General features: G+C 43.4%; 1 protein-coding gene across 2 annotated transcripts; it reads left to right on the forward strand.

The window, feature by feature from the left end:
* The first annotated feature begins 28546 nt into the window (after window positions 1-28546).
* Window positions 28547-78689, forward strand: LOC147901631 (telomere repeat-binding factor 1-like). 2 transcript variants are annotated; one of them, XM_087374927.1, is made up of 6 exons: window positions 28547-28922; window positions 45321-45484; window positions 69813-69897; window positions 77267-77350; window positions 77506-77914; window positions 78179-78689. In XM_087374927.1, exons 1-6 carry the CDS (start codon window positions 28767-28769, stop codon window positions 78223-78225), a joined length of 945 nt encoding a protein of 314 aa, XP_087231053.1. In that variant the 5' UTR covers window positions 28547-28766; the 3' UTR covers window positions 78226-78689. The 2 variants fall into 2 exon arrangements, with proteins under 2 accessions (XP_087231053.1, XP_087231054.1); XM_087374928.1 differs by having other exon boundaries at window positions 78182-78689.
* The last annotated feature ends 29438 nt before the right edge of the window (window positions 78690-108127 follow it).

The following is a 108127-nucleotide window of genomic DNA, read 5'->3' on the forward strand; positions in this document are numbered from 1 at the left end:
TTATACTCATCCACAGAGAGATTATGTTTTCCCTCTTATACTTGCTTAAAATTATAGAACCCCATCTTCTTTTCCATATAATAATGTGGAGAATAATACCTCTTTTCAGCTGCAGTTCTGAATTCAGCCCATGTCATGGGTTGATCTTGACGTTGTCGGATTTGCACATGCGACTTCCACCATAGCTTTGCAACTCCACGTAACTATAGTGCCATGATCTTAGCCTTTCCCGCTTCATCAAACTCTCGTAGAGCAAAGAAATCTTCAAGTTCTTTGAGCCACGCTTCCAAATCTTCCCCGGTCTTCTTCTCACCATCAAATTCAGAGAGTTTCACTTTCTTAAAAACTTGCAAAAGAGCAGATTCAGCAACATCTTCCTCACCTCTTTGTCTCTTTCGGTTCGGTACCCCGGCATCAAGCTCGACATAGACCTCTTCATCTTCTAAATTTCTGCCAGCAGTACCACCACTAGCTCCATCATCTACTACACCTTTTCCTTTGGACAATCTATTCAATTCCATGGTTAGCCTTCGAATCAATGAATCTTGTTCTTCTAGCTTCTTCATAAATGCCTCATTGTCTACCATCGAAACTGGGCTCTGATACCACTTGTCACGCACCGTTCTTTCACAATCACGATCAAAATTGTAGCAAGATAATAATCACGGATGAACAAGAAGAGAGATTGCAGTATGAATCAAACTGACGAGTCTTTACAATAATTTTGGAGAAGAATCACTCCGTGAAGGAGCTCGATACCACCCGTCCACCCCCAAGCTATCTCACTCTCACTCTCACTCTCACTCTCACTCTCACTCACATGAAGATGCTCAAATCAGATGATCAAATGATCAAATCTCAATCACACTCTCACTCTCACTCTCACTCTCAAAATATCTTGATCTTATCTTCTTCTTTGTGTTGCCTCGATTCGCGTGCGCTATTGTCACTTTCGCAGCACCTCAATATGCATGCCTTCTCTTTGCTCGAGTAACCTCGAGATGCATGCCTTCTCTTCTCTTTCGCTCAGCCTCGATATGCGTGCGTTGGATTGTGTGTTCTCCTTCTCACGATCTCCTCTTCTTTTATAGCCTTTCACGACTCCAAAAAGAGTAGCCAAAAGCCCCCAAATTCGGCCAAAAACAACTTTTCTCAAAAAGCGTGCATGTGCTTCTCACCTTTTAGCGTGCGCTTTTGATAGCAAACGCATACGAAATCTCGACGTCTCTTTTTTTTTTTTTTAAGGCATGAAAATGGCCCGGTTTGGAGTATCACCACTCATGCATCGTAGATCCAATGGACAAGCTCAATAGCTCATCTTGAAGATCAGACCCTCTTCTTTCCCTTTGCATCCGAGCTTTCATGGCTAATTCTTCCATCTCGACCTCCATCTAATGCCTGCAACTCTTGACACGGAAATCTAGATGCACTTTTAGCTCAAAACCACTTTGTTAGCAACTTCTGACCTCCATACAAGCATGCAAACGAGTGAACCACAAATTTTTCACTTGGACAAAGTTTTTCTACTCAACAAGATCTAAAACTTTCTCATACATAGTTTCTTTAAATTATTTCTCTAACCAACTCAAAATCAAGTTGCAAAATCTAGCCGACACCATAATGGACAAAAACCAAAATTTTTCGACCAACACCAAACTTTCCCAAAACCTTCAAAACATCAAAACCATCCTTTTTGAGCACTATCTGTGATATATATTCCAAAATATTTCATATACAAAATTGGAGCGTCACAAGGAGTGTAGGTCATAAGTGTTGTCTACTTATGAAGGGTGGTGAATTAGGTAAGGGCATGTGTGGGGTTAAAGGTCACTGTGCCTTAACCCCAGTTATGTAGAATACTCAAACACATATATAAATGAATGAAAAAGAAGATTAGGGTGGTTCTGCACCCACCAAACTTGTGTGGCTCTCTATCTCTCTCTCTCCTTCTTCCGTTCTTGCTTCCGTTGAGAGCACTCTCAACTGATATCAGAGCCCGAGTGATCTAGCTGAGCGTGCGTGAATGCTTGGAAGATCAGCAGCTCTGTGGGAGGAAGGAGAAGCTCTGTGGGAAGCTTTGTGGGCGACTTTACTTGCATCCGAGTGTGCAGAGACCTTGGAGGAACCTTTGGAAAAGTCACTTTGGCTTTACGAAGTGGTTTTGAGAGCCTGTTAAGTAGTTTGAAAAGAAAAAGTCGTTTTTTGAGCTTTTCCCTGTTCCGTTCGATGACAGAGACTCCATATTGACTTGTCGAGGCAACTATTGCTTGCTTTTGGTATCCACATTACTTCAGGAGCCTGGAAACACCTTCATTCTTGAATCTGGGATCATTTCATTGGATTTCTGACTCACTGTGTCAGTTCCTACGTTTTTTTCCCGAGTGTTGGAACTCAAGTTTGGAGCAACCATTTGCAGATCTGTCAGTTCCGGTGGACTCAGGAGGTCCTAAAACTTCTATGTTTCTCATCATTTGCACTGCGGTGGAGTTTACAGATAGCTCTGTTTCCAAAAACGTTTTTCAGTCCGTGTGTTGGACCCAGTGATTGAGACCACGGTTTCCAAAACCGTCTGTCCCATTGCGTTCCGGACGCCCAAAAACCCCTACCTGTTAGTTCTTGCTTGATTCGGTGGAGGATTTTCAGAGTTATAAATCTCTGTGTATTCGATTTCGTCTCTCTATTATGCATTTTTCATACTAAGGTTTTGAAACCTTAGATTTATGCCACATGGCAGTGGATAAGTGTTGACTCCCATTTCTCACTCATCGGTTGGGATTTTGGAGTTCTGGCAGAAGAGAGATATTTGTAGATTTTTTGCTGAGTTCGATTATGCAATGGCGCCCATGTTTTGAGGCATCTCAAGTTCTATTTTCAGTAGCGCTCATTACCGTGGGACTATGATTTCTTGAGTATACCTTATGCAGATCACTCTGGTTGTAGTTTGAGCAGTGTGTGCTCATTTGTGGTATGCATTGGGTTGCAGTGGATGATTTATAGGCCATTTGGATGCATTGCGGTCCTTATTGGATGCGTTGATAGGCCCAAATTGCCTTGTGGGATGCTATTTTTATGGATGCTTTGCACATGGATGCTATTTTATGCTGAGGGACAGCTTTGAAACATTGCAGGTGATGCACTGATAGTGCTATGCTCTCTTGGATGAGACATTATTGCTGCATATGCCAGTGGACAGTGTTTATGCTTGAGTCATTTGGCACTTATTGGCATTTTCTTTTGGGCCAGATTTGCTCATATGGATGCATAGTATATGCACATGAGTCAGATGCATCTTTTGATGCTTTGAGCTTTGAGTTTTGGTGATATTTCACTCTATTGTGGCATACACATTTGGGTGCACCTAGTATTTGGTGTGATTCTCTCTTGCAGGCACTAGCATTTGGGATTTTGTTTCATTTGCATCATGGCATCCTCTTCCACGTCTGAAAAGGAGTTTTTCAGCATTAAAAAGTTTGATGGGACAAACTTTTCTTTGTGGAAAGAACAAATAAGGGATGTGCTTATTCAAAAGAAGCAGATTAAACCCTTGGCAGGGATTGAAGCTAAGCCTGCAAATATGTCTGAGGATGATTGGAATGAGTTGGATGCATTAGCAAAGTCTACTATTAGACTTCATCTTGCAGAGTCAGTTTATTTCACAGTAGTAAATGAGCAGACTACGGAAGATTTGTGGAAGAAACTGTGTGCCACTTATGAGAAGGAAACTGCCTCTAATAAAGTTTACCTCATGAAGAGGTTGTTTGAGCTGCAAATGAAGGAAGGGGTCTCCATTGCTTCTCACTTGAACGAATTCAATATTATTTTCAGCCAGCTTCAGGCTCAGAAAATGAATTTTGATGCGGAGACTAAGGGAATATTTCTCTTATGTTCATTGCCATCCTCATGGGATACCTTCCGTACAGCTGTCAGTAACTCTGCACCTGGTGGAGTACTGAAATTTGATGATGTTGTGGGTAGCTTGTTGGCCGAGGAGATTAGACGAAAGTCTATGGATGGCAACAAGCAGGATGCAGCCTTAAATGTGCAAAGGGGCAGATCACAGTTCAGGGGGAAGTCCCAAGAAAGAGGGAAGTCTCGTAGCAAATCCAAGGCACGAAACATTGAGTGTTACCACTGTGGCAAGAAGGGCCATATGAAAAAGGATTGCTACAAGCTGAAAAGAGAGCAAAAGAATAAGAAAAAGAATGCAAATTGGGGTGCAAATCAAAAGGAAGAGAGTCCAAGGGAGGACAAAGGAAAAGTGAAGATCGAGGAGATCAATGCAGTCACACGTGATAGTGACAATGATGTTCTCTTCATGTCTACTTTATCTGCAGAGTTGCTTACCACTTCAGATGATGCATATTCCCAGGATTGGATTTTGGATTCTAGTGCTTCATTCCATGTTACTCCCCATAGGGAATGGTTCTCCACTTATGATAGTGGAAAGACAGGTTGTGTGCATCTTGGAAATCACTATGCATGTGACATAGTGGGAGCAGGTGACATAAAGTTTTCTTTTGCAAATGGGTCTGCATTTGTTTTGAAACATGTGAGACATGTGCCTAAGCTGACCAAGAGTCTTATTTCAGTGGGTCAGCTAGATGATGCTGGTTTTCACACCACTTTTGGCTTTCAAAGTTGGAAAATTCAAAAGGGCTCTATGCTTTTGGCTAGGGGTGCCAAGTGTGGGACTTTGTATCCCTTACATGTATCAGGGGTATTTGATCATGTTGTTGCAATAACTGAGCAGCCAAGCACTTCTCTATGGCATTGCAGGTTGGGGCACATGAGCCAGAATGGAATGAAACTCTTATGCCGTTTGGGTTATGTACCGCATTTGAGTTTCTCTGATTTTGAATTTTGTGAGCACTGTCTCTATGGGAAGCAGACTAAATCAGCCCATAAAAGAAAAGGAAAGAAAGAATTTGAAATGCTTGATTTGGTGCATTCAGACATATGTGGTCCCATGCCTACACGGTCATTAGGCGGGGCTGAATACTATGTGACATTCATTGATGATGCAACTAGGAAAGTGTGGGCTTATGCTATAGCTCGGAAGAGTGATGTGTTCCAAGTATTTCAGAAATGGCTGGCCTTGGTTGAGAATCAGTCAGGTAGAACACTTAAATGCCTACGGACTGATAATGGTGGAGAGTATCTCTCTCATGACTTTCAGCATTTCTGTGATACACGTGGGATTAAGAGGGAGCTCACATCCCCTCATACTCCAGAGCAAAATCCAGTTGCTAAAAAGATGAACCATACCATTCAAGAAAGTTTGCAATGCATGCTTTCCAATGCAAGTCTTTCTGGTGGTTTTTGGGCTGAGGCAATGAAGACTGCAGTGCATGTGATCAATAGATCACCTAGTAAGAGTTTGGATGGTGGTATTCCTAAAGAGGCATGGAGTGGCAAGAAGCCCTCTTACTCTCATTTGCGTATATTTGGGTGTGAGGCATATGCACATGTGCCAAAAGAGCTTCGAAAGAAGCTAGATCCTAAGTCTAGGAAATGCATCTTTCTGGGTTATGGTGAAAGTGGAGAGATGGGCTATCGTCTCTGGGATCCAGAAGCAAAGAAAATCATACGCAGCCATGATGTGGTCTTCAATGAGAAGAAGATGCATAAGGCACCCATGAGGGATGTGGAAATGAGGAGAATCACTTTCCAAGATGTGAATCCACCTGCATATTTTGATAGACAGCAAGCTGTCCATGCACCAAATGTGTAAGAAATGGTGCCACCAAGTACTCCCACAGGTATACAATCAAGGGTAGATGATGGATCATCTATTGGTGGAAATGATGAGCCAAATGTGGCTGATATGCAAATGGGACAGCAAGCTGAAATGCCCTTGAGAAGATCATCTAGAGTGTCTAGACCGCCTAATAGGTTTGTTCCAGGGGTAGACTATGTGATGCTTACTGATTGCGGGGAGCCTTCTTGCTACAGAGAGGCTATGATGCGTGAGGATCAACGCAAGTGGGAGTATGCTATGCAATCAGAGATGAGTTCACTTATGAAGAATAAGACTTGGGACTTGGTTTCTTTGCCACATGGAAAGAAAGCATTGCCATGTAAATGGGTCTACAAAATGAAGGTCACAGGTGATGATGTGCCTAGGTACAAGGCCCGTTTGGTTGCTAAAGGGTTCAAGCAAGAGAAGGGTGTGGACTTTGATGAGATATTCTCTCCGGTTGTGAAGATGACCACACTTAGATGCATGCTTGGACTAGTGGCAATAGAGGATATGGAGCTTATGCAGATGGATGTCAAGATAGCTTTCTTGCATGGGGATTTGCATGAGGAAATTTACATGGTTCAGCCGGAAGGCTTTGAAGAAAAGGGCAAAGAGCATTTAGTTTGCAAGCTGAAGAAGAGTCTCTATGGTCTTAAGCAAGCACCTAGAGAATGGTATCAGAAGTTTGATGCTTTCATTCGGTCCCAGGGTTTTAGAAGGAGTGAAATTGATCACTGCCTCTACACTAAAAGGGCTAAGGATAATAGCCTGATAATCTTGGCACTATATGTGGATGATATGCTATTGGCTAGCAAGAATACTTATGAGCTAGATGCTTTAAAGGCCAAGTTGCATGAGGCCTTTGATATGAAGGATTTGGGACTTGCAGGTCATATTCTTGGTATGCGCATCACGCGTGATCGGAGTAGGAAACTCGTTTGGCTTTCACAAAAAGAGTATGTTACAAAAGTATTGCAGCGTTTCAATATGGAGGGGGGGAAGGCAGTGAGTACTCCATTGCCTCCATATGTGAAACTGAGTCATACAGATAGTCCCAAATCAGATGAGGAAAAGGCCATGATGGCCAAGGTTCCTTATGCATCAGTAGTTGGGAGTCTTATGTATGCTATGATAGCTACTAGACCAGACATTGCATTTGCAGTAGTGGGAGTTGTTAGCCGGTATATGGCTAATCCAGGAAAGAGGCATTGGGAGGCAGTTAAGTGCATCATGAGGTACATGAAGGGTACCAAGGAGATGTGCATTTGCTTTGGTAACGGAGACATGCGTGTACTTGGGTACACAGATTCAGACTATGCAGGGCATGCGGATAGTAGGAGATCCACTTCTGGTTATGTGTTCACCTTTGCAAGTGGTGCAGTGTCGTGGATGTCTCGCGCACAGAAGTGCGTTGCTTTGTCTACCACAGAGGCTGAGTATGTTGCAGCCACAGAGGGTTGCAAGGAGGCTATATGGCTTGATCGACTAGTGGGAGATTTTGGGATTCATACAGGTGTACCGACATTGCATAGTGATTCCATGAGTGCTATTCAGCTAGCACGGAATCCGGTCTTTCATGCAAAGACCAAACACATTGAGGTCAGGTACCATTTCATCAGGGAGGTACTTGAGGACAAGCGCATAGAGCTTGTCAAGGTTCATACAGATGATAACCCTGCAGATATGCTGACGAAGAGTCTACCTAGTCAGCGGTTTGAGTATTGTCGTGTATTGATGGGCATTGGATAGTATGCTCACTGGTTGTTCTCCCTTAAAGGCACATTGTCCTTTAAGTGGGAGGTTGTGGGGTTAAAGGTCACTGTGCCTTAACCCCAGTTATGTACAATACTCAAACACATATATAAATGAATGACAAAGAAGATTAGGGTGGTTCTGCACCCACCAAACTTGTGTGGCTCTCTATCTCTCTCTCTCCTTCTTCCGTTCTTGCTTCCGTTGAGAGCACTCTCAGCATGGGGGCAAGTGTGTGTGTTTTAGCATGTGTAAAAGAAAAGTTATGTGCACGCGTGTATGTGTATGGTATATAAAGGAGAATTATTAAAACAAAAGATTGTATGTGTAACCAAAATTATTATTTTAAAGTAAACCATTTAGAAGGCCTCCTTTACAAAATTAATGATTCTTAGGTCTTAGTAATAAAAAATTCTCCTAGCAACATTAATACGTAATAATTAATAACTATATCCACACATAGGAGGGTTAGAATACAAAAATGGGGTAAGATTTTAAGAAAACAGTAAATACGGGGTTAGGGCAAATATAAGGTAAAGTTATTAGAAAAGTAAAAAGTTTGAAAAAAAACGGGGAATAATGGCTCTAAAAGGGAAAGAGGAAGGGGGGGGGGCGGGAGGGGGGTTGGTTGGCTTTACAAGATGTATAAGCAAAAATGTGTGTGTGTGTGCTAACAGTTACATTAAAGTGGGGAGGTGTGTGTGTGTGTGTGTGTGTGTGTGTAATATAGGGCGGTGGTACTGGCTACATTAAAGGAAGGAGGTGGAAATGGGTGGGTATTTTGAGAAAGGGTTTGGGAGTTTTGGAGAGTTAATGTTAGGGTGGGGAGGTGTAGTTAACCCATCAATAAGTAGGGGGGGAAACAAGCAAGAATTAGAAGGTACAGAGAACTTTAAAAGTGGTGGGAAAATACAAAGAGACCTAAGTTGTTGTATAACAATTACGGTCGGGTGGGTGGTGGCCCAAGTGAGGTGGGTTTGTTTTAGGTTTGGTCCATTTGTTTTGAGCTGAATGGTTACATTAGAGTATAAGAAGAGGGTGAGTGTATCTTCTATAAACAATTTTCCAAAAAGAAAAATGAGGGGGAGAACCAAGTTAGGGGGGTTATCAAAGATAAGGGGGAGAACTAGGTTAAGGGGGTTATCACAAATAATGAGGTTACCAAGGGGGGAGAAAACCAAGTTAGGGGGGTTATCAAAGATATGAAAATGTGAGGAAGGGAGTTTGTGTCTATGGGTGTATGTGTGTGTGTGTGTGTGTGTGTGTGTGTGTGTGTGTATGCACGCATGTGTGCATGCGTGTGTGTGTGTGCATGCGTGCGTACATGTGTGTGTGTGTGTGTGTGTGAAGAGATGATCAAGTGAAAAAGTGTGTATGTGTGTGTGTGGATTTCTCATAGGGCCCCAAAATGAGCTCCCTTTTCTCCTAATTCATCTCAAAGTACGGTAAATAGGATGCAACTATATCCATGGGATAAGTGTTAAAGCATTGAGGTTGATTGAGATACCTATGGGTGTTCAAGTGTTTGATATATGATCCTTTTCTAATTTGATACAGGATGCAATGCCACACCTACATATGTTTCCCTATGCTTGTTGTGAGGAGACAAAGTGTCAATGATATGAGGGGGGATCTTCAAGAGTGACCGTTATGGATGCATGGAGTGATCATGATAGTAGCCCTCCACCATTACCTCATGAGACCATGGAGGAGGTGTTCGATGATATGGTGCGAGAATTATTTGCCCATCAGTCCTTAGGTAGGGATGATAGCATGGGGCAAGATGATATTTTTACTGCAACATCGATAGCAGTATTTGAGGGGTGCACATTCTTTGTTCTACGTGCCTCCCTTGAGTTCAAGGATGATTTTTTCGTGTTAGATTTGTTAATGAGCGAAAGTTTTATATGGCTTGTGAAAAGCTAGGTTTAGCCTTTAAGATTATGAAATTATAAATAAAGTCCATGAAAATTCACCAAAGTAGTATATAATAAATAAATATATTTGGAAACTTTAGCCAACATATTACATATACAATTTAAAATTTTGGCTAGATCTATAGAATTAAGCACCAAAAGAAGACGTGCAATCAAGTACAATCTAATGTTAACATTTAATGTTTGCTAGAACGATAATAATGTGGAGGTTTTATCTATTTGAACATGAAGCAGTTTGATATTGCATAAAATGTAAATGCAATGTACTATTGTCGCCAATATATTTGAGATAGTACAAATTGAATTCAATACTCAATCAATACCTTAACTAGACCAATACGTGGCCTTATATCCAATGTAAATTTGGCTAACTTAAGCCTATGGTAGGCCCATCAGTAGCACTATGTCTACCCCTCATCAAGTCATATAGTAGGGATATATTTCTTCATGCCTCTATCTTCAACAAGGACATGGAAGGATACTACATACATAGGTAAACATAACCAACAAGTAGATTCTTAGCAAGAAGAATCAAATGATTAAAATGACACAAAATTAAAGAATGAAATTTTCTATAATGGCCTGGTAGAAAGTGTCTTGTTAGATATTTTAAGTATTTCTTTAGTCGCAATTTATGATCGTGAAAAGTAGGTAAAAATTCAACTAAATTAATGAATAGAGCTAGAGTAGTGAATATGCAATAAGTCACGTATTTAGTTGTGTGTGTGTGTGTGTGTGTGTGTGTGTGTGTGTGTGTGTGTGTTTAGATTTAAAAGTCCCATCAATAAATGAGCCATACAATTAATTCCACCAATTGGATAAAAAGTAAACTATGAGACAAGTACAACATCTAAGTAGGGAGTTGCAAAAATTGAGAGTTTGCAAAAATTCTACCAAAATTGAGAATTTATAATCATATTGAGTTTGAAATAGGAACACAAGATTGGAGAAGGGTGTTGAATCCATTAAGTAGAGGCCAAGCTCCGAGGTTAGAAAATAAAATTGTCATAACTTTCACCTGAGTAACAGGATCGGTAATAGAATTTTTCATTATATTGAGGTTGCATATTTAAGCAAAGAAATAGTGCAAATGTGACGAATCCATCAGGTGGTCCAAGCTCTTAGGTCGGGGTCTACTTACCTACCACCATCCAAACCAACCAGTTGTTAGAACAATGAAGTTGAATTGGAGCATTAACAAAATGTACGAAAGTAGCAGAGGTTTAAAATCAAAAGTGTGTGTGTGTGTGTTTCAATTCTAAGGGAGGTAGTCTTCACCCTTGTGGGAAATAAGACTTAACAATTAAATTAAAGATGATATGTATTAAATTACATTGAATATACTTATCAAGGGGATAAATTCACACCCAAGGCAACAAAATTGAAATAGAAGATGGGGGGTAGTCCACACCCACGAGTGAAAATAATGAATGATTTAATAAAGGAGGGTAATTTTTTATAACAATGACTAAATTGGAATAATCAGTGGGAGTAAACCACACCCTTCACAAGATTCTTTTATGTTTAAGAAAAAATCTTGAAAAAACTTAAAAGAGGGGACAGATACTAACCAAGGATTAGGACCAAAGGTCGATAATCCATGCTGAGTCCATGCTTTTATCAAAGCAATTTTTTGGAATTTATTGAACAATGGGGGATAAAAAGCAAAAGGATAATACATACAAAGTTCTCTTATTACTTATCAAATTAGGAAATAACTTACAAAACAAGAGAAAGAGGGTGTAAATATATGTGAATTATGGGTGTGGGTGTGGGGGTGTGTGTGTGTGTGTGTGTGTGTGTGTGTGTGTGTGTGTGTGTGTGTGTTTAAATTGATCGAATTACATGTAAAAACTGAATGTAATGAAAATAAAACAAGCGATATATGAAAGCTAAAAGTTAATGAAGTAAAAATTTTTAATTAATCAAATAGAGAAATTTGATATATAAATAGTAAATAAGGGAAAATATAAATTTCCACGACAAAAGAATAAGAGACTAATAAATGTTTAAAAGTATGTATAACTTTCTTTATATATATATATATATATATATATATATATAACAAGACACTTCATAAGTTATAAGCAAGGGGATTTAAAGTGGGGCTAAAGGGATAACTAACTATATAAAAGGGTTAAGGCCCAAAAATTATGCTTAAAGGGATCATTGGGTTCAATTCTTCATGTTTGGGTTTGTCAATTGGAACCCTAATCTCTCTAGGACATTAATGCTTGGCAAAATGCACACCCACCAGCTCTGAGAGAACTCCGGCTCAAGGAGAGGGGCATACTAAAATTCATATGCCTCCCTCTCGTCCTCTTTTTTCCCACAGGTTTGGAACAATTTTAGCAGTGCAGTCCTATTGGTTGTGTCAGATTCTATAGTGGGTGGATCTTGTACATGAGCAAACAACCTTTTATGATGGCCAAATAGCCAATGCCATGTGACCTCTTTCACAATAGACCTTTGGAAAAATTTTATCTTAGAGCCATCCTCCTTTTTAAGGTCAATAGGCCCATTGCATATCTTTGAATACCTTGCAAAGCCTATACAACTATTCCTCTTTAAGATAGCAACATTATATGTTGATATGGATGAATCCAAAATGAAGTGGCCATTATCCTCTACATCCAAGTGCTCAATCAGTGGATTTAGCAATGGTGTATTTCTTTGGGAATCATCATGGATCAAAGCTCTCAAATTAACAAACTTATAAACATGTGACAACTTTCCCTCTGAGAAACCCCTTCTTACAATGCCCTTACAATTGATAAAGGAACATGAACAACATGTAAGTCTAGGACTTCATGTAAATCTTCTACAAACTTATTTGTGTTTGCACTGTGTGCAAAATCAAATGAAGAATGACTAGATGGATAAAGGCAAGAGTGAAGGTGGGAACGGTGGTGAAGGCCACCAGACACCACTAGAAGTGGTACTAGAGAAGACACCTGACAAGGGCATGGGAGACAAAGAGACACGAAATAGAGAAGGCATGCTTTTGAAGGCCAGAAGAAAGTGTGGAGGACAAGTGGAGAAGGCAACTAACGGGTATGGGAGACAAGGGGACAAGTGTTAGAGAAGACAAGTAAATGGGTATGGGGAACAAGGGGATGAATGTTAGAGAGGGAAACTAACATGTATGGAGGACAAGGAGACAAGTGCTAGAGAAGGAAACTAATGAGAAGGGGACATGTGTAAAAGAAGGCAACAATATTGGCCAAATGTTTTTGGGAAGGGTGACCAAAATGAGATCTTTGCCCGAGGAAGATATGATTATGGTGGCTGCCCTACCCAAAAACCTTTGTGTTGGTAAGCCAAATTAACTGACGGAAGTTAGGCAAGCCATTTTTGGCCTAGATATGTTTTTGGGTTCCTGTTCCAAAAAATATATATCTTGGAGGAGCAAGCCAAATTTTTTCTAGCGAAGATCTAGTATTGGCTGTCTTATGGGGAAAATTTTAGCTTGACAACTCTTGCTAGTGCAAGCCAAAGTTAGATCTTTGGCCGGAAAAGAAAAAATTTACTTGGTGACTCATTTTTCCTTGTGGACTTCCGCAACATAGCCACACAAAAACTCTCCAGGAGCATGAAATCACATGCCCGAGAGATAATATGTGGTTGATTATCTTTGTAATTTATAGAAGCTAGACATAAGCTCTATAGGTATTGGAATATCGTTGCCCATGTTTAGAATCATTGTTGGGTTTCTAGTGCTTGCTACTCTCTTCTACATGTTAGCACTTGCTTGCTTGCATAAAGCTTAGCTCTGATAGTTAGCACAACTACTAATTTTAAAACTGCTACATTCTACACTCCTCCCTACAATCATAAGCTCTTATCCCATTTTCAGTGCTTTTGTAGAAATTGTTAACCTCATACTACTCTTCCTGATTTGCATGCTACTTTGAAGAATTTGTTGCTTTTAACATCGATTGCCAATATTTTAAGGGTTACATAATGGCTAGATGATGATAGGCTTGATCGCAATAGTTATCTCTATAAAGTGAAGCTTGAAATGGCAAAATCAAACTTGGCCTCACACATCCGAGCTATTATACTTTGTTTTAGATATCATGGGTCTGATCGTAATTCCAAAGACTTTCATGTTTGGTTCTGAATTAGAGATGTTATAATGAACTCATTCATTAGCATCAACTTGTGATTTAAGTTCTAGCTCTCTCTATGTGTTGTAGTTCTTCCATCACTACAATCTGTCATTCCATCCACTCATATTCGTCCTAAATTTTTGGCCCTACAAATACTCTATGGAACTTTGTATTGCTAAAATTTATAGATGTTTGAAAAGTAGTTCAAAATTTCATGGGAACTTTTGTAAGTGTTAGGTTAGCGTCTTGTAATCTTTAGTTTAAGGGTTTAAGAATTTTTTGGTGTTTGTTTTTGAGATTAAGTCTTGTTATCACATTAGGTAGTAAATTATTTGTCTTTTCTTTCTTTGAAACTCTCCGTACATGTGCTCCTTCTCATCCTCACCCTGGTCAACTTCATCCTCCTCTTACTCCTCTTTCCATTCTTCAACGATCTTCCTAATGCCTAGTAGCTCCATGGGTGAAGAGCTAGTTGGCAACAACATGGAAGAACTTAGGCACCATGTTGTTGATTGTGTGCCTTGTTGCTTGGAGTTCAATGCCAAATGAAGGAGCCACCATGCTGGTGACTAATGGTAATTAAATTGCATGCATGCCGGTGCATTGCTTACAGATCATGGATGATTGCCCATGAGGTGGGCAAGATTTCCCACCTCGCAGATGCATTCACTGCACCCTTAGATTGCATGCAAGCCCAGTGGTGCCATCTAAATAATCATAGAGGAGTTGCCATGCCAGTGATTGATAATTAAGTCATAATTAAATCCCATGCAACCCCAGTCAAAATTCAAGCTACCAATTATTAACCTGCCACCTGTCCAAATGATCATGAAGGAGCCACCACGGTGGCTGTTAATTAATTGCACTCTACCTAATTGCATGCACACCAATTTTTTGGGTGGAAAATGACTTATGACTTAGCTACCTCATACAACCACTGTGGTGGCCCTCGCTTGATCCAAACCACCACGGCCTACTTAAGCCTCTAGTTTTCCATTTCATTTACCATTTTTTACTCCTTTCACTATTTCATCTAATTACTTTTTCACCATTTCCAACTCCCTTCACCATTACTTCTCAACCTTCTCTATTACGCTCTTTCTACAACTTCTATCCCCTCCCAAATGTGTCATCATGCTCCTCCATCTCTGCAAAATCCAAGAGCATATCACAATGGATCCCCTCCCAAATGTGTCATCATGCTCCTCCATCTTTACACAATCCAAGAGCATCTCACAAAATTTGTCCTTCCCCTCTACACAATGTGAGAGCTTTTCACACAATCTTTCCTCTCTAAATCTTGAAATTGTGACATGCAAGAGCTCCTTACACAATTGTTCCTCCCCTAATGTTGAAATTGTGACATAGAGAGCTCCTCACATAGTATTTGAAAGTTAATTTGGATTCTCTCTCCAACTCCACCAAGTTGACAGATGAAGCGAATGTGAAGGATGGATACATTGTCTGTCAAAGTTAAAAAATTAACATCAATAAAAGCATGATTGAAAAGGCACTAGGCATTCTTAGAGGTGATTTGCAAGCAAAATTCAAGCTTGGAGAAGGCATGAAAGAGATTAGATATTTTAGATTTATACCTGGGTGATCTAGCTGAGCGTGCGTGAATGCTTGAAGTTCAGCAGCTCTGTGGGAGGAAGGAGAAGCTCTGTGGGAAGCTTTGTGGATGACTTTACTTGCATCCCAGTGTGCAGAGACTTTGGAGGACCTTTGGAAAAGTCACTTTGGTTTTGCGAAGTGATTTTGAGAGCCTCTTAAGTGTTTTCAAAGAAAAAGTCGTTTTATGAGCTTTTCCCTATTCCGTTCGATGACAGAGACTCCGTATTGACTTGTAGAGGCAACTATTGCTTGCTTTTGTGTCCAATTCACTTCAAGAGCTTGGAAACACCTTCATTCTTGAATCTGGGATCATTTCATTGGATTTCTGGCTCATTGTGCCAATTTCTGCGTTTTTTTGCCCGGGTGTTGGAACTCAAGTTTGGAGCAATCATTTGTAGATCTGTTAGTTCCGGTGGACTCAAGAGGTCCCAAAACTTCTATGTTGCTCATCATTCACACTCCAGTGGAGTTTACAAACAGCTCTGTTTCCAAAAACGTTTTTTAGTCCATGTGTTGGACCCAGTGATTGAGACCACGGTTTCCAAAACCGTCTATCCCATTGCGTTTTGGATGCCCAAAAACCCCTACTTGTCAGTTCTTACATGATTCGATGGAGGATTTTTAGAGTTATAGATCTCTATGTATTCGATTTCGTCTCTCTATAATGCATTTTTCATTCTAAGGTTTTGAAACCTTAGATTTATGCCACATGGCAATGGATAAGTGTTGACTCTCATTTCTCACTCATCGATTGGGATTTTGGAGTTCTGACAGAAGAAAGATATTTGCAGATTTTCTTGCTGAGTTCGATTATGCAATGGTGCCCATGTTTTGAGGCATCTCAGGTTCTATTTTTAGTTGCGGCCATTACCGTGGGACTATGATTTCTTGAGCATACCTTATGCAGATCACTCTGGTTGTAGTTTGAGCAATGTGCACTCATTTGTGGTGTGCATTGGGTTGCAGTGGATGATTTATAGGCCATTTGGATGCATTGCGGTCCTTATTGGATGTGCTGATAGGTCCAAATTGCCTTGTGGGGTGCTATTTTTATGGATGCTTTGCACATGGATGCTATTTTATGCTGAGGGATAGATTTGACACATTGCAGGTGATGCACTGATAGTGCTATGCTCTCTTGGATGAGATATTATTAATGCATATACTAGTGGACAGTGTTTATGCTTAAGTCATTTGGCACTTATTGGCATTTTGGATTGCCATTGCAGTTGGCATTTTCTTTTAAGCTAGATTTGCTCATATGGATGCATAGTATATGCACATGAGTCAGATGCTTTGAGACATGAGTTTTGGTGATATTTCACTCTATTGTGGCATACACATTTGGGTGCACCTGGTATTTGGTGTGATTCTCTCTTGTAGGCACTAGCATTTGGGACGTTTGCTTCATTTGCATCATGGCATCCTCTTCCATGTCTGAAAAGGAGATTTTAGCATTAAAAAGTTTGATGGGACAAACTTTTCTTTGTGGAAAGAACAAATAAGGGATGTGCTTATTCAAAAGAAGCAGATTAAACCCCTATATACCGATGCTTATATTGACACTATTGGGTTATATTTTACCGACGACCGCACAAACGCCTGTTTCAAGGAATCTTGCCACCTCATCCTACTTTCCCCATTATTTAACTTGCACTCTTGGACATTCTATACCTCCCCCACATGGGCCTATCCTACATGGAGGGAATAACCCAATATAATATCCATCTCCACCTATTTTATATTACTTCTCCCATGGACTTTGGGCCATATCTCACTAAATGCAGGCATGGGACCGCCTAGGTGGAGGGGTGGCACATGGAGGAGCCATGCCACCTTAACATTTTATAATATTACTACCATGGATTATGTACAACACACCTTATGGGTCCTCTTACGTGGAAGGGTGGCACATGGTCATGCCCTGCCACCTCAACCCTGGGTCCTATGCACTCCATATTTTATTATACTATTGCCACACATAAGAGCACACACTCATATTTATGCCTTTTTACTTTGGTCAACAAATTTATCCATAACACTACATAAGGCCATGAGGCCATTGAGCATGAGCATGGATAGATGGAATCAATTTAAAAAGAGGGAATGGCGAGCATGAGGCCATTGATCCTGGGCATGGGATAACTTTAGGTAAGTCAAAACATTGAGTGACTGTGTTCAAGCTCACCCAAAGTTTGAGTGAAGTTTCCTAGAAACTATGCCTTTGTCTACTTTTGAAGACCATTTGAAGGCTTTTTACAATTCCAAGTTCTTTGAATATTGCCAATCTACATTGTGAGCATTATATTATAAAAATAATGAGAAATGAAATCATAGAAAGTGAACCACGAGGAAAGAAATGTGATTGCAAATGAACTTCTATTCGAGTAAATATAGCAAAAATGTGATTGCATGAAAATTTGTCCATTCTAGTCTCTCAAAATATGTGGTGATCATGCTTACATTATAAGTTTATAAATTTTCAATGTACATGTATTAAAGTGATAATTTCTCTCCAAAATTAAAATTAGTTTCTAACATAGTAGTGGGAGCAGTACATAATTCTAGTGCATCGCCCTTGGATTACACATCTATGCAAATTTTTGACATTTCTTTGGAACTCTTCCTTGGATCATTTTTTTGCTTGACCTGAAAGAACTGCGTTTAGCCTCCAAATTAGCCCAACATTTGTGAAACTCTTCCTTGGATCATTTATTTGCTTCTTGGAAGATGCAGAATTAGCAAGGATAAGTCAAATTTGAAATCTTGAAAAAATAGTGAATGGAGGGTCCAAGGAGACTGCGACATCGCGGTCTCCTCATAGCCTCATTGTACATTCTTTTAACCATCTAATAGGCCCATACTCTATCCAAAAAGAGTTTTTTAAATTTTAATAAGGTGCCAAAAAATTAATCAAATCATGTGTGGAGGAGGCCACAATGTCACGAGCACTTGTATCCCCTCTTCATTCATTTTTTGCAAGGAAATTAGCATCTCAATTGACTTCACATCATCTCAATTTTATCATTCTAATGGAATTGTGAAGAATTGTTTATTTCTTGTGGTTGTTTGAGTTACTATTTTGTAGATGGATACTAGAGAGAGTACACCTTCTCTACCTAAGACAAGGGGGAAGGGTAAAGAGAAATTAGTATCACCTCCCAAGAAGAGAGAGAGGAAAAGTAAGCAGACTATCTAGCCTAATCTTGGGGAGGCTGATTTGGGAGTGGATGTACCTAAATTTGGAGGCTAAATCCAGCTCTTTCAAGTCAATAAAATGGCCATAAAATTTGCCAAACAACACTCTCAAGAGGTCACAACATTGCAGTCTCCTTCAAGCCCCCTTTCTAGTTTTTTTGGGTATTCTTCCATGCTACATGTGTATTTGGCTCAGCCTTTGAATGGGCAAAAAAAAGGGCTAAATAATACTCCCAAGAGGCCACAACATCGGGTCTCCTTCAAAGCCCCCTTTCTGTATTTTTATGTGTATTACTCCATGCTACATATGTACTTGGCTCAACCTTTGAATGGGGGAAAAAAATGGCCAAACAACACTCCTAGGAGGCCATGACATCGCAGTCTCCTTCAAGCCCCCTTTCTCCATTTTTATGGGTATGCTTCCATGCTACATATATACTTGGCTCAGCCTTTGAATCAGCAAAAAAATTGGCCAAACAGCACTCCTAGGAGGCCGCAACATTTTGGTCTCTTTCAAGCCCCATTTCTTCATTTTTCTAGGTATTCTTCCATGCTACATATGCACTTGGCTCAGCCTTTGAATGGGCCAAACACCACTCCTAGGAGGCCGCAACATTGCGGTCTCCTTCAAGCCCCCTTTCTCCCATTTTTTAGGTATTCTTCCATGTTAATATGTATTTGTCTCAGCCTTTGAATGGGCAAAAAAAATGGGCATACAAGTCTCCAAGGAGGCCGCAATATCGCGGCCTCATTCAAGATCTGCTTGGTGGCCATGAGACTACATGGTAGTTTTCATGTTTGAATGGCATATCCCACCCAAGAATAGATAAGCTATGGGCACTTAAGAGATATCTCATAAGGGCAAAAGAAAAAGGCAAAGGGGGGGGGCTCCAAGGAGGCCACGACATTGCGGCCTCCTGGGAGGCTCCTTTTGCCAATTTTAATGCAGCCTTAACTTCATCAATCAATAGGAGTTCAAATATGGTTGTGTTTGTAGTCAAAACGATTGGAATGATATGAATGAAGCCATTTTACATGTTAAAGTAAAAATTCCACAAGTTTAAAACTTTTCGATTAAAATACTAATCTTTGTTTCATGAGAGTGACCAGATCAAACTCTATATTTTCTTATGACCATGGATTCTTCTCAAATAGAGTTTGGATCCTTAACCAAAGAACTTTATAAGCCAAAATATATAATATATGGGCACTGAAGGGACCCCTCATAAGGGCCAAAAAAAAAGGCAAAGGGGGCTCCAAGGAAGCCACAACAACACGGCCTCTAGGCTTCTTTTGCCAATTTTAATGCATCCATAACTTCATCATCGATAAGACTTCAAATATGGTCATGTTTGTAGTCAAAACGATTGGAATGATATGAATGAAGCAATTTTGCATGTTATAGTGTAAAAATTCTACAAGTTTAGAAAGTTTTATTTAAAATATTTATCTTTGTTTCATGAGAACTAGACCACATCAAACTCTATATTTTCTTATGACCATGGATTCTTCTCATATAGGGTTTGTGGGTCCTCCTTTTGTCTAAAAACATTAACAAAACAAAGGGCCAAAGGAGGCCACAAGGAGACCACGATATCTCCAATAGTTGTGATCATTTAGGACCTTATGGAGAGTCATTCTCTTGTATTTCTTGAACCCTTTTAGGGGCAAACCATTGGCCATATGAAAAACTTAAAAAAAAGGGCCAAGGTGGCTCACACGAGGCCATAACATCATGGCTTCCTATGAACCCCCTTGGCCCTATTTCTTTGTCTTTCATAAATCACAATCAATGCCCACTTCAAGGACCTACTCTTCCCTTCAAAGGACCAATAATCTATTGGAGCCCTATAGGAAAAGACTAGATATGGAGAGGCCACTTCAAGGTAGCTATGGAGAGGCCACTTCAAGGTAGCTACGGAGAGGCCACCTCATGTAAAACAATGAAATGCAACAGAAAGGAAAACTGAGAAAAGTATGGTTGGTGGGTCCAATTGAAAGAGAGAATGGCTCCCTTGTCTGCATCCATTGTGGCAAAATACCTATCTATGTTGCACAGTCCAATGCATGTATAATTACTACATTCCACATGAACGTGAATATAGTACAATATGTGCTATACATGTTAGAGTTCATGAGCATCCAGTTGGAGAGGGATCTTGTTGAGGTAAAAATAAACAAGTTGATGAAATGGTTTCACAACATGCAAAAGAGAATCCTCATGTGTCATGCAAAGCATTGAATTTAATGTCGCAAAAGACATCGTTATGGATATGTTGACTGCTAACAAAGGCCCATACAAGAGCTAGATGAGCTTGGTTTTTAACAAGTTCTTGAGATAGTGACACCATTACTTGAAAGAAGGAGGATTCACAAAGCTGTGCAGTCAGCTAGGCATGGATTGGATGGTGGGCTAGATAATGGAATTGATTCCTTACTAGATTTGAAACAAGGTGCAAATATCCATGTTTTCAAAGCATCTGTTTTCCAATACAACTCTTTGATGATCAACAACCTCATGTTTTTAAGATGTCTACTATTGGTCTAGGTTTTGAGCTTGACTTAGTGAATAGGATGAGGCCAGTTGGCTAAACAATGGATGTACTTTGACCATGTACACTTGGTTTAAGGTTGTGGACTACCATGGGCGCCCATGTGTATGACCCTTTCATCAGAGAGCTATTAACAATTACTACTTGTGAATTCAAGCATTCACAAGCTCAAAGACATTGGTGGACACATAAAGTTTTGGGGCCTAATTAATGACCAAATGTTAAAGAATAGATTCCCCTTTCTAGAATTTAGAGACTTTATATAAGGCAGACAAGGCAAGTGCAAACTGGCTTGTAGTTTGATCAATCTATAATGATAGAGTTGATAATTTCATGGAGGGTAAACAGAGAACATAAAGTTTCCATTGCGAGATGAGCATGAAAGATCACACTAGGAAATTCACTGATTAGGGGAGAAATAGGGTCTCAAAAGATTAATGTGCTATGTTATTTATGCTTGTTGTTCACATCCATTGAGCATGTTGATAGATCTAGCCTTATGGGTTTTGAGCTACAAATGGCTCAAGATTGAGGTAGTCCTACAGGTTTTGAGCCTCAAATGGCTCAGGACCAAGGTAGTTATTAGGATCACCTAAATTGGCAAGGATAAAACAAGAGCCATTTGGATCTCATATATGGATAACACGAGAGCCATTTGAACATAAAGAGGAGGTTGAGAGAATCAGCATATGCCTAGGTGCAATATGGGCCCAAGTGGTTGTAGCAAAAGAGAGAAGAAAGAGAGTGGTATAAGGAATAGGGTTGGCCCTCCCTTCAAATGGTGATGTGTATAAGAGGCCAAATGGTTGACTTTGGTCTTCATTGTTGTATGCAACCTTTGAGAAATACAAGCTCTCTTCTTGCTCATGTGTTGAGATTAAGGTTTCCTTACTCTCTTTGTTTGCCTTTGGTGTTTGCCATGATTCCCCTTCCCCTTCTTCTCTCCTTCTCCATCCCCCTTCCTTGTTTCCTCCCCTTCTCCTCTCTCTCCCACTTCCTCTCACCCCCTTCTTCTCAGTGGAAACCCCATTGCCATCCCCATGACACATGTGTCTCTGCTAATAGCACATCTTTGGAGCCGCTGTTGGGGAGATAAGAGGTATGATTTTGCATTTGTTTAGCTTTTTCCTATAGCAACCCATTGCACATTCCTTTAAGCCTTGTTAGTGGAGATTAGGAGTGGATTGGAAGTGGAAACTAGTGAAGAAAGAGTGATGATAGTAGGAAAGCTCACTTTTTAACTTTCTATCCATAAAGCCATTGTCATGTATTTGAGCTTTTTTTTAATTGTTTTTTTATGTTTGTTTATACAAGGAGGTAGAGCTAGAATGACTGCTAAGCTAGTTGTAGTGTCAAATCCAACTAAAAACACTTGAAAATGAAGATTAGTTTGGAACTTCAAAGTGGTTTTGGCGTGCTTGACAGTCCAACATGTAGAAAACACTTGTTTGTGTGCCAAAAGTTATTGTTTTTTTATGTTTTTTGTTTGTGGTAGGTGGTTTAGGTTCTTATCAACCCCCCCATGCACACAAACCTAGAACAAAACTTGGAAAACCATCAAGAATCATTAGTTGGGAGTCAGCAAATTGGCGTGTTTGTGACACAATTCCTATCCCCATGACCCATTGCCTTAGCTCACTATCCCCAATGACCCATCGCCTTTGATCTATCCCACCGACTTGACATATGTTAGTCACCAAACCCGTCGCCTTATTACAATGTGTCAAGGTCTGCTATCCAACTTGTTTGATAGGCATTGACTCATCACCTTAAGTCTATCCCCATGATCCGTCGCCATATGGCTAACCCTTGGACTGTTGCCATCTTGGTATCCCTATGAGGCAAACCATCATGCTGACTGTTTCTTTCTTGCTAACCCTCCGACCATTGCCATACTCACATCCCTCTGCCTTGAATATCCCATCGCTCATTGATTTAATGCTAACCCTATGATTGTTGGCATACCAATATCATCTTAACCCTGCCACCATTGCCTTGATACTATCCCTAAACCCCATCCTCATACAGCTGACCCTGTGATCCCTCTGACCATTCCCTTAAGACTATCCCTACGACCCGTCGGCTTATAGCTAACCCTCTGACCATTGGGATAGCTATGGGGACAGATACACTATCAAAAATATAGAATTGAATTTGAGGTAGAGTGTACCTCTGCAAAGATCTCATACATTCACTTGAGGTTTAGAAGAAAATTTTCCAAGGAACCCTAGCCGAGGAGGTATTTTCAAACTATGTGTAGTCCACATTTCGCCCCAGTTTGGAGTCAGCTCTAACAAGGAGCTCCATTCCCACCTCTCCAGTCAGCGTTAGGGTCCTGATGTGAGGACTCCTCTAGCTCTTATGAGACCGAGAGCTTGAATGAGGAAATACAAGAATCTGTTGGCCCAAGAGCTTCTAAAGCCCCCTAGACTTAGCATAGCTCCACCTCATTCTCCTGCTCCTTTTGTAGCCTCCAAGATAAGAGGGATGATATCCAACATGTTTGAATGGTTGGGCCAAATAGATTAAGCAAGAACGAAGAACGCCTTTGCTAGTATGTCCACAAAAAGGGGAGGCCATTCCTTGACACACAGGCTGAAACTGAGGCCGTCTTTCTGCACTCATGACCCACAGTCTTCATAGGGCACCCTGACTCAAAGCACATGGAGGATGAAGACACGTGGATGAGGGACTTTGTAGGGAAAAACCTTGGCCAAGGAAATGCATGATACTTCCAAGGGGAAACTCTAACAAACTTCCAGGTGCCCCCAACATTCGCCAACTATGTGCCCTTGCAAGATTCACCTTATATCGTTTCCTTATATGGAGGCGGAGGTGCAAGGCCTTGGGAGTCCTCACCAAAATTAACATCAAAGTATTCAGGTTCACGTACCCCATCAGGTTCGTAGTCATGGAAATGAAGCTGGGATATGAAGCCATCTTAGGCAGGCTCTTCTTATGAATGTTCGGGCTCATACACGACTCATGTACTGATAACATCTACTGCAGCATGAGAAATAAATCATGCGAGTGGACCTGTGCACCTACAAGACCCACCCATTGTTAGGACAACTCTTCACGGTGGAATCTGACACAACCACTCGGACAACATCCCTGAAGCTATTCCGACACTGTGAGAGGGAAGAGGATGAAAAAGAGTCCGATGAATCTTGGTATGCACCTCTCCCCGAGGCGGAATTTTCTTAGAACTAGATGCACATCTTGGCCAACATTGACATTCCAGAGAGAATAGGGTTCCAAATTACAACCCCCGAACTCAAGAAAATGATCCCGGTGGTTCCCTTAGGATGTTTAACATGCTTGAACCCCGCGAAGTAAGGAAGGGGACAGTAAGGGTCAAATCAGACCTCCACTGGCTAGCATACGGTCTCGCCACTACCACCCATCATGAGTTCTCGTCTAATTGGGGAGCCAGGGTGAGCAAGGTAGCCTCCCCAGTTGGCTCTATATGTGCGACAAAAGAGCCCCTTTCAAGTTTGAAACTCCAAAAGCTCAACTAAGGCTAAGAGGACCACTCCCCCTGAAGAAATAGAAGAGGAAGGTGGAGAGAAGGATGATCTATGACAGGTACCAGCCCACTACAAGGCCTACACAATCAAGGATCACAAGATCTTATACCAATAGGCCAAGAGATCTCAGGAAGACGGGTGCTCTCAAGGATATGACGGCTCATCCACAGTCAAGGAGGTAAACCTGGCTCCAGAAGGTTAGGACCCCCAACCTGTATTCATCATCAATGATCTTTACCCCAATGAGGAGAATACTCTAATATCTCTCCTATGAGAATATAAGGATTGTATGGCCTTGAAATACGTAGATATGAAAGGGATGCCTGCTGAAGTTGTGCAACAAACGATACCCATGCTTGATGATGCCAGGCCGGTATGTCAACATCCCTACCCTATGAATCCCAAATACGTGCTCATAGTGAGGGAGGAAATCCAAAAACTCATAGATGCAAGATTCATCTATGAGATTGAGCATACCGACTTGGTGTCACCCATCATGATAGTCCTGAAGAAGAACGGAAAGATTCAAGTATGCATGGACTTGAAAAAAGTTAACACCGCCATCAGGCATGACCACTACTGCTTGCCCTTCACGGAACATGTCCTGGAAAGGGTAGCAAAAAAGGAAGTCTATAGCTTCCTAGATGGATTCTCTAGATACAACCAAGTGTCCATCCCTCTGTAGGATCAACATAAAATAGCCTTCGCAAACCGAGTGGGGTGTGTATGCAACTAGAGTAATGATATTTGGATTGACCAATGTGTTTGCCACCTTCCAACGGTTGATGATCACTGTCTTCGAGGAGTACTTGAGGGAATTCATGGAAGTCTTCCCGGGTGACATATGCATGAGCTCGACATGGGATGATCATCTGAAATACCTGAGACTAGTCCAAGAAAAGTGTGGGTTGTACCGTATATCCCTAAACCCCCTAAAGTGCCAATTCTAGGTTAAACATGGTGTAATTCTCGGCCACATAGTGTCCCAAAATGGTATCTCCATGGACCACAACAAAATCAAACTCATCTTGGAACTACCACCCCCCACCAATGCCAAGGGAGTACAGCGATTACTGGCCACATGGGCTACTATAGAAGGTTCATCTTGTTCTACACGAACATAGCCCGCCCATTATATAAACTGTTAGTATTCTTTGAGTGGACCGAGGAATGCCAAAAATCCTTTAAAACCTTCAAACTAGCCCTAGCCACTGCACCAGTATTGAGAGCCTCGGATTGAAATCTAATATTCCACGTTCACATAGATGCCTCCAATTTTGCTATCGGGTGTGTGTTAGCCAACCAAGGGAGCATAACCTGGACTACCCGGTGTACTTTGCGAGTCGGCAACTAAATGAGGCCAAGGTTAACTACACAACAACAGAGAGGGAGGGTCTGACCATGGTCTATGCAGTCAAAAAGTTCAAGCTTTACTTGTTGGCCAACAAGTTCGTCTTCTTTGTGGACCAGCAAGCACTACTATACTTGGTCAACAAGCCATGCATGACAGGACACATTACCAGGTGGATGCTAATCCTCTTGGAGTTTGACTTCACAGTCACTGTACGTAAAGGGATGACCCATGTCCTAGCTGACCACCTCTTGAGGATCCCAAATGGTGAGACTCTGACGAGATTTGAAGATGACCTCCCGGAAGCTTCCCTCTTCCTCATTGACATCATCCCTAAATGGGCCGCCGAGATCGGTCATTACATGGCCAATGGCTTACCACTGGGCCAAGTTCTTAAGAAAGATATAGCCTGCAAACTCATCAAGGACACAGTGTTGTATCAGCTAATTGCAGGCCAACTATACCACATGGGCAAGGATGGCATCATGCGTAGATGCGTATGCGTGCACGAATACATTGAGGTGCTTGAAGCAGCTCGCCCTGGAATTGTGGGAGGGCATTTTGCCACTGATTTTATAGCACATAAGGTGCTCCAAGCTGGCCTTTGGTGGCCAACTCTCTTTGAAGACGTAGCCAAATTTATCAAGCGGTGTGACCCCTGCCAACGTGTGCAAATCCCACAAAAGGTGGACATGATGCCTTTAACCAAAATATTAACTAACCAGCCCTTTAAGAAATGGGGTATAGATTTCATTAGACCGATAAGCCCAGTTGCTATAAACATGATGAAGAGAGTGCTCATGACATGTATCTCAAGTCAATTAGGTTCCAAGATAGATTAGCTTGGACTCATAAAGAGAATCTTGAGATAGAGCAAAGTGCTTGATTGATATTACTTCAAATGAACCTCCCTTTTATAGGTGAGGGTACTTACATCCATTTGCTTGCTCACATGTGGGATATGTCCTCCATGCCATGTGGCATGCAATAGTACAAAAGTGGCTTTGAATATTGTTAAAATGTAATCTTTGATCATTTTATTTTGTACATAGGTAAAACCTCGAGGACATTTATAATGTGTGTGTATGATTGGTATATTTTAAACCTATGTCTCCTCCTTGGTAGAATATGAATTTACCATTGAAGTATATTTACTTTTGGAAGACCTATTACTATAATACACAAAGAAGTATAACTTTTAATTTAAAGCCCTAAATTAGAACCAAGAATATGACTAGATGTGTCTTGAAGAGAGGTTGCGAATCGCCAATCGCATGCAAATTAAAAAAGTGCGATTAGGGATCTTTCCCTAATGTAGAGGGAGGTGACACATCTGGATTTTGGAAGGTGACAAATAAAAAACGTGCGATTGAGGGTCTTCCCCTAACGTTGATGGAGTGGGCAGGTGACAGATATGGATTTTGGAAGGTGACAACAGCCATATATCACGTTCACAGGTGGAAATGGTGTTAACTAGAGTCTAGAGATGAGATTGCAAATTGGAATCATTGTTTAGGTGCATTCCCGCATCTTTGAAACAAGGAGTGCTATTTAGACAGGTTGCCATTTGAGATGCATTCCCACATCTATTCAAGCACTATGAATAGCAGCTTCAGGAGATTCGTTAACCTCGCACTTTGGGTGATGTTTGACACAATGTTCGAGCAAATAGTTATCATGTTATATTGTTAGAGTTTTAGGGGAACAATTATCACTAATTCTAGGCAATTGTAGCGGGTGAAAGGTCTCTCATGAACTCACATAATGTGGGAATGCACTCACATGAATATCTCCTTGGGCACCTTCCACTCCTTTGTTGATGTTCACACCCAAGGATGTGGATAGAGGGGTAAAATTCAGGCACGGTTCAGATGGGCCCAATGGCACCAAGATAACTGTAAGGCTTGCCAATAATCTGAGGACAGCTGGCTAGCAACGCTCACAGCGTCTGTCAGTGGCATCAACGTCAAGGCCCTGCTGAGCACCTTATGGACAGTTTTCAGGCAAATGCTTCTCGACTTGGCACACCTCGTGCACCGTCGGGCCGCTCTCTATAGCACCAATCAAACACTCTTTATCTGCACCATCAAGCTCGTTAAAGGCTTGGGCCAACGGAAGATGGATATGGGGTGTTCGATCAAAAACTTTTTAAAGTGGTAATCACCTGCTTGAATCGAATTTCACACTTGGCATGAGGTAAAGCCCCCTCCCCAACCATTTGAAGGCTGGAATCTCCCACCTAAAAAATGGCTTGTGGGCTCTGCCCGTCACCATTTTCCAAGCAGGAAATTCTACCTCCCCCACTTTCCCCATTCCTTCATCTCGGCGAGGCACGCGGATTTGCTGCGCAGAGAGCAGACCAACTCTAGGGAACCGTTGGTAGGGAGGACATGTGAATGGAGAGTCCAAGGGGCGAAAAGGAAGGCCAAGGGGTCCAGACCTGATGACACCAAGATAGTTACTGCAAGACCTGCCAATAACATGAGGCCGGTTGGCTAGCAACGTTGTCTCGGTAGCAACGTCGAGGCTTCCCCAAGGACACCGCATGGACACTTTTTGAAGAAAGGCTACGGGGTGGGCAACCTGTGCCGACCGAGTGCTCTATGCAGTTCCGACTAGGAGACTCTTCATGTGCATAGTCGAGCAGGGAAGCCACGAGGATGTGGAGCGGAGACGAGGCCAACACTCGGGGAACGGGTGTCAGGAAGGGAGAGGGGGGGCCAAGGGGTGGTCTCAAAGGGGGGCCTAATAAGTAAGGGTAGTGGAGGGTCGTCCAGTTGAAGGCCGTACTGTGTGTCCCATTACGGGCTCCTACTGCGATGGCCTCGAGCTTTTCTGTTAAGAAGAGCTTCCATGGCTTCCTTGAGCTCCATTGCATCTTCCCACAACTCCGTTTGCCCTTGCTTCCCCTGCCTCTCCTCTCCCTTCCTCCCTTTCCTTCCAGCATGATCGTCCAGCTTTCCCTCCCCTCGCCGCAGATATGAAGATGGGAGCCCCCAAACAGAAATGGACCTCCCAGGAGGAGGCCGCCCTTCGCGCTGGCGTCGACCGTTACGGCGCCGGAAAATGGAGAGCCATCCAGAAAGATGCCGAATTCGGTCCTTGCCTCGTCTCGCGATCAAACGTGGATTTGAAAGTACGTCGTTCGCTCTCCTTTTACGCTCCGCAATATGCTTTGATCAGAACGCGCTCAGTACAGCGCAGAAATTGCGCGCGATCACAGCTTTGAGCGAGTTTCAGCTGTTGTACTCGATGACTTTTGGTTAGTTTTCACATCACTCGGGTAGTTAAATCTCTCAAATCCTTAAGACAAGCAGAATCGGGACGACATTGCTGCACCAGACTCCGTAAAGGGTAAAAAAGTAATAAAAGAATCCTTTCATGTGCTTCAAGGCAAAAACACCAAATGCAATTGGGACTCAGTGGTGCTTTTTGGACAAATCAGTTAAACAGTCACGATGAGATTTTTTCTTGGGATAGTTTGGAGGAGATCTGATGGACTGTCATGTGGATTTCGAATTTCTGGCCCTGTACACTTACATAAAGATGGGAAGTGAACATGACGAATCTTTCTGCACGGGTTTTGCATAGCTCTCTCCCGTGGGAAAAGTTGTGCACTCTCCTTCCAGAGCTAGGCACCAACTCATTCGCTCTAGCGTTCAAAAGTTTCGTGGATCTCGCAGGATGGGGCGAACTGTGGTGTTTCCACGAAGCTGTATTCCGATCAAGCCCTAGTTCATGAGCCCTTTTGGACGCATGTCGTCTATTGTGAAATTTCACGTTAGCGGATCTTTGCTCATAGTACACGGAAAAAGCTATTTATTCTGGGCATCCTTCATATGGTTTCTAGCTCATTATGTCCTAACATGCTCGGGTTCCTCATAACACATTCATAATGTGGCAGTTGACTTACAGTTTTGTAATTTCATTTATGCGTTCTTTCCCAAAAAGTCATGTCTGGTCTATGTGGAACTTTATAGGAACAAATTTCCAATGACTTAATTCTATCAGCGTAGTTGTGTACCGATCCGTGGTGCACCAGTACGGCCAGCATAAGAGGTTCTTAATACTAGTTTATTTGAAAGTAGCTGACTATCTGTCATTAAAAAAGTTGACTTTTTTGCTGGAGTTCAGCGTGACCGACTCCTTGCAGGCACAAGTCGACACACTTCAAGCAGAATGGGCAGACAAATCCTATTTTCTAACTGAGTTACAGACTTGCTTGTCACGGGGATCCTCAGCCCATGGCATGCTGGACTGCCACGTAGGCCGCCCAGTCAGCACACAAGCAGCCATGTGGACTGTCACGCAGGCAGCCGCAGCCACATCAGCCGGCTGCCACATGGACTACAGCCAGCTCAGCAGCCCGTACAGCGTGCCACATCAGCAAGGTGTCACATCAGCGATGACGTCAGCAAGTCGGCTGCCACATCAGAAGCAGCAGCAGGTGGGTGAACAAGCAGCAGACTGGTCGGTCAGTTTGAGGCCCAAGGGGGTGTATAAAAGCAGCCCCTTTGGTCCTTCACTTCCCATCCACTCCCCAGGCCTTCAAGGCTTCCCCGCAGCAGCAGACCAGCAGGGTGCATCAGCCTCTCCAAGTATAGTGAGGATTCACCTCCTCTAGTTAGCTTAGTCTCTCTAGTTTGAGTTGAGGGTTTAAGCCCCTCCATACAGTTGTATTCAGCTCTTTGGGCATTCATACATTTCAGTTATATATTCCTCTTTGGAGGTTCTCTTCATTTCTTGCCCTCTCATTCTCTCTCTCACATCCACAGCATTACTTGTGTATTGAGTGCATTTTGCAGTTGTAGTTAGTATTGAGCAGGGGAGAGAGTGAGGATAGTCTATCTCCTGCTACATTGGTATCAGAGCTTCAGATTCTTTCTTGAGACAAAGGGTTTGTAGGGGCATCTAGTTTTGCATTTTGTCCCTAGCCCGGACTAGTGGTAGTACCGTACTCCATCAGCCGCTCCCTCCCTTACTGCGCCGGTCTTGAACCCGTTGAATGAACACCCCTACTCCAATAGATGAGCTTGGACCCATGGCTTGGGATTTTGACATCCAAGCCTTGGTACTGAGAATCTGGTCGGACTTCGAACTGGTGCCACCATTCTGCTCCCAAGAAGACGTCCACTGCTTGAGTAGTGCAACCCTGAGTGGCCGACTAGTGTTCCCGCATCTCTTGAAGCTGGGTCATGCAGGTGAAGAGAGTCTTGGACTGTTGTTGGTGCATCTGCAACATAGCTGGCAACATGGAAGTGTCTACAGGATTCTATGGTGGGGGTGATGGTGGTGGTTGAGGCACTGAACCCTCCCCCCCCCCCCCCCCCCCGTGTTGGACTGCTCACTAGTGCTCATGGTGTCCTTATAGGATCTTGTCTACACCATAAATGATGGGGGCTGTTCCTGACTAGCCTGAGCCTCTTGACTATTGGAAAGCAGGACACAGTTGTACAGTAGGATACATTATTACAGTAGGCAACATGGTTACAACAAGTCCAAGATGCCTCTCTCAAACCCAGTCTTCGTCCGTCCCTATCACCTATATGCACTGAGGAAACCCACATGGAGCATCATCCTGGAGCAGTAACCCACGTCACATATCCTTAGCAGAAGTTAGCACCAGATCCAAGCATATAGTACTTGCAGATGAGGATTCATGAGCTTAGCAACCATTTCAGGATTCATGAACCAAGTATTTACATAGGATTTACAAGCCAGGTATACAACAGCTAGTAACCTCCATCAGCACGACGGGAGGCCACTTTCATAGTTTGGTTTGAGTTTCAGTAGATGCTGGACCGCCATGTAGGCCGCCCAGTCAGCACACAAGCAGCCACTTGGACTGCCACACAGGCAGCCACAGCCATGTCAATTGGCTGTCATGTGGACTGCCATGCAGGCAGCAGCCAGCTCAGCAGCCCATACAGCATACCATGTCAACAAGGTGCCATGTTAGCGATGATGTCAACAAGTCGGCTGCCATGTCAACAGCAACAGGTCGGTGAACAAGCAGCAGACTGGTCAGTCGGCGGCAAGCTGCCTATTTGGTCAGTTTGAGGTCCAATGGGGCCTATTAAAGCAGCCCCCTTGGGCTTGCACTTCCCATCCACTCCACAGGCCTTCAAGCCTTTAAAGCAGTAGAGCCAGGCTTCCCCGCAGTAGACCAGCAGGGTGCCTCAGCCACTCTAGGGATCTAGTGAGGATTCACCTCCTCTAGTTAGCTTAATCTTTCCAGTTTGCAGTTGAGGGTTTGAGCTCCTCCATATAGTTGTATTCAGCCCTTTGGGCATTCATATATTTCAGTTATATATTCCTCTTTGGAGGGCCACTTCATTTCTCGCTCTCTGATTCTCACTCACATCCACAGCATTACTTGTGTACTGAGTGCATTTTGCAGTGGCAATTAGTATTGAGACTGAGGATAGTCTATCTCCCGCTACATTGCTTAAGCACACAGCTTCGAAATCTAGGCGAGCACCCTCAAAAATTGCCCCAATTTAATTACGGCAAAGACCCCAATGCTATAGCAGGCACCTCGCAAAGTCCACAATCTAGTCAAGAGCATGTGAAAACGCCAGCTCGAAGACCCACCTCGACTCGATCCAGCCAGAGCTCTATCGGCATGAGGAGGGACGGACGCAGGTTGACTCAACGCAAGTGGAGCTGTCTCCTTGCGATGAGGGACCCTCTCGGAAACCCCACCCATCTAGCTGTCACACTATATGGACATAGTGTATTGTCCTAGTTTCTTGAGGAGAGGGATCACGTCAGTGTCTTTGACCGATGTGGGTCCGATCCCCAGCCACATGAGTTTCTAAGGACCAAACAACCGCCACATCTGAGGAAGAACCCCTTACTTGGATACCAAGACTTCTACCCGAAAGAAGCTCGATGAACTCCGTGACCTGAGCTGAAAAGGGAGCTTAGCGAGGTGCTCCGATCCCTCTTAGAAGCGACCTTGACCAAGGCCACAGCAGCACATAACCTGAGCCTCTCCCTTGCTAGTGTTACCCTAAAAAATCTGGTTGCAATCAATCTAGAGTACTCCCTAAGGTTTGAACCACGAGGACAAAGTTGAACATAAGTCTGGGCAGATGTTAATTCCACGAAACCTGCATGTAACGTGATGATGGAAAAGGCGTATTTGGAAACCTGCATGTGGCATGATGATGAAAAGGCGCATGTGGTAATCCGGGTCTCAACTGCTTTGATCCGGACCCTGCAGTAGGAATCAATCGAGGAGAATTTCTTGAATCTGTGATGGGGAAACTGGTACCTGGAGTACGAATACAGAAGCACACGTCCGGTTGTGCAGAGGTTTTTGAGGGTTTTGGATGCTTGGATACACACACAGAGGGAGAGACATAGGCTATCATGCAACTTGATGCTTGTTTGTAATTCTCTGCATGCATAAATGGAATGCCAATTCACAACTTTGTAATACTCTTTTGTCTCAATTCTTGATGAGTTGCATCACAGGTTTCATCCATAGTTTAAAGGCTGTATGGATTTTGGCGATGGATGCACTCTCATGCTTGCTCATTCCCCAAGTAGCATAAAGTTTGGTTTGTGGCTTTCCCTTCCCCTTGTCTACTGATACACAATGTCTTGTGAATTGGAGGCCTGTTTGTAAGGTTAGCATACACATGAGAGAGAGCATGGTGCTGATGAATGAGGCCTTTGTAGAGGCTGCTTTGCAGCCTACAAAGGCTGAAAGCAGCCTCAACAACATAAAGGGTGGTAGGATCCACTTAATTACAGCATACACAGTAAATTGACAGATAAATATGCACCACAAAGCAAACCATAGGGGAGCTAGAGCGCTCCTACTCAGAAACACGACACGGATATGTTGGCGCCCCTTGCGGTATTTATTTAACATTCATTTGAAGCCAAGTGGCTGATTACAAAGGTCTCTGGGAAGCTGCACCACAGGCAAAACCAACGCCCGCAGACTCCCCGTCTAGCCCACCTTGTACTTTCCCTGCTCAACTTCAAACGGTGAACGGTATCCAATCACTAGACAATCCTGTATCCTCATCCAACCAAAGTATGCAACAGAGACCCCAATAGCATCCACTGTCTGAGCCATACCTGCAATCACACAACCAAGTGCCCAACCAGCCAAACACGGTTGAACAACTGCAAGACAAAGCCCTCAACAGCTAAACTCTCGTGCAATCAAACAACCAAGCACTTCCGAGCAGGTTGCCTCAATCTATAGCCTCCCTGGCCACTGCCCAACAGCATAAATGAACCCTTCTTCGCGAGGAAAGAAACCCAAATGCAATAACTAGCCAGCAACCAATCAGGGAACGGCAAAAGCAGGCAAAGACAAGCCTTCTTCTACCCGGAATCCATAGAAGAAAGGTCACCTGGGCTGGAAAACCCTAGATCCTGCGGAGATCAGCTGATTTTGCCTTGGCACAGCCCCAAGAGCAGCTTAGAAGCGAACACCCACTCCTGGAAAGTTACCAAAACCAGTTTCAACACCCAGAAAGCTCGAGAAAATCAGGTTGAAATCTCCTGCAGAGCCTGAAAGCCTGAAAAAGCAAGTTGCAGTTCACCCAAAGCAGCTTGGTCAAGTCCAGAATTCTTGGAATAGACATAGAACCAATCGTAGGCACCTGGAACAGCCTGGAAGAGCCCAAAAGCAAATCACAAACTGGAACAAACACCTTGGTAGAAATCACTACCTGCAACAAACTCCTAGATCAATTGCGATTTGCTCTGGCAGGCCTTGGATTACTTGGAACTGGCTCTGGGTAAAAACGAATTTCCCTAGTAGGCCCTGGATCACGTGAAACTGGCCCGTGGGTAAAATGAATTTCCCTGGCAGGCTCTGGATCTCCTGAAAGTGGCCCTTGGGTAAAAACGAATTTCCCTGGCAGGCTTTGGAACCTTTTGGTAAAAAGCGATTTGACTCTGGTAGGCTTTGGCAGCTCCAAACTGATGATCTGGCTCCTCTGGAACTGATTTGGCCATCTGAATCTAAAAGAAGGGGTAAAAACGAATTTCCCTGGCAGGCTTTGGAACCTTTTGGTAAAAAGCGATTTGACTCTGGCAGGCTTTGGCAGCTCCAAACTGATGATCTGGCTCCTTTGGAACTGATTTGGCCATCTGAATCTAAAAGAAGGGCTCCCTCCCTCCCTTTTAAAGCCCTAGGCTCCAAAAAGCAATGTTTTTTAATTGCACCACTCTTTTGGTTCCTAAAAGCAGTTTTTTAATTGCACCACTCTTTTGGTCCCCCTGTTGCACAATTTGGCCCTAGGAATTAATTGCCTAGTAACTGGGCGCACATTCACTATTTCCAAGGGCCCACTAGGAATTTTAATTCCCCAAGTCCTGTCCCATGGCCGGACCCTCGCGCCCCAGAGGCTCAAGGCAGTCATGCGCAAATTACGAGAGTCGCAAATCAAGAGTTCCATAATTTCACGTCCTCATTATAGACCCCTCTCTTGAAAGAAGGCAAACGTCCTCGATTGCCAAAAATTACCTGCAAAAGAAAACCAAGTGGAAACACACACAATGTTTGTTAGGCAAAAGACAAGCAAACATTCCACATACATGCATACATGCATTCACAAACAATATGCTCCCACGATGTCGGATCCACCTTGCGTATGGCCATCCCTAAGGACCCACTGCCAGTGGTACATCATGAGCATATATAAACACTTAATGCATGCACATAGATACTCAGACTGTACTTCCCAGGGATAGTTCATGCATGCTTTACCCACCTATGGCCATCTCTTCAGACCCACACTAGTGGTAGATCATGAACATCCGAAGTACTTGAGATATCAAATCCAAATCTGAGTGGACAGCCAACCATGCCGCCAACAGATCACCAACAATGCATATACGATTTGTAGAGGTGCAGATAACAAATACGTATAGCATTGCAAACTTAGCGACTAGTACACCCATTGTGACTAGTACACCACGTACATTGCGGTCAATGATGCAGGACATAGACCACTTTCAGGAATTGCGCATCCAGAACCAAGGTCTAGGGGAATCCATTCTCTTTTTGTCGAAACCACATGACAAAAAAGAGCATTCCCATCTTGTCGAATCCTCATGACAAGAATAACATGCATATTTTACCGAAACCTCATGGCAAAAATAGCATTCTTATTTTTGTCGAAGCCTCATGACAAAAATAGCAATCTCATTTTGTCGAAACCTCATGACAAAAGAGCATCCAAAAGTAGCAGGGAAAACACCATTTTGCAAACCATATACATCCTCCAGAATCGGATGCCAAAAAGAGTGGCAGACTTTGCCATACAAAATTCTTTTTACAAGTACTTGTATACCGCGCTATACAAAATGAGCTGTAAATAACCCGCTGTGGAATTAGGAACTCTTGCCCTTCAGAACATTCCATGGCTCATCTGTGTCACTAGTCGGCTCCTTCCTCTTACGGTTGGGACAATCTCTAGACCGATGTCGCTCCTCTTTGCAAATAAAACATTTGCCAGCTTCATATAAAGCGCGTGGTTCCTCTGGAGACAAACGATTACGTTCATCCTTTTGACGATTAGCTTTCTATCAGACTTATCCCCACGAGATCCATTCTTAGATTCCTGCTTCTGTCCACCTTTGAACCGAGGAGTCCTCCCCTGCATCAAAGCATATGCCGTGCTAGCATTCTCGATAAGCTGAGACATATTGGAGACTTGAGTCTTTGTGCAGTAGTCTCTCAACTCCCTAGGCAGCCCGCAAAAATATTTCTCAACCTGCTTAGTGAAAGGAACAATCCGGTAGGAGCTAACAGGCAACAAAGCCACCCAAAACTTGCCATTATGCTCCTCCAAATTACGGCAATTATTGGAATTCAGCTCATGCCAAGCAGTCATGATATCCACTTCAAAAGTTGTGGTAAGCCACGCAGTTGAAAACACCCGCTTGAAACCTACCCATGTGTTTGGTGCAGTGTTTTGCATAAGCACAGTGGTCCACCACTAAAGTGCATTCCCCTTTAGGAAACTTGCAGCCCGGCGTACTTTGGATGACTCTGTGAAATTCCCTCCTGTGTAGGCTGCATCGAATTGCTACAAAAAGGTCAAGGCCTTAAGTTTGTCCTGCACCCCACTGAATGTCTCAAATTTTACGGCTGCACCTGCCTCTTTAAAGTCCTTCAACTTCCCTTGAGGTGCCAAATTTTCATAAACAGGTGCCTAGGCAAAAGGGACAGCAGCACTCACTCTATCCCCCACACTACCAGCATTAGGAAAAGCTGTACTATTCAGACCAGCACCTGAATTTTGCATATTTCCCAAAACAAGGTTACCTGTTGCTGCATTAGGTATACCTGTTTGCATCCCTGGGGCTGCTCCAACATTTGCATACATCATGTTCTGTCCCATGGGCTGTAAACTAGGCTGAAACCCAACTGCTTGGCTAGTAGGCATACGCGAAAATTGGGCTTGTGGGCTGACCATAGCCGCAAACACTGAACCACCACCAAAATAACCTAGCTGCACCGGGTTTGCCAAAACTCCTTGCTGTCCAGAAACCATGGACTGAAAATTATCACCTTGAGTCGGCCCCGGAATTGCATTAGACTGCTGCTGACCGTAGGAAATTTGAGAGGGCTGATCCTGAAAGATGACATGTGGTCGCTTGCTAGCTTCAACATCCCTATCCCCATCATCAAGCTTCCTTTTCTTCGGCTGCACCTCTGAGTTAATCATTTTCTGGAAGCGAGGATCTTGTGTGAACTGTGTAAAAGCACTCATGAAACTCTGCATCTGTGCCTTGAATAGTTCCACATCCTCCTCATCCGTCCGATCATCCTGATGCTCTGTAACATGTCGGGTCTCCTCTCTTGCACCCTGGTCACCTCCAACAGACTAAGACATCTGCTCTTCCTCCGCAGTAAGGCTCACGAATCGCTCCCTGTGTGACATATTTACTGAATAGTATGCTGTCTTCTTCACCCAGTCTGCTGGACTTGCACCAAGCCAACCACAGGCTCCCCTCTTGAAGAAGTTAGGTGGATCCTGGAAATGGAACCACTGAAACCAGCCTCAACAACGTAACGGGTGGTAGGATCCACTTAATTACAGCATACATAGTAAATTGACAGATAAATATGCACCACAAAGCACATCATAGGGGAGCTAGAGCGTTCCTACTAAGAAACAAGGTACCGATTGCCCCCAAACGATGGTGCCCCTTGCGGTATTTATTTAACATTCATTTGAAGCCAAGCGGCTGGTCTTTGGGAAGCTGCACCACAGGCAAAACCAAAGCCCGCGGACTCCCCGTCCAGCCCACCCTGTAATTTCCCTGCTCAACTTCAAACGGTGAACGGCATCCAATCACTAGACAATCCTGTATCCTCATCCAACCAAAGTATGCAACAGAGACCCCAATAGCATCCACTATCTGAGCTACACCTACAATCGCACAACCAAGTGCCCAGCCAACCAAACACGGCTGAACAACTACAAGACAAAGCCCTCAACAACTAAACTCTGGTGCAATCAAACAACCAAGCACTTCCCAGCGGGTTGCCTCAATCTATAGCCTCCTTGGCCACTGCCCAGGAGCATAAATGAACCCTTCTTCGCGAGGAAAGAAACCCAAACACAATAACTACCCAACAACCAATCAGGGAAGGGCAAAAGCAGGAAAAGACAAGCCTTCTTCTACCCGGAATCCACAGAAGAAAGGTTACCTGGGCTGGAAAACCCTAGATCCTGCGGAGATCAGTTGATTCTTCCCTGGCACAGCCCCAAGAGCAGCTTAGAAGCGAACTCCACACCTGGAAAGTTACCAAAACCAGTCACAACACCCAGAAAGCTCCAGAAAATCAGGTTGAAATCTCCTGCAGAGCCTGAAAGCATGAAAAAGCAAGTCGCAGTTCACCCGGAGCAGCCTGGTCAAGTCCAGACTTTCTGGAACAGCCCTAGAATCAATCGTAGGCACTTGGAACAGCTTGGAAGAGCCCAAAAGCAAATCGCAAACTGGAACAAACACCCTGGCAGAAATCGCCACCTCCAACAGGCTCTTGGATCAATTGCGATTTGCTCTGGCAGGCCTTGGATCACCTGGAACTGGCCCTTGGGTAAAAACGAATTTTGGCAGGCCATGGATCACCTGAAATTGGCCCCTGGGTAAAAACGAAGTGCCCTAGCAGGCTTTGGATCACCTGAAACTGGCCTCTGGGTAAAAACGAATTTCCCTGGCAAGCTCTGGAACCTTTTGGTAAAAAGCGATTTGACTCTAGCAGCACCTGGCAGGCTTTGGCAGCTCCAAATTGATGATCTGGTTCCTTTGGAATTGATTTGGCCAACTGAATTTAAAAGAAGGGCTCCCCCCCCCCCCCTTTTAAAGCCCTAGGCTCCAAAAAGCAGTGTTTTTTAATTGCACCACTCTTTTGGCCCCCTTGTTGCACAATTTGGCCCTAGGAATTAATTGCCTAGTAACTGGGCGCACATTCACTATTTCCAAGGGCCCACTAGGAATTTTAATTCCCCAAGTCCCGACCCATGGCCGGACCCTTGCGCCCCAGAGGCTCAAGGCAGTCACGCGCAAATTACGAGAGTCGCAAATCAAGAGTCCCATAATTTCACGTCCTCGTGACAAAGGCTTCCCTGTCTTCATGTGATGCAGCAGACTGCCAGCTGGTCTTTAGCCTCAGCTTCAGCAGCAGCAACTGCCCCTCCAACAGCATCTACAGCCAACCAGTCTCTAGGTCCAGCCCTCATGAAGGATTCAAGCTTCTCTAAATCCTACAGCCAGCATAGCCACCTACAGCCAGCTGTAGACTCTTCAATCAGTCAAGATTGTTGGAATGTAGGATTCATTGTCCCACCTGTAAACCCCCAAATGAGGAGAGGACAAGGACATGATACCCCATGGAAGGGTAAGTAGAAGGCACACATAAGAGAGTTTGACAGCAGTAGGAGCAGCACGGTTGCCCCCTTTTGGTGTCTGATCTAGACAGCACAGTGCTGCTTTAGAGGCTAGTTTACTAGAGCCTAATCTTCACAGCAGAATCGACTCAGGATCACTCAGCACTCATGGTCTCACTCATAGACAATTTGTACATGTGTATACTTCCGAGACATACACAGATCTGAAAGTACACAACCAGTAGAGTTGCCAACATAATATGAATAGATAGCAGGATCCCTTCAAAAGTTACTGGGGTAGGGAGTGGAAGCACAGGTAGCCTCTCCATGTCAAGCTTTCGGCATGCATAGCAGTGTTGCAAACCATGATACAGATGCAGTTGTCCCAGGAAATGTGCTATAAAGCAAAAGAAGTGCGGATGCATCCACTACAAGGGAAACGCCAAGGAAAGACGGGGATCGAGCTCTATTCTTATCTTTGATTCAATCAGAGACAGCAAGAAAGTGGGACTGTTCGAGGGCTGGCCACGTCTTCTTTCCTAGGCAAGCAGGTATGACAGGAGGACCGATCCCTTAACCCTCTGTTTGAGAAATTGTTTTTCAGTTATTCACATAGAGGAAGACGTTTGCCCTTGCCTGTATGCATTTGTCAGGCAAAGCAGTTACCTGGTGGTATTAGTGGCGTATGGGAAATCTTCTTTGGACATCCGATTTAGATTTTGCCTCCAAAGTACGTGGGCTCAAGTGTCAAAGTCCAGTTCTTTGAGTCAACACAAGGACCCAGTGAGTCAGGCTGTGTTCCTGTTCTGACACTGCCTTCCACTGAGCCATCATCTCCAGATGCTTCAGTTAAAGATGTCCTCATGTGGTATGCCCAGTTCAGAGGATACAAACTCATAGTTCTCCTTGATGGTGGCAATTTGGAGGATTTGATGGACGACTCTCTGGCCACCAAGGTGAATCTTTCCGCTATGCAATTTGGGATAATTCTCCCATTGCACAGTGCATTTGGTACCACCGGACCCAAGCTGGTACCCGTTCAGTAGCCCCTGATGCAGAGCTCTGCAATAGTGGGGGGACACAGCAGTGGTCATTCATTGTCACCAGCCTAGGACCAGCAGATGTTATACCAGGTACACCATGGCTTGATGAATATAAAGCGCTGGTGAAATGGCATGATTGGACCATTACAGTAAGTGATTCAAGAGTTAAGTTCAGGGGCTCCTGAAATGGGTCCCATACTTTCTCGCTAGCAGCTAGTAATTGGTCTTTTCTGGACCTAGAATTTTCTTCTCTACGGGCAGCCTTCGATGGCAACCAAGTTGTCACACTACAAAAGATGGTGATTTTGTTGGGATATCTCAAGGTGTATGCCTCAGGCACACCTTATGTTTCTATGTGTGAGTGCTAGAGGCACAGTTAGGTGCCCACAAGCACAGTTAGGTGGTGGAAAAGCCACATAGGATGATTGAGTGAATCTAGGAGCAGATTGAGGAGATGATTGAGGAGCTTTGAGGTCATCAGTGATGTCAGTGACCTTGTATGAGGTGCCTACTTAAGGACCTCTTTCTTCTTCATTCTATAAGCAAGTATTCTGATTTTGTGTCAACTCTACTCTTTCCTTTCAAAATTCCAACATGGTATCAGAGCCATTTGATCCCCCTTGAGCCCATTTCTGCCACATCATCATCTTCCTCTTCTTCTTCTTCTTCACCATCTCTCCCTCTTCTCCAAAAATTTTGCTTGAGCTTGTTCTCCTTCAATCCTCAACCATTTCCCACACCCTTTCTGCTGTAGATCCCTCTTGTTAGGGCGAACTTCGGGCTGGAAGGAATTGACAAAATACCCGCGCTGCTGGTCGCCATTGTACGAAAGTCGTCAAAGTTCTCTGCTGCAAGTTCTCTGCGCCTGCTTCGACTTTCTCTAATTCCTTTCAGGGGGAGTTAGTCCATACCTAGAGCTACCTTGTGCTGAAATCTGAGCAGCAATGGCTGCATATTGAAGGAGAAAACAGAGAAAAACCAGTCGACTTTGTTCATGAAGGTGAAGGCGGCCTGACGCATATTTTCGCCTCTTCTTCCCAGAGGATCTACTGTGGTATACCAGCTCTCTTTTGCCTCAGAAAGCCCCCTTTCTTTTGCTTTGAAGAGTGTGCTATGAGCCCTCCAAGTTCAGCTCTCTAGTTTTGACAGTTTTTACATGCTTTTGAAAATGATGCTACATAAAATGCTACTCTAGCATTTCTGGTCTTTTGAAGTTTTTAATAACTTCACTACAAGTGTTGCTTCAGTTTTGTTTTGACTTGCTAGACCTGGTTGTGATTGGAAAGTGGTTATTTCATCCACTTCTATGAAGCATATAAAAAGTAGCATCATTGTTTGAAAACTAGTCACTACTATTTGCTACATTAAATGCTTATATTTTGAAGCATTTCAGTTGTTATTCTAAGCCCTGTAAGAGAGAAGACACTACCCAATACTTGGGTTAGAGCCTCTCATGGCTTGCTTATGCAAAATATGTGAAAAGCCAAAACATAAAGCAATGTCTTGTTATGCTACAAAGGATGAAAATGCCAAACCGACTTCCTTGTTGAAGATTGCCAAAACAATGGTTGCCAAAAAGGAAGCAAATACAGAGATCTACACTCTCATGGCACTTTTATTTGACTCCAAGTACAAGAAAAAGATGAAGGTCAGATATGCTTCTCTACACAACTATGGAGATGACAAGATAATTGTTCTCTTGAAGGTTATGACTTTCAGATCCACTTGTTCTATCATAGTACCATCTTATAAGGCACTAGACACTGCCCATGTGGTAAGACCTTGCCTTGACATGGATATTTTGCCTCCACAAGATGAGGCATCCCATGAAGATTATGCATTTTAAACTCATCTCTATGTATGCTCCAGATCACTCTTTTTATGTCAAGGTACTCAGCCTGGATAGTCCTCCAAAATGAATGAAAATAAACTATTGTGTGTTGTGTGTTTTGTAAACACCTCTGGTCACCTTATGATGTAGGCCATGTGTATGTTTGTTCCATGGTACCTCCTACAGACATTGTGTGCATGTACATGTAGGAGAGATAACCATTGGAAGGTCTGTTTGTATCCCTTTCTGTTTACCTTACACCCAAGGGAACCCTTGCTAGCATGAGAACCTAGCCATAGATTTATCCTTGACCACCATGAGATGGCATGAGAAACTATGAGACTAGATGTATCCTTGACATAGCCTGAGGCATCTCCTTGAGGGGGGGTTTGTTGGGATATCTCAAGGTGTATGCCTCAGGCACACCTTATGTTTCTATGTGTGAGTGCTAGAGGCACAGTTAGGTGCCCACAAGCACAGTTAGGTGGTGGAAAAGCCACATAGGATGATTGAGTGAATCTAGGAGCAGATTGAGGAGATGATTGAGGAGCTTTGAGGTCATCAGTGATGTCAGTGACCTTGTATGAGGTGCCTACTTAAGGACCTCTTTCTTCTTCATTCTATAAGCAAGTATTCTGATTTTGTGTCAACTCTACTCTTTCCTTTCAACATTCCAACAGATTTAAACTGCTAATAGCTTCCACGGGTGGTCGAGTATCAGCCATTCAAATCTCTGTAAGGGATGCTCTAGCTCATGGACATGGTGCTGAGCTGGCACAAAGAACTAGAGGCAGCCATTAGGGGCAAGGTAAGCAGATCGAAGCCATGTCGCAGGTTGCTACGTCATTACAACAACAGTTTCAGGCCCCATACAGCTATGTGGCAGCCCTCACAGCAGCAATGGCATGTACAGCCAGTAGATCTGGCTATTTGGGTCCAAAGAGAGCGCCTGCAGCCGGTCGGATCTGCCACAGACCAGGTTGGGTATGTAAAAAGCAGCCCAACCAGGTGGGCCAAGTCGGGCAGCAGCATTGGGTGGGTCAGACAAGGGTTGGCCCTGTTCCAGTCGGCCAGTCTTATACTAAGAGGGGATTTGCAGCCTATAAATCCCACCCTTTCTCATTCAGTGAAGCAGACCTCTAGCTAAGTCTTCAGCCTCAGCTTCAGTAGCAGCAAGACCCCCTCTTAAAGCCTCTACAGCCAATGAGGCTTGAGCTCCAGCCCTCGTGAAGGATCAGATCTTCTCCAAGTCCTACGGGTAGCACATAACCATCAACAGCCAGCTATAGCCTATTCCTGTTCATTGATGAATAGGCCATGTATGAGCAGCATCTTCATTTGGCGCCGTTGCATCTGCACACACGATGTTTAGAGCTGAAGATCTTGTCAGTGCTTGGTAGGCAGATCTGTAAGGTGGAGAGGCTCTGCTTGGGGGTTCGGAGGGCCTCCATGATGAAGACACAAGCCACAAATGCTTGGCAATATGAGTGGTGATGCAAAGAAGGTTATCGGGCTATGCATGAGAGGTCACCTTCTTCCTTTCTTGTTTATTTCTTGTTTCTTTCTCTTTTGTTTAATTTATGTATTTTAGTAAGCACTGGGTTTGTCCAAGAGACTATACAGATCTTTAGAAACCCAGTATAGCTGCTTGTGCTTGGGCAATGATGATGACATAAGTGTTGCTTTGCTTGCTAAGTATGTCTACCTTTTGTTTTTGGATCCTTCCTTTGCAAATCAGGCCTCTATGATTTCAAAGGGGGTTTGGAGGAGAGTAACAGTGTTCCTCTTTCGTATTCTCTTTTATTTTCTTTGTAGAATTTTGGTCTTTAGAACAACAGAAATCTGTATTTATACAATTGGATATATTCTAGTCTTACACAGGTATATATGCAAAGAAGGTTATCGGGCTATGTATGAGAGGTCTAGGCTGTCCACTGCCTATGTTGGATCTGGCTGCACCTCTCAAAGTAGTCTGCCCTCTCACAATCAATGGGTGCCACTTGGATGGATTTTCTGGATAACTTCTTTTGGTCATACAATCAAAGAAAACGTGTTGCAATAATGGAGCGAGCTATCTAAACCTATGTATGTTGATTTTTGTGTGTCACAAAAGCACTAGAGATTGTGTACGTTGTAATCATTCTTTCAAAATGTGTAGAGATTGCGTACGTGGTAATCATTTTTGCCAAAATGTGTAGTTTTACTTGGATGTAATAAGATGAATTGATCTTTGCAATCTGTTTTGTGAATTAGATGCTTCATGTCCAAAAATGCAAACTTAGGAAGGAGATTGTAAAATTGTTTCATGTTATATATGTTGTTTTGGTCCTTGATATTGGCGCACTAACAGAATTTAGCTCAAGACAAAGATTTGAATGCCATTCACACATTGGAATTGTCTTTTGAGGCTCCAGAGTTTTCTGAGTGTGAGAACAGTAAATTTATTATCTGAAAATTTAATTTAGGGAGCTGAATTGTGAACTTTTAACTTCATTCTAGTAAGGATTGCAATCACAGGGTATTTGGATTTAGATGTTGAATCTCATCCTAAGTTCTACTATATCATGATCATGGATCCGTTATACATGTTGTCACGTTTAGGCTAGCTGTATCGAATAGGTCTGGAAAGAAGCATGCAGTGTTTTGGTTTTGTGAAGGCCACAACAATGTATTATCCTAGGTACATTTTAGTATGAATCTTTTTCTTCTTGTGCTTTAGGGTGGAGTGAAATGTGAGGCAAGTCCTCTTGATTCTAATTTTTGAAGATCTTTCTCATGAGCAGGACAAGTGGCGAAACATGAGTGTGAGTGCAAATGGTTTGGGTTCAAGAGCATCCAAGGTGAAACAAATAGGATCAACACATATGCTGGGAATGTCAGGATCAGAGACAAAGGGTCTTTCTATGACTAGCACCACAAAAAAGGACAAAAAGCTACTAGGGCCAAGGTAATTGGAAATTTGCTGAAGATGTATTTCCTATATTTCATATTTTAATGTATCTTTAGATTATACACACACTTGCACATGCATGCCTATTTGTGAATGTGTGTGTGTGTGTGTGTGTGAGAGAGAGAGAGAGAGAGAGAGAGAGATGTATGTACATCGGCAGAAGACCTCACAGGCCTATGGGACAAGGATCGAGACGAGGAGAGCAGCAGGCATACCCAGGGAGCAGCGGTTATGTATTCTTTGCACACTAGGAGTGATTGAGACAGAGGAGCATTTCCTATGTATCTGCCCAGCCTATTATGAGATCAGGGGACGATACCATTGCCTCTACCAACTGAGGGCTTACTCCGAATCATCCTGGACCCCATAGTCACTTGTAGCTGCTCAAATATCCTCCACTCGGTCTTCGGTAAGTCACATCCGCAGAAGGGTGCTGCATACATGGCCGTCACGTGGGAGTTATATTGACGTCCATGGGAGACCTCACGGGCCTATGGGACAAAAAACAATATGTCAAAATGAATTACAACATCTAGATAGAACCAGAGAGTCAAGGAGTGCACATGGCATCTCATCTTGAGGTTATCATAGCACGCATGTAAAATCAGGTCCTATCATAAAATGGCCTTCGTTACATCAGTTTAAGACTGTGGGTCTTTGGGTTTAGATTTGAAGTCTCTAATTAATGCCAATGCATCTCGGTAGACTGTCCATTTTCCAGCTTTTCCGTGCATCCTTCACTTTAGTGAGTTCAATATTGCTTGTTTGAGCTGAGTTGGAGTCAGATCCTCAGATATCCATACCCTTGTACCCTTCAGCTTATTTGTCTATCTGAGAATCTTGACTCTTCCTACCCTCTCCTTGAAATACACTTGTGCGTGTGTACCTGTCTGAGTTATTTTCATCCCATTCAACGTGTGGTATCTCCTTCTTGAGACATGTGAGTTTTTCCACTTGTGTGTACCCCTCTTCATCATTGAGGCAGGTAATGCAATCCTCTAGCAGCCCTCTAATGAGCAGTATTTTCCTGTTATGTGCTATAGCTTCCTCTTTGACTTCTGCAGCTATGCTCTAAGTGAAGGAGTCCTTCATTTTCTATTTCCCTTGTTGGGAAGAGTTTACAGATTCTCACCTTCATCGAAATTATGGTCTAATCCATCCGCCTTTTTTCACCTCTAAATTGTGGGATCTGGTTCTTATTTTGCAGATTATATGCCTTTTGAACATTGTGTGTGTGCGCGTATGTGTGTGTGTGTGTGTGGAAGAGAGAGACAATTAAAAAAAGATTGCTGCATAGCCTAAAATACTTGTTATATACTGAGGTTTTCAGCTGATGTACTTTTGAGCTCCCCATTCAGGGGAAGCTACCAAAACAATATATTCTCCTTTAGTGCTAGCCTTCGTCATGGCTGAGTTTGCCCTTCACCTCCGGAGTGCCAACAGAAACTCAGTACGAAGACTTTGTATAAATGGATGCTCAAGTATGTGTGGGTGTGTGGATTTGTATGTGTGAGAGCATACTTTTATAGTATGGTCTACACCCGGGCGCCGATGACGTCAGTGGGGATGTCATAGTAGCTAGTCCCTGCTATGTGATGGAGTTTATGGTTTTCAATCTGATGAGTGACTCTCGTGAGATTGAAACTGCACTATGTTGTGTTTTTAGAGGATGAGTTTGGGCATGTTCCTGGATTCATCTAGGTATATATTTGCGTCCAAAGCTATGGACACAATACAAAAGAGAGAGATCCAAAGTCCCACCAGAGCGTGGTCCTTTGATCTTACTACAAGGTACTTCTACTATCTGCCGGATATCTCTAGACTTGAGCCCGCGTGCTCCACCTCGAGCGTATGTAGACTCTCCGTCCAGATCACAACGCCTTGCTGCCCTGAGAACGAAGCCCAAGGGAGTGGCTTTTGGCTGCTCCTGTCTGCTCCTGTTTTTGCTGAGGTACTGGATGATTGAGTGCCCCCCAAGGGCGCCCTTTTATAGGCCTATAGGGGCCTCTAAATAGCCGACTGGTCAGCGCTATTTTGGCCGACTCAGTCTGGCTGAGAACCGACCTGGTTGGCTGCCCCTACCAGCCCAACCAGGGCCCTATATAAGGGTCTTTTACTAGGCCCTTTGCAGCCTTTGTTCCAGGCAGGGACCCAGCCCTCTTGACCGGCCTAACCAAGGCCTGGTTGGCTGGCTCAACCAGCCCCAATCAGCCCTACTGTTAGCTGACCTACTTGCTGATCTGTCCCGCCATATTCCTGTGCCATCTTTACGGTATGTTGCAGGCCATGTGCCTAACCCACACGCCTTGCCAGATAGCTCGCCATGTAGGGGCGTGTACCCCCGGATATCCCGCCATCTTGTGCTGCTGCTCCAGATCTGCCTCTTCTAGGCCAGATCTATGCAATGTATGCATCGCCATTTGCCATGGTCTTGACGCCCTGTGTTACAGCCATGGTCTTGATGCCCTGTGTTGCAGCCACTTTGATGCGTCCAGGTACTTTACTTTTTCTCTCTGATCTCTGCCCCCATGGCAGCCATCTTGCTGCCCATGTGGCCATTCCTCAGGACCCAGGTCCACCTCCCCCATGCTCTCCTCATATGGGGGCTTACAGATGGGGAGGTGACCTTTCCAACATATTGCTCCAGAAAGAAGCTAGGGAGAAGCTCCTAACAAGGCGTTGTTGGCAAAGGAAAGGGCAAGCTTGACAGTGGGAGGCCCAAGAAAGATGATTTTGGGGATGAAGAGGACACTTCTAAGAAGAGGAAGCACAAAAAGTGTTTCTATTGTGACGAGACATGCCATTTTGAGAAGGATTGCAGAAAGCAGGCAGCGGATCAAAAGAACAAGGAGTCTGACTCAGATTCAGATGGTGATGCAAAAGCCAAAGCTAATGTGGTGATCGAAGAACTGTTCTTGGTGACATCTCCATGTGTTACCGAGGTCCGATATGCTGACCTAGAATTCACAGTGAAGATGTCTGACATTGAGATGTGGGCAGACAAGGAGTCATAGAACTTTGTGAAGGTGAAGGACAACATGAAGTGCTTGGACTCTTCCAGGTGCATGGTTGATAATACTGACACGAGGGTGGCTTCCGTGGAGTGCCCTAGGGTTTCATGTTTAGATGGTTGCTGTAATGCAGAAGGGGGCAGTACAAGATAACATAGGTTATTGGTATGTGCCTCCATGAGGTGCATGGTTTGCTTTCAAAGCAAGCACACGGGCAGTACGACGTTCTGTTATGTACTTGATGTCTTTAATTTATTCCTTTATAGCATGTTGTGGAGAGAATTCGCTCTTCAAATGTCTCAGGTAATGCAAGATTGGGAGGAATGGGCCTTTCTTTTTTTTTTTTGCGAGAAGGAATGGGTCTTCTTTCAAGGCAGAAGGAGAAGTTTAGGTGCTCAAATCTCAGACGCAAATTGCTGGCAGGTGATTATGGACAAGGTGTACTGAAGCCAGAAGAGTACTTGGTTGAGAGCTTAGTGAGAGTTCATGGTTCGAGATATTCTTGGGATTTCATTTCTCGAGATGGTTCTTTTGTTGTGGACCTTGCCAGAGGAAGGACGGGGTGAAATAGACCTTGGGAGCATGGTGCCTAAAAGGCTCCAGGTTGTTCACTCATTATGAGGGAGATAGCTGGAAGATGGTGGCATCTAGATTGCTCGAGTTCGAATGCGGGAACATGACTGAAGGTGGTGGTGTCTTCTAGGGCAGCAAGGTATTGAGGTCTTTGGGCGGAGAGTCTCGAGCTGGAGCACGCAGGCTCAGTGATCTAGAGATATTTGGCAGATAGTAGAAGTACCTTGTGGTAAGATCAAAGGACCACATTTTGGTGGGACTTTGGATCTATCTTTTGTATTGTGCCCATAGCTTTGGATGGAAATATATTGTTTTGGTGGTTTCTATGTCTGGCTGGATCATTGTCTATTTACTAGTTTGCACATCTATTTGAAGCACATAAAGTTAAGAAGTTTGTGATTCAACACACCACACACACTGTTTGAGCTCCTGGGCTATTCTATCAGTCTTCCGCTGTGCATACCCTCTGTTGGTTGATTTCTAACAAATATATCATCCTCGAGGTATCGTTGCATTTTGTATCTGTCCATTGGGTTAATTTTCTGTATGTAGAATTGCATTTTCGCCTCTGGGTCGTGCATAGTTTTTGTAGCATTTTTTGTGTTTCCAAATGTATGATTTCCGGATATCTTCTAAATATCAGCCAGCCTATATGCGTATCTCCATTTATTTTCCCTCCTCCTTGTGCAATGCAGTTGTCTTTGTAGCCTCCATTGCTTTGGGTTTGATCTTGCTTGCATCCATCTTCTCAAGCTCATTGAGGTAGACCATGTGTTGGTACAATGCTTTCTCTTCGAGAGGTATTATACCAGTCTCAGCCAGCAAGATGGGATAGGGTGTTTGTACCTTGGCCCCTAGTTCTCCTATGAGAAAGCATTTATGTATTGTCTCTATTCATCTCCGGTAAGATCCGGAGAGCCTAGGTGCCCAAGCTGGGCATCCATAGAGGATATCATTGTTTGCAAAACCTTAATGTACTTGCACTTTCTCGTTTCCTAGTTTCATAGGGGGGCCTTCTTGCACTTATTTTGGAAGCTCTATCGAGCTTTCAAATCTCCATTTGTGAGATTGTGAAATGCACGCAAGCATGCAACACACACACACACACACACACACACACACACACGCACAGATATTAATGTTTTCAGAAGCCATCACGGGACTATGAGACAAAGCGCACACATCAAAAGGGTAAGCACCAAACATCAGTTATAGACTGAGAGTCTCTTGGGAGTGCATATACCACTTCCAAAGTTATTATAGATAAGCTACATTGTACTAGGTGAGATAGTCAGCCTGTATTACATCAGTTTAAGAGTGGAGTCCTTGGGTTTGGATTTAAAATCTTAGTGCTTTTCCATCTCTGTAGACAGCCCATTTCCCTTCTTTGCGAGCGTCGTCACTTTGTTCAATTCTATGGACTTCATCTTGAGCTGAATCGGGGTGAGCTCCTCTAATATCCATACCTTGGTGCCTCTCAACTTATGTGTTTGCATGAGAATCTTGATTCTTGCTTTCCTATCATTGAGTACCACTCCAACTTGTGTCCCAATAGGAGCCACAATGGTTATATCCTCTAAGTCCGACTCAATCTGAGGGGTTGCTACTATGATATTATCAATTTTTTCTGCCAGGCTCTCTTCATGCCTATCTTCAGGAAATCCTCCAATGCGTAGACATCGAGCATTAGCTGCCCTTTGTTCTTGTTCTTGTACCTCTCCATATACTTCACTTTTGTTGATTTTGTTGTCCATTGTTGCTGAGATTTCCTCTTTGATTGATTTGACCTCTATGGTAACCATGCCATGGACTTTGGTTACCAACTGTGGTGCAGGTGCTGCTTCCTTGTGTATCTGTAGTACTTCCTGTATGATGTCTTGTTTGCCATTGTTCTCCATCTCCATCACTTTCTTCCCGAGAGCTGCAACCTTAAGTCTAAGCGCCCTTACTTCCTGCTGTAGAAAGTGTACCCAGGCTGAGCTGAGCCCTGGGCTCAGTCTAGGGTGTTAGAGACAGCAAGAAGGGTCCCCATTTATTCACAGGCCATCATGGGGTTCCAAAGGTGAAGACCTTTGTTACAACTCCTATCAGAAAACCCTCCTACTCCGACATTGCAGCAACACCCAGCCCATACTCATTGCATTACAAGCGGAGGGTTAGCTCAGACCCATAGGAGCAGAGGCTAAAGATAGGTTGCTCTTGTACCTCTCTTAGGCTGATGATCTGCGAAAAGAGGGCTGCCCTCTCTTGTGCGATCTGGATTCTAAACGGGCTACTGCTCCTGACATTGCCGCCGCCGCGAAGCAAACTAGTTCTAGGGGCCGCCCTTTTCTGGTGTACTGTTGCTGTGTGCTGTGTTGCTGTAACTATAGCAGTGGGGAGGAGCGGGAGCGAGAAAGAGACGGGAGCAGCCAGGCGCTAGGCAGAGAAAAGGAGCGAGGAAGGACACAGAGAGAGAGAGAGAGAGAGAGAGAGAGAGAGAGAGAAAGAAAGAAAGAAAGAAAGAAATTTTATTAAAGGTCCACGGAAGGCCATACATGGCCTATGGGACACAAAATCATCCGAAAGGAAAATACATCATCAACGATGCGCCAACTAGGTGGCCTCATCGTAATACAGCTAAGATGCCAAAAATGGCTACAAAATCCTAGATACAAAATGAAATGAAATAGAGTACCAAAAATGCCTAGATACAAAATGTAAAATATGAAATATGAGGAACATCGTCTTCCCTAAGGGGTCTGTGATCCAAAGAAATGATGGAAGTCATGGCCATCGACCATGCCTCCTGCCATGAGTGTGAAGATCTGGGCAAGTGTCAAGTGGGCTGCTGGCGGTGCCAAGTCTCCATGGAGCAATCTCCTCCGAAAATCTGCCATCATCCTCCATCGTCTAGAAATAAAGCGACGGGTACGGCCTCTGTGTAAGATCATCCTGCGGTGCTGCCGGATCATGTCATATGTACATCCTCGGGGTGGAACCATCGGTGCTCTCTGGCAAGATGGGCTATCTCTGTGCTCATGGTCCTGCGCCTCGTCCTGCTCCTCATGAATAACCAGGTCTCTGGCAGGGATGCGACGGTGCTCTCTGAGGAATCTCTCTCTGTATCTGGTGATCTCCCTGATGAACAACGCTAAGCAATACTGATCCTCATACTCCATAATCCGAGAGAGAGGTCCAAATCCGTGCCCAAATAAACAGTGAAATCTGCCACGGATCTCATAATATAAAGGGCATCTGCAAACAAAGTGCTCCTCAGTCTCCACCTCCCCCATAGTGCAACAAGGGCATATCCTAGTCTCTCGCCTGGGTCTATGTCCGGTAGCTGTACGACGCATCCTGCCGGCCTCAACGTCTAATCTGTGGGAAGATACCCTGAGCTGGCCCAAGGCAATCCTGAGTGAGTGCGACATATGAACGCCGATATATCCTGGGGATATGATGAAGCCATCCTCTGAAATCCTGAGAAAATGGTCACGATATGTGGCCATCTTCGTAGGAAGCTCCGTGGGATGAACCCAAGTGCGAAACGTGTGTAGCTGCAACAAATCTGCCCTGATAACCTGACTGAGCTCATGTCGAGTGAGAGGGAGGCGAGGGGCATCTATGCTGTATCGAAATGGTGGCAGCCTATCCATATCCAAGCCCAACGAGGTGAGCCATGTGGAGAGTGTGTGGTATCAACAAAAAGTATGACCTCTCTCCGCTAACATCTGCGAGGATGTCAGTGCTAGCCACGGTAATCATGCTCTGCCTGCTGCTGAGTCTCCGAGCGCCCTGATCCTATGCAAGTATGTAACTGACTGAAATGCTGCATCTAGCGCTAGGGGTGTAGCTCCGAACTCTGTGAGCATAATCTGATGCGGTACCGTGGGCTTCGCTCTGATCAATCTGGAGAACATGATGATCTGTAACCTCTCTACTCGTCTCCAATCTACAACACTGAGATCTCCTGCCCAAAAGAGGCTAGCATACATGGCTGCAGGTCTCACCAGCGTATCGAAAAGTAAGGACTTCGTGTCGGGATGCTGAAAATGTGACTGTGCACACTGCCTCTCGAGAAGAGCCAAGGCGGCATACCCTCTACTGATCCTATCTCGTGCTGCATGCATCATGGTGAAGACTGGACCTCTAAATGTGGCACCCAAATATGTATACTCCCTGACTAGCTCCACCTCCTGCCCATCAAATGTGAAAGAGAACTCGCCTCTCCTATAAACCTGGTATGACGTGTTGAAGACCATGACTTTGGTCTTCCCAAGGTTTACAGACAACCCTCTGTCCTGACAAAAGCTGTGGAGTGCATGGAGATGTGCTTGTAAACCCTGCTGGGAGGAAGAAATAAGAACCACGTCATCTGCATAGAGGAGAATCGGTATCGTGGATCCTGCCAGTAAAGAACCTGTACCACCCATCGTCTGTATGTACATCTCTAACTCATCGATATAGAGACCAAAGAGTGTCGGAGACAAAGGACACCCCTGCTTCACCCCTATCGTACTGCGTACTTCCCCCGACAGTCCCGCCCGTGTCCTGCCTCTACCTGTGACTCTCTCATCCAAGGCCATGATCGCCCATTGAATCTCCCCACTGAATCCCAAGTCACGAAGTCGCTGGAAGAGTCTGAAACGCGGCACAGTGTCAAATGCCTTTCTGAAGTCCACGAAGCAACAATAGAGCCGTTGCTTACGTGACTTCGCCTCCTCAATCAAAGCCCTGAGTGTGAAGATATGATCTAGAGTCGAGTGCTCTGCACGAAATCCTGCCTGCCCTCTAGCTCTCATATTTGTCGCCTCGGCATGGTCATTTATATGTCCTTCTAGAATGGTCGCATAAATCTTGGCCATGACATGGCCAATCATAATGGTCCTGTAGTTCGACGCCTCCAAAGGATCCCCCGACTTGTGTATGGGTACTATAGTATTTTCTAGCCAACTAGGTGGAAGACCTGTACAAATGGACTCGTTAAAAAGACGGGAGAGGACTGTAGCTAAGGCATCAATCCCATGGATTACATACTCCGCTTGCAATCCATCATGGTCCATGTGAATGTGTGGATGGTCCCTTAATCTGGATCTCCTCCGTAATACTGCGAGACGGGCCTCAGCATCTCTGAATCTAATGATAAGTGGCTGGTGCCGTGCTGGATCCCGGCCCACTTGATATGCAGCTACTATGCCATGATCCTGAACTCCGAGTGTCCCAGATATGAAATCTGTCGCCTGATCCATGGCTGATCTCGTATCTGATCGCTCAACTCCGCGGATGCGGATGTTGAGGGCCTTCTGAGCTCGCCGCTGACTCTCGGCAATAGTCTCAGAGACTGTGGTCTGCTGGGCCTGTGGGGCTCTACGCACAACGTCCACCCACTCTGAGGTCTTTTGTACCTCTGTCTGCAGTGTGGCCAGCCTCTCCTCAACTGCTGCATTAGCTGGAGGAGCTACATGCAGCTGCTGGAGGCGATCATCGCATGCCACAACATGCTCCTGGATGCGTGCCTCCAGCTGCACTATGCGCTCAGCATGTGTCCGTAACTGGATGTCCCGATCAATATCTCTGGTATGAAGCTGGCGAATATGGGAGTCCTGATCAGATCTATGACTCTCAACTGTCGATAGCTGAGCAGTCAGTGTGTGTATCTGTGCTGTGAGAGACTGAATCGCAGCGCCCTGAAGTTTGCAAGTCTCCATGCACTACATAACTAAATCTCTCAAGCGCAGATTATCTGCCAGGACTGCTTCCGCTGTGGAGGGTGAAGGGGAGAGGGGGTACAAGGATGAGGGGGTAAAGGGTAAGAAGGCAAGTAAAGGAGGGGTGCAGAAAATGGAGGTCCTGAAGAGAGAGATCCGGTAGGAGGAAGTAGGGAGTCAGGGACCGAAGAAGAGCCTACACTAGGGGAGGAAGGGGCTGAAAGGGAGGGTAGGTGGGAAGAGGTGGGAAGAAGCTGGGTAGGGACTAGGGGAAGAGGAGGAGGTGAAGCTGAAGGAGGGGGAGGAGGAGGATTGAGTAGAGGAGGTGGGTAGGAAATGGTTGGGATTGAGGCAAGGGAGGTAACCGGAAGTGATGGGGGAGATGGAAGTAAAGGAGATGGGGTAGGAGCCACAGGAGGATTGAGTAAAGGAGGTGGGTAGGAAAGGGTTGGGGTGGAGGCAAGGGAGGTCGTTGGAGGTGGTGGGGAAGGAGATGTTAAGGGTAAAGAAGAACTTGCCTCTTCAGCTCTTGTACTGCTGCCTATGCTTTTATCTTTCTCTACTTTTGCTCCTTGGGGGGCCATGGTGGAGCTCCTTGTTTGTGGCATCTCCTTAGTCTTGGAAGTGCTGAATTCTCTGTTGGTGTAGCCCTGTTGCAGGCGGGGATTACTGGAGACAGCCCATACAGGTCCCGTGCAAGCAGCAGCCCTGTGAGGGCTAGGAATCTCGGTGCAAGGCTGAGGGGGGCCTGGAGTGGCCCCGCAACGTATAACTGAGGCGCAAGGCCCTAGACGAGCCCCGTGACCTGCTCAGTGCCAAGCCGGGGGCTTGAAGAGCCCCTCGACCCTACTAGATGTGGCACAAGGGGGCGCAGGGGGCTGGAAGAGCCCCGCGACTTGTTAGAGCTGGCACATGAGGCTGGAAGAGCGACCCTGAGGCATGGAGGGAGCCACGAGGTGCGCCATGGAGGAGGGAACTGCGACCAGGATGGAAGCAGGACGAGGAAGGGAGGGGAGCAGCGGAAAGGGGAGGGGGGGGGAGCTAGCAGGGGGGGGAGAGAGAGAGAGAGAGAGAGAGAGAGAGAGAGAGAGGGAGGAGGCTGAGCGGAGGGGCTGAGTGGGTGAGAGGGGGGGGCTGAGGCGGAGAGGCTGAGCGGGGGGGGGGGCTGAGCGGGTGAGGGAGGGGCTGACCAGGGGGCTGAGCGGGTGAGGGAGGGGCTGAGCGGGAGGCTGAGCGGAGAGAGAGAGAGAGAGAGAGAGAGAGAGAGAGAGAGAGAGATGTTGGAGATATCATAGTCAAAGAGTGTGTTGGTGTGTAGTACTAGGTGATATAGTACTAGTCTATGTGTGTGAGTCATGTATGAGTGCCACGTGTCATCATGGGACTTATCCCATATGCACTAGGTGCTAGTGTGTGAGTGAGTAGCCTATATAAGGCTTGTACTTCACTTATCTTGTCATACTTGATGAATGAATGAAAGCCTTTCATTGTGTCTTCATTTCCTCACACCCTAACCTTCTCTCTCTCTCTCTCTCTCTCTCTCTCCACCATGTTTCTAACATGGTATCAGAGCCAGGTTCCATAATTGCCATGTCATCTTAGCCCTAATCCTAATTCTTCTTCAGCTCTTCTTCATGCAGCATGCAGCCGCCTCAGCCTTGCTCCATCTCATCCCTTGTTCATTTCCGCTTCTAGCTATCTCTTCCACTCAGCTAGCTCATTCCGTCTCCATCTTGTCTCCCCTTTGCAGCTATTTGCTTCAGTTCTTGCCTCCATAGCCAGCCGCCTTGATTCGAGACCTTTTGGAGTTCTAGGCGCCCTTCATAGCCTCCTCCCTTGCTGGTCGGATCCTTGCGCCTGCACATGTGGGCCTTCAAGTCTGTTTCAGATCTTTTTGTCGCCACAATCTGCATCCCGTGTGCTGCTGCTGCATACCAGACAACCTCCAAGCAGCTCCAACGCCATAGCCACCACTCTTGAGCATTTTCTATGCCTCCAAGTGCTGCATACAGGTCTGGCTCTGCATTTCAGATCACACCAGGCCTCCGAATATCTGCTGTAGACATCTACAGCACATCTATTACAGAAGTTCGAGGTCATTGAGGCATCCCTGAGCTGTTTTGAGACTGCTGCATCTTAACCGCCTACACAGAGACAATTTCGAGCTGTTTTAAGGGCTCTAGGACATCTATATCAGCCGTTTTCTGCATCAGAGATCTGCTACAGCATTCAGAGCTGTTCTGGGGAGCCGACTTCCACTTCAGAGATCTACTGTTGTGTTTTGGTACAACCACATCTGCTGAAACACTTCGGTGTACTTTGGAGCTATTCTGCTGAGTTGCTTTACAAATTTCGAGGCATATCTTTGCTGCTCTCAGATTCGGGTTCATATTTGGAGCATCTCTAGGCATTTATATCTGCTCTTTTGCACACAAGGAGATTGCTGGTCCTTCATCTTAGCTTGCTGCCTGCCTTCACAATGTTCTCTTCGATCATGACTTCCTTGTCTTCAAATTCTATCCTCGTGGAGAAGTTTAAGGGGGAAGGTTTTCCCACATGGCAAACCAAAATGCAACTTCTCCTTATGCGTGAAGGAGTTTGGGATGCTGTTGAGGATGACTAGGTTGAGTTACTTGATGAACAACACCAAAAGATTTGGAAGCAGCATAATGCTAAGGCCATTGCCCTCATTGGTCTTTGCTTAGCTGACTCTCTCATCCATCATGTGGATTTCAAGTCAAGAGCTAAGCAGATTTGGAGTCACCTCGAGACCTTCTTTGGTAATAAAATCACCAACTCTTAAGTCTTTTAGAAGCTCAAATTTTATGATCTGAAAATGGAAGAGAGTGATGAGTTGAGTGATCATCTAGCCCGGTTTCAATATATGGTGGCCCTCCTCATTGAGAAGGATCATCACAATAAGGAAGTCGCTCTTGCCTCTCCTATTGATCATGCATTTGCTTCCACAAGCAAATGGAAGAGCAACAAGAACATTATTTGCAGGTTTTGCGAAAAGACACATTGAAGCCCATTGCTTCAAGAAGAACACATAGGAACAAGAGAAGCATCATGCCAATCTTCTGGATGAAGATGAAGCCGAACCTGAAGAGCCCCCGGAGGAGATACATGCAGCTACAGCAGAGGTTCATGGCCTCTCTCTTGATGATGAGGATCCATTTGACCAGGGTTGGGCTTTCTAGGCCCCTATGCTATGTGTGTTTGTGTCATAGTTACCAAGGAACGGGAATGTTTCGGGAACGGGTGGGGTCGAAACGGGAACATCTCGGGAAGGGGGAACGTGGGAACGGGAATGCCACGTCATATGACATGTCATCAAATAACATGGAAAGGAGTAGAAGGGGAGGAAGGAGAGGGGGCTGAGTGGCTGAGTGGAAGGGGGTGGAGAAGGGAGTGGAAGGGGAGGGGGCTGAGTGGAGAAGGGAGTAGAAGGAGAGGAGGCTGAGTGGAAGGAGAGGGGACTGAGTAGAAGGATAGGGGGCTGAGTGGCTGAGTGGAAAGGAGTGGAGAAGGGAGTGGAAGGGGAGGGGGCTGAGTTGAAGGGAGTGGAAGGAGAGGGGGCTGAGTGGAAGGCAGTGGAAGGAGAGAGAGAGTAGAAGGGAGTGGGAGGAGAGGGGGCTGAGTGGAAGGAGAGGGAGTAGAAGGGAGTGGGAGAGAGGGTAGAGAGTGGGAAAATCCCCCGTCGGCGGCTATATTTGTTCCTGCGCAACCCTAAATTGGGAACGCCAAACCCTAGACATTCCGGCTGTTCCCTAGCCGTTCCCTGGCCATTCCGGCTGCATTCCCTGGCGGTCCCGATAGACGCTCCACCTAAGAACGGCATTCCCATGTTCCAGGAAGACGGAACGCCGTTCCCTGGTAACTATGGTTTGTGTTGAGTCAAATAAAGGTTGTCACGGGGGCATGAAATTCTAAGTACTTTAATGTACTACAAGACTGTAAAAGTCCAAGCGTGGGCTTAATAATGTGTAATTAAACGCAGCATGGTGCCTAGCACATAAGCATAATTAATCCCTAGGTCCAAAGGCATTCCAAGGAATTAAAAGAGTGGTTGTTGGGAAATGATGACGTGGCATTTTTAATGGGCTCCCTAAGGGCCATGTACCTTCAGTGGTCCCCCTAGAGTTCCAGGTGGCTCTTGTGACGCTCCACATTTTTGTGTGACGCTTCATATTTTGTGTATAAATTTCTTTTTTGTTTTAGTAGTAGTAGTTATTTGTGAAATTTATTTTCATGTCAATTTTGTGTTTTGAAAATACTAATAAGTGATTTGAGATTTAACAAATCCAAGAAAAAATATATATATGCATGAGAGTTGTGACCGGAGTTTGCAGGCTTAAAGGAAGGTCCAGCTTTGCAGATTCTAAAGGAGAACTTGGAAAGGAGTGATTGATTTAAAAAGAACTAAAGTTATTGCTAGAATGGTCCAGGAGCAAATTGGTCATGAAGGGCAAGAAAAGCAGGATAAAGTGGAAAAGCCAGCTAAAAGTGGGGAAAACCAGGTCGCACCTTTCTTGGATAAAAACAGCAGTCACTATTTTGACCATAACTTTTGATTCCGAACTCGGATTGAGGGGCTCTTTTTTTTGTTGGAAAGCTGAGATTGTGATCTACAACTTTACATAAAAGGTTGAGATCTAATTCCATGATCTATTAAGTCGAAAACTTAGAATGCCATTCGTTGCGCCTATTCTTTTTGTGTAGAAGAAGGATAAGTCAGCACGATTTTGTGTGGACTAAATAGCACTCAACAAACTTACAGTAAGTAACAAGTTCCCTATGCCCCGCATCGAGTATATCTTGGAAAGACTCAATGGTGCAAAGTATTTCTCAACAATTGATCTCAAGAGTGGCTACCACCAAGTCCTGATTTTTTGAAGCTCACATCCCAAAGATAGCTTTCCAAATAGAGCGAGCTCATTATGAGTTTGTAGTCATGCATTTGGTCTGAAGAATGCACCACTCACTTTCAACAAGATGATGTCTCGGGTATTTACAGATTATATTGGAAAGTGCATGTTCATTTTTCTAGACGATATCCTTATCTTTTCCGCTACGTCAAAGCAGTATATTCAGGATGTGCGTAGTGCCCTACAATTATTGCACGATAATCAGCTTTACCTTAATACAAAGAAAAGTGAGTTTGTGGTGAAGGGATTCGATTAGATTGAGAGAAGATTCAAGCTATCACCAGTTGGGGCTGTCCCCATGACGGCTCAAGAGATCCGGTCCTTTGTGGGTTTATGTGAAGCCTACAGCTCACATATGGATGGGTTCTCAACCTTTTTTTTTTTGGCAAAGAAAGGAACCTTCTATTAATGCTTGGAAGACTTCATACAAAAAAGCAGCCCCAAAGGTGTTGAGTATGGAAAAAAAACCAGGAAAAGGCTGAAAAAAAACCAGGCCTGTTCCAGAGAAACCTAGCTCACTGCCTAGGGGATCTCTGGTACTGGGGCTAACAGCCAAGTGGGGGGACTATACAACCAGTGAATCCCTCGCGAAGTGAGATGTAGAAGACTCCTGCAAGGCAAGCCTTGCAGAATTGAGCACGCCTCTCAATAGTCGCCGGATGCTCACCCATCACGAGACTGCAACGAGCCACCAAAATGTTCCACGCAGTGATACTGGCTACCACCTCCCAAACGCTGTCCTCCGGGGGAGAAAGGGGAGCTAGGCTATCAGGAGGGATTGCCTCATGAAGCGCTATCCTCTGAATGCTCTGACCTTGTATCCGGTAGGCTAGGGAGATCTTATCAATCTGGAACGCGTGTCCTTCCTTTGTCAACCAGTCTACTATCCCCTAGGTGTAGTCCCTCTGAAGACTCTGCATACGGGTCATGATCTTGAGGGCTCCCATCTAGATCCGCGCTGCTCTGCGACAGCTCCAAAGATAATGCAGAATCGTCTCCAGGAAACCACCAGAGCATGGCACTGTCCCTCCACTCGCATCTGCTCCAACCACGGTCCGATGGGCAAGCCTTCGTGGGCGGCCAGCCAGAAGTAGGATATCTTCCTTGGCCGCAAATTGGACCATAACCACGTTCAAAGCTTGGAACGAACATCTTGGGGCACTCTCAGGGTCACCCAATGCTGCTCTCTCGAGGGGTCCACCTCGAAGAGTATATTTGAAGCCTTCTGCCAAACCATGTGGTGTAGGAAAAGAAGGGCATCTCATCCACTTGCTCGGCTAGGCCGCCCCTAGAGGGCCAGAACCACTCTCTTTCGGATCCCACTGGACCTCCCTCAAGGGTCTACCCTCCCACAACCAGAGGTGCCATCTGGGGACATCCTACTCTGAAATACTGGGAAGGTCAATGTCCCACTCCTTCCTCAAACGTTGAGACTTCATAGGGATCAGCTTCAATGTGGGCTCGTAGATGATGAGCTTATGAACCAGGTTCCAGAGCAGATATCCAGAGCACACAAATAACAAGTCAATCTCTCACACAATCTGACTAGAACACACACACAGGATCACACAGACTCTTTGAAGGAGGGGAAAGACTACACAGCCTGAAACAGACTGAACTTAGAACTGAACTTCCCCCCAAAAAAAAACTCAGAAAACAGTCAGCCTCAGAATACTATGAACGCACAGCCCACTGCTCAATAACCAGTAAGACCCCCAAGCATAACCTCTGTGTGCATTCTTCTGTAATCATTGCTTTGCTCACTCCCAGGTAGTTAGCATTTAACACTGCCCAACCATGAGTACACAAGGCAACGGCCAGCCTATGACTCTCGTGCCCACAAGCTGTCCAAAAGAAGAACTAGCGGGTACAATCATCTGTAAACCTGCAGGTACGTTCACCGTACAAGCAGCCGTAAAATCATACATACGACAGCAGGTACTTACACCCCGTACAACCATGCACAGTACTCCGTACAGCCTGCATTTAATGATGACCATCCTCCGTACAGCTCGTAGAAGACATCTTTAATGACCCGTACGTGCCCGTACAGCCTGCAATCAAGGCACCATACTACCAGCCCGTACCAATCAGCAATCAAGGCCCGTACAAACTCGTACTGCAGCCCATACAAGCCCATGCTTGAGATTCCGTACCAGCCCGTACGTAGAATTTAATGTCCGTCTGTACGTCGTTGTATCAGCAGCATTAGCTGGCATTCAATTGCTCCTCCCGTACACGATCCCCTGCATCAGCCCGTACAAACTCGTACGGCTCTTTCCAGCCCTCAACCCACGCACACCACTCGATGCAAGGCTACCCTTGTTCTCAGAGCTCATGAAACTCCCTTCTCTTCCAAGGTCCTCCCGCTTCTTCTGTGGCGATGCCTCTACCGTCATCAAGCTCTCTTCTGCTCACCATGGCCACACCCTCTCAACTTCCCCGTTCTTCTCCCCTTCTTTTCGTGATCATCCTCCGTGTGCCCACGAACTCCTTCCCGAATCATCCTGCAAGCTGTCACCTTCATCTACGTCTAGCTCGTCGACTAGAAGCATCCCTTCATCCATCACGTAGCCACCTTTGCATGAGCAGGATGCCTTCCTAATTAGTCCAGCCACCTCAGCCTAGTCTGCCACCTCATCAGTGACATTTTACCACTCTCAAGACATTTCCCCCCAAATCACGTTAAATGCACATTTTGGACCTTTAGTCACACAATTCCCACACACATTAGCATGCACATTAAAGCTTGCATGCAACCCCGTACACACACAGCCCTTTGACATGGACACCATAACATATCAAATTTCTGTAACATGCAAGTGCACATTAACTCTGGAAAATATAAAAAAACCCTTCATGACTTGACTTTACATGACTCTAAAAACATTCCATTTGACCACACACTGGACACCCTTGCTCTGGAAGTCTGGTACAACCACATTGCATTTCATCATTTCCCATGAAGTCCCTGCAAAACATACTTTGTTATCTCAAAAAAATATACATCTGTCCATCATGCTTGTGAAAGAAAAATCCACAAATGCCAAAAGCCCACACCTATCCTAGATGTGTACAACTATGTGCCTACCCACAGCTATATACAGTGCTAAAAAACTTGATACAGATTTTGTCCTATCAATGGTCAGAACCAAGGAACTTCTCATAATCTTATACAAGTCGTGACATAGTTTTTTATATAGAGACACATCAGAGTCCAGAGCGCCCACTACTAGTAGTCAGTGGGTATACATGGGAGTCTGCTTACAAAGATGAGACGAGGGATAACAAGGATCGGGAGGAGTAGCAGTTCTTAAGAGGTCCACTCTTTTGGAGACCATCTCAGTAGAGGTGAGAGATACACAATCCAGATTTCTCTGGATCCAGATCCGACAGACAGACAGCTGGGATTTGTTTGTTACAATATGCTATTTCCCTCCCGTGACCTCATACTTTGCTCGAGATGTCCGAGAGGAGACGGAGACATCACCATACGCAGCTCTATACCAGGACATTGTCGACCTCTAAAGCTGCGGGGAAGTCCTTTTAGTTGGGGACTTCAACGTGAGAATAGGGACTCGTTAGGTGCTACTTCTCGACTTCAGAGACGATTTCATTTTATTGCCAGACATTGATCTTGAGGATGCAGGTATGATGCGAGTTTCAGCTTATAAACGAGTTCCAGTCACATCTTACGGGCATGCCCTGTTAGATCTAGGCAAGATGCATGATCTTATTATTTATAATGGTCTTGATAGATGGCCCTCCTCAGGTGGTTTTACTTGCTTCCCACATGGAGGGGACTCTAGCGTTGTTGACTACATCATGGGATCCCTTGTCTTCACCTCTCGTATCATTGATTTTACTGTTGCACCCTACTTCACGGTACCTCCCACACCACAAATTACTCACACCACTTATCATGAAATACATTTCGACTACAGCCTCTTGTCTATATATTCAGCTCGCCTTTACATACTTCTCACATATTTTGATTTTATACCCTTACTTGAGGACCGTGCTACTCTGGTCACCCGCTCACTGCACGAGGCTACCCTTCACGCTTTCCCCACACTACTCGCTTCACTCGTCCACTACCACCTGGGACCGTCCCTTGTAATAGCTGGTACGATGATGAGTGCAAGGCTTTACGCCGTCAACTTGGATATTCAAAACCAACAACCACCTTCCGAACGAACCAGAGACGCTACGTGAGTATCGTCGATTGGTACGTAGGAAGAATCTTGATTTCGTTTGCCGAAATGAGGAAGAACTACTGAATATTTTGGTTAGTAACAACTCTTTTTGGCGGAGATTTCTAGAGGGGCGGTCACCTTCACCACTCACTAATACTTGAGTTTGGAATAATTATGCACATACACTCTATGATATCCCAAATCAGCCAGCTCTTGATCTCTCACACATACCTCGTCCCACATCCTACACACTTTTCACTAGGGAGGGTGTGAAGGATGTTGTGATGAAATTCCATTATGGCCGAGCTAAAGATCATGCGGGCCTATGCACTGAATTCATTGCATATGGGATTAATCTCCTGGCCTCGATCTTAGCAAAGCTCTTTAATGAAGCGATTTGTTTCGGGTTTCCATGCATTTGGACTGTCAACATTATCTCACCCATCCATTCGGTAGGGGACACTATGAGTCTGAAGAACTACAAGACCATTATGATCGGACATGTCATGTCCAAGATTTATGCATCAGAACTTGATTATGAGGTAAGTTGATTCGCAGAGTGTAGGGGACTTAGAGGAGTCGGACAGGCTAGATTCCGACGTGATCATGGGACCATGGATCACATTCTCACACTCAAGTGTATCATCAAGGAGGCGAGGGCACGGAAGCAGAGGGTATATTGTTGCTTTGTGGATTTTCGCAAAGCCTTTGACACGGTTTCAAGAGCCCGCCTCCCACGACGCCTACAGGATTTGAGGTATGACCAGGAGATTATCTGGGCCATCATGGCATTTTACGAGAGTCTCAGGCAGAGTTCGAGCAGGGTCAGGGTGGACAGAGGAGATCATGAGCACTATTGGGATCGAACAAGGGTGTCCTTTTCGCAAAGCCTTTGACAGGGTTTCAAGAGTCCGCCTCCCACGACGCCTATAGGATTTGAGGTATGACCAGGAGATCATCTGGGCCATCATGGCACTTTACGAGAGAGTCTCAGGCAGAGTCCGAGCAGGGTCAGGGTGGACAGAGGAGATCATGAGTACTATTGGGGTCGAACAAGGGTGTCCTTTATCACCCACCTTGTTTGGCTCTACATTGGCGAGCTTGAGATAGTTATGCAGACACTGGGAGGGGGTGGATGCTCTGTAGTTGGCACACTGATCCGGATATTGCTGTATGGAGATTATGTGGCACTGTTGTCTTCATCAGCAAAGGGCCTCCAAAGACACCTTGATGCACTATAGTCCTTTTGTGAGTCTCATGATTTGAAGGTCAACCTTGGTAAAACCAAGGTCATGATCTTCAATACATCTCGAGCTGTTATGCGCCGCCAGGAGTAGTTCACGTTTGACGGGTCACCTGTTGAGATTGTTTCATCATACACATACCTTGGTGTTATCTTTTGTGGACCTATCTTCACCATGAGACCTGCGATGCAGGCCCGCCTGAGCAGGGGATACGCTTCATTGGCCAGATTAGAGAGGCAGTGCTTTCGCTTACACTTTCGGGATCTGTGGACCAAGGGATTGTTGTTTGACTCCTTGGTCCGTCCAGCAGGGATGTATGACAGCTCTTGTTAGAGGCTGGATCTATCAGATATAGAGTGGGCTTAGGTGGAGCGGCTACAGATTCTCATGCTATCGCGGATGATACGCGGTAAGCCGTCCGTCCCTCACCAGATTATTCAGGCTGAGTTTGGGTCATCCCCACTACAACTAGATGCAACATTTTAGGTTATCACTTACCTATACCGGGTTAGGGGGTACGGGGATATTGCACTTCTGGACGCATCAGATTACCATGGCTAGCATTGATCTCTTCTATGGCACTATCAGTAGCAGGTGACCAGAGATGCTGGTATGCATGCACAGAGAGATGGTTTAAGCGATTGGGGCTCCAAATGGACAGCCTCCCTTCCTTCTAGGATAGCATTAACGCGCTTTTCTCTCCTCTCTTGTCACATGAGGTCAACTAGATCATCCGCGATGATCTTTTACAGCTATACACATTTTGGACCTGGCTGGGACCGAGAGGCCGCGACATGATCGGGATCCAGAGCCAGCGACACGACACTCAGATAGAGGATTGACGGACAAATTACACTTGGTATATCTCCTCTCTGTTCAGAGTCGGAGCTCAATCGACAAGGGTCACTCTAGCCCTTGTTAGGCGCAAAGCTATGACCAAGAGATGACACAGGACCACGCCCTTGAGTTGCCGACAACACTCTATCATCGACTTCATGCTTCGGCCGTCTCATCCACCTGGATAAACTGTTGATGATGCTCATGATGATGATGATACTGATGTGTAGTAGGTCACTTTGACATGACTATGTAGTACTTAGCATTAGCTTTTTGCATTCTGCATTGGTGTGGATGCTCGGTTAGTAGCTCCACCCTCACAGTTTGTTTGTATCAAGATTCTCACAGTCTCATAGACCCATCGGTCTTCTGAAGACTTTGATAAACTTTCTTTCTTTCTTTCTCACTCTCTTACTCACGTAGTAACCCTCCATGCCAGTGGACAGCACAAGCCTCTTCCTTGCCTTGTTGAAGTGCCATACATTGTCAGTGTGGACAGCATCAAGGTCGTGGTAATGGTTGGAGTTGCCTCTCAGGTCGTTGGGTATGCAATACGTGTGCACAATGTACTTTTCAAAAGCACCCGTGCTATCTCAAAGAGATTTATTTGTATCTTTCAGTTCTCCAAGTATTAAAGCAAATTCTCCCCTGATTGGGGGAGGGGGTCCTCAATGGGTACAGAGACCCAATCAGTTGTTGTCTCTATTCTCTCTCCACCCTCATCTCCTTTCCCTCTCTATGGTGCATAACACTAATTCCTCGCTAAAGGTTTAAAGGTGTTGCTATGATTATACGATCAAATAACCGTTTCATGTTACAACAATGGTCATTAGAGATCAGCTCTGATTCAAATCACAATTCGTGTAAAAGGGCCCCATTCTCCCCTTCTCCCCGACAAGGAAAAGAAACTATTGCGAACTGTTCCCAGCACGATACTCCAACAATTTGCTGAGATTCGAAAGCTCGTAACACTTCAACAGCATGTAGGCATGCTCTGTTATATACCTGGCACCATTTGAATCTGCATATCTCATAATTTCAATTGTTTCCACAAGGCTATGCCCATAGGTTCGACGTCCCATACCATTGGAACTATCCACTAGGAACCCTTAGCATAGTATACCGTAGATTGAGGCAAGAGTCTAGGCTTGTGATCCAAACAACTACAATCAATGGTCTTAACACGATGAATGCCATCCCAATAGCCTTGGCCACTCTTGTATAAGAAGAGCATCCGGTTTCGTAGAAAGTGTCTTGGAAAAATATAGCCAATTGGCCCCTTGCTATTGTTCTAAGTCAGTCCCTGTACCCACTGAGGGCCTCCTCCCCCAATCAGGGGAGAATTCACTTTATACTTGGAGAAAGATACAAATAACACTCTTTTTTTGAGCACGGAAACGTGCTTCCGAAGAGTAAACTATGCACACGCATTGCAGACCCAAAGAACTAAGAGGCAACACCGACCAATACCGAGACCTTGATGCTGTCCACACTGACAATGTTGGGCACTTCTGCAAGGCAAGAAAGAGGCTTGTGCTGTCCACCAGGATGCAGGGTTACTGTGTGAGTGAGAAAGTGAAAGCTAGGAGTAATAGATTTTAAAGAGAGCTGAGAGATGACTGAAATATAGAGCTGAGAAGTGAGCTGTGCAAAACTGTAAAGAAAGCTGTAAAGAGCTGCTGAAACAGTACCCTACCTTACTTTGTTTACTGATCCGAATCCCCGACTGTTGTTCAGTGTAGACATCTTTCAGGAGGGCTGAACTGAGGCCAAAAGCTGAGACTGATCAAAGGCCAAGTCTGGAGGTGTTCAGGGCTGCACAAGAGTGGCTGGAGGGGAGTTGTTTTGGAGTGCTGAAGGCTGGGAGCCTGAGTGAGAAATGAGGGCCTGGAGGCCCCTATTTATAGGGCTGGAAGGGCTGAGCCAACCTGCCCAAAATGGCCGACTTTTTAGTCGGTTATTTTGGGGTTGGTTGGCTGGTCCCTTGGCCCCATAAAAGGTGGCCTAGGGAGGGGTGCACTGGGATTAGATGCCTTGAAGACAAGTAGAGGATTTGCAGAGAGGAACAATGCAAGGTTGAACCCTTGTTGTAAAGCATTTCCATTCATAAGCATTAAATAAGTACCGTAAGGGGCGCCAAGGCATTTGGGGCCAGTGGGTGCACTGTGTACTATTTTCATTGAGCAAGGGCATTCTAGCCTCACCTTTGTTGTTGTTGAAGCTTGTTTCTAAGTTGTGCTAAGTGTTGACTTACGTAGCTTGTGCCTGACTATCCCTGGACATGGGCTCACAAAGGGGTCACATCATACGACAAAATCTTCTATTATGGAACTATTATGCAGTTGTTGATGTAGCTAGTGTGTCACATTGCACCCAAGTGTAGGGGTGCATGTTACATAAGATGAAGCCTTTCGCACGCACTACTTGGGCGGCGTTCAGTTAGGCCTTCACAGTAGAATTCTTATTGGAGCCCGATGAGTTTGATAACTTTTGAAAGCTCCACATCTTGAATAGGGGTGGCAAGCCTTTGGATACGTTTATTCAGCAGTTTTGTGAAATTACTTCTAAATTTCCTGAATTAAGTCAGCAAGCACTATGCTTATTCTTAATGTGTAGTCTACCGAAGGATTATCTGAACAAGATCAGGAGGAAGAAGTTTGAGACACTTGATCAGGCTATCCACCTTGCGAAGGTCTATCATAGTACCCTTGTGACACATCAGGACATTGCATCTTAGTTGGCTGGACAAAGCGGGAAGACTACATGAAAAATTAACTGTAAGAACCGCCGAGCCGGCAACTCCAAGCCTGAAAGGCTATTTCAGGTAAGCAGACATTGGGGCCTCTTGCTAGGAAGCCCTCGTACAGATTCTCCATTGCAGGCTGAAGCTCGAGCAATGGGGTTCTGCTTCAGATGTGGCAAACTACATCATATGTCGAACACTTGTCCTTTGAACCGCTGTGTTGAGGAGCTGTCCACTGAAGTGAGTCTTGTACTCCAGGTAATCCTTGTATTTTCTTCACCACCAACTCCACCTCATAGTTTTGCCACTTCTTTGTGTGAGGGTTGTCATCTTTTGCCTTGCTAGGTCCAGTTCAGTTGTATGTATGACATGCCCCCTTTTTTCCTCTGCTTTCTTGCACTATTTATCAAACCGTTTGTTGCATGGGAAAGCTACCTGCAAGGCCTCCTGCTGGCAATGCAATTTTCAGCACATTCTGATAATGTGTTTGTAAAAGTTAGCCACCTTTTTTTGGAGAGGGGAGGGTCTGTGGTGTCCAATTTACATCGATGTCTATCAGTTGTGCATACGAGGCAGATTTTTTATATTCCAAATGTTGTTTTAGACCCACCTCCAAAAGATATGCCATGACTTTGTATGCGGTTGCCTAATACAACACTGTTATCAAGGGTCTATGATCTGAATTTGTGTGTGTGTGTGTGTGTGTGTGTGTGTGAGAGAGAGAGAGAGAGAGAGAGAGAGAGAGAGAGAGAGAGAAAGAGGATATGATATGGTGGATCTATGGGACTGGTGATCATTATCAACAAATAGTGATCTTTTACATCCGATTATGTAAAATACTGTATACTTACAAAGGTATATACTGTATCAACTCTAACAGCAAATATTGTATCACCTCTAAACAACAAAAATTTGAATTTGTACGAATGGATATATTCTAGTCTTACAAAGGTATATACTGTAGGCTTACTATGAGCTTTCCATTATGAACTGATGTTGAAAACTCAAGTTTCTTTTCCCTTTTTCCTTTTTAGTTAGACAAATATAGACATGTAAACCTGCCTTGAGTTTTTGGACTAAACATTTTTTGAATACAATTACAGATATGATAACTTGGTTTTGGAAGCTATTTTGAGCTCAAAAGATCCGAATGGGTGCAGTAAAGATCAAATTGCCAGCTACATACAGGTTTCAGACTGTCATTTTGGGCTTTGAGTTCTTATATTTGTAGTATTAAAGAGACATCATAAATTGAGCTGGGTTCATGATCACAGGCAACTGATATATATTTTTGCAAAGGATTGTCATTTACAATTTGGGTTATAAAACGATCTGTTTAAGTGCCTGTTTTGTTTTCAATAGAGGCTCTAAGCGGTTGCTAATTTTTTGCCTGTGCTAAGGGTTGATGGATGGGTCGTCTCAAATTGGGTCTTTTGTTCTATGTGGTCAAAGGAGGGGTGTGTTACATTTGGGGTTACTGTTATATTGTTGTTAATCTTTTATTAAGGTAGCTTTTTAAGATTTAGTGGGCCTTTATGGAATCTATGACATGGGGTATGATAAGGGGCTCCACTCCCCCATTTACTTTACCTCCCCCTCACCAATTAACGGGGCCCTTCCCTCCTTACATGTCTTATCCATTCACCTGTCCCCTCCTCCCTTCAAGTTATTGCTCCTCTCCTTGCTTTACCTCCTCTCCTCTCCCCCTTATCCCTTAGTAGTGGTTATGGTGGTTTTGTCACCTGGTTTATACTATTGTTTTGTTTGTTGAAGGGCTCATTTCGATTGCTATATGTTTTACTGTTCTGATTCTAAAATTTCTCGACTTTACAGATAGTTTCTGCTTTCAAAGACAATGTTTTCTCTATTTCTTCACACTTCAGTGAACAACTTGTTTTCCCGAACCAATCTCTCTCTCTCTCCTCACTCACCCCCCCCCCCCACACACACACACACACAAACACACACACGCCGACCCACCCCCCTCCTCCCTTCCCCCCCACCCACACACACACACTTTTTTCTTTTTTGGGGGGGGGTTTTGAAAATTTTGTTGATTTATATTACAGAATCAGAATCCCAAAAATGGGATGTGTACACACACACACACACACACTTTCTCTCACTCTCACTCTCACTCTCACTCACACTCACACTCATGAAAACTATTACAGGCAGATCCATATTGTTGTATTATGAAGTGCTTTCAAATTGCAGCTGATGTTTCTAGTATAGTTCTCCAAAGTCCAGTTCACCTTGGTCCTGTGTGCACATGGAGGGTTGTAATGTTCTAGCAAGCAATCATGAATGCCTATATTTTGTAATATTAGTTGGCTTCTGGAATTGTATTTTGTTCTCAGTTACCGCATCGTGACACCTCATTCACGCTTGCCTTTGACTCATGAGTCAGAGCTCAATTTGTCTGAACAGGACAGACTTACATCAACTCTACTCAGTCTTTGCCAGCTCACATTAGATGTGTTGCAACCCATCTCGAGTCTTCTCTGTATGTCCCTTCGTCTGACTTGCAATCTGCAACCAGTCATGCAGTTTGAATGCATCATCTATCATCTGTCCACGATCCTTGTTGTTTTGCATTTTCCGCCTCACTGAGAAATGACCGTAGTTTGTGAGCTTGTAGCAACCCGTTGTCATTTTCTCTGCTTGAGCCGTGTACATTCTGCTCGGTGTTACCTTGGCCCACCTCTGCTATCGCGCTTGTCTAGTCAGCACCCCCTACAACAGATTGGATCCCCTACAATAGTCTTTATTGTTCTTGCATGCATCAACGCCACATTAGATCTTTATGTCTACATCACTAGATGTTGACTTTCAGTTAGCACAACTCCTCCACGTAGCTGTCACATCACTGACATCGACACAAACACAGTGCATAGTATCTTGACCCGTCGCATAGCAGTCCATAGTCACACAAACACACACAGTTAGCATCTCCATCACTAGATATGTGGGTTCACTGTCACCCTAGGGCACCCACATCATCATCTTTGGATCAAAGCTAGTTTAAACTTCCGATTGCCATAACTTTGATCCCAAAGGATTTTTCATGAGCAATGAAAAGAGAAAGTGCTGAATTGTTATGCTTTAGTGGTCTACTTAGGTATTCCCACAATGCAAATTTTCAATCAAACCTCTTCATTGGGACCACTCTTGATCAGTTGCAACAGCTCTAAACTAGGCACATAAAAGAATCAAGAAAAAATTGGTGTGCTGCATTTTTCTCAATCAACAAATAGTCTAGGTGTTGACTAGCATATCTTAGAGGAGATTGAAGTCCACCAAGCCAATTGAGCCCTTGCCCCTTCCCAAAAATCCCATTTAGTTTCTTACGGAATCAATCCATTCGGTTCTGTCATTGGTACTCACACTCACTCTCATCCATCTGATATCCTATCAGTACCTTGGTAGTGGGCAATTTCATAGTTTGTGAGTCACTTGGCAATTGGATCACGGACTTGAGGACATTACATATAGTTGTACTCACATGCTACCATTGTAAATTTGCCAGTTGAATATTGGTACCGACACTCACTCATCCATTTGATATCCTATCAGTACCTTGGTAGTGGGCATTTCATAGTTTGTGAGTCACGACTCACTTGGCAATTGGATCACGGACTTGAGGACATTACATATAGTTGTACTCACATGCTACCATTGTAAAGTCTCCAGTTGAATATTTTGACATATAGTTGTACTCACATGCTACCATTGTAAAGTCACCAGTTCAATATTTTGACATTGGTTCCTGCTCTTTCTTATGTCAAGCCTTGTTGTCGTTGACACTTTGTTGTCATATATTATAGATAGTTTTTAATCTTGTGCACATAGTTTGTTCATGATGGCTAGATCTCATGATGATGTTATCTTTTTAGACCATAACAGCAAGCTATGTGATAATAACTATGGAACTTGAAAGTTCAAGATGGTCAATATCATCCAGTTCAAGAGGTTGTGGAATGTCATTACCGAAACAAAGAAGAGACTAAGCCTTAGTGTACAATCTCGACAACTCCCTTCACTCCTAATCAGCTTCAAGGGCTAACAAAGCAACAATCTGACTGGGATGAGAAGACATGGTGAGCATTGAATATCATACATTTCATTGTAAAAGATGTCATGCCACCCATCCTCTGAGTTCAAACATTTGTTGTGAGTGCATGGAAGGCAAAGCCATTTTAATGACAAAAATTGTCCAAGATCATCTTTAAATGAGTTGAATACAGCTTCAAAGCTGTGAATTGAGATAGGACCATACTACCTAGCCAGATTGAAGGATATTGGGGATCACTTAACTTCAATCGATCAAGAGATCAAGTCAAAGCGACTAGTCTAGGACGACTAGTGCATGACTACAATTGTCATAAGAGATGTACGTGCTTTCTTTGAACTCATGTCAGATATTCTCATGCAAGAGCACATGAGACGAGTTCTCACTAGTAATTTCAAGAATCATGACCATGACACTAGTCGATTCAACAATCAAGGGAGAGGAAACAACCATGGTAGACAATCTTAGTCTTCATTAGTAGGATATTAGCATCAAAAGCATGGTCCTTCTGTTTAGAGGGGGGACATGGAATCCTAGGGGTAGAGGAAACCCTAGAAGAGGAGGAAACCTATCAAGTACTCCTAGAAGAACAGGAAATTGCAACTACTTTCCATTGGGAATCAAAATGCAGGAGAAAGGAAAGAGACTTTGTCAATGGCCAACCACATGGGGTAGAGGGGGCTGAGATTCGTTTTGGAGCAGCAACAATTCCTTTATCAAAATCGTTATGAACTAGCCAAAGCTTGGAGCTGAAATTCTTTTTTTGGAGCAGCCAAATCCTGCAGCTGAAATTCATGGAGCAGCCAAATCCTGGAGCTAAATTTCGTTTTGGAGCAGCAGCACTTCGTAGATCAAAATCATTTTTTGTAGCAGCCAAAACTTGGAGCTGAAATTTGTTTTTTGGAGCAGCCAAAGCTTGGAGCTGAATTTTGTTTTTGAAGAGGGTGAAGGAGGGAGTAGAGGGGCGAGAGAGGGGGAGGGAGAGAGAGGCTGAGAGAGAGAAGGGAGCGGCTAAGGGGAGCAAGGAACGACAAGGAGTGCCTTACCAATCGAAGGTTTGAAGATCAGGAGCACGTTGAATCCTTAAGGAAGTGGGTGCCCCTGTGAGACCGAAGGGCATCATCACAAACTCATGTTGGGCTTTCTCTGTGCAGAAGGCTGTCTTCTGGATATCCGGTTCGTGAATTCGGATCTGGTGGTACCTGCTCTTCATATCAATCTTTGAGAACATCTTGGCTCCCTTCAGGCACTCCAAGATGGAGTCGATCCTTGCATTGGGAACTTGCTCTTGATGGTCATCTTGTTCCGTGCGCGGTAATCCACATACATCCGAGCTGAGTTGTCCTCCTTGTTGACAAAAAGGATTGGAGCTGCATACGGTGAATTACTGGGGCGGATGAAGCCACTACGTAACAACTCCTCCAACTGCTGCCCAAGCTCCTCCATCGTCTTTTTGAGACGGTAAGGATGCTTGCTTGGGGGCGATGATCCAGGAACGAGCTCAATACAATGGTCCTCTGGCCGACTCGGTGGTAGAGCAAAATATCCTAGTAATGTTGAAGCGAAGCTTCTTGTTCAGAGGTCTTGGTTGCCGTGCTAGAGTAGAAGCTTCTAAGGCTTGGAGTTAGGGGCCAAGCCCTTAACTATGAGTTGGCCCAACTTATTGAGGCCTCCCTTTGCATAGGCTAGAATCATCGTCTTCCAAGCAACCCTAGCCCGAGTATTGCTTTTTTCATCCGAGCCTGCCCACCAGAAATTGTGCCCCACCAGAAATTTTCCCACGCATCCCCTATGGAAGCACCAACACGAGGCAATATACTACACCATCATTAGGACTTGTTTTACCACCAACACTTACTTGCCTCCCAAAATTGAATGTCCTTGGACCTTGTGAAGAAACCAATAACCATTTGTTACTTAATACCCATACCAAATTTCAAAAACTGTTTGGGCCAATCTACTTTTGTTTTAAAAAATATAGTATTGGCACCATCTTGTCTCTATTCTCGTCTCCACATACCTATGCCATGTACAATTGGATGGGAGCTTAACCCCAAGGTATTTAAAGGTATCCACAAACTCCACATATAAGAATTCAGTTGTAAGCCTTAATAACTATGATCTTGTTTTGTCTTCTTCACGTAAGCCCAATGTCTTTACAAAATTCCTCTAAAGCATGCATCATTCTACGAGCTTCATTCTAAGTGCGCCAGAAAGAAACCACATTGACCACATATTTCAAGCATTGTAGGGAAAATGAAAACGGGAAACGGAAACGGAGCAGGCTTTCTAGGACGGCTGAGACAATGAAACACCACATCAGCAAGGGGGTTTAGAAAAGGGGATTTTGAACTAGAGGAGTCGAGGCTGAGCTTTGAAGGAGGGTTGAAGGGGAGTGGATGATGAAGGAGGCTGAAGCAGCCTGTAAGAGTTAAAGGACTTCAAAGTAGTGAATGGGGCTCAAGGAGGGACAGAAAATCCTCTGGAGTGCAAGAATATGAGGCTGCAGGAGTGGAGGGAGTGCAAGGGTAGAAGTGGAGGCAAAAACGCAGGTAGAAATAGCAAAAAGAAGCAGTCGGCACAAATCGTGATTTAGCGGAGGGGGTTGTTGCCTAAAACGGCTCGTTTCAACTGGCTGAAACATGGCATTCAGACCAAGCTGAAATGTTTCAGACGCTGTTTCAAAAGTCTGAAACATTTTAGATGTAGACCCTTTCTAAAACAGCGTTTCAACTGGGTGTGAATGGGTTCGCCCAATTGTATTTTATATTTGTGATGCTTAGTCCAATCAAAATTTGATACAGATCTTTGGACAAAAGCTTGAGGACTTTTGACTACAAGCCCTAGACCAAAATAATGATTCTTTTAGGAGACTCGACTCAGGTACCTATATTTTGGAATTTCCAAGAAAGTAACTGCTGGCAGCTGTTGGTTGAACCTAGGTGAAGAGGGCCACGATTGTAGCTCCAATCTTTCTCTTGAACCTTGAAACAGTTGCACAACAGAGTTTTCACCCATTAGGATTAGTATGAAAAAGACAAAACCCTAAAGATAGTGTTTAATCATTTGTAGATAAAAGCCTAACTATGTAAAGGACGAAGGAGAGAACTTAGGATTGAAATTTGAAAGCTTTCTAGGCCCTCTCAAAAGAAAAACGAAATCTGAAAATAAGGAAGTAGTTTGGGGAGACAGTGTACCCAATTTGCTTGCAGGCAGAAATATGGCGATCAGGTTTGCAGCAATATGACCTCTTGCAAGTGGTGATTATGGCCTGATTCAAGGCAGATTTGATGGGCAGTAGAACAGGTGGTTGATTGCAGCAGTAGAGACTGAAAGTAGACGATGAATTGCAGCAAGAGAGGCGGGAGGAATGGGCAATGTGCAGCAGCAGGTGGAGCGGGTCAAATAGGTGTTGGATCGACAGAGCAGGCTGAGAGATAGGCGATGGACAGCAGGACAGGTAGGCAATGGATGGGCAGCAGGTGGAGCGGGTCAAATAGGTGTTGGATGGACAGAGCAGGCTGAGATAGGCGATGGACAGCAGGAGAGGTAGGCAATGGATGGGCAGCAGGAGCAGGCTGAGAGATAGGCAATGGACAGCAAGAGAGGCTGATGTGCAAGGCTAAGGAGCTCAAGCTCTGTATGAATCCCAGAACAAGGCTGGCCCTTAATTTATAGCGGAGCTAGTGGAAAAAGCATGGATAAAAATAGAAAAGAAGCTTGGAGGTGAGAGCATGCTGGTTATGTATCCACATCATTTGTGTATGGGGGTTCAAAAATGCCTTCTTGGTGTGCATATTCCATTAAGAGCTCTAAGTTGTCTATGCATAGAGCCCATTGGATGGAGTGGTTAAAGACCATGGAGTGAGACATTCAAAGTGAAACGGCACACCACCCCTTCATGTTTATCTTGTTCGTGAAGGGATGGCTCCCTCTAGGCATCATAATAAATTATTATTTGATGGATTAAGACTTTCCAAAGGAATTTTGGGTACTGGAATCCAAATTCCCCTCTAATTAAATCAAACATGGTCTTTTCTCGCATTGGCACTCCCAACATGAATACCGTGACTGGAAAACCATCTGGATACACGTGCATACCATGCCCTGCTAACCTCTCTATTTGTGAGTCGCCTGGATGACTCAAGTGTTTATCTTGGTAGCCTCCAACTAGGCAAAGCTCAAACCTTGTGAAGGTTCCTGGAAACAATTCCAAGGAGCCAATAGGACCGAACACAGAACACACACAATGACAAGATAACAACACCAACCAACAAGTCTGCTCACAGTGAGTGGCACACAGAGAGAGAGAGAGAGAGAGAGAGAGAGAGAGATTTACTTGTATGCAAGATCAACAGTCTGGCAGCAGTGATATGTATTTTTCCCAGTCCTGCTTGTATGTATTCATTTTGTTGCTTTCAGCTGATCTTTAATAGAGAGAGAGAGAGAGAGAGAGAGAGAGAGAAGCTGAATCATAAACTACAGGATCATCATCCTGTTCCCTCGAACTTCAGAAGATTGCTGACAACAAAGTTAAAGTCTCTTAGTGTGCAGGGAAAGCTGATTAAGGCACGCCTCTTTCTTTACATAATTTGTCAAATCACATCTCTTTCCTAATCCCTTTTAGCTTTTGATAGTTTGTTTACAAGAATCTGAGTGTGAAGTATTTCAACACTATCGGCTCAATGCATGCTGAAATGGATAGGGTGTTATGCACTCCGCAGATGAGGCAAAATTACATAGTCAGTGATAACATTGTTTTTCCAGTTGAAGAAAAGGCTGCAAAATATCGTTCTCGGAAACAGAATGTTGAGGCAAAGTCCCTAATTATGGACTCAAAGCCACAAGAAAGCAAAGATAAGCAGCTATCAAGGATTTCTCAACATCCCTCCAAGAAAATTAGGGATTCTGGATTTATTGAATTGAAGCTGGATGAAGATGCTTCTAGGGTTAAGACAATGACAGCAGTGGAAGCTGCCAGGATAGCTGCGCAAGCAGTTGCTGAAGCAGAGGTAGCTGCAGCTGCAGCAGAGGAAGCAGCTAGAGTGGCTGAAGTTGCTGAGGCTGAGTGGGAGGCTGCAGAAGCGGCGGCAGAAGCGGCAGCAGCATTGGCTCTTGGAAGCCCAAAAAAGTGTAAATCTTCAAACTTTTCCATGTTAAGTTTTTATCTTCTCTTTTAGTATGATCTAATTACACATGCTATTATATCTTACAAGAGCTAATGAGTGAAAGATTATGCCCTTTTTTGTGCCATCTCACTGTCTGACCTGCTGTTTGATATTTTTTACTATGAATTGGGAGAAAAGTTACTGGAACTTTTGCTCTCTTGGTTGACGCAAATACTTGACCAAGTGTGTTATATCTGACTGTGTGATGACATTTACAATATGGATGCAGCAGTCAGGACATATTCTGCAGTTCAGGGAGTTGCAGTGCCTGGCTAGGTTTGTGCGCTTTCGGCAGCCCCCAAGGGAACGTGTCTGTAAATAACGTCTTAGCACATAGAGCTTATGATCTGTCAATGGCCACAAGGAAATAGAGCTTTTTGAATTTTTGAATCCATTAGAGAGTGTCCTTTTTGTATACATTGTTGTAGAGGTAGCCTATCTGTAAAAATGTCCTTGCTTCTTTTTAGAAGTGCATAGAAGATTTGTACAAAGACTGGGACCAATGCATAGTAAGCTGATGTTTTTGCTATACAAGGATGCGATTTCTTGTGAATGCATCCCGAGAACAGTTTAACTTCTTTAGCTTCAGTTGTAAGAATTAGGAGGGTTGTTTTCTTCTGAAGCTTTTCTGGTCTATAGAGACAAAGCCTGTAATGTTCTCCAAAGTGAAGTTGCAAGCTTTGGGATATGCTTGGGAATCTCGATCCCTCTTTTCTGGTCCATTATAAACGTGTATTTTGAGCGCATGATAAGCTTTTTTGTGGATTACTTGCCTTACAACCAAGTGCATTGTTGTTCCATTCGTTTCCTATTTTAACCAAATAAATTTAAAAAAAGGCCAAGCAATTCCAATTATATTTCATGGTTTTTTAACTCTGAGGAGAAAAGGAATTGTAAAACGTGTGGGACATTGGTTAGGCATAGGGGGATCATCACTAAATTTTGATCCAAAACAGCTTAAATTACTTGTATAGAGTGGAAATGAGTAGGCATTAAAAAATAGAGCCCATTCTTCACCTTGACCTTCATTCCCACCCTCATTTACTGCCTTACCTTTCCTTGCCTCATTTTCACCCACATCCTTTGCTACCTCACTTTTGCTCGCCTCATTTTTCGTGCAACTAGACTCTCTCTCTCTCTCTCTCTCTCCCTCTCTCTCTCTCTCTCTCTCTCTCTCTCTCTCTCTCTCTCTTGTGATAGGCAAACTCTTGACACAGTGTGTTACTCCTACAAGTTTTTTTTCGACAATAGGCTCTTAGGGCTGTGCTAGATGCCTCTAGATCAATAAAATCCCTATGCCCCCCCCACCCCCCTTCTCTCTCTTTGTGCTTTGTTGGATGCAATGTTCTCCTTCCCTTATATTGGTGCAGTCAATCAACCTCCTCTTCCTTGTTTAGCACATCACAAACTGTGTGGTTGCATTGGAGATCGACCTCTCATCACAAACCCAACCCTCCCCCCCTACCTTGTTTAGCATGTCTCAGTTTGGTTTGCTTTGTGGGGACGTGTGGATTTTGTAATGTATAGCCTTGTGGATTTTGTAATGTGAAGCCATGATTTTCTAATTGATGTGGTGTTTGGAACATATGTTTTCTTGTTGTAGGTATGTGTTTTCATTCATTTTGTTTTTTACCCATGAAATTACAATGCTAACCCAATTGATTGCATGTGATTTGAAATTTTAGGTTGAGTTGTGGAATTTGAGTTGTGGAATTTGGAATCACAACCCACACATTTGAGTAAAGCAAGTTACCACTTAAATAATTTAGGAAGTATGATTAGAAAAACGTAAATAGAACACATTTTTCACATGTAGATCATTTAGAATATGTGCTTTTGGTATACATATAACAATGAATTCCTTTTGATTTGGATATATATTTATTCACAAATAGTATGGTCGTATATTTGCCATGTCCTTAATTTGAGGGAAATATTTTGGTCAATCCATAACTCAAAAACTGCATTCTGAGTTTTGAAAGAAGCTAATAATGAAAAAGATTACATAAGTATTTTATTTTATTAATTGCCATCCCAGATCATACAACAGCGTGCCTTTAATAGAGAAAATGATGTCACGAATCTCATGCAAGCATAACAAAATGATCTTAATGTGAAAAAAAACATATGAATAAATGAAGATAGAATTGAAGAGGGTGAGAAATATGCGTGTAAAGCAAGGCCATAAATGTGTCTTTGTTATATGGCCAAAAGATTCTCATTGCGAAATTTATTTGGCAAATTGAGATTAGAGTGACAACAATTTTATGGCATACTATTGGTACTCTTGTGCTCATAGAATTTAGACTACAATGTGAAGCTTGTATAGGAACTTTTGTTAACATGTTTGCTATTGCTTCCTTGCACATTGAAAGCCCAAATTTGCTTTGGAAGAACTTGTGATTTGACGGCTAGTGTTGTTGGTCAACTCGTAGCCTTAATCATAAGAAGGAAAAAGATTGTTTAGGCAAACTTTGGTAGGGTAAGGAATGTCCTCCAAGTTGGGAATGGGTTGGTCTAGAATTTGATTGAGTGGACAATAAATGTTGATAGTCCTATCTAGTTTGTTCCAATTCAGGGTGTCAAAGTGTTAGCATTGCTTGGGCACTTTTTAAAAAAACTCATCACCATGTCATCATACTATCTGGTGAGGGGCTTTTGTATGTAAGCAATACTGTGCTACAATGTGGGTGGAGTTATTGAGGAGAAGAGCTTTGGCATCTATGTTTTAGTTGCTCATCTATGTTCTCTAAGGGAGTGGCGAGATAACTGTCATTAGGGAATGACCAAAGCTAGATAAGTAATACGTGGAGGAGGTAGTCGTGTGTCTTATATGGGTTGTTGGAGGATTTGGGGGAGAGATTGGAATGCACACGATAATGCATCGTACGCTATGTTGTGTTGAACATAAACATGACCTTATACGTCAATCCCTTAGGGTTAGGGTTGGGATTTGACCTTATTCCCTTACGGCTTGTGCAATTTAGACCATCCTTAACACCCCCTCATAAATTGCACTAAGCAAGTAGAGGGTGGATGTACAAGATCTTTTTTGGATTTTGTTTGGTTCATATGATAGTAACCAAAACTGAAAAAGAAAGACATTAAAAATCAGAATAGTATGTGCATAGTGACTATGCATGAAAGTTTGCAAGAATAGTTCAACTTAGTCAATCCTGTACACAATGTCCATTTCACCCTCTTAAGTTGTAATTCATTCTTTACCTTTGGAAGCAAAAACAAGAAAGCAGGAAAGAGATGAGGGAAGAATGTCAAAAATGAAGTTTGCTCGGATGGTTGATGCATGTGTTAAAGCTAAGTACGTCACAAGTCTCTAGGGACAATGAAGCTTCTCTATCAAAGATGCATCTGTTGTGAAGCTAGTCACTATAGTTATGAAGAAAGAATTCAGTAGGTTGAGAGTATCACCAACCCAAAAGATTTGATAGCATTGTTTGAGGTATGTTACAATGGAGTTATTTTTCTATCATAAGATGCAGGGTCATAGAAGAAGATTACATAATTGGTATGGACGGAGTGATCCAGGGGTTGCATAAAAGTTGGACCAAGGTGCAAGTACAGTACTATGCTCTCCCAAAGAAGAGGTCATAAAATTAACAAGGTATGGCAACATATCAAAGTTGAAGGTGATCTAATACTTGCATGGCTAAACATAGGATGTAGCATCTATCATAGGTTGATAGTGGAGATGATAGTATATAGTCCGAAAAGCCTAAAATCACATGAAATGCATAAGATGTCCGTGAGACATATGACCTACCAAATGTTGCTAAAGGGTCAAATCTAAAACCTTGGATTCAACCACTAATCTATGCCAAGTATAGACTGCATACTAAAGCGAAAAATGTTGGTGCAATGTAGCATAACTAAGCCAAACATGGATGACTTTTTCGCGTTAGTTTCGTTAATAAGCGAAAGTTTTATATGGCTTATGAAAGTTTATATGCTTTTATAAAAATAAGAGCTTAGTATATTCGCCACAATTTGAAACTAAAATTAAAAAAAGAGCTAGGTTTAGCCTTTAAGATTATAAAATTATAAATAAAGTCCATGAAAATTCGCCAAAGTTTTATATAATAGATAAATATATTTGGAAACTTTCACCAACATATTATATATACAATTTAAAAATTTGGGTAGATCTATAGAATTAAGCACCAAAAGAAGACGTGCAATCAAGTATAATCTAGTGTTAACATTTAATGTTTGCTAGAATGATAATAATATGGAAGTTTTATCTATTTGAACATTTTATCCTCTACGGTCACCACACCCTACGTGTTGAAAATGGGTGTGTGCCTTATCCTCCACAAGTCAAAGCGTGGGTAGCGGGAATCTTATGAGATGCGATGGAATGTTTGTGAGATTTTGTTGATTTTTGGAGCTTATGCAATGTAGAGACGTTCGACTGTGACTAGGATCGCTCGAAGAATGGTTCTTGCGATGTAGACATGCGCGACTTGCTGGAAGAGGCGAGGTACACTGGTCTACAGAGATAGTTCATGGAGTGGGCATGCAAGCGTCATTGAGTTGCACGTTGCCATGGGCATCTATTTGTGTTAGCCTGTGGTGCTCATGGCCTACTTGCTATGTGAGGAGTTGGAGCTGTCCGTCGACTAGAGAGGTCGGCGTTGTAGCCCGTGTGCTTCGTTGTGATGCGCTTTGAGTTGTTGGCCTTAGAGCTGCTGCTGCTGGCCTTTATTGCGTTGGATTATGTTGCCATCTGTGGAGGTTGATGTAGCTATTTGCAAGGCAGGTCGATCAAGGAGATAGGCTTGCAACTTTGGAGAGCGACTAGTTCGACGTTTTTGTGTAGGAGGTCCCACGAGCACGCTTGCAGCCTTGGAGCGTAGAAGTCGACTTGGAGGCTAGCAGAAGGTCGTTCTATCGCAGATTTCGTCGACTATGGCATTGGCTAGCGCATGGCTTTAGGAATGTCGCAGCCGATATGGAAGCTTACTGCAGCATCGGACTATGTAGGAGGCTATGTGCAGGAACCCAAGATGCAAGCTAGCTCTGCTAGCTAGTAGATAGGTCGTCGCATCTGAGGTCGACCAACTAGCGGCCATAGATGGAGTAGGTCCAGTGAGACACGAACACCAGCTCATAGATGGGCTGCCCATCATCTGTTTAGGTGATTTGTTGGTGAGGCAGCTCGTTGACAGCAGTTGTGTAGGACTGCATTGCCTTTGTTGAGGTCGTCTCAGTAGTCGTCCCATGAGTTGAGTAGAGCTATAGATTTTCTTGGAGGAGCTAGGGGAACTCTAGTGCTGGGTGCTTGGGAGCATAGCTCGTTGAGGCTAGTTGTATAGCTCGTGTGCTGCTTGTTGTTGAGCAGAGGTGAAGCATTTGATCTCTTGTTGGAGCGGGCTGAGTCATTGTGGGAGCTGAAGACTTGCCTATCGAGGCACATCTGAGTAGAAGCTTGCTGAAGCACTGCTCGATTGGTTGAGGGTCATTGCACCTCGGTTGCTAGGATGCTTTTAGTTGTAGAAGCGGGTTGTAGGGCATGCTATGGGCCTCCCCTTGCTGTGTATAGCTGAGCTTTAGCTGAAAGGCCGTGAAATCTATGAGCCTCACTGTGTATAGTCAGCTATGATCCTTGGCATTTGTTTGTGTGGGTTGCTGTTAGGACAAGCGTTTCATACCGCCGCTTCAAGCATGTGGGTTGCTATCGTGACGCTTCGCCTTTTTGTGTAAGTTGGAGGTGGTTTTATGAGTCTCGTAGTGTTCTATGTCTAGGAATGTTTTTCGTTGTGAATACTTGTGAATTTGAATTTAAATTTGTGGCTGCCAATAGGTCGAGCTTTGAGGGAGATTAGGGGATGTTGACGTGTTGAAATCAGCTACTGTTGGTTGTTGGTTGTGCTAGGCAAAATCTGGTGAGAACTCATGTCATTGCCTCTTTCTTGGTTCATTCTACAAGCTCACGGATTCCCTTAGCGATTGAAGTTTTTTCTCTACCCTCCAATGATGACGTTCTCTATTAATTTGCATATTTGTAGAGACACGTTGACAAAATTCTCTCTTAATCTACGTTGTAGCTTGGTGACATTCTCTCTTCATCTGCATAGTTGTAGGCTGTTTGTAGAAATACAAACTCATTATGCATAAAAGAAATACAAACTCTTTCGTACATACTACGAAACATTGTCAGACATATGAAGGGGGTAATACACAATAACATTCATGTCATTCCCTGGAAAGAATGGGCATTATCCTTCCTTAAGAAATAGGTGTGTGAGCCATGGCAAAGTTTAATGATCAAGCAGGAAGCTTACCAGATGTGATTCTTAAAATTTGGAGTAGAAGGAAGCATCTTCATTGCTCAACATGCTCAGAAGTCTAGAAAAAAGAAACGAGAAAAACTACTTGCAGAAAGTAGCCACTCTTAAAGTATATAGGAATAAAAGCATACATCCGCATAAGCTAGCATCATGCACAATCCTCCAAAGACATAAAATGGAATTCAATCTGCAGTCTTTGATGAAGAGGAACCTTTCCCAATAGACCTTATCTATGTCTATTTGGTCTTTCATACACCATAGCTAGTAGGTGTAGAGGATTGACTACAGTAGGGAAAGAATTAAGGCTGACATGTAGGCAGCAGATCTACTGCCACATGGGTAGCAAGTCTTTTTTAATGTATTTATTGGTGCATTGTATAGAGTAAGTTGAAATTGGTTTGGCATGCTTTATGTAGTGTAGTATTATGATTTCAAGCATGAAATAAGGGCTTGGTTCAGGAAGTGGTGTCTGGTTCCTGCGCTCACAAGGCAGGGGGCTAAGAGGCACCACAACCTAGGACCAAGTTTCTTAGATCTAGTTGACAAGCTGAAGAAATGTATGCTTATTTATTTTTTAAAATTTTCTATTGTGAATATGCATATGCATCATTGTCTGTGATGTGCTCTTCCTTTTTTAATGTATTTATTGGTGCATTGTATAGAGTAAGTTGAAATTGGTTTGGCATGCTTTATGTAGTGGAGTATTATGATTTTAAACATGAAAGAAGGGCTTCGTTTAGGAAGTGGTGTTTAGTTCCTGCGCTCATAAGGCAGGGGGCTAAGAGGCACCACAACCTAGGACCAAGTTTCTTAGATCTAGTTGACAAGCTGAAGAAATGTATGCTTATTTATTTTTTAAAAGTTTATGTTGTAGATATGCATATGCATCATTGTCTGTGATGTGCTCTTTATTTTTTAATGTATTTATTGGTGCATTGTATAGAGTAAGTTGAAATTGGTTTGGCATGCTTTATGTAGTGTAGTATTATGATTTCAAACATGAAATAAGGGCTTGATTTAGGAAGTGGTGTCTGGTTCCTATGCTCACAAGGCAGGGGGCTAAGAGGCACCACGACCTAGGACCAAGTTCCTTAGTTCTAGCTGACAGCCTACAGAAATATATGCTTATTTATTTTTTTAAAGTTTATGTTGTGAATATGCAGCTAGCATTATTGTTTGGTATGCATGATTTGATGTGATCCTTCTTTTTTTAATAAGTTGATACCAATTTCATGTATGTTGGGCTATGATAAAGTTGTTCCATTCCTTAGATTTAGAACTATTTTTTAATGCTCTTTTGTTTTGATCCTACATATGGTTTAGGGATGGAAGGATCTAAGCATAATGCTATTGATTTTGAGTTATCTAAAGGACAACGGAAGTATGTCAATCAGGTCCTTCAAGATGAGCTTCTTGTAAAGATAAATAACATGAGTACAAAGGAGATGGAGATGACCATAGAAAGCACTTCTAGATTGCATACTCTAAAGAGCAAAATTGTTTTGAATACAAGGCATCAAGTAGAACTGGATCCTAACAGGAAACACCTTGTAGGGATCACAAAATGGGACACTGATGTTATACTATGGGTAGAGAGCATGGATGATTTTTTCAAGTTATTTTCGTTAAGAAGCTAAAATTTTATATTGGCATCAAAAGTTTGTATGCCCTAATAAAAATGAACATTTGAAACATTCGCCAAGATTTGAAACTTTTATGCAAAAAAAGCTAAAGTTTCGCCAACATTCATATTTTTTCCTTCAAATTTCAAAAGAAAATATATAAAAAAGTACTACATTCTATTAATATTGTGAAACTAAAAAAGGGCCGTGAAAACTTTCGCCAAGATTTTATATTAATATAAAAGGATAGATTCGATAAAAACATTCCTGGTAGAGAGCAACATTGGGAATGTCTTGGCTCGGTTTAATGAAGCATGTGCAAGGAACCCAACATTTGCAAATGATATTAATGAGGAAAAGATGCATTTATAGAATTCCTTCTGGGCTAAAAATAAGACAAAGGTTATAAGGTCGGATGTGAAAACCATACTAGCTGTAAGTTGGGAGAAAAAGTCAGCAATTGCTTTCGGAAGGGCGGAGGAAGTAGCAAAAGGAGAAGAAAGTGCAAGGATTTTGAATGGAAAAATGTGAGAAGTGCAAGGTAGTGATTCTTAAAAGCTACAGATTAGGGCATCATATAAGTAATGTGTCCTTCATGATGTACATAACTGGAAATGAGATCCAAGTTGGTGAAAAGATAGGTTCTGGCACATATGGATTTGTCTACAAAGTACAACTCACAGGTGCTCCAAGATTATTACAGCATATATGCTATGCTGGAAACAAATATAAAGGTGACATAGGGGATCGTACACGAGAGGCAAGGAAGGAGGGACAAATGCAAATTCGACATCCTGTGCTTGTTCGTGTTATTGCAGCAACTCCAAAAGAGCCCTTATGGACTATCACACCATATTTTAATGGTGGTAGCTTGATGCACTTCATGAGAACTTTACCATATGAGCAAGGCAGGTTTAGGTGCTATGTTGACATAGTCTTAAAAAGAGGCAAAGAAACGAAGGCAAGGCCATAAGGAACATTGGAAGATGTATGCACAAGGGAGCAAATAGAGCAAATTAACTACTTTAGTTCAATTGTGCACCACATTATACATGCACTCATTACTGGATTAGCAAGGTTACATAAGGGTCAATGGATTCATACAGACTTACATCGTGGTAACATTCTGTTAGATTTCACAGCAAATGGTGCATGTAGAGTTGGCATAATTGATTGGGGGATGGCACTAGTTTCTTCAGAGACTAGAAAAGCTTTTAAGGATATGAAGAAGACACCTCTAGAGATTGACCAACAATTTACACAAAGGAAGCATAAGAAAGAGCAAGAGCATGCACGAAAGAAGTGGTTTGCACCTGAGCTTTAATGTTTTTCTAGGAGAGGTGTGTATAGCCCTCAGTCAGACATATATGCATTAGGATGGATAATTACAGAGATTATATAGTTTTGGGAAGATGCAATTGGGTATTTTGAACAGTCTCGCCACATGCCTGATAGTGCACTATTAAAGTGTATTAAAAAACATGCCTTTGAAAAGATGATGACTAAGAATTCTATAGAGAGAATAGCACTTATGGATACCTATAGTATCCTATCAACATTTGGATGTAATGCAAGTCTAGCAATGCAGCCCCTTGATGAGATGAATGTTGCTTTGAAGCTAGCAACATAGAAAATATACTCAGTCTACCTTTGAATGTTGCTTTGGATGTAATGCAAGTCTAGCAATGTAGCCCCTTGATGAGATGAATGTTACTTTGAAGCTAGCAACAGAGAAAATATACTCAGTCTACCTTTGAACGTTGCTTTGGATGTAAAGCAAGTCTAGCAATGTGGCCCCTTGATGAGATGAATGTTGCTTTGAAGCTAGCAATATCTTGTTGTTGTATTCATGTGGTTGACTTGTATTCATTTTGTATTCATATAGTAGATTTGTATGAAAATAAATTAAAGTATTTCTTCTCTTGGAAGATGTGTTATACTTGATTTGCAATGCACTTGAAGTGCACATAATTTTATAAGGATAAGAATTATTATGCTATTTTTTTAGCATGTGTTTAGAGAAAAGAAATTATGTTCTATTTTATGCTCAACTAATAAAGACATAATTTTTTAAACAGGTACTTATCATGGGAAGAAAGAAGAAAGTTCAAGCTCTAGAGAAAAATACAAAAATGACATCTTTCTTATTACGTTCTACATCATTGGGTACTAATATAAACATGTTTACAACATCAAGTACACCAGAGAATTTACTCTCAAGCTCATCATCCATGAATCATGAAGCAATTAATGGGACTCCTGAACATGCTTTGGGCACAATGCATCATGCTAGAAATCAATGTCCTAGATCACTGCTTAACGATGATAGTTTTAACAGGGATTTGAGTTTTCAAGTCTTGGAACCAGGGAAGACAGGATCACAAAACTGTAATCAAGGGAATGCAATTGGAATTGAAAATTCATCAGCTGGCACATCATTGACAAATAATGAGGTAGTGGATTTAACTAGATTGGAAAGTGGAAAAATGTCAGAAATAGTATCATCAATGTCAACACCAACTGAAGAAGCCATTGAGAATGCATCACAAAGTTGCAACTCTTCTTCAAGTAAGCAGAAGAGAAAGAGAGCTTGGGATATTCATAGGAATTTTCAAGAAGATTGGGTAGCCAAATATCCTTGGTTAGACATAGAACAAGTGGACACTGGGGATGCACCAAAGTGGGCCATTTGTAAAATATGCACACGGGCAAGGAAAAAGGAGGCATGGTTACAATTGAAGATTGATACGATTGAGAAGCATTGTGGGAAGGTTTACAAGACTGTAGAAGGTACAAGTAATGAAAAGAAAGTGATCAAAGAATGGGACAAGGAAAATAACCACCACTTAAAAAATGAGATTGAGTACAATAAGTTCTTGCTTGCACAAGAGTCTAGTAGAAATAAAAGTGAAGGATCATTGAAAAAGCATTGGGAATGTATCGATGATCAGGTTGATAGAGAAAAGATGGTGCAATTCTCAACTATCATGCAAATATTGAAGCAAGGCCACTCACTGATAGACTTCTCAGGTTACCAATCATATCTTCAATTTTTGGATGTTCCTAATTTGGCAAGCATGCATTGGTCAAGGAGTAGCACAACAGATATGGCTAACCACATGAGCCAAGTCATAATTGATGATTTAAAGGAGACTTTAAAACTTGTAGACTTTTTTCTGTGTCATTGGATGAGTACACAACTATGGATACTACATCGTGGTTGGGAATGCATTTATACGTGGTAGAAAACAATAAAAGAAAACCATATTTTTTACATGTACACAAATTTAATTCAGAATCCAATGCTAATAACTTAGTGCAAGTTTTGATCCAAGCTTTAAAAGAGTATGGAGGCATGACAGAGTCTGAGATGGGTCAAGAAACTTCTAAGGACCACAAGGGGCTATGCACTGAGTTTATCGCATATGGGATCGACACGTTAGCCCCGATCCTAGCAAAGCTATTCAATGACGCTGTTTGCCTTGGCTTCCCCCGCACTTGGGCACTCAACACCATCACCCCCATCCACAAGGCAGGGGATCCCATGGACTCGAGTAACTACAGGACTATCATGATTGGACATGTGATGTCCAAGATCTATGCAGCAGTATTGGATGCGTTGGTCAGCTTGTCCGCAGAGATGAGAGGGCTCAGAGCAGAGGGTCAGGCCAATTTCAGGTGAGACCATGGGACTATGGATCACATACTCACACTCAGGAGTGTCATAGAGGAGGCCAGATCACGGAAGGAGAGGGTATATTGCTGCTTTGTGGATTTCCGCAAAGCCTATGACACAGTACCTCGAGCTCGACTCATCACACACCTACAGGCACTGGGATTTGATCAAGAGATCATCTGGGCAGTCATGGCACTTTATGAGAGTCTCAGGCCGAGTTCGTACAGGCGCAGGTTGGACATATGAGATCTTGAGTACCATAGGGGTCAAACAGGGTTGTTCCTTATCACCAACCCTGTTTGGCCTCTACATCGATGAGCTACAGACTTTCATGGGGGCTTCCGGAGGGACCGGTTGCTGACTTGCTGGGATCATCATCAGGATTCTTCTTTATGCAGATGATGTGGCACTCTTATCGTCCACACCCGAGGGGCTCCGGCGACACCTGGATGCACTGCAGGCTTTTTGTTTATCCCATGATTTGGAGGTCAACCTTGGCAAGACCAAGGTCATGATCTCTAACACCTCTCGAGCAAACATGCACTGGAAGTAGTTCACTTTTGGTGGGTCACCAGTTGAGAAGAAGAGGAAAATATTTCGTTTCTTTTGACTTTTCATTCATGGAGGGAAGGCAGTAAGTTAGTGAGGATCACTTTCAAGCTGAACTCTCTTGCGCTTGCTAAGGAGTCTACTTCCCTTTGGGATTGTAGATAGCCTAGGATCATTTGGACTAGGATTGCAGGACTTTTGGGCAGGTTTTCTTCCTCTCCTTTTTTTGTTACTTGGGCTTAGGAGCTTGGCTCTCTTTGGTAGGCCCCACATTTTGTTCACACCTTAGTGGCCATTTGATCTAGGATGCAAGTGTCTTCAAGGTCTAGTCTTCAGCTAGGAAAACAAAAGGACGATGCATGCCACATAAATATAACAAGAACCACTTGAAGGCACTGTTGGAAAGGTCACCTCCCCATCTGTAAGCCCCCATATGAGGAGAGCAAGGCGGAGGGAGACCTGGGGCAGGATGTGCCCAAAAGAAGAGAGGAGGGTACCTGGCTGATCTGTAGTACAGAAAAGTACGGAGCTGAGGCGCACACGTGTGGCAGATCAAGAATCCAAGAAAGGGCGCAGCAGAGGCGGGACAGACCAGCACATGGGTCAGCCAGGAGAGAGGCTGGTTGGGTTGCTTGGAGGCAGCCAACCAGGCCTTATATAGGGCAGGCCTAGGGGCTGGGCCCTTGCCTTGAAATGAGGGCTCATGCCCTAGTTTTGTGGTCCAAGAGGGCCCTTGTTTTGAGCCCCAGAAGGGGCACATTTTATAGGCCAGAGGGGGCAGGATGACCGACCAGCAGGTCGGCCATTTTGGATCTGCTGGGTTGGTTGGTTGGCCAGCCCTCTGGGCCTATAAAAGGGAGGGCCTTGTGCCCTCATAATTCATCATCTGGAGCAGTCAGTCCACCAGCAGAAGGAGCAGCAGCAGGGCTACCTTTGGGCCTATAGTCAGGAGGAGAAAGAAGTACCTTGTGCTGAAGACCTAGCTTAGGGCCATTCTAAAGGCCGATCAAAAAAACTAAAGGAAGGAGTCCGACTCAGATTCAGAGGGTGACACAAAAGCCAAAGCTAATGTGGTAATCAAAGAGTTGTTCTTGGTGACATCTCCGTGTGTTACCAAGGTTAGATATGCCGACCTAGAAACTATAGTGATGATATCTGACATTGAGATGTGGGTCGACGAGGAGTCGGATGCCTTTGTGAAGGTGAAGGACAACATGGAGTGCTTGGTATCTTCCAAGTGTGTGGCTGCTGATACTGACACGAGGGTGGATTTCATGGAGTGCCCTAGGGTTTCATGTTCAGATGGATATTGTACTTCAGAAGGGGACAGTACAGGATTACACAGGCTATTGGTATGTGCCTTGATGAGGTGCATGGTTCAACATCGAAATGTTTTAGAGGAGGACTACAAACAGGGAGTTCCTGGAACATCGTCATCGACATGTTGGCATTGGGCTGAGATGTGTCGGTGAGAGGGGGTGTTGGAGAGGTCACCTCCCCATTTGTAAGCGCCCATATGAAGAGAGCGTTGGGGAGGGAGATCTAGGGCAGGATGTGCCCAAAAGAAGAGAGGAGGGTACCTGGCTGACCTGCAGGAGCATGGAGCAGAGGACAGCAGCAAGGACCCAAGAGAAGAGGCTATGAGCTCACGGATGACATCAGTAGTAGTACGGAATAGTACGGAGCTGAGGCGCACACATGTGGCAGATCAAGGAGCCAAGAAAGGGCGCAGCAGAGGCAAGACAGACTAGCACATGGGTCGGCAAGGAGAGAGGCTGGTTGGACTGCTTGGAGGCAGCCAACCAGGCATTATATAGGGCAGACCTAGGGGCTGGGCCCTTGCCTTGAAATGAGGGCTCATGCCCTAGTTTTGTGGGCCAAGAGGGCCCTTGTTTTGAGCCCCAGAAGGGGCACATTTTATAGGCCAGAGGGGGCAGGATGACCGACCAGCAGGTCGGCCATTTTGGGCCTGCTGGGTCGGTTGGTTGATTGGCCATCCCTGTGGGCCTATAAAAGGGAGGGCCTTGTGCCCTCATAATTCATCATCTGAAGCAGTCAGTCCACCAGCAGCAGCAGCAGTAGGGCTACCTTTGGGCCTATAGTCAGGAGGAGAAAGAAGTACCTTGTGCTACAGACCTAGCTTGCAGAAGGCTGCCCACCTAGGCTAGTTTCCAGACAGCAAGGTGGAGAGGATCATTCTGGACGGAAAGTCTATAGACGCTCGAGGTGGAGCACGCGGGCTTGAGTCTAGAGATAGCCAGCAGATAGGAGAAGTAACTTGTGGTAAGATCAAAGGACCACACCATTGGTAGGACTCTGGATCTCTCTCTTTTGTATTGTGTCCTTAGCTTACAGGCGCTTGAGGTGGAGCACGCGGGCTCGAGTCTAGAGATAGCCGGCAGATAGGAGAAGTAACTTGTGGTAAGATCAGAGGACCACACCATTGGTGGGACTCTGGATCTATCTCTTTTGTATTGTGTCCATAGCTTTCGACGGAAATGTAATATTTTGGTGTCTTTTATATCTGGCTGGTTCATTGTCTATTGATGAGTCTGCACATCTATCCTATGCACATAAGTTTAAGAAGTTTGTGATTCCACACCCCACATCACACTGTGTGAGATCCTGAGCTATTCTATCAGTCTTCCGCTGTGCGTACCCTCTGTTGGTCGATTTGTAACAGGCACATCCATTCCAATTAAAAATAATAAATTTGTGGAAGTTTTGATGCTTGTTTGACATCTTTTAAGTTACTTCTAGTTTGTTCAAATGTAAAGCCAAGATTATATTGAGTTTAGGGTCAATCACTTAGATGTCTAAGGGGTATGTAGGATATGGCATCTTTCTTTATCTAAAGTTGAAAATCTTATGACAAGAAGGAATAAAGAGAACAATGTAGTTTGTGCATGAGATTACTATCCCACTCTAGCATTAGTCCACACCTATGCAACACTAGAGCTGCAAGTGTAAGAGAAGCCTAGTCATTTGACTCCCACTCTCTTGGTTCGATTTCCCCTTCCCCTTCTCATTTACCATTCATTCAAAAAAAATGATAGAGTGTAGGAGGGTTTCTTCAGCTTTTGCAACATTCCAATCATTGACTGTAATATCATTAACAGCTGCAGAGGATGTCACTGTAGTTGGGATGCATCACATTCCTCAGACTGTTGTCTTTCCCTTGAAAGTGGTGTCAACTCAAACTTGTACAGTGCATACCTAGGCAATTCAAGCAGGACGTGAGACCAAATGAACTTGCAACTATGCAGAAAACTACAGGTAAGAATTCTCATTGACGAGTGTTCACAGCACCTGCATGAGCTGCTGGGATATACCAGCATGATAGAGTCCTCCTGCATCATATCGGGGGATGGGAACATAAAAGTACCATCAGCATTCTTCATAAGCACTGCCCAGTGGTAATTCAACAGTTGTAACAGACGAATCAAGTGTATACATGTTTCCCTTGCTTCTGACCTTCTGGATACCAAAGGTTCAATAGAATAGCCATTCTCGAGACCTGAATAACACTGACTTAGGAGGGGGAGGGGAGGGGGGCGGGAAGAGAGAGAGAGAGAGAGAGAGAGGGGGGGGGGGGGGAGAGAGAGAGAGAGAGAGAGAGAGAGAGATGCTATTGCTTTTAACATCAATATAAACTCTATGCTTGAAGCAGTGAACATTTCTGTTTAGCAGGATGAGAGCGAGAGAGCGAGAGAGAGAGAGAGAGAAAGAGAGAGGCTGACTACTTCAACTTTCTTTGTCTTTCAGACAACTTTTGATTCTCCACCTGGAAGTGACCCGGTGGCCTTAGACCTAATGAGTATGGGTAAGGGTCAAGCTTGGGTGAATGGTAAAGGCCTTGGCCGCTATTGGTTGAATTTTCTCTCTTCTAACCTTGGATGCTCGAGTGAATGTGATTACTGAGGTCCTTATGAATCCACAAAGTGTAGTAAAAACTGTGGTCAACCTTCTCAAAGATGGCAAGTTCCTCCTCGTCATCGTCCCCCCCCCCCTCTCTCTCTCTCTCTCACTCACACACACACACACACACACACACACTTTTTTTTTTTTAGTGAAATCCATTTGTCATTATATTACAATGAACAGTCCCAAAGGGATGCCAGCTACAAACATTAGAAGATGTCATTATATGACAAGAAAGCAGGATAATCTCTCTCTCTCTCTCTCTCTCTCTCTCTCTCTCTCTCTCTCTCTCACACACACACACACACACACACACACAGAGACACACAGAAGCACGCACGCAGGTGCACGTGCACGAGCATGTGCATACGCATGCCCAAACGAACACATACACACCCATGCACAGCACAGGCGCACCTAGGCAAGTGCACATGCTCTCTCTCTCTCTCTCACACACACACACACACACACACATTTTTTGTAATACTATATTTTACTGTGAGGGAAACCTCTAAAAGAGGTAAAAACCATCATGAAGTACAAAAGGAAAAGGTACAAAAATGCAGCTGTCAAAGACAAAGAAGACAGGAGGTCAAGAAAAATGACCAAGAAAGGAAAAGAAGTGTGTGCACGCACACACTTTATTCATTGTGGATCCCTCCCTGAGCCTAGCATATTGGTCCTCAACCTATGCCCTTCATTCTTCCACGGTACGGAGGCTAGATTCTACCTTGTTCAGCTGGTCCATCATGGTTTGAACCAGGGATTCACTGGTCGAGAGCTCATCCTTGAGCTTTGTAAGGGTGACCTCCAGCTCTTCGACCTTTTCTCAATACTCCTCTGCTCTATCAAGGGCAGTTTGTTCAGTAGCTTGTGCAGTGACCGTGAGGGTGTGGCTATCGTGTGTGCTGAGTTGTGCTTGTAGGAGAGAGGAGGACAGTTGGGAGGCATGCTCTTGCCTTTGCTGCAAAATTTTTCACACTACTTGAGGGAGTTGGTCCATTGCATCTAGCAGACCCACACAAACAAATAGGCATTCGTGCATAACACAATCACACAATGGATCAACAACACCCTCTATTACACCTAAACTTGCACTTTTCATCATCTATGCTGTGTGTTCTATCTGACATGCATTACAAAACATGTGTATACACAGGTACCACATTCCTAAGTCATATTTGAAACCCACTGGAAACCTACTAGTGTTATTTGAGGAGGTTGGTGGTGATCCGACAGGAGTTTCTTTTGTTACAAGAGCGATTGGAACTGTCTGTGCCTATGTATCAGAAACAGATCCTACCCATATGGATGGACATACTCCAGCAAAGACAAATAAGCCTAAAATGAGGCTTCAATGTGGGACAAACCAGAGCATTTCATCCATTCAATTTGTTAGCCATGGTAATCCTCAAGGAACATGTCAAAATTTCAGGCAAGGGAGTTGCCACGCTGAGGGCTCAATCAACATTGTAGAGCAGGTTAGAAATGCTCATTCCCCTTTAATTATCTCTCGATTGGGCACAGATGCATAGAAAGTACAGAAAAATGCATAGCAATCTTCCTGTTCTTGACCTGATAATGCTAAAGTTGAAAAGGAAAAATTAATATTATGCATGTCTGCTCTCTCTACACACACACACGCACATGCATGCATGCACACACGTTTGCACATCCTTGCACAAGGCTCATGTTGCTTTTCTAATATGTAACCTTCTAATATGTAACCTTCTAAGATTGTCTCAACGAACATCCAGACATACTACTCATTTGGGACTGCCAATTATGCTTCATCAAATAAGGTTGGAGCATTGTTTTTTAATCTATTTCAATTAAAGGACTTATAGGTCATTTCCCCTCCTATCAATGGTCAACCTCCTAGCATATTGACATATTAATGAGCTCAATACTCTCATACCAGAGAGAGAGAGAGAGAGAGACAGAGAGAGAGAGAGATTTGATGGATGAGCTTTTTCCTAATAGTTTCACTTTGCTAAATTGATGCTCTATATTATTGTTTGGCCAGCCATCCACTGAAATTAGCCCGACACTTGCAACTCCATCAAGACTACTTTTGATTGGATTGGGAGATTCTGGGGACTCACTAGCTATAGCTTTAAAGTAGCACTTACTGTGATATTGTCAATTGCACCCCTTTGCCCTTTGTTGAGACCACTGAAGCTTATAATCTCAGCTTTCTTAAGTAATGTGATTGACTTTGTAGTGGCATAGTGTCTTTCAAGCCCACATAGGCAAGATGAATGTGATTTGCATCCCTCTAGCAAGACATCTTCAGCAACCTCTTTTACTACCTTCTTAACTCATAAAGAATCATAAAAACAACTTGGCTATGAAGGCGGATAAAGCAAATTGTTTCTTTATTCCAAGCTACAAAGGATGGTGATGTGTCTGGTATGTAGGTGGAGGACATAACCAAATATGCTTCAAGTAAAAACTATGGAAAATCATAGCAGTGGCTAGTTTCTGTGTTTGGGGCAAAGGAAATTTGCAATGCCTGAGAAGGAAAAGGAGCCAAGAGTAGAGGGAGAATGTGGAATGTTGCACTACAATTGAGGGAAGCAGAAGATGTCTTGCCTTTACCCACACTTATGAAATATGCAAGTTTCATGGGTAAAGGAGAAGAGGTCAATTGAGTAGCAGCGATAGTAGCTTGCAAATTAACGGTAAAGGAGGAGAGGTCAATTGAGTAGAAGCAATGGAAGATTTCAAAACTATGAGCTCAATATCTAAAGTAAAAGGTACAAAAAATTTCTCTTCAATAGACTCAGAGGAGTCTTTAGACCATACAATGACCTTGCAACCTCATTGTTTGCCAAGGTTGTGTCCTTGGTTGCTACTTATGTGTCCTATCATAAACATGCTCCCCTTCTAGGCCCTTTCATCTTGGTGATCAACCACTTTTCTCAAGTGCATTACTACATGCCTCTATAGTTGCATGATGCATTTGCATAGCAAGTGATATGGTTGCTCTCCTTTTGAAGTGGGCAACCAGCCCCACCTAAAGTCTACATAAAGGTTTCGAGCTCATGGAGTACTACTTTGTTTTCCCAAGCCCACACAGTCAGTACCTTGGTGACCGAGTTGCTCATGCATATATATGTATAAATGTATATATTTGTATATATGTATTCTCTCTCTTTCTCTCTCTCTCTCTCTCTCTATATATATATATATATGTATATGTATATGTATATGAGAGAGATTGTTTTGTTTTCCTTTGCCTAGACAACCAGTACCTAGGTTAATGAACTGCTCTGGTGTACACATATATATGCATCTTGACGTTTACACACACATATGTATATTAATTTAAAATTCCTCGTGTATATATTACACACACACACAATATATATATATATATAATTTATTCTCTCTCTCTCTCTCTCTCTCTCTCTCTCTCTCTCTCTCTCTCAGCATCTGTCTTTGCTACTATTCACATTCATCTCAGTAGGCTCTTCACTTTCATCTCCCTCTTCAGTAGGCATTGAACCTACTCTTTCTCCACCTTCCATTTCCTTCTGATGCTAATTCTCCCCCTTTCTCTCCATTGCCATGTCTCCTTGCTCCCTCCAAACCTTCTTTACTACCCTTCCTCCCTCCTCTTCCTCCCACTCTCATAGCTCTCTAGCCTGCCTCCCTTCCGTAGTTATGGATGCTGGAACTGAGTAGCTAGATGCACGTGGCATTTATCTTTGCATGTTGCTAGAGATGTGAGAGCCTCATACTAAGGCTAAAATTTTTGCATGATCCCTACTATTGAACTCTTGTCAAGTATTTGTATCATTTGATGTGGTAGTAGATGGAATTAGATCCATGCTTACATGTGATGGACTTACATCATGAAAATCAAGTTCTACTGATGTATAGATGTGTGCCTCATGTTAAGGGATTACCATCAAATGCCCATGATCAAAAGTGAAGTCTAATCCATGCTAGCATACGATGCATTTGTATTTACTCTCTCAAGACCAATGAGATCTGAGGTAGCTCATAAATCACTACATAACATTTGGCAATGAAAGGTTGAACTAGGTTCTCTTTCCCTCATGGATCTCGTTGGAAATAATGATTGGTATATCATCAATATGATGTGGCTATGAATAGCTCCATGTTGGAGCCTATGTGATGCTTTATGCTAGAGGCTTATTTGTGTATTTTCAAGAGGTGTATTTTCAAGAGTATCCACAAATGAGTACAATGTGTGTGAGCTACCAGTGTAGGGCTTATGCTCAAGCTACACTATGAGGATTATATTGAACCTATCACTTGGTAAGTAAGACTCTGATACTCCTCTCAAAACAAAGTGTTTTCTAAGAATGATAAAACCATGTGGATGTGAGAGGATTGCTCAAGACATCTATGAACCAAGTCATGATGAAAGAACAACTGTGTGCTAAAGATTAAGCTTATAGTAATGTGATGATGACCATTTCTCAGCAATAGCCAAGGCAACTATACAAGGATGATGTATGCATGCTAGAACCAATGCCAAAAAATAGTCAACAATGCGTGACTTTACCTAGGTGGCATGTGTGTGCAAATGTGCAACTATCCCTATCCAATAAAGGGAAGACTCTGCCAAGTCTCACAAATCTCTTCAACATGTGAGGAAATTCCAAGTACTAAGTTATTTCAAATGATGATGAGTGCATACACTAATAATAGAACCTAATGGGTTGATGTAGATGGGGACTAATATGATTTAGGCAATGGGCTTATGTGCATTGGTGGAGTTCAATTCCTCCTATTCTACATCTAGAGTACATTTCAAGTGTAAAATGCATTAATAGATTTTTAATTGAGTGTTGGATGGGTGTAATGGATCAAGAGGTGGTTTCAATGAAGAGGAATGTCAGTTTTGAATAGTGTAAAATCCTTGCTTAGACCGTGGACTTGAGTAGCTAATCTTTGTAGTCATCTGCATGTTTCAATTGTTTGTTTATGGCTATCATAGCTATCATTACTTGTGTTGTATGAGGTAGTTGTTGTTGTGAGTTTAGACATAATCGAGATTACTTTGTTAGCCGTCACTTATGGACTAGTTTGTTGTCTTCTTCTATGTTGCTTGATTGTGCATCGCGCTTGTAGCTTAGCTTGTGTTTGCTTTTCTATTATTAATGTTGAGTGTCAAGCTTTCATGTCGGCAGTTGAGTCATGGATGTTGTTCATTCTTATTTGCTTGTGTCAGCTTGCTTTATCTTTGCTTGTTTTTGTGCTGACAGTTATTTGCTTAATCTATCTTAATCTTTGTTTATCTTTGTGCTGGCAGTTGGTTGCTTCTTGACATAGATTTCGTTGTCATCATAGATTACGTCTTTGCAATGTTGTACTCCAACACTTTCTATGTTGCTTTATTGTAGACTTGCTTTCTTGGAGTCTCGAGTTTGTTTGGTAGAGTTTCCTTGTAGTAGAGATGTAGGAGTGTGTAGTTGTTGATAAAGTGGGGAGTGAGAGAGAGAGAGAGAGAGAGAGAGAAAAGAGTGCACATGATATAGCTACATGTACACTATGTTTTATTAAACATAAACATGAACATATACATCACTTAGGGTTAGGAGTAGGATTAGGGTTAGGGTTTCCCCCTAATGCCCTTAAGGTATGGTGCAATTTACACCATCTTCAACACCCCCTCTTAAATTGCACACAGTGTAAGTAGAGGGTGCATGTACAAGACCTTTTTGTGGATTTCATTTGGTGCATGTGATAGCATCCAAAATTTAAAAGAAAACTGAAAAAGAATCAAAGTAGTATGTGCATGTGTGAGCACAGTGACTATGTAGCGGAAGCCTGTACAATGAGTACAACTTATAATTGTGCATTTCCCCCTCTTAAGTTGTCGGTCATCCTTCACCTTTGGGAATAAAACCCAAAAGACAGGCCGAAGGGAGGAGGAAGGAAATATGCAAAAAGTACAGTCCACCTAGATCTGGTCGATCAAAAGATGATTGTGTGAATGACTGCATGTATGGCTATGCGTTGGAACATATCATAAGTCATCGTGGGCTGTGTAGCTACTCTGTAGAAGAGGCATCCGGATGTGAAGCTAGTCGGTATAGCTATGGAGAAATAATCCGATAGGTTGTGTCATACAAGAGTGTAACCAACCCAAAGGAGCTAACAACAATGTTGGAGGTGAGCTACAGTTGAGTAATCTCTATCATATGATGCAGGGTTGAAGAAGATTACATAGTTAGTGTGGACAGAGTGATGCAGGAGCTTAAAATCTAGGGCCGAGGGTGCAAGTATAATACTCTACTCTACTAAAGAAGAGGCTCGTAAAACTGACAAGGTACATCAACCTGTCAAACCTGTATGCTCAACTGTCGTGACCTGAAGGTCATATGATATGTACATGGCTCAACATCCGTCGGCATGGGATGTAGCATCTGTCATAGGCTCAACAAGAAGGAGCTAACAGAATAAAGGCCTAGAGAATGCATGACTGAATGTTGATGTTGTGTGACTAATCTGAAGTCTTGGATCCGGACCATTTATCTACATCAACTAAGGACTATATATGATAGCCATAAGTGCATGCTGAAACACTGAGGCGCCCCAGGTTGCATTATGGCTGAACCTGATGATGTCCACTACACTGGGACAGGATTGCACTAATGCATAAATATCGTCGTGCCCAAGAATGATCTACTAAGATTGAAAGAGGTGGTGATCACTAGATCCAAGGGTGGTGCAATGCGGCATGACTGAGCCGAGATGTCCTAAAGACTGATCTATTGATCTCTACTACTGAAAGAAACTATGTCCAAGGTATGCTCCATGTCAGAGGTGACAGCATCAATGATGGATGCTGGAATGGAATCACTTGAAGAGCTGAATGTGACGTGGCATATATCTCCACATGCTACTGGAGATGTGCGTGCCTCATACTGAGGACTTACTTGTTGAATAACTACATGATCACTTGTGAACTCGTCTTGTGTATCTATATCATCTGTGGTGGCAATAGATGGAGTCGAATCCATGCATGAATGTGATGGTTGTACATCACTAGAATCAGACTATGCTGATCTCAATGGGAGTGCCTCATGCTGAGGGCTTGCCATCAAATGTGCCTCATGCTAAGGGCTTACTGAGAAATGTGCATGATCAGAAAGTATAAGCTAATCCATGCTAACATGTGGTACATCTGCATTTGATCTTTCAAGACCAATGAGGCTCGAGTCATTGTCATAAACTGGTATATACCATGTGGTAATAAACTATTGAAGTAGGTTCTCTTTCCACTCACAGATCTCATCCAGAGTCATGATGACTAGTATATTATCAACTGTGTGATGTGAATAACTCCATGCTAGAGGCCGTCTGGTGCTCTATTCTAGAGGCTTACCCATGTACCGATGAGAGTGTCTACCCATGAGAACATGTATGAGAGCTACCAACTGGGGCCACTAGGGGCTTACGACGATAAACAATCAAAACCAAGTCATGTGAGAACATGTGTATGCCAAAGATCAAGCCTATAGTAAAGTGATGATAGGTCACTGTCGGGAGTATCCAAGAGGATGTACAAGGTTAACATATGTGTGTAGGAACCAATGCCAAAAAATAATAAACAATCTGTGACTTTACATGGGTGGCATATGTGTGTGCAAGATGAATGCAACAATCCTGAATCCGAGGGGAAGATGAATCTTCCAAGTATCACATTGAAATGCTGAACTACTGAATGCTAAGAGACTATACTGGTGTCAAATGTGTGAATGTCTATACAAATGATAGAACTGAATGGACTGACACCAGTGGGAACTAATCAAGATGAATGCAATAATCTTGAATCCGAGGGGAAGATGACTCTTCCAGGTGTCACACTGAAATGTTGAACTACTGAATGCTAAGAGACTGAACTAGTGTCAAATGTGTGAATGTGTATACCAATGATAGAACCAAATGGACTGACATCGATGGGAACTAATGGAGTAAAATGGCAATGTCTTACTTGGCTTGGTGGAGTTGAATCTCCTTTATGGATGTGCCAGCAGTCTATAGCTAGACTACATGTCAAAGCATCAAATGCACCAAATGAATTTTAGTTCGTTCATTTTATGTGCTAGGTGGCTGCAATGGGAGGATTGAGAGGTGATTTCAATGATGAGGTTTGGATGATGCTAACCTATGGAAAAGTTAGAATGCAGATTTGAGGTGTTTAGTGCGTAGAGCACGATCTGACAATCATTTTTGCTTTTAGCAACTCCTCCAAATTCCATAGGTTTGCCCCCAATGCCCTTAAGGTAGGGTGCAATTTGTACCATCCTCAATAGTTGTCAGAGTGAGCTAGAGGAAGCTAACATGCTTCAAGGATCTATTAAAGGCGGGATTTGAGTGCTTGGTGTTCACTATAGACCAAAACCAAAGAGCTAGAGGCCAAAAACCTCTCACAAAGAAACCTTACAAGCTCCTCATGAAATTGAACATTACAAGAGAACCTTTGAACCTTGACAACTCATAAAGTGCTCAAAGAACCTCACAAAAATATGTGAGAACACTCAAAAGGGGATATCTTAAGCTCGATAAAGCAGAATGCAGAGGTTCCTAAACCAAAACAAAGAGGAGAAAGAGAGAACTACAAGAAAAGATAAACAAGAGATGAAGATGCCTCAAGAAGGAGGGCTTGTACCTTGATAGAGTACGGGCTTGCACTCTTTCACAATGGACAGAGCATAAGTTCCTTTGATACCATGTTGGATGATCAGGAGTAGAGAGTGGAGTGTACAATATAGGAAACTGTATACTATGTACTATACATTATGTCGTATTGAACATAAATATGAATATATACATGAACCCCTTAGGATTAGGGTTAGGGCTAGGGTAATGGTTAGTGTTTGACCTTATACCCTTCATGGTATGGTGCAATTAACACCATCGTTAACATGGGTTAGAGTGTCAAATTGAAGAATAAGTGTTGATGGTTAGCTCTGCACATAAGAGGATGCACTATAAGGACAACTGTTTGTCTCCCACTCTTGAAGAATCCTGTCTGACGGCAAAGGCAAAGGAGAGTGCGAAGAGGCAGAAAGAATATGGCTAAGTGAAGCCAGCATCAGAAGTCATGAACGCGTGTAAAGCAAAATCACCAAGGAAACGTTGGAAGCATAGAATGTTAGAGCACATGCACACGTAAATTGATTCCATGTGCTTCAGCAAAAAAAAGCAAGTAACAAGCAAAGCAACCCAAGAAGCTTACCATCGGCAGGAAAAGCAACCAAATTTTCAAGTTACGTGAGCAATTTAAATAAGCATACATTCTGAACTCCAACAAAGAGTTAAGAGTTAATTCAAAAATACAGATAGTATTTCGCGAATAGTCAAAAGCCAGTCCGCAGTTAGTTTTGATTTTGAAAAAAGGAGAAGGAAGATTGTTCAAGGAAGGTCACAGATGAAGCTTACGAGCGAGAGATTCAGATTGTAGATAAAGCGATCGATTCAAATCACAGATGAAGCTTCCGAGCAAGAGAGTTCATGGTCGAAGATCGGAGATGAAGCAAGAGATCTGTTAGCATCGGTGTTGGGTGCTACAAAAAGCTTTGCTAAAAAGCTGATATCAATCCTCACTTACCTTGAAGCCGAGTTCTATGCTTTTCCTAGCCCTTCCATGCTTGCTGGTTGCATGCCTCCTCTGATCCTTCTTTCACGCTACTCTATATAGGGGTGAGTCCTCCCTCGACATGTTCGAGAAGAGCAAGAGTAGAAGATTCATGATATCGTTGTGAAGAAATGCGAGAGTGGGAGAAAACCGCACGGACTTAGAGGAAAAGTTGACGGATATAAATAATCAGCTGTGTGAGGCCTTGGCAATGTAGTCACAACACTATGGTGTGGCAAAGCTCCATTTGTGGCATGTATATCCCTCCAACATTAGCCATATTTATAGCCCATTGTAGATAAGTAATTCATATTTAGTGCACACCTCTAGCAAATTTCCTACATGTCGGAGGATTTTGTGTGTCCTTGACCTATGGCTAAACTCACCAACTTAAGGATTTGGTAGTGCTAAGGCATCTCCCTAGAAGTCCAAGATCTTTGCCTGTATGTTCTTGATCTTGGCATTGAAGTCCCCAATGAGTAGGAACTCCCCCAACTACTTGTATCTTTATATGCCTTCAAAAAGTACCAAGAAAGTCCTCTCTATATGGTTTATGGTCTAGGATCTCTTGATCTTTAATGAAGCCCATGACCAGCACGAAAGAGAAATGATTGCACGTGAGTGTACCGACTTTGATGATCTTGGAATTAAGCCTCCCCCTGCCCCAAAACATGCTGTTGGGACCTCTAGTATGTGGACTTTTACCTTGTAGGAATACGAACTATGAAGATTATGATGTTGTTGCCCCTGATGCTACTTATCCTTTTGCTAATGATCTTGCTACTACTTGACACATATTAGATCAAGTTCTATATGAGAGTCTTTCTGTAACAATTTGATCTCTTCTGCTATGGAGAGTTATCTCAAGAAAGACATTGTACAAATCTTTTGGTATAATGTAAAATCAAACTTTTTAAGCTCAAAAAAAAAAATTCTTAAAAAAGTATAAACAAAGCTACCTAATAAGGAATGAAAACATCCCATTCTAGCTCCAAAAATCAAATGATAAAGCATTGGTCTCCCCTATGTTGAAGGCCCCTATGTTTGGGTAGGGGGGGTGATGTCCTACCTTGGATAATGTTCTACCTACCTCCATGCACAACCCATTTCCCCTTCTCCCTCGATCTTACATTACCTCTTTATTTTACAATCTTTCTCTATCCTAATTAATGAAGACAGTTGCCCTTTAGGTTGGGTCTTTTCTTGAAGACATTATGTCTTCTATGAGTATCTTTAAATTAGATAATGAGAGGCTTCTCTTATGAATCATATTTCACCACCCTCCATGCATTTTTCAATTTGTTCTTCAAACTTGGCATGTAACAAGTCTTTGGTTATATTTAATGAGCTTGTTATATCTTCTTTTTGTCCAACCATTGGTTCAATGAGATTTTTTTGTCTTTTGTTTTCCTCACCATAGATTTCTTGAATTACATTTTGGGAGTTGTGTATGTTTACCACATTTGACTTAAACTTGGCTCCTTTTCCATTTTAGCCTACATTTTCTTGGAAGCCTTTGTCACTTTGCTGCTATGCTTTCTGCAATTCCTTCAAGCTTTTCTTCAATGCTACATCTTCTTGTCTCAAAGAATTGAGATCCTTTGACTTGAGTGTCCTCAACCATTCTTTTTGCATGTACTTTATCTCCACCTCAAGTTCTTTGATGTGGGAAGCTTGCTCTTCCACCTTCCTCTTGAAAAAGTCTTTTTTTCTCCCATGCAATCCTATATCGTATAAGCTGGTCTTTGTGTCTCTATTCAAGAAGAAAAATAGCCACTAGTAAAAACTTCTATGTCTCTATGCTCATATAAGCTAGTCTTTGTGTCTCTATGCCTCTATGCTATCACCATTCCCCTTCCAACAAATAGGTTGGTGAGTTCAACTCTACAAAATAGGTAAGGCTTGTCTATTAGCTAGTTTGCCATTCTCCACATGCATACCCATCCAATATGCCAAATTTTGGTGATAATCCAAAGGGAGCACCGCCAAATTCTTAACATTTGTTAAGTTCCATCCCTCATCATTTGCAATGCAAAGTGTAGACAATTATTTGCAACTCTAAATTCCAAGAATAAATCACATGCTAATGTACTGACTTTTTGAGCAAGCATAGTTTAGCATGTAGCTTTAACCTCCAAGAATAAATTAGATGCCTGGGATGAAGTCCTTCATGAAGGATATCCTTTATTCGATGTACCAACATTTTGGCAATCAGTTTGTATATAACCGGCATCAAAGTGATGGGCCTCCAGTCATCCATAGTCTCACATATAGGTTTTTTGGGCACAAGCTTAACCAGACCATGCTTCCATGCTGAGGGAAGATGTTGATGCTGCCAGGCTACATTTATAAACTGCAGAATTGGACCCTTCAATTCAGGCTAAAAGGCTTCAAAAAATTCAACTGTCAGACCATCCCAGCCAGGGGATTTATGTTTACCCAATTGCCTAAGAGCTTCATCCAATTCAACATCTGAAAAAGACATTTCCAGCATTGAGGCTTTTTTCAAGGAGACAATAAGAGAAACAAACTCAGTAAATCTGTTACGAGTTGAAATAACCTGAGGTGTAGAAGAAAATGGCTGAGAAAAGAGAAGCTGAAAATGATCCAAACATTGTTTTTCTAGCTGAGATAGAGTCTGGGTCCAAAGGCCGTCTGGTTTCCTGACCCTCATGAGAGATTGGCTTTGTCTATGTGCATGTAATTTCCGAAAAAAAGATTTCGAGGAACAGCCCTTATCTAGCATAGGTTTAGCTCTGGCCCGGATCTGCCATTTGGACAGCTTGCATTTATCATTGGCATCAATTATGGAGGAAGCACAAGACAATAAATGCTGCTTAGAATCAGATAGAAATCTTTGATGACTAATCTGTACCAAATACTGCTTGTATGATTTTGCCCACTGGATATGCTGTCTGGTTTCTGCGGCCTGCCATGTACCATCTTCCATATTCCTTAATGACATTTTGAATACGATGTATGAAAGAGGTCCAAGCAAAGTCCAGATCCTCCTGAGCATGGGAAAGCAATGGCCTGCAAGCCAATCTGATCATATGCTGGAAATTTTCATGAGAGAGATATAATCGATTGACCTGTAAATTTCTGACTGAAGAGAGCTGCAAGTCATCCAGAGGCATACCAAAAGAAAGGATGAGCCATAGTGGAGTATGATCAGATAATTGTTGTGTATAATCAGTCCACATTTGACATGTATATTCATCATATTGCTGAGCATGAATGAGATAATATCTATCAAGCCTGGCCCAATATTCTGTAAAAGCATTATGATGATATGTAAATCCCATAACTGATGGGTGAGTTGCTATCCATAAATCTGCAAATTGAAGTGATGATGTCATATGTTCCCATTGTTGGATTTCAAAGGGCAGCATATGGGATTTATGTGTAGTATTGTCCTTCCAGTGAGGAGAATTGTTGAAATCACCACAAAGTAGTGCATTTGAAGACCAAGGATATTGCTTGATGGAGTTCCACATTTGAGCTCTGGAAGCTGAATTTTGAGAGGCATACAAAGATCCTATTTCAAAAATCTCTCCATTAATCATACATTGGATAATCATCCATCGTCCACCAAGATCATTATATGCTATCCAGGGTTGCAAATCATGTCTGGCTAAAATGCACAGCCTAGAGAATTGTTCAGATCCTGAATAAAATATATCATATCCAGAAAAAAACCCATGCTAGCCAGCCAAAAAATGCTGATTATGCTCTTGTAGACACACAACACCGGATGAGTTGTATTTATATAATGCCATAAAAGCCTCCATTTATTCTGGTTGCAGAGGCCTTGTATATTATAGGAAAAAAAATTAAGAGAAGCACGCATGAAAATATATACAAGAGATGATCAGTCCTCAAAAAGAATAGGAGGCCTCAAGCCTCTGCCATTGCCACAGGGTCTTGCTGACCCTCAGCATCCAATTCCCTGATAATATCATCTTCTTCACAAAGGGGAAGACCCTTCTTGACTGCATTAACCCATGCCTTTGAGATGGGGTTGCTTGGAGAGGTAGAAGATTGTCCTGGAGAAGGAGCAGAGGCATCCCAATTACGAGATTGGAGAGGTCTTTGTTTGAGGGGCACCGTCTTCTTTGCAGTCTGCCATGCCTCATAAGAAGATGGGTTATTTTCCCCTAACTTGCTTTTTCCTTTATCCTTATTTGAGCTGAATTGGCTTGGCTCCCTGTATGAACTGAAGGCTTTGCTCCTTTAGCTTCAATCTTTTCCACATATGTCTTCTGACCTCCTTTATTAGATGGCAGAGGAATAGCTGCTGGAGGAGGTGGATGAAGGATAGAGGGACACTCTGAAGCAAGATGCCCAAACTTGTGACAAGAAAAACAAGCTCCAGCAAAAATGCCCCATTTTAAAGTGAAATATTTCTTTCCCAAATTAACACCCTCAATCTCAACTGCAATAGAGGAGGGGGTCGGTCTATCAGTATCCCACAAGA

This window comes from Dipteris shenzhenensis, chromosome 5 (assembly GCF_047967505.1).
Source record: "Dipteris shenzhenensis isolate YYH24624 ecotype China chromosome 5, Dip_SZ_1.0, whole genome shotgun sequence".
Lineage (NCBI taxonomy): Eukaryota > Viridiplantae > Streptophyta > Polypodiopsida > Gleicheniales > Dipteridaceae > Dipteris > Dipteris shenzhenensis.

Bases quoted from the DNA above. Each gene is read 5' to 3' on its own strand.
- LOC147901631 (XM_087374927.1), top strand. From the start codon at position 28,767: ATGAAGATGGGAGCCCCCAAACAGAAATGGACCTCCCAGGAGGAGGCC. The intron at 28,923-45,320 runs GTACGTCGTTCG...TCTCATGAGCAG, and splicing joins GATCAAACGTGGATTTGAAA to GACAAGTGGCGAAACATGAG. The intron at 69,898-77,266 runs GTTTCAGACTGT...CATAAACTACAG, and splicing joins AAATTGCCAGCTACATACAG to GATCATCATCCTGTTCCCTC.